The 144,179-nt window shown below is 34.8% G+C and overlaps 1 protein-coding gene across 1 annotated transcript; it reads left to right on the top strand.

The window, feature by feature from the left end:
- Positions 1-46,970: 46,970 nt before the first annotated feature.
- Positions 46,971-136,807, top strand: PCLO (piccolo presynaptic cytomatrix protein). The gene is made up of 13 exons (XM_033862780.2): positions 46,971-49,147; positions 54,539-54,675; positions 60,469-60,559; positions 83,306-83,431; positions 102,782-102,890; positions 103,429-103,496; positions 104,566-104,780; positions 110,781-110,831; positions 113,937-114,061; positions 129,907-130,000; positions 131,229-131,300; positions 132,857-133,037; positions 134,642-136,807. Exons 1-13 carry the CDS (start codon positions 47,116-47,118, stop codon positions 134,851-134,853), a joined length of 3,513 nt encoding a protein of 1,170 aa, XP_033718671.2. The 5' UTR covers positions 46,971-47,115; the 3' UTR covers positions 134,854-136,807.
- Positions 136,808-144,179: the final 7,372 nt, after the last annotated feature.

Raw genomic sequence — 144,179 nt, 5'->3', positions numbered from 1 at the left:
TCAGTTTTTTAAATTTTATTTTCCTAGTAGCTGCTAAAATAGATTTGTGTTTTAAAGTAGTCCTATTCAGTCTAGGCAGATATCATCTTTAGCTGTTTTTCTGACTAATGAGGTAAGGTTACCTTGACTTTTTATGCAGAAACTAAAAGAACATATTACCCAAAGGCATTTGGAAAAATGATTCTTCTGAAATAAGGATTGATTATATCTTTAGCAGTACTGTTTCCTTCAGTTTGCTCTTTTGCCCAAGACCTCATTCACACTTGCAATGTGAATTACATTTTATTAACTATAGTTGTTTTAAATAATTACATAATATATATGTATGCTAATGTAAATATATATTTTAAAGTTTGGCACCATGTACTAAAATTTAGTGTTTAGTTAGATCTTCAGTATTTATGCTAATGGTATGTTATATATTATTTAGCAAAATGTTAATATATATAGCATTTCTTTTTCCTAATCCTAATTTCTAAGAAATCAAATAGAATCAAATAGAATGTGAAATAAGCATTTAATAAGCTAAATATGAGCTAGAATATTACTGATATGAAATATATTTAATTCTGTAAAACCAGTGAGCATACATAGAGATATCTTTTTTAAGTCCTATTTTTCTGTTGACTGTTATAGAAAGATAGTTTTAAAAACTAGACAAAGTCCTATTTACATTTCATATATAGTTTAGTAGTTTTAGGATTGCCTTAAAAATTGACAGTATAAAATGAGTATAAAATTACATTATGATTAACAAATAATATTTTCTTATAAAAGTCAGGAGATTCTCTGAGACTGATGTCAATAAAGAATATGTATAACCTGATTTAAGAGCGTGTTTTAAAAATAACAGCAAAAGTAACTTTAGGACAGCTAAAGTTTATAGACAGCTTATAAATTACCAAGTAACTTTCACGTCACTCTTCTCCAGACTAAATCAGGAAATTAAATAGCATAGGTATGAATATGATTGTCCTAGTTTTGCAGGAAGAAAATGAAAATATAGAAAGATTAGGTTTTAAAAGTCTCCTAAATAATAAAATTACATTTAAAATTTTATTATTTCATTAAAATTTTTTAACATCTTTATTGGAGTATAATTGCTTTACAGCGTTGTGTTAGTTTCTGCTGTATAACAAAGTGAATCAACTGTATGTATACATATATCCCCATATCCCCTGCCTCTTGCATCTCCCTCCCACCCTCCCTATCCCATCCCTCTAGGTGGTCACAAAGCACTGAGCTGATCTTCCTGTGCTATGCAGCTGCTTCCCACTACCTATTTTACATTTGGTAGTGTATATGTGTCAATGCCACTCTCTCACTTGTCCCAGCTTACCCTTCCCCCTCCCTGTGTCCTCAAGTCCATTCTCTGTGTCTGCGTCTTTATTCCTGTCCTGACCCTATAGGAAGACCTCTCTTTGACATAAATCACAGCAAGACCCTTTTTGACCCACGCCCTAGAGAAATGGAAATAAAAACAAAAATAAATAAATTGGACCTAGTGAAACTTAAAAGCTTTTGCACAGTAAAGGAAACCATAAACAAGAAGAAAAGACAACCCTCAGAATGGGAGAAAATATTTGCAAATGAAGGAACTGGCAAAGGATTAATCTCCAAAATATACAAAATTTTTTATTTAGTATAGATTGTATCAGTATATCAGTAGTATTAAAACACAACCAAAATGTTGTGTGCCTTAATTTATGGGAAGCTATATATTGGTTAGTATTACTTTTATAATATGGATCTCAATGCTAAATAGCCAGTCCACTTTAATAATTATATAATATACATTTAAAGCTAAATATCAAGTTTTTCTTTCCTTCTAAAAAAATCAATGAAGCTTTAATACCTGAAGTTTGAAATATTTTTTTAGCTTGGTCTTCAATGCAAAGGGGTACCTATAATATGGGTATAAGACATATAATATGGTATAAAACAATTTATGGAAATGCAGGAAAGCAAAACTCCCATTTATTGAGAATTTGCTGTGTTTTAGTCCCTCTCCTTTTCCATGCACATTTCCCTTTGGTCATAATAAATTCCCTGTCAAACTTGCCCCTCAGCCTAGCATGCTCTCCTTTGGCTAACACTAGTTCTTCACAGTTGATCCCAGTTGTCACTTCTTCTGAAAAGCCTTTCCTGACTCTCATTGTCTTCTATTCTACATTAGTTGCATCTTTATCATGCTTGCAGAGCACTTTCTACTGACTTTTATCATAAGGATAGTAAGTTTGTGGTTTGTTTTTTTTTTTCTGCTAGACCTTGGGCTCATCCTATTAAGTAACTGTGTGTTTAATCTCTGTCTTGACAGAGCCCAGTAGTATCTGGTGAAAATATGTGGAATGAGAAATTAATTGAATGAATTATACAGTATGATAGCTCATTAACTTCTCCAGGAATAAAGGTTATCACAGTAGTTTCAGTGAATGCATTAATATACAAAACATATAGAATATTCTTATATTTACATCTTAACCAATTTTTCCATTTTAAAATCTGGGAGAGAAGAAAGGAAGAAGTATTGAGTTTCATTCTATGGTAACTAGTTCACATAAAGTCTAATTATTTAATGCTCTATAAGGAAAAAATGATACCCACAAATACATTTCTACATCAAAATCTAATGTTGTTTAAAGAAATATTCTAACTTAGAATGTGAATTTACTTCTAGAGTTTTTACATTTGTGTTTTTAAATTCTTAAACTTATCACATAAACATGAAACAATGTAATATACATCATAACTCACTGTTTTCAGGTAGAAGTACATATTTAATCACTGGTAAAACAATTGTTCACAGTCAGTTATGCTGACCACTTGAGAAAAATCAAAACAATTATTGCAAAGATGAGAGGAACAAAACAAACAATTAAGAAATCTATATATATTTGTATATATATATATGTTTATATATAAACAGGGTACTTGGTTCAATGATAAAAAAAGACATGTCTGCCAACCTTTTTGAGATCTATGTTATTTAACCTCAGTGCAATACTTGGCAGTGTTGCCTATCACTTCTTTGAAGTCCTTACCTTTCTTTGCTTGAGTTTACTAAACACTGCTGGTTTTCCTTCCACTTTCTTGTATGATCCTGTTTTAGTATGCTTTGCTGTTTTTTCTTCTTGTCTAAATGGAGCTCTTCTCCAAGAATCTGCCCTCTGTTTTCTTCTTTTCCACTTCATCCCTGGGAAATCCCACCTCTAACTCTGGTTTAAGTATCCCTTATATTTTTTAAGATCGAAATCTACAGCTATGGCCTCATCTCTGACATCTGCCACTTCTAGCTTTAGATATTGAGAAGGATATTACTTCTTTCTGTGCTTTGATTTTTTCATCTATATAACAGACATATTTAAAGAAACTCTTTCCTAGGTTTGTTACAAGGATTAAAAGAGTTAGGTGTACTGACTGGCTCCCAAAACTTGTGTTCCTTCCATTTTTAAATCATTAGGGTACTTGTAAATTAGAATAGTTTTTCTTTACTCTGTCAGTTCCCTCATTCAGTTTCTTCTGTTGCCACCCTAGTCATCTGTGCAAGCTTGTAATCTCTGCCTTGCACTGTCGTTCCTTCAGGGAAAACTTGTCCTCTTCAAATAAATGCATATAGCCTAGGGAGGAAGTTACATGCTAAATGGAAATCAGTTATCTGTTAAAAATGAGAATTCTGTCTTATAGTTCTTTTTTTAGCCAAGAGCACTATGCATACTTAAAGACTCAGAAAGCAGTGTTGTTCTTGTTTTTTTTCAGGGTAGATTTACCAGATTCTTTCCAAGATGACATACTCAATCATGCCACTTTCTGACTCAGAAATGTTCATTTGATTCAGCTGAACATTTTAGGCAGTGAGGCTCACCGCTAACTTCCCCTTAGAGCAGTTCTGCCTCTGGTATGTTCGAAGGGCTTTAGAACACCACATGTTCCTGACAACACCACTCTGACATTGATCCTGACAGCAATATGAATAGGTGTGAAAACTAAACATCCCATGTGTTTCTGGTGAGACCTTTTCCCTTTTTTCTTTGTCTGCCCCTCCCTTCACCCTGGCTTATCCCTGTTGTCACATTCTCATTGTCTGGGAAACACTGAGCAAATTTGATGAGATGGAGAATGAGAGTCTAGATAACAAGAATTGACTGGGGTGTTGTAGGCTCCTCGAGATGGCTAAGGTATACAGACTGGGCTCAGTCCTCAGATTATTTCAGTGGTCTTTCTAGTCGATGCTGGTTGTGAGGCTGAGACCTGGAATCTGGTAGGATCCATCAGTAAATTCGCTTGTTCTTTAGCAGTAAAAAAAAAAAAAAGAAAAAGAAAAACATCAATTGAATTTATACCCTTTATTTAATACCTGGTTATTAAAAAGCTGGTATTTACTTTCTGTTATTATGTATCCATTAAACTATAGTATAGTTCTACAATTAGTAGCATATGCAATGCACAAATGAACAGGATAATGGTAGTGTTTTTGATACCTAATATTTAATAATATCTTTGCCAATTTGACTTTTCATACTGTCTAGTCTGCCAATCTCAATCCCTCATCACCACATCCCATCCTTACTGGCTCTAAGACCAGAGACAAACAACACATGTGGAAGTTAAACCTACTTGAAATATCTCTTCTTTCATAGATTCCACGAGTAACTAATGAGTCTTCAGGCTTAGGCGGGCTACATCTGCCTATTTGCTGGCAGCAATATAATACTAAACAAAAGATTGAACTATGAATGTCTTGAATATATAATACACATTATTGGCATAGTGTTTGAGTACCAGATAGTGAAGCAAATGAATAATATTTTATATATGAAATTAAACAAGCTACTTTAAACCACTCTCTACATCCTTGCATTGACATTCTGACTTACATTTGCATTGTCGTATTTAAAATATTCCTCTAATAGAGAGATCATTAAATAAATTAAAATCCATCCACACAATTGGTCATTGCATCATCACTAAAAATTACATTCTTAAAAAATATTTAGTGGAATCAGAATATTGAATTTAATGGTCAGTGATTGTTTCAAAGTGTTCAAAAATTTTCCATGAACAGGTAATCCTATAAAAAAGCAATATTTCAATATATTTATGTGTGTATATTTATGTATATATATTTTTTAAATACAAATGGATTTCAGGGTCAGTATAAGAGACTTCAATCTATGTCTATTGAAGAGACTTCAATCAGTCTATGAATGGCTACAGGAAAAAGAACAACTTAAAAAAATGACTAGCTTTAAAACAGATGCTTCTGGTCATACCATATTGAGGAACAAAGTCCTTCTTAAATGTTTACTTGAATTTGATATTTTTTCTTTATTCCTACTAATTTTAGCCTAGGCTATATAATGGATAATTGTCTTCCATATATGAATTATGAATTATATATTGTTTTCATTATCCATGTAGCTATCTACTTTTTTGTAATATTCCAGCTAAGAAGGATGTACATTGTGTGTGTGTGTGTCCTGTCCTTTAAGCTTTGGTCCATTTTTTCTGTTTTCTGAATCTGTCTGGCCTGTCATATAGCCCACAGTAAATTCTACTGCATTTAGGTTTGCTTGACTTGACCAATTTGGTTGCTACCTTCCTAATCCTGATTTTATCATTTTTACCTTAATCACATCATTTGACTGAATGAGGAGGTATATATATGAATTTATATTATAGTATACTATAGTATGTATTATTTACACGTAATTTATGAATATATATTTATTGTGTTTTTGTTGGTTCTTATATAATCACTTTGGTTCTAAGAGCAAAGATCAAACATTTAATACTCAGAATAAAATGCATATTATAGGAAATGTGATAAATACCCTATGAATGAATTTAATAACACTACTTCAGAGTCTCACTGAGATTTCTCAATATTGGTTAGTTATTAAGTGTAAAGTAAAAACTGTTTAAAAATTGAGTATTCAAAATCTTTTTACTTGGGGTATAGTTGCTTTACAATGTTGTGTTAGTTTCTGCTGTACAACGAAGTGAATCAGCTATATGTATACATGTACTCCTCCCTCTTGGACCTCTCCCCCCCCCCCCATCCCACCCATCTAGGTCACCACAGAGCACCAAGTTGAGCTCTTTGTGCTATATAGCAGGTTCTCAGTAGCTATGTGTTTTACACATGGTAGTGTATATATGTCAATCCCGCACTCCCCATTCATCCCACACGTTTTTTCTCTACATGTGCGTCTCTATTCTTGCCCTGCAGTTAAACTCTATCCATATTTTTTAATATTTGAATAATCATACTGTCTCTTTTAAAAATTAGCCTCTTAATAATTGAGTAATCTGAGATAACTCAGATTGTAAGGTCTTCACCAAGTTTTTAATTAAAAACTTGGTGAAGACCTTACAGTGAAGGGAGTGTACACTGGTAGTTCCTAACCTGAGTTTGACACAGATGTGTTTTGTTGGGTCTCTAATATTTTAAAAAATGTAGTTAAATGAGTTCAGGTAAGTCATGCACTCTCTAGTTTGTAACAATGCCTACATCTAGCTATGGTCTTATACATAATGTTTATCATCATCAATACTTGCTAATGGCACCATAGCTTGGATTTGAGGAAATACTTTGATTTTGAAAGAGATAGATAAATAGATAGATAGATGACACTTTAATTTTAACTCTAAAATCATAGGGAATCAAAATAAAAAAGAAATGTAGTGACCATCTTTCAAAATTGTCAATAGCAAACAGTATATTATTAGGGATCCAAACACATAGGGTAAAAATATACCCCAAAACGTCATAATTATAGACACAAAAGTTAGGATAGTAATTAACTCAAAGGAGAAGATAAAGGAGTGAGTCTGAAAGACGCTTTAAATATAATGATAATGTTCTATTTCTTTAATTGGATCAGTGGCTCGCAGGTGTTCACTATAAAGTTATTCTTTTTTTTTTTTTTTTTTTTTTTGCGTTACGCGGTCCTCTCCCTGTTGTGGCCTCTCCCATTGTGGAGCACAGGCTCTGGACGCGCAAGCCCAGCGGCCATGGCTCACGGGCACAGTCGCTCCGCGGCATGTGGGATCTTCCCAGACCGGGGCATGAACCCATGTCCCCTACATCGGCAGACGGGCTCTCAACCACTGTGCCACCAGGGAAGCCCTAAAGTTATTCTTTATGCTCCACACTTACTTCATAGATGATTTTTGTACCAAGATAGTGTTCACTGAAAAGAATAAAAAGAAAAAATAAGAATAGCACAAAACTATTTATATATAGTTTTTAAATGTCCAGAAGCAAACAGTATATTAAAAGTATATGTATAATGTTAAAACCACAACAAAAACAAAGGTCTAACGATACAGCAGTTAATATAGCAGTTTTTGGTGGTGAGTATAGACTAGGATGGTATTGCAGAGGGCACCTGGTTGTCTCTAATGATATTGAAAGTGTTCTGTTTCTTAAGTGGATAGTGGGTACATGGGTGTTCAACCCTTTAAAATTTTTTTATTGTATGTGTATGTCACAAATTATTTTTGATGACTGTTTTTAATATTTTACCATAACAGTTTTAAAAAGTAAAACCTTTCAAATGACTCATTTATGCATGTCACACTGACAGACTCAAAAGACAGTCACTATTTCTGTTGAATTCCAGTGAAGTGTACTTTCTTTGCCATGCAACTTAAAATCAGAAATAGTCTATCATAATTACTTTGAACATACACCAACATTAATGATAAAAAGTCATCATATCTTGAATAACGACAGACTCAGTGTGACTGTATCACGTCGACTTTAATTAGAAAAGCAAAACTATTAGCAAGTATAGAATGTATATAGCAGGGATTTATTTTAGGAATTTGTCCTTACACATTGGTGGGAGCAGGGAAGGTGCTGAAAGGCCTCTGGAGCTTGCAGTCCAAAGGGCTGGTAGAGGGAAGGACGATGAATTTAGAGTAGTTGAGAGCAAGGACAAGCTGGAAGCCATGGGGACAGACCAGAACACATGTCTGTTTTCACTGCCTCCAGCCTAAAAGCTGATGAAGATGCTGAAGGAGAATTCAGAGGAAAGTAGAGCAGCTGCATGCCTGCCTGCTGCCCCAAGCCAAACAATAAGCAACAGTGTGGATGAACTTCAACAGCACCTGGGGATTGTACCCAAACTTTCTGAGCATCCAAAGAGTAAGGTGGCTGCTGCTTCACTTCTGGCCTCCACATCTCACACAGAAGGTCTCTGGGGCTAAACTATAATGGGAAACGTTTAGGGAAGGGAATCCTAGGAAGCATAGTTCAGCTTAGACAAGTTTACACCTTGCCGAATCAACACATTGATTCTTCCCGGTACAAAGAACCTCCAGTACTGCACCATGTTCTACTGCATTGTAGGAGGGCTTAACACCCAGCCAGTCTCCCCAGTCACCTTGCATTCATTCTCTATCATCCAGTTGTGCAAGCCCCTTTCCGATATATTTCAGGCTCCCTAGTCTGGGAGATTATTCTGTCTTTGAATATTATATTCACAATGATGCTTAAATTTAAAATTGGGATTGGTTTTTATTTATCCTGTAAAATGTTCGGTAAATTTTATTCAGCTGTAATGTGCTTTAAATAATCTGTCTTCCAAATGCATATAACTTTGTAATTTTAACATCTGTGATGAAGTGTATTAAAATCTTCAGAATAAATCTTATTTTAAAATTCAGTCACACATTGCCTGAAGTGCTGACTAGTGACTAAGACTAAAAAGGTATTTTTTCTTTGATGTAATTATTCACGCATGCAAAATATATACCTCATGTAATAGGAGATAATAAAATACAAGTCTATAAAAGCAGAGGGATGAGAACTGATTATATAAAAACTTGAAGTTGATATTCATATAACATAAACAATACATTTTTAAACTGTTGCTTATTTTTTATGTTAAACTTATATAAATATCAGCCCAAAGTGTAGTACACTAGAACAATTAATCACAAATAGAAATGTGAATCCACAGATATCTTACCTTTGAGACTTCAATTTTTGCTTAGAGCCAAGTTAGCTAAGGTCAACATAATAAGTACATATGATTACCCTTAAGTTTAGTGCATCATTGGTTACCAGTGAGAAATCATCTGTGTCCTTGGAGTTGTCCTTTATACACACTGGTAGGCGATCAGTTATCATAGTGCTTCTGACTGAACCCAAATCAGGTAGATTACTTAGTCAAAACAGTTTTAGTGAGCTGTTCTCTGTTCCTGCTGCCCTCTATCCAGATAGAAAGAGAGAGAGGAAGGAAGGGAGAGAGGGTGGGAGGAAAGAAGGTAGAAAGGAAGGAAGGAAAGAAGACATTATAGGGAAATTAACCCTATTTAGTTCTCATCCATGCAAATAAATATACATATTTACATAAATATAAGTATTCATTTTCAGGTATCTATATTTCCAAAAGAAAACTAAGCCCCTGATTTTCCTCAACAAATTCTGTCAAAATTGTGTTAATGTAATTATTCAGAAGTATTTTAATGAATGCTTGTGTGTATTTATATATTATTTATGTAATGGTATTTAAAACATCAAACAGTTTACTTTTTTTTTTGGTAAATTTATTTTATTTATTTATTTATTTTTGGCTGCGTTGGGTCTTCATTGCCGCACGTAGGCTTTCTCTAGTTGCGGCGAGTGGGAGCTACTCTTTGTTGCGGTGCGAGGGCCTCTCATTGCGGTGGCTTCTCTTGTTGAGGAGCGCGGGCTCCAGGCGCGCGGGCTTCAGTAGTTGTGGAACAACGGGCTCAGTAGTTGTGGCTCACGGGCTCTAGAGCGCAGACTCAGTAGTTGTGGCGCACGGCTTAGTTGCTCCACGGCATGTGGGATCTTCCCGGACCGGGGCTCTAACCCGTGTCCCCTGCATTGGAAGGCGGATTCTTAACCGCTGCGTCACCAGGGAAGCCCCAGAGTTTACTTTCTTAGTTTAGGAAAATACTTATTAGTTGTGATGAGAAAGTGACTAGAAAAATGATCCTGGTTTTCTTCAAAGAAAAATGGACGTAGAAAAATGTCAATCAGCAGTATGCAGTAATATTAACCCTGTTGTAATATACATGATGGCATGTATATTTAGTTGGCATCTTGCTATTTATGGAAATGTTTATGTAGTTTTACATTATGCAGAAACACATGTTATATAGAAACTTACATCAAATGAGTGAAACAGACTTCATGTGATAGATAAGGGTTTGGAGGTCTTACAGAAATAAACATAAAAGAAGAGATGAATAGGGACATGACCAATGATCAATTTAGACCTAAGAATGATAACCCCAGTGCAGGTTCCTAAAAGTACGAATATTCTGTTAGGTTTCCTTATTGATATGTTACCCTTCACTTTCACTAACTCCACTGGAAATTGATGTTTAAATTGCCTACTTGGTTTTTTCTTAGTTATCATATCAATGTTAATGTTCTAATATACTCTAATAGAATTCTTACATCTACATATGAAGTAAATAAGGAAGAGCCTCAGTCAGTCAATTACATATATTGGGTATGAGTTATTCTTGTTTCAATGATTATAAAAGGAACAAAAATAATCCCATTCAGTTTTAGGAGGGACACAGTAATAGAAGTATCACAAACACATTACTGCATTCACTTGTAAAATGTAGTCTCATAAATGATCACAGATTTTTAATATCCTGATTGTGTAGTCTGAACAATTGTGTAATCTGAAAAAAAAAAAGTGTATCAACTGTGAACTCAATCCTTTTCCCTTTTACAAATGACCAAAGGAAATAAATTTAGGAATTTAACAAGCAAAAAATCTGATTTTCAGAATGTCAAGTTGAAGAGTGTGTGGGCCTTAGAGAAATAGAACAACCCTAATGCCGAGACTATAGGGGGCATAGATACAAGTGGCAAGTTGCAAATAACATTGCTTCCCAGTTTTTGAATGTGTCAGTAAGTAAAACAGTGACGTCTAAGCAGATTATTAGTGTAATTATTTCTTAGCTAAAAAAAAATAACATTCTGAATGATAAGCAAATAAACAGACAAAAATGTGTGTAAAATATTTATTGTTGATTCAAAAGCTTCATGGTAGGCAGGAAACTCAATGGTGTTATAGAACCAATCCCCTTGATTGCTTGGTTTTCCTTCACAGAATTTTAAGTAGGGGCCACCCAGTCTCTACTTAAATACTTCTATTGATGGAAAGTATATGAGCTTCCAAATCAGTCCAGTTGGTCTTTTAATGAAAATTCATGTTAAGATACTATTAAGATTTCTTAGACACAAATATGAATGCTCGTGTAGATTTTGGGACCATCACTTCTCTACCATTTATAGTCTAATGGCAGATTTTAAACCTGCTGCAGGTCTTATTATCATGCTGCAAAAAAGATTTTTAGAAAAATAAATAGACGGGCCTGAAGTTCTGAGATTTTCCTTAATGATATTGTTGCTATAGTTACAGCTGAAATGTTATATAAAGAAAATTACTTATTGATCGAAAAATGCTGAGTAGCACAGCAGCATCCGTTTTGGGGGGTTTTTACTGCCTTCATTTCCTACTCTGCTCTTAAGATTAATGGATTTTTGGAGTGTTGTTTTGAAGCCCTGGTGATTTGATGTTAAAATAAATACATTATTAACGTGTACTAGCTGGCAACTGGATATATTCTAGTACGTTATGATCAACATGGAGTTATTTTTTATACACTTTATCAGAATTGTTCCTACTTGGAGATGAATTTTGATATCCTGGATATTAACATTAAAGTACTAAAAAATGTGATTGGTCTCATAGTATAGACTCTTCTGAATTTATTTAAAACATTTAATAACAATATAGATGAAATGTAAACTTTTAATATGTTTATACCATTAGGAGATACTTACAGTATACTGAGAATAAAATATATTTTAAAAACACAGAAAAACAAATGGAAATGGCCTGAGAGCATCCATAATAATGACTAGTATGTTTTTTAAAAAGCCTCCATAAGATCTATATTTTCTATTTTTCTATGTAATAAACTCAGTAATATAATAGAAATGCCTTCAGTTTATATATGTAACATACATTATATATACTATATATTCATTTTCTGATTGTCTCACTGTCTTTATAAGGAAGTGCTTCAAAGATAAAACTGTAACTCACTTTATATTTAACCTTAAGGCAAAATATGAATAGTCATGTGTGTCACAACTGTAACTATTATAGAAAGAGTTTTCAGCTAGTAAAAGTCATATATGGCAGTGATATATTATGCATTGAATTTTAATAGAATTTAAGAAATCTTGCTTAATTCTCCAGATTGCTGCTGAACTAGGAACATTATGACTATTTAATAATGTTGTGTCTAATAGTATCGCAGCTATTGAGGAACTAAGAGTGGAGATACATTTCTTTGGACCCAGAAATATAATACTTCTTAAGTTAGGCTCCTGAACAGTGATACAAAAATCTTTGGGATTATTTTTGATAAAAAAGGCAAAAAAAATTGTGAACCACAGGTTTTTACATCATCTTATGTGGTTATAGAGTATTTCCCAAATTGTCTTTTGTGAAGAAAATTTTTCTAGTAATTGTGTCTATAATTAATGATGATGTGATAATGGTGATGGCCTATATTGTCCTGAATGAACTTTCTTGAAAATTCATTTTTACTTTCTCCACTTTGTCAAAATTTGATCAATTTTACTTTTCTCCTTCCTACTTTTGATTTTACCGTAGCCTCTGCCTTTTCTTGTCTTTTCTCTTAATAAACAAAATTTAATTTTATATGTTTAAAGAAATACAAAATTTTGATGCTACTATAGTGTTTTTTCCCTTTCAGTCCTTTTTGATTTTATAATTTCCTCTACTTGCTGAATTTGTTGGTGGTCTAATTTTGGTTCTAGGGCTGCAGAAAGAAGAGACACACATATGAGACCACCAATTCAGTATTTCTAATTGGTGAAAAAATACTCTTGTGTGCTTTATAATTTATCAAATTCCTTATGTTCTAAATGGATTCATCAGATAACCCTTTTAAATCCATTCCATCTTCCTTAATTTTTTCCCTGCATATTATACTTATTTTTAACCCATGTCTTCTTTCTTCTGCTCGAGTATGAGTTTCTGATCAAATAAGCCTTGCACGTATAATTTCTCAAGAGTATATGTAATCCATAGTTATAAATAGACTAGAGATATACAGAATAGATGCATAAGTGAATGCTGTTATAATTATTTGACATGATAGTAACATCAGTTTCCAAATTAATTTTGGTGACAAAGTGTAAAGTCAAAAAAAATTAAGCTTGGCCTTATAATCTTCTTCAAAACACAAATCAGTCATGTAACCAAGTGACCACGTGTAGCAACATCATGTTAAAAATAATTACAGGATAGTACTGACTGAAGAGGATAGGTTTAGGGAATTCCCTGGCGGTCCAGTGGTTAGGGCTCCTCGCTTTCACTGACAGGGCCCTGGGTTCCATCTCTCATTGGGGAACTAAGATCCCACAAGCTGCAGGGCGCGGCCAAAAAAAAAAAGATACTACGTTTAACTGAATCAGGATGCAAATTTAAGCAAAACACGAATTTGAACTAGCCAATGAGGCTCTCAACGTAAGGTCCTTTTTCTCTTAGACAGACGCTATTGCCTTCTGTTTGCTTTTAGTAGTGAGTGGGTTATCACTGCTTGTAGGTTTACCAAACATTATTTTAAATCAGGAAAATGGAGCATTTTATGTGACATAGTAGATTAAACAGAGTATACTCTTTATCCTCTTACCTAAATTTTCAAATGTATGAAAATAATGAGTATACTACCTTGAAATAATCACTACATTTATTTTCTCAACACATTTTCCTTTTAACAAGAGCTGTGTACCATTGTGGCATCATATGCTATAAGTAGCAAGACGTGACACCTTTTAAGTATAATTTGTCCCTAAAACTCAGATAAAGTAATCACATTTTTATAATTGACAAGAATTTCCAGTGGGATGAAACCTTTATTTCTGGTATATTAAAAACTTCCTAACTTATTTACATTCAGACCTGCCCTGACAGGAATGCATAGCACACATCTGCATTTGGTTTTTAGAGTCCATGTGACAAAACAGCACAATGACACAGCTATTTGTGTCTGTTTTTGTTTTTTAAAATGTCAGTCTCTGAATGAAAATATCCTAAGATGTGGCCCCACCAAGTAATGTTTTTTAAAACCACAGGACAGGTTAAGATTGATTTTCTGTAGGTATTATGGAAGTACCTCCTCTAGTGACTATTCAGCACAAGGGCTGGAGCTTTTAGAATTTGACATAGGGATCAAATCAGTTTCTTTCCCAAGACTCTGTATAAAGTTACTGTATAGAGAAGCCACAGTTCACTTTTTTGCTGCTTAGACATGAAATGAAGAACAGAATTGGTATTGGATGATCATAACACAAAAAGCAAATGAACCCGTAATACATACTAATGTTTTATAGACAACATTTTACTGAAATTAAATAACTGACTTGGGTCTTTACTCTTTTAGATCACCAAGTAAGAATTATAACAGCTTACAGATTGCAAAACAGTCATTAGTATTAAGCAACATTTTTTATGTCTTTAAAGAAATGGAAAGCTGAAGTAAGAAATGAATCTCAGATGTCCAATAATATTCTAGAACAATAAATGATTTTTGTCTCTAAATAATTAAAGTTGTGGTACTGGAAAGAATGATCCAATATGAAAAGCAGTTTGAAATTGAACTTCTCAGAAGACAATACAACATACGAACACAATATTATTTGCATGACTCTCCAACCATGCGCTTTAGAGAATAGGTACTCATTAAATGGTAACAATTAGAAGCTACATGTATAGTCTTTATTTCTTACATTTTAATAGGTATGATGTAAGAAAAAGCACAACATACAACAATAAGGGGGGAATTCTGCAATATTATTGGTCTAACAATCTCTCTCCCATGTGATTATTTATATGTATTATGAGAGGGTTGTTCTCAGTCTTTAGTTTGCAAAAAAATTAACCAACAGGTTATTAAAAAGGCAGATCCTCCTTCTCCTATCCCAGGATTCTGATAAACTTGTTTTGGTGTAGTTCCTAGAATTTGCATGTCTAGGGACAACCACAGGTGATTTGGTGCAAGTGGCCCATAGATTACACTTAGAGGTATAAGGAAGTGTTTTAATTAGCAATTGAGAAAACTCTGGGGAAAAAGAATATCAGACAATTTTAACCTGTGAATGCTTCTTGACACAATTGCATGAGAAATGTGACTTATTAAGAATGACATTATTTTTTAATCTTAAATTAGATGGAGAATTATGCACAAGTGATTCTTGAAAACTCTACGTGAGCCTTGTAAAAGTTCTGCTCTGGTGGATAGAACTACATTTGATCCAAGTCAAGAGACAGGAGATCATAGGCTAAGTCCTAAAAAAAACTTACGATTAATTGGCTGTTAAAATTACTACGAAAATTAATAGTTTTTGAAGGGAAACAATTTTGAAGGCACGAGGCTTAAAAATAGTTGTATTTGGAACAAATTCAGATTTTTTTTAAGCAAAAAATTGATATTCCCCTGGGTCTATCTTTGATGCATTTTTTTTTTTTTTTATGGTGAGGTGAGTTAATTGCTGATCTCTAAGGACTCCTGTTTTTAGATTTCAAATAGTCTTTTTGCAATCTTCTTTAAGTCACCATTTCATTGATCCAGAAAACAATGACCCACCTTCTCCATATACAAAAAAGCAGCTAGAAATTGCCAAGTGCTAACCTTGGTAAATGCACCAGAACAGATGTATATAATATAGTTAATCTTTTAATTTCTGTTTTATCTGCAGATTCAGGAATGGCTTTGTTTAAATTGCCAAACCCAGAGAGCAATATCAGGACAGCTTGGAGACATGGGCAAAATGCCACCTACACAGACAGGACCAAAAGCCTCTCCTATGCCTGTCCCTACAGAACAACCTTCTCAGAAAATAGCAATGCCTGCCCAAGTAAAAGTGAAAAAGAGGGAACAAGAAGAAAAAACAGAAGGTGAAAAAATCATTCCAGAAGAAGTGAAAGAAACACCTTCAGTTGAAAAAATTCCCCCTAAGGGAACCACAGATCAAGTCCAGGAGGAGAGTAAACTAGAGAAAGACAAAACTTCAGCCCCTCAAGAAAAGAAGCCAACCCCTGACGACAAAAAGCCACTCGTAGAAGAAAAAAAGCCGCCTCTTGAAGAAACAAAGCCAACCCTTAAAGACAAAAGGCCAGCTCTTGAAGACAAAAAGTTACCCCCAGGAGCAAAAACATCAGCTCTAGAGGAGGAACAGAAATATGACTTACTTAAAACTCAAGTACAGATTGCTGAAGAAAAATCTGAAGGCAGAGTGGCTCCAGAGGCAGTGCAAGAAAAGAAACAACCACTGACCAAGATGGAAGATTTACCATCTGGCGCACCTCAGAGTTTGTCTAAGAAAGATGATGGAATGACTCAAAAAATAAAAGAACAGCCACAGGCAACATGCTCGGCAAAGCCTGATCAGATGGAACCTAGGAAGGAAAAAACAGTAAGTTATGTTTTTTTTCCTAACTTTGCAGATAAGTGAAAGCCTTCAATTAATAGCGTTTTCAGAAAAATGTAACAGTTGTTTGCTAAAATGATGAACTTTGGCTTTCTGACAGCTTAATCTAATTTAAATAAAGCATAGATATAACATTTATTAGCTTTTATGCTGATCAAATAATTTATAAAAATCTATGGAGTGATAAAGAAGGGTTTCATATAATTTTATTTTATTTTATTTTAATATTTATTTATTTGGTTGTGCTGAGTGTTAGTTGTGGCAGGCAGGCTCCTCAGTTGTGGCAGGTGGGCTCCTTAGTTGTGTTATGTGAATCTTAGTTGCAGCATGCGTGTGGGATCTGTTCCCTGACCAGGGATCGAAACCGGGCCCCCTGCATTGGGACCGTGGAGTTCTATCCACTGCACCACCAGGGAAGCCCTCTTATAATTTTAAATGATTGCTTTTTCCTTCCACTATGAACATAAAATCAGTATCCTCCTTTAACATAAAATAATGTTTGTCTTGGAATTTCTGTTTACTTAGCCACTTGGTTAAGCAAGACTCAAGTTTCTCCTCGCTTGAAAGCTTTTTAAGGTATGGTCACCCATAAAATGATTAAATAATTGTGATTTTAAAAAAAGAAATATGGCTAAAATTCAGGAGAAACTTTTTTTTAAAGTTTATTTTAGTATTTAGTGTGAAATCAGTTTAATATATTTTGTTCAGTTTTATTCAGTGTGTTTAATATTGGAGGGTTATTTATAATCCAAGCATCATCTGGAATATATATTATTCTTTATATATTTTCTTTTTCTTTAGTGGAAACTTTTAAGGGTACCTCATCTTAACCTATATTTGCACGGGCAATAATACCATTTCTAGAGGAACTCTGAACTCTTTTCAGAGCTTCAAGAAATCTTATATCAGGCTGAATAATTTTAATTCACAGATGGCAGCAATGACTTGCAGGAAAACGAAATGATTCATTGGTATTAAAACTTAATATTAGAATTCTAATTAGAACTTTTAGTCCATCCCAACCCTGGTTCAGTTGTTGTATTGTTTACAGTTTTAACACATGGTTACTAGACTGTCTCTGGTATATAAGACCTCACTCATTAAATAAATCCTGATCTTCCTTTGTTATATGAGTTTATCCAACTCAGAGAAAGCAGATGCCTATGTATTCTCCATTCTAATGGCTGGATCTAGCTACCCCGCCACCACCACCTGCTGCTTCTCCCAGTTAACCACCTTGCAGAACTTGATGCTTTTTACCATTTCTCTCTTTGTGAAGCTTCATGACTCTTCCCTTTTCGTTCTATTCTTGTCTTTCTGATCACCCCTTATGAGTTCTACTTTGATTATCTCTATTACTTTCTCTTTTCTGATCGGTTCTTCTTTGAACTCTGTCTTCTTTCCTCTTAGGGGAGCCACATGAACATTTCCTAACTCTCCTTGTGCACCTTCTGCCCCTCTTGAGTGTTAGACCTACATTTTCAAATACTGAGTAGATCATTCCACTTCAGAAACTCACTGTAAACTGGAACTCAGTGTGTTCAAATCATATCCAACTCTCTATAGAAGCAGTTTCTGCTTAGCTCCTATTCCTAAGGACAGTATCCTAACGGCCTTCGTGACCTTTTACCAACGATTTGGGTAATCTAATTACTAGTCACTAGGCCTTCTCTTTTTCCCTTCTCCAGTATATAGTTATCAGATAATTATTTTCCAGAGTTCAGATAATTTAACTCTATCACTCAGATATTTCTAATGATCCTCTGTTGTTTGTTAAATATAATCTAAACAAGAAGTATCCAAATATTTTGTTAATGTACTTTATTTTATTTTACAAATGTGTCACTTTTAATAATTTCCTTTTACCACTACTTTTTCTTTTAACGAGTTCAATATGTGTATATATATTTATTTCTAAATTAAATCTATGCACTATTACTAACATATTATTTGCAATATAAACATTCACAGAAATGTGTAAGTCAGTGAAATAAGCTAAAATCACCATTTTTTTTATATTTATTTAAATATATACATTTGGTCACAGTAAAATATGATTAATAATAGCATTTTAGAGAGAGCTTTGATTGACTGTGCTTCAGTGTTTGAAAATCTTGTTCTAAAATTTTATGATAGAGTTCTTTGAAATTCAGCTTAAGTTTATTTTGATATTTTGACTTTTAGTTTTAATGACGCTCCATAACAAAAAAGCTAATCCACAGGATATACCAGAAATGAGAGAAGTGTATCAAAGGTTGTACTTGCCAAATCTTGCTACCTGTTTTCTAAGTTTGGAATTGAAAACGGTTTTTTTTAACTTGTGGAAATTCCAGAAATAAATGTTACTCTAACGTGATACCAATCATTTCCTCTTGCTAACTATCAGAAAATGTGGTGTTTTAAAATATGTTTTTTAACAAATGACTTTAAAACCCACTGCAGTTCTTCATCGGCAATGTTTATAAAAAGATTCAAGTATTCTGTTTAAAGTTTGTCTGAAAAGGCAGACATGACAACTTTTTTAAATGATATGTCATTTTATGTAGCATAATTACATGATGATTTCCAATTATCCATCTTCATTACCGGCTTACTTGTAACAGATGCAGTAAATGAATTTCACATACACTGCTATCTATGTAACTTTACCTTTTTAAAAAACTAATTCCAATTAAAAGAGCCACTCCTCAGAATTTAATATACAGTTTTTTCATTTAAATATATATATATACCTTTTTAAACAAATCACTGAATATTGAGCCATTTGGTGGCTCACAGTAGTAATCCTTTAAGTATTTTATTATTGAAACAGAACTAGTGAATATTATAAACTGAGCATGTTAGAAATATCTGCATGTTGATTTTATTATTACCAAACCTTTTGCTACTTACTTTGTTCTAATGATTTTCCCCCGAACCTTCCACAGTTCTTTCTTTCTTTCCAGCAATATTGGCTGACAAAGAAATGTAGTTTAATTTGTCACCATATTGTTTCCATGGCAGAAAAATCAAGTTTCCCCAAATGTTATGTGACTTTTTTGTCTTTTACTATTAAATAAGACAGCTCCAAAGACGATTTTAAGTGTTTATTTCAATTCATTGAAAATGTGTGAAGTACTGGAATATTTATTTGCCAAAAATTCTAGAAGTTTGTGATAGTGTCTTAGGATGACTTGCTATAAGTAGCCTAAGCACATTATGTGTTTAGTCAAGGTTTGTTATTAGCAATAACATATGTAAGACAGATATCAAATGGTTTTCCTGGTAATGTCAAACTTTTTTGGCCAGTTTTGTGTCAGTTTTCTTTATTAATGTGTTTGTGTATGTCTTGCATTATTACTATTAACTTTGACACATGATTTTTTGGCAAGAATATTTTGTCTACCACTTACCTATTATAGGAACGTTGGTTTGGTTGGTTATATCTGTTTTAAAGAGGGGGAAACTAAATTTGTTGTGCCCAAGATCACATGGCTGGGAAGCAGCAAAGCTAAGATTATAGTCCTGTTCTGCCTATAAAGGCTGGCCTCCTAAACACTGCACAGAATGCTTCTTCCCTGTGACACCTTTAGGATGCTGCCTTTTTATTATTTTAAGTATTCATCTCCCTTAGCAGCTTCCAGTTTGTGTGATTTTTTTACTTTGTTTATATATTTATATTATTTTATTTATTCATTTATTTGTCATTTGCGTCATTCATATCGTTATAGTATACTGTTTACGTTTCTTTATTGCTACATCATTTTGTCTCTCCACTCATTCCTGTCTTTCAAAGTGTGTTAGTTGAATGGAATTAAAATTTATCCTGAAATATAATAAATATTTTGAAATGTACATTCTCCTTTTTTAGTTTAATATTTTAAAATTGTACATCACTACAGAATTCTCTTTCTACCTATACACTTAAACAGAATACTGCTTGTCTACATTTGATATATTACATTGAAACGTTATAGCTCTCTTGATAAAAAAAAAATTTGAACATCCTTTAGCATAAACTTCTATTTATGGTTAAAATGACCCAGGGTTAGTATTCAAGTTATATATAGCCATGGTATCTAAAGGCAGCATAATTGTATAGGATGGAAAATGATGAGGTTTTCTGAAGTGAAAAGGATTCCCATGTATGTGGGACTATCCAGTTTTTATCTCCAGACCCAGTGAATTTATAGATTTAATCTTGTTTACAGTGCTTGGAACACTCAGACTAGCAATCCATTTGGACCCAAACATTGTATAAATGATTAAAGAGTATTCATCTGTTGTTTTACTTTAGCCCATTAATATAAATGACTTGGGAGACATTAGGCAAAAACTTAATATTGCCTCCTTTCTTTGTACAGTCTTATATTTAACCAAGAATTCAGTTCATAACCCCAATGCTAGTTTTTAAAAACCTTCCGTTTTCCTTCAACATGGAAGGCTAAAAGTTTCAAAATCTGTGAAAGGGGCAGAACTAAGCTTGGCAGTACACAAGTGTCTTGGTACTAGGGAAGGCCTCAAGATATGACACCATGGGAAGGTTTCAAGCGGGTCTCAATTCATCACTGCCTCTCTCTGACTGGTCTTCAGGTCAATAAATGGCAGTGGAGTATTGGAAAGAAAAGAATTCTGTGCTTTCTGCTTTTGGTTAGTAAGTAAAAAATATGAATCTTGGTTTCTGAAAATTTTGAAGATTTGTTTCATATACACAGACTAGAAAGGCTCAAGTACCATAATTCTGTACATAGAGAAGACTGCAATATATACAAAAAAATAAAAGTCAGTGTAATAGAGTTGAATGCTAAATGTACTTAGGAAAATGTGTTCATCAGGGAAAATGTGTTCCTGAAAAATAACATTGCTTTTTTTTCTTTTTTAAAGTGCTTAAATTATGGATCTTCCCAAAAAAACAAAATTCTCATGCAAGGGGTCTTGGCCTGTAATTTTATTCTTATGTAATAATTTTGGAGGTCATTCTAGGTTGTATTTGGACTACATGTAAAATATTAAATGGATAATTAATTCCAACTCCTATCTATTCAAATGAAGAAAATAATGCATAAATGAGAAAATTCAGTGATATTTAAACACATATGTATATATGTGTTATATATGTAATCTACGCATGTACTTTAGGAAGAATCATTTGAATCTATTTTATTAAATCTTAATATGTTACTAAATAGCTTAATATTTTTCTCAGAAATAAGCATACAACTACACATTTTTTTCAATTTAACATCTTTATTGGAGTATAATTGTTTTACAGTGTTGTGTTAGTTTCTGCTGTATAACAAAGTGAATCAGCTCTGTGTATACACATATCCCCATATCTCTTCCCTCTTGCATCTCCCTCCCTCCCACCCTCCCTATCCCACCCCTCTAGGTGGTCACAAAGCACGGAGCTGATCTCCCTGTGCTATGCGGCTGCTTCCCACTAGCTATCTGTTTCACCTTTGGTAGTGTATATATGTCCATGCCACTCTCACTTCGTCCCAGCTTACCCTTCCCCCTCCCCGTGTCCTCAAGTCTATTCTCTACCTCTATGTGTTTACTCCTGTCCTGCCCCTTTTTATTTTTTTTTATTCTTAGATTCCATGTGTATGCAACTGCACATTTTTGAGGCAACTGAGAGAAAACTGCCAATCTTTTAGTCCTAGGGAGTTAGAAATTTGAAAGAATATAAGCCTCCCTCACATGGATCCTTTGAATATAGTCATCTAGGTTACAGTACTTCAGACATCCATTTGAAGTTTGAATAGAGAAAACCAGACCCAATTTACATGCTATGTTTTACATTCTTCTCAGTGCCAGCTACTCTTTCTTATTTGATCAAATTATTCCCTCGTTAAGGAATGTTATTCAATAAAGCAAGGGTTTGTGATGTTAAATCTATGAGAGACCAGTTAACCTGCATGGGAACAAATTGCACTAGAACTTTCACCCAGATATCTCACAAATGAGAGTGGAGAGCTGCAGAAAGGGTAAATGGATGGACACATAAGCACCTCAGTATGCTGATCTCTGTATATGAAGAAAAGCTTTTTTTTTTAAATTTTAGCAGCAGCAGGTGAAAAGAGGAATGTGTAGGTATCTTAAAGAGGTAAAAGGGCTAGTTGGTATATGATCTGATAGTTAACAAGCTAACAGTAATGAAGTAGAAGGTCACTCACCTCTGTCAGGGGAATTTATACCCATGGTAGTTAGTATGAGAAAAATTGACATTTTGAATTTTTTCAATATCTCATGGTACAATAAGTACATGACCAGTTGTTCCTTCTAAACAGTTCAGCCAGATGCCCTTTGGTCACCTAACTTGATTTCCTTATTAACCACTCCAAACACTTTATCTTAGACCCACAAAGCTGTAGGGCAACATCTTTGCAGACTTTTGCCACCTTATAATATGGAGAGGAAGTCATTTAGGTGAAAAATCATCACAGCATCATCATAGGTAAATGACGATTGAATCCCGTGAGGAGGAGAGGAAAGAGACCAGGAAGAAAGTGGCAAGAGGGAGAAGTGGGTAGAACATAGCACTGAGAAAAGCAGGAAAGCATGAACACATCCAGAAGGGCACATAAGGGGGATTGTAGGGTAGGGATTTTGATGTTTATGCGTCTGAGTCTTCTGTCTAGTGTACCTTAATTTTCTTTGTTACATTATGTATGTCTGATCCTAATCTTATTTTTGTCTAATGTCAGTAGAACCTTCAGAGTTCATTGTATACAATTATAATTTATTCTTTATTATACTCAGTGAATTGTTATATGTAACCGCAGTTGCATTTCCTCCTTATATGTATAATTTTATTACATTGTTATGTTTTATAATATGTGCAGACTCAAAATAAAGAACACAAATGACACCATCAAAATTTGATTATGAAAGATCATTTTCTTGACCTTTTTTCCACAAGAAGTTTAGGTACCCCACCCTTGTGGTTACGATATTTACTGTGATTTAGTGAAGGGTGGGAAGGCAGACAAGTTAAGGCATAGAAAAGCATACTGGACTCAAAATATTGTGCTGGTATTGTGTGGGATCTGAGGAGGTGGAAATATCCCTCCACTGTGACCATCCAGAAATATTTTATGAGAACACTGCTTTACCTGTTTTTTTTTTTTTCTTGTGTCTAGTAGCTCTTAAGAGAAACAAACCAATTAGTTGCGTGCTTGTCAACCCAACTACTATAGTCTCACAACAGCAGATAAGTAATCCTTTTCTGGAAAGACATCTGAAATGGTCTAGGAAAGTTAATTCTTAGTAAACCAGAGAGTATTCATTGCTTTTGCATGACAGTTGTAAAGAATGTATCCGACTGTCTTTCTGAATTGCCATGTTGTAAATTCAGCAAAAAGCATTTTACCATATAATGTGCATTTTACCCTATGTGCTCGAGATACATCCTTAGCCATACATAATAAAGACAGATATTGAGATGGAAATGAATGTAAAATGAGTATCAACCCAACAACTTTTATATTTGAGAATGAGGGGAAGGAGGAAGAGAAAAAGAATGAAAGAAAAAGGTAGGGAAGGAACAAGGCAGGAAAGAAGGAAGAGGTGTTTGCATGGTATTTGTTTTTTGTGCAACCTGACATCTGTTCATTCGAGCTGTGGATAGGTAGGAGAAACCCATGGCCATACACCCACTGAAAATATCAAGATTGTTAGTTCAAGATACATACTTAGTAGAATCCAGGTGGCCTCATAGGCCAGGGTCAGACAGAGCATGTCCTCCTGCAACTCTTCCTCTGACCTCTTCATTCCATAGGGCTGTGGGGTTATTTTGACACTCTCTGTAAAACATGGAAACTAACTGTAAAACATGGAAACTAACTGGATCACTTGGGTTTCATTTTGCCCATAGGTATTTTTAATTTGGATTTATGCAAAAAGGTCTCTGTTTCATACTTTCGCTTAAGGCCTCTCTGATTCTTAAAGCAAACTGCTGGCATGGCCTCATCACAGCCCAAAGAAAGCAGCTGTTTAAGACTGATGTGTCTCTGAAGTGTCCCAGCTCCCTGGAAAGCCCCTGTTCACATTCACAAGTTAGTTATTGTGCTGGTTGAAGGGAGCTGACTTTGAAATAGCGTGAAGGTAAAATTCCAAGTATTTTAAAATCCAAAGACATTTATAAGAAATTTATTAAATTTCTTTGAGATGGGCTGCTGAAGATAAATGTGATTGAACAACTCTAGAAAAATACTAACTGGATATTTCTCTTTTTCTAAAACCTTGAGTGAGACCAATTATGTCATAGCTTCTTCAGAGTTTACGCTTTCTAAACATTCATTTCAAGTGTTACAGAATAATAATATTAACAGTCATACCAAGTAAAATATAGTGTTTTACATCTTTCAAAGTGTACTTAAAAGGCAATGCCTTGTTCGAATCTCTCTCTCAAAAAAAAAAAAAAAAAAAAGTCCTTAGCAGTAGGTGAGATGAGTATCATACTGTGGCCATGTTACCTACTTGTTTCTGTTAAGTAAATTTTTCAATATCCCATGCTACTTGGAGGCAAGTACAGTGCCCATCCTCTGATTCTTTGTTTGCCTGTCCTCATAATCCAAAAGTATTAATTATGTTAATGGAAACTTACTAAAATTTTTCTTCAACCATTTGAACTCTTTCCCAAAGTAAATGTACTGAGAAAGATAATCATGTTTTTGAAGAAAAATGGTATTGAGATGTAAAAGGATACAACATTGATGAAATAAAATCAATTGTGATTGAAAATAGACATTTAATTAAACTTAAGTTAAATGAAAACTAACCTTTATATGTATCAACCACTTTTATTTTTGTGCTCAAAGATTTTTTTTAAAAAAATACTGTTATATAGTTGAAAAAATTCCTATAATTATTCCTCAGTTTGTAATAGTTATTTGAGAGTAATGGAGAGGCCATGTTATTAGTTTAACCATGTTAAGTTTTCCTGTATCTTTTCCTTCCTGCTAGGAAAAGGAAGATGACAAATCAGACACTTCAAGTATTCAGCAGCCAAAAAGCCCACAAGGTCTGAGTGACACAGGATATTCTTCTGACGGAATATCAAGTTCGCTTGGTGAAATTCCAAGTCTTATTCCCAGTGACGAAAAGGATTTGCTCAAGGGACTCAAAAAGGACTCCTTTTCACAAGAAAGCAGCCCATCCAGCCCCTCGGATTTGGCTAAGTTAGAAAGTATGGTCCTATCCATTTTGGAAGCTCAGGCAAGTACACTTGAAGAAAAGTCAGAAAAGAAAACAGAACCCCACGAGGTTTCTTCTGAGCAGCCTAAGGACCAACAGAAAACTCAGAGTTTAGCCGAAACACTGGAATCTACAGTTTCAGAGGAGCTTAAAGAGAGTCAAGAAGAGAAAGACACTGTTAAGAAAGAGAGCCAACAAGGCATCCCTTCCAGAAAGGACCATGAAGAAAAGTCTGAATTTGTTGATGAGTTGCCTACAAGAAGACAGCCTTATGATTCAATTGAAGACAGTAGTGAAAGTGAAAACTCACCTGTTCCACAAAGAAAACGGAGAACTAGTGTTGGTTCATCAAGCAGCGATGACTATAAACATGAAGATAGTCAAGGATCGGGTGAAGAGGAAGACTTCATTCGAAAGCAAATCATAGAAATGAGTGCTGATGAAGATGCTTCAGGTTCTGAAGATGATGAGTTCATTAGGAACCAGCTCAAAGAGATTAGTAGTAGTACTGAAAGCCAGAAGAAGGAAGAAACCAAAGGGAAGGGAAAAGGAACAGCAGGGAAACACAGGCGGCTGACGCGAAAAAGTAGTGCAAGCTTTGATGATGATGCAGGGAGACGCCATTCATGGCATGATGAAGACGAGACCTTTGATGAAAGTCCTGAACTTAAATACAGAGAAACTAAAAGTCAGGAGAGTGAAGAACTTGTAGTTGCTGGAGGAGGAGGGCTACGCCGATTCAAAACGATTGAACTCAATAGCACGATCGCAGATAAATACTCTGCAGAGTCATCACAGAAAAAAACAGCTTTGTACTTTGATGAAGAGCCAGAATTAGAAATGGAAAGCTTGACAGACTCTCCGGAAGATCGGTCAAGGGGGGAAGGATCTTCTAGTCTTCATGCTTCCAGCTTCACTCCTGGCACATCCCCTACATCAGTTTCGTCACTTGATGAGGACAGCGACAGTAGCCCAAGTCACAAAAAAGGAGAGAGCAAACAGCAACGCAAAGCTCGACACAGATCGCATGGCCCTCTTTTACCTACGATTGAAGATTCTTCAGAAGAAGAAGAATTGAGAGAGGAAGAAGAATTATTGAAGGAGCAAGAAAAGCAACGGGAATTAGAACAGCAGCAAAGAAAGACTTCTAGTAAGAAATCAAAGAAAGACAAAGATGAACTTCGAGCTCAGAGAAGGAGGGAAAGACCAAAGACACCACCCAGTAATCTCTCTCCCATCGAAGATGCGTCTCCAACAGAAGAATTACGTCAAGCTGCAGAAATGGAAGAGCTCCATCGATCTTCTTGTTCTGAATATTCACCTAGCATAGAGTCAGATCCAGAAGGCTTTGAAATAAGCCCAGAAAAGATAATCGAAGTACAAAAAGTTTATAAATTGCCCACAGCTGTGTCTTTATACTCACCGACAGATGAGCAATCTATTTTGCAGAAAGAAGGTAGCCAAAAGGCATTAAAAAGCGCTGAGGAGATGTATGAAGAAATGATGCATAAAAGCCAGAAATATAAAGCTTTTCCAGCTGCAAGTGAACGAGACGAAATGTTTGAAAAAGAGCCTTTGTACGGTGGGATGTTAATAGAGGATTATATTTATGAATCTTTAGTAGAGGACACATATAATGGTTCCGTTGATGGCAGTCTGCTCACGAGGCAAGAAGAAGAAAATGGATTTTTACAGCAGAGAGGGAGAGAGCAAAAAATAAGACTTCCAGAACAGATTTATGAAGATCCCATGCAGAAAATTACAGACCTTCAGAAAGAGTTTTATGAGCTAGAAAGCTTACATGCTGTTTTGCCTCAAGAAGACATTGTTTCAAGCTCTTTTATCATCCCAGAAAGCCATGAGATTGTGGATCTGGGTAGTATGGTAACTTCTACCAGTGAAGAAAAGCAGTTATTAGATGCTGATGCTGCCTACGAAGAACTCATAAAAAGGCAACAGATGCAATTAACACCTGGATCCAGCCCAACCAAGCCCCCCATCAGGGATGATATGACAGAATCTACTGTGGACTTTGACAGGGTGCCTGATGCATCTTTGACATCAAGTGTTCTCTCAGGCGTATCTCTTACAGATTCGACCAGCAGTGCCACACTCTCCATCCCAGATGTTAAAATAACCCAACATTTTTCAACAGAAGAAATTGAGGATGAATATGTGACTGATTATACAAGAGAAATTCAAGAGATAATTGCACATGAGTCACTGATTTTGACCTACTCTGAGCCTTCAGAAAGTGCTACGTCTGCCCCACCCTCTGACACACCCTCACTCACATCATCTGTTTCTTCAGTTTGTACCACAGATAGCTCCTCGCCCATTAGTACCCTGGATAGCATAACCACAGCTTATACTGAGCCCGTGGACATTGTAACTAAATTTGAAGATTCTGCGGAAATTTCTTCATCAACATATTTCCCAGGCAGCATTATAGACTATCCAGAAGACATATCTTTAGATCGGCCGAGCATACCAGATGGTAGAACTAGTGCTGGTCACATTGTGATTTCCTTATCTGATAGGGAACCTTCTCTCATAGAATCTGTAGGAACTAAACTTGAGGGGCTAATTGCTGACACTATTTCCACTGACTTATCTGTATCTGAAAAAGACCCAGTGAAGAAAGCCAAGAAGGAAACAGGGGATGGAATTATTCTGGAAGTTTTGGAAGCTTACAGAGATACAAGGAAGGAGTCGGAGGCCGAACTAACAAAAATTAGCCTCTCTGAAACTGTGTTTGATCAGTCACCTTCTTCTCTAACAGCCCTTCCAATGAAGGAGCAGGTTTCAACTACATGCTTTTTATCTGAAGACGTTTTTGGTCCAGCAAAGCCTGCATCTCAGGTGCCATCTGGCACTCCTTCTATTTCCTGTCTTCCAACTAAAGCTCGTCCATTCCTTCGAAGTTCTTCTTTGGATGCCTCAGCCCAACCTCCTCCCCCACCCCCTCCTCCCCCACCCCCTCCTCCCCCTCCACCCCCTCCTCCACCCCCACCTCTTCCCCCACCAACCTCACCTAAACCAACTATTCATCCTAAAAAAAAGGTAACGGTTCCAGCTCCAGTTACTGCAACTACTGCAGCTCCACCTCTAGTAGATTCTGTTGCTACAGTAGAGACCACAGCTGCTCCAGGAAGTAATGGGTTACCTATAACAAAAATATGTACCACCGTACCTCCTCCTGTCCCCCCTAAGCCATCTTCAGTTCCATCTGGACTTGTATTTACACATAGACCTGAGCCAAGCAAACCTCCAGTTGCCCCTAAACCAGCAGTTCCTGAACCTCCAGTCACTACCGCAAAACCAACAGATACGCAGCCCAAACCAACAGGTCTACCTATAACTTCAAATATGACATTAAATTTAGTGACTTCAGCAGATTATAAATTGCCTTCCCCTACCTCTCCGCTTTCCCCTCACTCTAACAAGTCCTCGCCAAGATTTTCCAAGTCCCTCATGGAAACTTATGTGGTTATCACATTGCCATCTGAACCTGGGACTCCAACAGATTCTTCAGGGAGTCAAGTTATTACCAGCTGGCCCTTGGGATCACCCACCAAAGATCTGATTTCCATTGAGCCAGTATTTTCTGTAGTTCCTCCTATAAAAGCTACAGAAATTTCAAGTTCTTCACAACAGAGCCTGTACATCTCAGGAGCTTTGGAGACATTTTCTGCTATCCCTGTCACAACACTATCTTCATTTCAAGAACCCCCAACTTCAGTTACACAGTTTCTCCCAGCTGAAGTTTCCAAGGCTGAGTTTTCAACAGCCAAAAGTACAATCGCTAGTACTGGTCTCAGCAGCGTCTCTATATCCATTCCTCCAGAGCCTCTTGCTCTAGATCACCTCCATTTAGAGAAGCAACAGTATAAAGAAAATGTCAAGTTGCAACTTGTTGGTGATGCTATTGATCTGCGTACAGTACCCAAAGTAGAAGTTAAAGTAACTGAAAAATGTATGGATCTTTCTGCTTCCATGTTGGATGTGAAGAGGCAGACCACAATAAGTGAAATGTATGGGAGGCAAATTAGTGCTGTCCAGCCCTCTATTATAAATCTCAGTGCAGCTTCATCAGGAGTGACTCCAACATCCCTGGTCGCTGAGACAGTGACTGTTGTCACGTGCACAGCTACTGCAAGTTACACCACAGCCACAGAAAGCCTAGTGAGTCTAGAACATGCAACAGCAATGCCACTCCAGCTCACTACATCAAAGCATGTAGAGCCCCCATGCAGGGTACCAAGTGGCCAGGCCTTTCCTACAGTTAGGGAGGAAGCACCAATAAACTTATCTTTAAGCACTTCTGTACACCCAGTGACATCAGCTCTTACGAAACCCATCACTGCACTTCCTGGTGGTGTCACAAATGGATGGACTGATAGCACCACATCACAGGGCATCACTGATGGGGAAGTAGTGGATCTCAGTACCTCCAAGTCTCATAGAACTGTTGTAACAATGGATGAAGCTACTTCAAATGTGGTGACCAAAATAATAGAAGATGATGAAAAACCTGTTGATCTGACCGCAGGAAGAAGAGCTGTGTGCTGTGATATGGTTTATAAGTTACCTTTTGGAAGGAGCTGCACGGCACAGCAGCCTGCAACAACTCTTCCTGAGGATCGTTTTGGTTATAGGGATGATCACTATCAGTATGATCGAGCAGGGCCATATGGTTATAGAGGGATTGGGGGAATGAAACCTTCCATGTCTGACACTAATTTAGCAGAAGCTGGACATTTTTTCTATAAAAGTAAGAATGCTTTTGATTATTCTGGAGGAACTGATGCAGCAGTAGATCTAACTTCAGGGAGAATTACTACAGGTCAGTATGATGTAGCAACAGACCTTTCCGTGAAATACCATTATGGTGTTCCTCATCTCATTTCAGGATGACAATGTGGTCCCTTTCCCAATTTTGTTACTTTTCATCTTTCTTTGGATGTTTTGGCACCATATTTTGGAGTACATGTGCGCTTTTGTTTCTTCATTTTTTTTTTAATCTGTTCCACGCAAAGTCGCCTGCATGTGCCTGCATGTTCAACATTGCTTTTATTCCGCACCTAGGTAGGTTAGCCTGTGGATTCGCATGCAGTCCCATTCATTATGTTCTTCAAGACTGAGTGGGCTTTCCAACCCCAAAAGCATCATTCGTTCTGGGAACTGCACTATAACTCTACCCTGTGTTTCAGGTGAGGTAATGGATTATTCAAGCAAGACTACAGGTCCATATCCAGAAACACGACAAGTCATTTCAGGAGTTGGGATTAGTACCCCACAGTATTCCACAGCAAGAATGACTCCACCTCCAGGACCTCAGTATGGTGTGGGGAGTGTTTTGAGGTCATCTAATGGTGTTGTCTATTCTTCAGTAGCAACTCCAATTCCTTCCACATTTGCTATCACCACACAACCTGGCTCCATTTTCAGCAAAACCATGAGGGATTTGTCTGGTGTGCACACAACTGACGCTGTGACTTCACTATCCGCCCTGCACCAGAGCCAGCCAATGCCTAGATCATATTTCTTGACAACAGGGGCATCTGAAACAGACATTGCAGTAACTGGTGTTGATATCAATGCCAGTTTGCAAACTATCACTATGGAAACTCTGACAGCTGAGACGATGGACTCGGTTCCCACTTTAACCACAGCGTCTGAAGTCTTTTCTGAAGTGGTGGGAGAGGAAAGTGCGCTTCTAATCGTCCCCGAAGAAGGTAAGCAACAACAGCAACTGGACTTGGAGCGCGAGCTCTTGGAACTGGAGAAAATTAAGCAGCAGCGTTTTGCTGAGGAATTAGAGTGGGAACGGCAGGAAATTCAAAGGTTCCGAGAACAGGAAAAGCTCATGGTTCAAAAAAAGCTGGAGGAGCTGCAGTCAATGAAGCAGCACCTCCTGTATCAGCAAGAAGAGGAGCGGCAAGCCCAGTTCATCATGAGACAGGAGACGTTAGCGCAGCAACAGTTGCAGCTGGAGCAGATCCAGCAGCTGCAGCAACAGCTTCACCAGCAGCTCGAGGAGCAAAAGATCCGCCAGATCTACCAGTATAACTATGACCCTTCTGGAACTGCTTCTCCACAAACCACTACAGAGCAGGCCATTCTGGAAGGTCAGTATGCTGCCCCAGAAGGTGGTCAGTTTTGGGCGACCGAAGATACAACCACCACAGCCTCTGCCGTGGTGGCGATTGAAATACCACAAAGCCAAGGATGGTACACAGTTCAGTCGGACGGGGTTACTCAGTACATTGCCCCACCTGGCATCCTGAGTACTGTTTCAGAAATACCTCTGACAGACGTGGTTGTAAAAGAGGAGAAGCAGCCCAAAAAGAGAAGTTCTGGAGCTAAAGTCCGTGGCCACTATGATGAGATGGGGGAAAATCTGGCAGATGATCCCCGCTGCTTTAAAAAGATAGTGGACAGCGGGGTACAAACTGACGATGAAGAGTCAACGGATCGGAGTTACGTGAGTAGGAGAAGGAGAACTAAAAAGAGTGTCGATACAAGCGTCCAAACGGATGATGAAGATCAGGATGAATGGGATATGCCTACTAGATCAAGGAGAAAAGCTCGCGTAGGGAAATACGGTGACAGCACTACAGAGGCAGACAAGGCCAAACTCCTTTCCAAAGTCTCCAGTATAGCAGTTCAAACAGTAGCAGAGATATCTGTGCAAACTGAACCAGTCGGAACCATAAGAACGCCTTCGATACGGGCACGCGTGGATGCCAAGGTAGAAATAATTAAACACATTTCAGCACCAGAAAAGACTTACAAAGGGGGCAGTTTAGGATGTCAAACAGAAGCAGATTCAGACACACAGAGTCCTCAATATCTGGGTACCACATCTCCACCCAAAGACAAGAAACGCCCAACACCTTTAGAGATCGGGTATTCATCTCACCTTCGGGCAGATTCCACATTACAGCTGGCTCCTTCCCCGCCCAAATCTCCAAAAGTCCTTTATTCACCCATCTCACCACTTTCACCAGGCAAAGCCTTAGAATCAGCCTTTGTACCTTATGAGAAACCCCTCCCTGATGATATAAGTCCACAGAAAGTACTGCACCCCGATATGGCTAAAGTTCCCCCAGCAAGTCCTAAGACAGCCAAGATGATGCAACGCTCCATGTCTGACCCCAAGCCTCTGAGTCCAACAGCAGACGAAAGTTCCAGGGCTCCTTTTCAGTATACCGAGGGCTACACGGTAAGAGTGCTTCTTTTCAGTTAGAAGACAATGGATGAGTTGATATTAACTGTGTGTTTGCAGACTTTAGGAGGCAGTAAAGGCTCCTGGTGCCTAATTCTAAATTTCAGTGAGGACTATTTCATTAGAAATTTGGGGGAAAAGATAGAAAAGTATACATCCATGTAGAAGTACCAAAAAAAAGACCATATTATGTGAGACAAAAAAGAGAGAGAAGGTTATTATGATGTAATGAGATTGAAATTTTGTTCTAATCTTGAAATCTCCCAGGTGTCAATTGTAGACTGATTTTGGTGAGTACAGTTAATACTCATATTCAAGTATGATGGAATAAGCATTGAAGATAAATAGATAAGGCAAAGGATGACCAAACGTTTAAACCCATGGATACTGGGATTCTTTAGTGGGAAGATCTGTGGTGATCATTTAATCAGTCTGTTCTTCCTTCCTCCGGAATGTTAACCTTTGTTGCTCCAGAGAGGGCATTTCTAGAGCAGAAAGTGTAAAATAATCTTCATAGTTCATCCATGCTTATTTTGTTTCTGGAAACTTTCTTAATCTACCTCAGATAAGCCTTAGTCCTAGTTCTTACAGAGGAAAAATTAATTTTTAATGTTCCTTTGAATAATAGAGTTTAATTATTTAAAAATATGCTTCAAAGGGAAAAGAACATATATAGGTATGTCGGACACATTCGTGAAGATCTCTATAGCTGAAAATAAGAAATGTTAGTAATTAGGTATAAAAGAAGGTGTATCCTACTTAAAGAAAACCTAATATATAATTCTTCAGAAGGTTATTGATAAATCTGATAGTTCTATTTAAAACTAGATTTATGTTCAGACTAAGAGTTCCCCTCATGCACTGGTTTCTGAAGTCTAGATCTTCAAACCCCGAAGCATCTAAATAGGTTTTTCTGAGATATCACTCTGTTGCCAGCAACCCATATACATTAAACATTGGCTGTGGGCTGAAAAATATGTCACTATATGTAAGTCAATTTTTAGGTATATAGGCATATTGATAGACATATTAATAAATTAAAAATTCTTACAAGTTTTCTAGTTTCGTAGGGGCATTTTGTTATTATGGACTTTCTCAAACAGTGTGTAATTGTCTTTATGTGGGGGACAGGTCATAACTGTTTTAAGTCAGGGAACCACTGGTGCACTGAGATTTCATTCAGTTTACAGAGATTTGTTTTAATGTATAACTGTTTCTAGAATTAAATATATTGCAAAAAATATTTTTAACTTGGCTATAATGTATAGGTATTTATTTTTACAGCTGTGCCCTATGAACTCATCCAAAGAGTTACTTGGAAATCTTTGAAAATACATTTTTAAACGGTATTCTAAAGTTATATTCAAGGCTTCTGTCATTAGAAAGAACAGGCTTTTCCACTTGGTGTATTCATCATTTACTTAACGTATGGCCCTATAGCCTTAATTCAAATGAGCTCTGGGATAGAAGAGATTCAGGTGTCAATATTTTTTCCTCGCAGTATTCACTTTGGATTTAGAAGTACAAAATGAAAGATACAGTGGGTCATATAAGTTGTATTATTGATTGTACCAGCGATACTGATTAACTGTCTAATCGTAAAAGAAGTTGAACAGAATTACCAAATACTCTGAGCCTGAAAAATCCTAAGGGTATTGAGCCTTGGAGCACAATCCAGTAGTTCCTTTTGTTTACCCTGTTCCCTAGCCCATGGACCTCACCACCCTTGCCTTCCTTACAGTTTATTCTCCGAACTGCACCTAGGGTGATTTTCTAAGTGTACGTCAGATTTTGTCACACACTCTCCAGTAGATTCTCAACAGATTCATCAGGATACATTAGAAATTTCTTAACAAGGACCCATGTGATCCCAACTCACAACCTCATTGGTCACTCCTACACTTACCCCCCTTCTCGCTCTGCTCCAACCACTGACCTTGCCTTTCTTTGGATGTGCCAACCTCATCCCCACCCAGGACCCCTGTTGGGATCTCTCTCTCCCAGATCTTTGCCTGGCTCGCTCCTGTGTACAGGTTTCTGCTTAAATTTCACTTCCACAGAGAAGCTGTCCTTACCTCACTCTCTAAATGTCTATCAGCATGAATCCCTGCACCCTCTAAATTTGTGTGTATTACTTATTAATATAGATTTGATCAAATATCATCTTCCTTCTCCAGTAGATCATAACCTCTACAAGATCAGGAATCTTACTTTGTTTGCCTCTGTATTCCCAAGAGCCTAGAAGAGCACCTGGCACAAAGCAGACCTTCAATATTTATTGAATAAATGTATTAAAGGAAGGATTATAAGCATGGAAGCAATGGGTTAAGGCATGCATTAAAAGACTCTGGCTGCTGACCTTTTCATTGCCACAATCTAGACCCATCCTAGCAAGTCCTGTTGATAATCTAAACCGATACCTCCTTTGCTTAAAGTGTCAGTTCCACTTTGTTTATTTTTATGTATTGGGTTGACCAAAAATTTCGTCTGGGTTTTTCTGTAAGATGTTATGGAATAGATATTTGAAACAACTGAGCACAAGTTAAATAGCATTTAGCTATTAGTCCAGCCACCTTACAGATAAGGAGCAAAGCCCAGAGTAGGCTAGTGCCTTTATCATGGTTCTTTAACAAACCAGTGACCTGGCCAGGGTTAAAATGTTAAACTTGCCGCCTGACAGTTATTCTTTGTTAGTCTCTTCTGAGGCTTATGGGACATTTTCTGATTCTTCTCGCTAATTCAGTACCATGCTTGTTGTCTATTTTTTTTTTTTTTTTTTTTTTTTGCGGTACGCGGGCCTCTCACTGTTGTGGCCTGTCCCGTTGCGGAGCACAGGCTCCGGACGCACAGGCTCAGCGGCCATGGCTCACGGGCCCAGCCGCTCTACGGCATGTGGGATCTTCCTGGACCGGGGCACGAACCAGCGTCCCCTGCATCGGCAGGTGGACTCTCAACCACTGCGCCACCAGGGAAGCCCAGACTGTTTTTATGGTTTGTTGCTTTGTCTGCATTTGGTCCTCTTTCCATACTCAGTTATTTTTTTCTTAGTAACTATTTCCCAAGCTTTTTGGAGAGCTTTCATTATTACAAAGTTCTTCCATATGGGTAAAATCTCTCTTCCTGGAGTTTCCAAACATTTGTCTTAATTCTGCAATTTTAAACATTAGAGATTTAAATTTATTCCATTCCTACTCTATAGGAATCCAACTATCTGAGATCCTTTAACTCTGATTGAGTTTTTCCATCATGGAACTGTGGTCACACCTTTGGCACACAAATTTCAAGGCAGGAGTCTATATCATCTGCTTAGTCTGTCACTGACACTTTGAGTTCATGCTTAGCCCTAAGATATTGCATAGATTTAATTGGTTAAATTAGCACTAATTAACATAAAATCATAAAATAATACAGAGTGGGCATAACTGGTGCAGGGAGTTATCAGAGATCATTTTATTGAGTTAGGTAATATTCCCCTGTGTCTGTAAGAGGTGAGCTGTATCTCTTTTCTAGACCTTATCACTCTGGTATCAAAGTCACAGCCCCAAAGCCAAATTCTATTTTTGACAACTTCATATAACCAAACACTTTTATCTTGTGGTCTGCTTCCTTTTACAAATAGAAAAATTTAACTGTGAGTAAAGATGGAAAAAAATTACCACGTTTTTACTTGAGTTCTTCTGATTGCTCCCCAGGAAAATTCCCAAGAGATACAACTAAAGTAAATTTAGAATGTATTCCTTCCCATGGGGCTGGGCTTGCTACTTAGATACCACTTGAAAATAATGCATTTTCATCATGATTTAGTAAAAGCACAGAAAGGAATAAGCTTTGTAATGAGGAAATGGTATGCACACAGAGATTTTTTTCTAACTTTCATCAGTGGACTTCTTCAATTAAAATGTTTTATGGAAGTCACATAATGAAAAATGAGTGGACACTAGTGGAGAGTGACCAAATCATCTGTAATGATTGAATGAAAGTAACACTACCTTCCCATCACTAAGTCTGGCAATTGTAGATATCCTGTTAATTCCCTTTCCTCACGGTGGGGGGTGGGGGGGTACATTTGGCAGTTTCTGTATTTCCTCAGCAGAAATTTGCTGACTGTCATTAAAGAGCTTCACCTTATGGGTTAGTAGAAAAAAATTTCAAATCTCCTAGTAACTGTGTACCTTTCATGGTCTATGAAGTATATAATGGTGCTTCTCTAGAAATTTTAGATTCCTCTTCTTTATAACCATTTTAAAGTTATTCTTTTAGGTAATAAGGCCTTTACTGACTGACCAAATGAAAACCACCCACCTTTCTAACACTCTATCCGTATGCCTTTCTTGATTTTTCTCCATATCACATATTATTATCAAAAGTACTATGTCTGTTCCTTTATAATTTCACGTATTGTCTTTCTTCCCCAACCAGAACTTATGGGTGAGCATTTTTGTTAATTATATTCACTGCTATATCCCCAGTGCCCAGAACAATGCCTGGTTCACAGTAGGTTCTCTACAGCAGTAAATTAATTTGATGAATTAGTGAACAGGCCGCTTTATCCACCAAACTGCTTTTAATTTGGGGGTGATTCCCCAATTCCTTGCTCCCACCTAAAACAAAAAATAGAAACAGGGCTTCCCTGGTGGCGCAGTGGTTGAAAGTCTGCCTGCCGATGCAGGGGACACGGGTTCGTGCCCCGGTCCGGGAGGATCCCACATGCCGCGGAGCGGCTGGGCCCGTGAGCCATGGCCGCTGAGCCTGCGCGTCCGGAGCCTGTGCTCTGCAACGGGAGAGGCCACAACAGTGAGAGGCCCGCGTACCGCAAAAAAAAAAAAAAAAAATAGAAACAAAGCAAAACAAATAAATAAAATCTTATTCATTCTCCGTACGACACTTCTTGTGTAGCTCAGGGTTACAGTTTTTCCTTCTGCTTTCCCCTGTGTTTTTCTTCTTTTGCTGAACGGATGACAATGCGCTTTCTCAAATTTATTTCAGTCCAGTATTTTTGTGTGTGTCTGTGGATTACCTCGAGCATCACACCTATGAAACTTTCATAAACCAGAGCACCAAAACATGTTCCTCATGCTCTTTTTCTTTCTTTCACACAATGAAACTGTTTACATCATGACCCCAGATGATCACGAACGTCAAGAAAGGAGGTTAAACTCTCACTCTTTTTGCAAAGTATAACTTCCTTGTTCCCACTCACCTCTGCCTGTAAAACTCATTTTGTACAGCTCTTCAGAGCTTCTTTCTATCTGCTAGATTGGATGCCGCCTGACTCAAGTGGATTTTTGCTCAGATAAATTGTTAAAATGTTATAAAAAAAAAAAAAAAGGAGGTTAATGTAGCATGTTCTCTACAAAATCAGGAGAGAATGTCATAGCCATTGGAAGAAATAGCAGTGTAAATTCAAAGGATTTGTTTGGAACTAGATTTATCATTCCAAGATTTATCTGTCTTCAAAAAAAAAAAGCAATGATTTTTTTTCTATCAAAAGGAATAGCACGTTTTATCAATAATGATACATGCCACTTTTGTGCACTAAAATAAGCTACATTTAAAATGTTGTCACCTCTGTCTGGTCTTAAAATTACATAAACTGCCAAGTGTTAAAACTGTTTTTCCTACCCTTAGACTTGTTGAACAATTTTAGAGCTTTTTTAGTAATAGACAAACTCCTTATTAAAATATTTTTGTTCTAGAGTTTAAGCCAGGATCCTATTGCAAAGCAGATGGTATTCATGAGCTGATTTTTACAAGAATGTGTTTTGCTTCACTGATTGCTGTTTTGATAGCTATTTTTAAGATTTTTAGAACCCTTTAATGTCTGTTTCTGAGAGTAATTTCCATAACCTAAATTGAGAAATTTTATTTCTGTCAATTTTATTTCTGTCAGAATATACAGATTTAAGAAATAATGACCGTGATAACCAAGTGTGATTTGAAGAATAATATTTTTTAGGGATTGTTTTTCATTACTGTCTTTGGAAAGCAACATAAGAAACCAGTCTATTAAAACTGACTTTGACGAAATAAGCTGTTTTATAATGGTAGTATTTACATATATGAGAGAAAAAGTATTCATATATTAAAGACTGGCTTTCTACATAGCTGAGGCCTCATTTTTTTCTATAGCTTTTACACCCTCTTCATTGCTAGTACACTTTTCTTATCATATTTCTTCTTTATGATTAAAATCTTGGATATTATTATGTATTATTATACTATTATATTATAAAATAGGAAATAGTATGTTAAAGTGTTTTTCAAAATAAATGGCAGTAAAATAATAATTTATGGTCATTATTATTAGGGTCTGATAAAAATCAGATTGAATGTATACATGTAGACAAATGTCAGTGAAAACCAGAAAATTTTTAAATTGATCTCATCAATCTAGTGTTCAGTAGGTAACCTTTGCTATTTCATTGTAATCAGTATCTAAGGATTAATTTCAAAGCAAACCTTTTCAGACTGAAGGGGAAAAAAATCAGATTATTTGTGTTATTTTTTCTCAACGTCAACATTTCAAACTATGCCAATAAACATAATTATAAGAAACAGACGTATGTTCCTAATGTTCAGTGAAAGACCTTTGCTGAAAATGTAACCCTAAATATTAGGAAATACTAGTTTAATACGGGGGAGTTCTGAATTAATAAAGCATTGATTATTACTGACCCAGTTTAAAAACACTGAGCATCATTTAACAGTTATTAGCTTCCTAAGTATTTTATCATAATATTCTTAATTCAGTACACTACCTGTTTCGAACAGTTGTGCAGTTTAAAACTGACTCTACATAAAGCTACCTACATATTCTCAAAAATACATCCCGTCCCAACAAACAGACATGCACTTTTGTATATTTGTTTATGTTTTTTTTGTTTGTTTGTTTGTTTTTTTTGCGATACTCGGGCCTCTCACTGTTGTGGCCTCTCCCGTTGCGGAGCGCAGGCTCAGCGGACCTGGCTCACGGGCCCAGCCGCTCTGCGGCATGTGGGATCTTCCCGGACCGGGGCACGAACCCGTGTCCCCTGCATCGGCAGGCGAACTCCCAACCGCTGCGCCACCAGGGAAGCCCTGTTCATGTTTTTTAAAATTACTACTTATGTAGGATTCTATAATCTGCCACATGTGCTATTACTGAAATAAAATAACAAGCAACTAAAATGATTGTGATATAAAAATTTGGAAAAGTTTTGAGGTATATTGTACATAGTGGCATCAAAATGTATTCCACTAGTTGCTTTACTTTTTCTTATCACTATGTTCAACATAAAAATACATGTTTGTAATAGACATATATGCCTATACATATACATCTATACATAAGCTAGTTAATACTTTTATAGCCTTATATAACTAATAAAATAGTTTCAAATTCAGTTGCTTGGTAGAGATCCAAACCATTTCTTTTCTGTAGGTTTTATATTTATTTTATTACATATTTTAAAGATGAGAAATCTGAAGTCCAGGTCAGTGTTCTTTGCACCTCCATACCCACCCAACATTAATTCCATTTGTAGCAAATGAATTTCTTCTATTTAACAGGATTTTCTTTTTGGTCCTCTTCTGTATCTTGACTTATGTGTAGAGTTTGAATTAGGAAAGCACCAGAACAAGTATAGTGAGGTAAATTGAGCCTGAAATGAACTGGCTAAATAAACTGAGGTAACTTAGTCTAAAGCTTTAAACAACAAAGGGAATTTTTATCTATTTTTTTTCTCCTTAAGAACAGTTTGCTAGAGATTCAAATTAAAACAGTAGAGAAAAGCGATGGTTGAGCACAGTGTAAGAAATCTTTAAGCTAAATTATAGAACTGCTATCTCTATTTATTTTGGTTGAAAAAATTTTATAAGATGACAAATAAAAGCTTAACTTTGTGAAGAACAGTAAGTAACCCCTATGAGGGAGTAAACAGTAACATTAGAAGAGTTGAAGCTAAAAGTGATTACACTCATCCTCTCTCCTCCTCCTTCCTCAACTGAATGAAAAAGATATATACGAAAATTGTTTGGGCTCACTGATAAACCATTTTAACTACATAAGTAAATCACTCTTAATAAGTTGGACCACATTTTAATTTCTGACCTGTTGGGTAGTATATTTTAACATGACAGGGACAAGACAAGTCTCCAGTGTTTTTTCTGATAAAACTCAGCCCTAATCACAGAGCTCAGTCTCCGGGCATAGAGGCTACTTTTATGGGTTAGTCATTTACTTTTTAGAAGGTCGAGCTGAAATCACTGTTTAAAGTACTAATAAGCGCTAGTTGTAGAGAGTTTCAGGATACTTCACGAAAGACCCAACGTCATGACATTTCTCCTTTTGACATTAATAAATGTGCATGAATTTCTTCAGTGTGTCATAGGTATTAAAATGATAGTAATGTTTCTAATAAAACAATGTTATTTTGTTTAGAATAAGCTTCTTTGCGGCGCTTTCAACCAGTTCTTCCATTTATGGCATGAGCTGATGCCTGTAAATGCTCACTCAAATGCACTTCGGTCAATAAGCTCAGGTTTCATTAATTATCCATTTGGAAAATCATCTAATCACCCATCCAAGTATACCTCTGTTCTCATGTAACTGAATTTATAGAATTAAGGATTGAAAAGTTAACCTCTTAAAATAACACTTAGAAAAAATATTGTTGAATTTACATAAGTCCATGCATGAGCTTTATCATCTTAGAAGACCAAAAAAAAAAATATTTCTTGCCACTTAATTTAATTGCCATCCTTTACCAGTTCTTAATAGCACTGTCTTCTAAAGAACCAGATGGTTCTCCAGTTCATATGGAAGAAGGACCATGGTCCTCCTTGCCAAGGAAATTCTGTTGTTTAATTTAACCTGGGGGAAGCTATTCATGTGATTTAGGTTTATGAAAAACAACTATTTTTATTTACTGCACTCATGTAGGTCAAAGCAGCTTGGAAGTATTTTAATGTCATGTTGCAAAGTTTTATAGGCCAGAGGATAATAAATCAATGAGAAAGGAACAAAAAACAATAACAGAGATTCCTGTGATTTTGTGGTTAGGCATTTCAAGAGTCTAAACATAAATTATCTTTATTATCTCAAGATAATTTAGTAAAGACTGTGCCACTATTAAAAGGTCATGATGTTTCTCATGGCTTTAGGTAAGTAGTTATTGAATCATCCCTTAAATTGCTAATGATCTGAAGTGCTGGAAAACATATCACATAGTAATCAATCATCATTCTAATACTCCATGTACAAAACTGTAGCATAATTAGAGATTTACATTTTACAGCATTTGAAATACAGTTATTTTTGTTCTGAATACAATTATTTTTGTTCTGATGAGAGATTGTCAATGAGAAATGCAAATGAGGAGATATTTTTGGAAGTGTTGGAATCACTACAATCCCTCTTTGTGGATCAATAATTTGTTCTCAAAATGAAGTAAGTCACAGGCAGGCAATACTATAATATTCAGCATGCTGGAAAAAAAAGCAGGTGGAAGAGATGTATCTTACTTTTTAAATATACATTTATGTTTTAGGGTAAGTTTTCAAGTTAATTCTTGGAAATTTTTATTAACTTTAATTTTCCACTTCAGATTGCTCGTATAAACCATTAACACATTTTCTGGTAAAGGGATGTAGTCGTTATCTTGTGGTAGCATGTTAGAACTGTAAATGGATTTGCCCTTGAAGAAGGGGTCAACGTTAGATAGTTCTTCATAGCATTCCGTCTCCTAGTCCAGCAGCACTATGTAAAAGTTAAATGGTATAGAAATGAGAAAATAGGAGGTATCTGTGTTTATTTTCCAGTGATCTGATCTGATTTTAATTCTTATGCTATCATGTTTTCATAGCCTTTAGGTTAGTCAGTGCTTTTAAATTACTTCTTTGTTTCTCTTTATACTCACTGGTTATCAAACCTTGTTTCTGCTTAGCTAAGAGCATATAGGCAAAATACGTTTTGCTGCCCCAATAAATTTTTGAAGTAATAACTACAAAAAGAGTGATTTTAAACATAGTAATAACTGGATGTTGGGAGATTAAAAGGAAAAGAAAAAGGAGGTCATCAGTACCTTTAAGCATTTTCTTTTCTCTTAGGAAAATGATCAAGAAAACGTAATTTTGAATGAAGCGACACACCAGTGAAGAAATATATCTGTAGTCTTGCACAGAAATGTGTTTTTCTAATGAAAATGTAAAATCTAGAAATAACAAAGATGGATGGATGGGAGGGATAGAAGGTAGAAGGGAGGAGGGAGAAATACATACACATACATATGTATAAAAAATGATCACCTTAAAAACTTCTAAGAGGGCTTTCTAAAATACCTTATACAGATTTTAGGAGAAAAGAAATTAATCTGTTTGGGACATTCCAGAAAATAGAAGGCAATACGTGTTGCACAGACTGACATCTCTGATGCGTCTGTCCAGTGAGGTGGAAACTAGTTTTCTGCTTGGCTGCCAGCCCAAGAGCAGTGACTTTCAGCAAGCAAACAAGACAAACTGGGGCAAGAGGCACATCAAGGAAAAGCTTAAAGATGCCTGATGAAATATTGAGTGCTGCTTTCACAATATTAATTGGAGAACATTTTTGCCTCTGCTACTAGACTTTGAAAAATAACTTGTGTGTAACTTTTAAATATGTTCTATTACTTTGTTTTTATTTTCTGACTAATAACGTCTTGTGTTTCAGTTTCTCACTTTTTTCTAGCTACTAGAATATTACAATAATTAAAGAACTACTTTAAAAAAACAATTTCAAGTACATTCACAAATGGTAAATTCTCTCCCATAGCTGTAGAGACTCAAGACTGTTTATTGATAAAGGTCTTTATATTTTTTCAGTGATTCGGTGATATTTTCATAGCAATGATGATACTGCTTGTTTTGAGTTTGATTCATGGAAATAGTTATGAAATTATTCCACAGTACTCTAGTTGAAGAAATTTGATGGCTTTATTTTGTGTGTGCCAGGCACTGTGCCTTATTGCAATGCCTAGTGGATTCTAGATGTTGTATCAGTTTTTAAAGTATTTTTCCATGAGTGGTATCATTTAGAATTTCATTTTCACAGGTCACTCCTCCGTTGTCTTTCATTTTTCTTGTATATCTTAAAGCAATAGAAATTACTGAGCCCTTGCACTCAACATTTGGAATGTTTTAGCTGTGTGTAGGGGTAAGGGTGGGATGGTGGTAAATAACGGGTCTGTTTTGGGAGCACATTATTAATGATACAATGTATAGGATAGAATGCTGAATATTTTTATATTCAACTGCTATTTTGTGTCAAAACTGGAAACTGTAGATGTTGGGGTAGAGAGACCCCTGGAAGGTGAATTAATGCTTTCACTGACATTTCAGAGAGTGAAACTCTGCTTCTAGTCCTTTTTCAAGGAAGGACGTGTAGTCATATTTTCCAGCTTGCAGCCTTGTGTTTATCTTACAGCTTCATCTTCATCCTCCATCCTAACTTTACAAAGTTAAAGGAGTATGCTAACCAGTGTTCATATAGTTTATTTGTTTGTTTGTTTGCGGTACGCGGGCGTCTCACTGCTGTGGCCTCTCCCGTTGCGGAGCACAGGCTCCAGACGCGCAGGCTCAGCGCCCATGGCTCACGGGCCCAGCCGCTCCGCGGCATGTGGGATCTTCCCGGTCCGGGGCACGAACCCTTGTCCCCTGCATCGGCAGGCGGACTCTCAACCACTGCGCCACCAGGGAAGCCCTCGTGCGCATTTTTAACCTCCTTTGGTAGGGAGAATTCTTACTTTCAAAGTAAGACTTTTCAAATGTCTTCATATTATGCAATGCCATTACACTTTCAAAGTAATACACTTAAACGCTCTTTCTCAAACAATTTCACAACCACAATCATGTAGTACACATGAACATCTTAAATTTGAAAACTGTTAATGCATATACCAAATCTTCCAAATGCTAGTCTAGGAAAAGAAACAATCATTAATTTCAGCCTCCTATTGACCTCCATTATATTCAGAGAACTGAGAAGATTATTGTGAAAAAACTTTTTAAAAACAGAAGACATATATTTGTTAGTATTTTGGAAAATTATTAAGTAGTAAGATTTTAATTTTATTACTATTTTATTATGGTCAGTTGATATTAAGCATAATAACATGTGCATTCATTTATTAAAAAAACAGTTTTTAAAAATATTTGGAATATGAATTTACCAAATTCCACAGTTTTCTGTGGAAATAAGGGGATTTTATAAGGAAATAATACTTAATGGATGCCTACAATGAGTACTAAATATTTTACACAGAGTTCTCATTTGCTCTTCATAACAACCCTATGACTTGATTGTGAGTATTAAATACAATGAAAATAATTGAGGGTGAGAGAGAATAAATAACATGCCAAACAGCTGCTTTTGTGGTTCCAATTCCCCTTGAGATTTCTCTGTGAGGATGAATAAGCTATGATTTCAAAATCACTCTGCCATATTTTACAAACTCACAACATTTATTCATTGTGAATTTGCATTCAGATATTTAAAATTTCAGAAATACACATAAACCTCAATTGACCTTTAGGATATTGCTTCTGATTATTTCTATTAAACAATTAGGTCGATAAATGGAGCAGAAAAATAACAGAAAACAGATTAAAAAAACACCAAGGTAACAAATTTGGGAGTAGTAAAAAGGCAATAAAAGTTCACGGTCTTGGGCTTCCCTGGTGGCGCAGTGGTTGAGATTCTGCCTGCCGATGCAGGGGACACGGGTTCGTGCCCCGGTTCGCAAAGATACGACATGCCGCGGAGCAGCTGGGCCCGTGAGCCATGGTCGCTGAACCTGCGCGTCCAGAGCCTGTGCTCCACAGTGGGAGAGGCCACAACAGTGAGAGGCCCGCGTACTGCCAAAAAAAAAAAAAAAAAAAAAGGGGTCTTGGACAAATATGATATAATTAATTAGACATAATTCCCATATACTTTTTGTTATTTTGGGGTCCTTGATTTTTAGTGATTGGGAAAAAGGGAAGAATTAAGGTCTTTGTATTATTAGTAAGAAGAAAAAAGTAAAGAATATGCAACTAGAAGGCAGAAGGCCTGAGATCTAGTTGTGAATATACTGCTACATGGTTGGGTAACTGAGTATATCAGCTTATTTTAATTAGAGTCAAAATAATCTCTCATGTCTTCTGATATTCTAAAATTGTATGATTCTCAAGACCAGTGATTCTTAGAATGCAAGTTTATGACAAATTAACCAAATAAAATTGAAAATATCTGACAGCTCACTGATAAACTTTATCTGATTTTTTTTAAGATTTTAAGGAGTTTTTGAATTGTTTGTAGTCACTTCCTTTTGCTTCATGTAGAAGTTACTAAAGCATTTAGAAGAAGCTGAAATTACTAAAGAATAATAGCATTGAAAGAAAATAGAAAACTCAAATAGTCAGAAAAATATTGAAAGATTAAATAGGAAATTGGTTCAGATAACTCTTGGGGAAAAAGAGACAGTAGCAAATGAGAGGATTTCATTTCAAAACACTTCATGATTGGAATAGGAATTACAGTCACTTCAGGGGGTGAAAGTAGGAATGGGAAGATAGAAGCAAACAATTGAACAGCACAATGAGCATCTTCAACAAATATAACTTAACCTTTAGATAGTTAACACGAATGCTCTGGGCATACCTTCAGTAAGTAATACTATGTATATTCAATAGGATGGAAAATGAGTTTTTAAGAGTTCTCCTGAGAGTCTAACTAAAATATAATCCTGCCTAGCAGTGTACTCTGTGCTTGATTTCAGAACTCACTTCTAATGTTACAAAGTTGTAATAATAATCAATTTACCAAGAAGAGGAAAATTATTTTTCAGTTAACTGCATTTGTGACTAATACTTGAAATTATGTGTAGAATTTTAATTTTATTATGCACTCATAGCTAAAACATATATGAACTCACTTTTATTTAAATGTAAATTATGTTTTTTTTGACCTTTTACTTTTTTTCGTTGATGATAAAGTATTTTGTTAAGTATTTTGTTTACTTAATTACAGACAAAAGGTTCTCAAACCACGACACCCTCTGGCACTCAGAAAAAAGTGAAGAGAACTCTGCCAAACCCACCTCCCGAGGAGACCTCCACAGGAACTCAGTCAACATACAGCACTGTGGGCACAGTTTCCAGGAGAAGGATCTGCAGAACCAACACGATGGCACGAGCCAAGATTCTCCAGGATATAGACAGAGAGCTCGATCTTGTGGAGAGGGAATCTGCAAAGCTTAGAAAGAAACAAGCAGAACTTGATGAGGAAGAGAAGGAGATTGATGCCAAGTTACGGTACCTGGAAATGGGGATTAACAGGAGGAAAGAGGCATTGTTAAAGGAGAGGGAAAAGAGAGAAAGAGCCTACCTCCAGGGAGTAGCTGAGGATCGTGATTACATGTCCGACAGTGAGGTCAGCAGCACCAGACCCGCCCGCATCGAGAGTCAGCACGGCATAGAGCGACCGAGGACTGCTCCCCAAACTGAGTTCAGCCAGTTTATACCACCACAAACCCAAACAGAATCTCAACTAGTCCCTCCTACAAGTCCTTATACCCAATACCAATACTCTTCCCCTGCTCTTCCTACCCAAGCACCCACCCCATACACCCAACAATCCCACTTCCAGCAACAGACTCTGTACCATCAGGAAGTTTCACCTTATCAGACTCAGCCAGCCTTCCAAGCTGTGGCAACGATGTCCTTCACACCTCAAGCTCAACCTACACCAACACCACAACCTGCTTATCAGTTACCATCACAGATGATGGTAATACAACAAAAGCCCCGGCAAACTGCGTTATATTTGGAGCCCAAGATAACGTCAAACTATGAGGTGATTCGCAACCAACCCCTGATGATAGCACCTGTTTCTACTGATAATACATATGCTGTTTCCCACCTTGGTAGTAAGTACAACAGCTTAGACTTGAGAATAGGATTGGAGGAAAGAAGTAGCATGGCAAGCAGCCCAATATCAAGCATATCTGCAGATTCTTTCTATGCAGATATTGACCATCATACTCCACGAAATTATGTCTTAATTGATGACATTGGAGAGATTACAAAAGGAACAGCCGCTTTAAGCACTGCATTTAGCCTTCATGAAAAAGATCTGTCAAAAACAGACCGTCTCCTTCGAACCACTGAGACACGTAGGTCTCAAGAAGTGACAGATTTCCTAGCACCTCTGCAGACTTCTTCCAGATTGCATAGTTATGTGAAAGCAGAGGAAGACCCGATGGAGGATCCTTATGAGTTAAAGCTTCTGAAACATCAGATTAAACAAGAATTCCGTAGAGGGGCAGAGAGCTTAGATCACCTCGCTGGTCTTTCCCATTATTACCATGCCGATACTAGCTATAGACATTTTCCAAAATCTGAAAAGTATAGCATTAGTAGACTCACACTTGAAAAACAAGCAGCAAAACAACTACCAGCAGCCATACTTTATCAAAAGCAGTCAAAGCATAAGAAATCACTAATTGACCCTAAAATGTCCAAATTTTCACCTATTCAAGAAAGTAGAGACCTTGAACCTGATTATTCGAGCTATATGACTTCTAGCAGTTCATCTATTGGTGGCATTTCTTCCAGGGCAAGGCTTCTTCAAGATGATATCACTTTTGGCCTCAGAAAAAACATTACAGACCAACACAAATTTTTGGGATCATCTCTTGGCACAGGGCTGGGCACATTAGGAAATACCATACGGTCAGCTCTGCAGGATGAAGCAGATAAGCCATACAGCAGTGGCAGCAGGTCCAGACCTTCTTCCAGACCTTCCTCTGTCTATGGGCTTGATTTATCAATTAAAAGAGATTCTTCCAGCTCTTCTCTAAGACTGAAAGCTCAAGAGGCGGAAGCTCTAGATGTTTCCTTTAGTCATGCATCACCCTCTGGCAGAACTAAGCCTACCAGTTTGCCGATTAGCCAGAGTAGAGGAAGAATACCAATTGTGGCCCAGAATTCTGAAGAGGAAAGTCCACTCAGTCCTGTTGGCCAGCCAATGGGAATGGCCAGGGCTGCAGCTGGACCCCTGCCACCAATATCTGCAGACACCAGGGATCAGTTTGGATCAAGTCACTCATTGCCTGAAGTTCAACAACACATGAGAGAAGAATCACGGACTCGAGGCTACGATCGTGACATAGCTTTCATCATGGATGACTTCCAACATGCCATGTCAGACAGTGAAGGTAAATTGGGCCTCAAACTACCTTGTTACTCTCAAAACTCAAACTCTTGTGTTTCTGCATGTTTAATTTTCCTACTCCAAGGACGTATTCTACTTTTCTTGGTGTGTCTTTTGCATGTTTACTTCTATTTTATTTCTTGTAAATGGAAATTTTATCTTGTGTATAGATTTCGTAGCATGCTCTTCTTTATTTCTTTTTAGTTTATTCTTTTACTGTTGTTTCTTGGTTGTTTGCTTGATTTGTTTGGTGTCCACTTTTCCAAAACCATTACCAAATAATTGTGTCAATAAAATATGGTCATCCTTTAAATCTATAGTTGGAAATATTTTCATTGTATGTTTCTTTTATTTTTTTAAAAGGCATTTTTAAAGTTATTAGTTTCTTTCAGTTTGTGAAATGATTAAGGTTTTGAGCCATTAAGTACTATTCTGCTAGACTCTGTAATAGAAAATTATTTATGTCATTTTGTGAGATCAGTGTTCGTTAATTCAGAGAATGTTCTCTTTTTGAGAACTTTCAAATAAGTCCTTAATGTTAACATAATGTAGAGTTTTATAATTCTACTTAAATAAAAGGTTTGTATTTTAATCTCTCTCATTATGAATGTCATAATTGACAAGTTTGTACATTTTGCATTACATACTAGAAAGCTTAGTACTAAGTATGGTTTTGACAATAAATAACAGTACTATCCACATGCTTGTCAATATGTATGAAGCATTGTTTAGATTTTAAAATTGGAAATTTGTACACTGCTTTTGTGAATTTAGCTATTTGAGCTGAAGCCTTCCTTGTGTGTTCAGTTAGCCTTTTCCATGACTTTGCTTTTTGCATTATTCCATTTTTTTTTTACCTAAATTGTCATTACTGGTTTTTCATATTGAACAAGAGATTTATGGCAAGTACGTACTTAACTAAAAACTGGTTCATGGTAATTTTCTTTGCTTAATCATATAGAACCATAAGGATTTTAGAAAATGACCTAGACCAAGTCTAAATTTGAAGACAGGGTTGGACAGGTACAGAGATGTGAAGTCTTGCCCATGCCAAGAGGACTCATGACACTTGGTTCTTTTTTTTTCCCCCCTCTGTGGTATACATTTGAATGTAGGTGTGGTTTGAGTCCTAAAAATAAAATATTTCTCATCAAATAAAAATGTATTACTTCATGGCTTTAGAGAGTGCAAAACACTAAGTTAACATGAACATCTCTTATTTTAAATCTAACATCTTCCCTGAGGACTTAGAGGAAAATATGTTTTCATGAAAAGGACTTTCTTTCTTCTGTATCTAGACACCAGTATAATTTTAGAAGTTCAAATGTAGGTTTGATCAGGACTGAGGTAATCACTGGATCTGAAGGAGGAGAGACTGCTTTTTCTAGTGAAATTCCAAGAGACTATTCACTTCCTGATTTGTTTTATTCTCTACAGGCTATTGGATTGACCATTTTTTATTGATAACCAGCCAATTAAATAAAACACTCTGTGTGTTTTTTTTATTTAGCCGATTGTTTGAATCAATCTACATAGTTAAGTAAGTTATATAATGCAGAAACGTTTACTTTTTTCTTTTTTCACAATCCACATTTTACACACATTATATATGTATATAAATATATATATAAAATGACTGCTACAGAAGAATAAAAAGGCTCTTCAATAATTGTATCTGTAAAATAGCAAAATAAAAACTAACAGGTCAATCACATAACTAAACACCTAAAATCTGTGTGTGCATGATGAACATATACCTGGAGAGAATTTGACAAATTAATTTATTCATCACAGATGTTTTGCCATCATGGTTCCAGACATACAGATGTTTCTAGATATTCCAAAATACAGCAGTCATTTACGTACAACCATGTAAAAATAACCAAATTTTTATTTCTCATATGTTCGGATGATGTGTACTTATAGTCATCAAAGACTATGAAAACTTGATAAAATATTAAGACACATCAAAAAATACTTATCAAATACAATTTGGTAAGTATTTGGAAATATCATCAGCTTTAAAAAAAGCATGTTAATCTCCAGAAACTTATTTAAACTAATTTGGATAAGACATCATGCAGCATACAAAATTATGAAATATGTAACGATGACACCAGAGAAGTAAACAATTACAATGAAATTTACACAAAGTCAAATTGAGTTAAAATGTATTTTTAAATTAAGCAGACAAGAAATTTAGTCATAAAAATCATGTTGATATAGAATTCTACAAAGAAAAACTATAACAAACTGAATTACATATGTAATATTATGTGTGTGAATTGTAGTGATTATCTTTAAAAGATGTATGTTTTAAAATGTTATCTATTTTCTTTGTGTTTATATCTCATAAGCATATCACTTTTCTTCTGGTGAACAGTGGTCTGCTTTTCTTTTGAAATCTTGGATTCCTTGGGTAATTAAGAAAAATAGTAGAAAATATTCTTTCCAATTACATAACTCAAGACATTATAAACTCATGAAATATTAGGGATTTTTAAAATAACAATTAACCACATATATACTATATCTGTGTTTGAATGATACTAAAACAACTTTGAAAAGTATAACATTCCAACAGGCTATTTAGTATCATGTAAACAAAGCAAATTTAACTGATTTCAAATTTTTGCGCTTTCTCTGAACTCAAACTCTAGGTTATAGACAACAGGATGTTTTTCAGGTGTATTCTGTATAACTCCAATTAATTTTGAAATATCCCATTTGAGGTATAATCTAGGTAGGCATAATTTATGTTGCTTACTATTTATGACCATCAGCTTGAAGTCTACAACTTAATATTCATTCATGGTTAAGAGAAAAACTAAACTAGAAACAGTCAAATTGTATTTCTACAACTGCAAATATTTTGTTGAAAACATTCTTTCAAAATATACTCCATGTAAAAAGAGAAAAAAAGCATCGGTATATACAGTCTTTAAAAAAAAATTCCAGTGAATATTTCGTACAGAATAGAAGTAAGCTGTTCGTATAACTATTGTTACAGTCAATAATGTGAATAATGCTAGACCCCAAAATAGCTTTCTTGCATTTTACATTTAAGAAAAGAAAATATCAGTGGCTTAAAACGATGGGATGTTAATCTCCAGCAAGATTATTTAATTTGGAAAATATTATTATTATTATAAAATTTAGTTTTTAAAGTTCTGATCTACCATGGCAGATCAGACAATTGCAGTTATAAACAATTAGCAATTAAGTCCAACTTGCTGTAAATGATGAAGACAGAATCCAATATAAGAGCAGATTTATATAATCTGGTTTTTCTTCGTTGATCTATAAATTCCTATGCAAAACATGCTAGCCATCCTAACTTGGTTACGTATAGAGTCATTATAAGACATAACACAATCAAAGTATGTCATCAGAATTGGAAATAAATTGACAAAATTTATATATCAGGTTGAGATTCTGCCTTATCTGTATAGACACAACCAAGGAAACATTTTAAAGGATTGTTATTTTAAATGCATTAAGCAAAGTTGTATATTCAAGTGAAATCATGTAGTGCATTATCCAAGATAGTCATTTATTAAAATCAGTATAGACTATTTTTTATGAGAAACATGTAATAAAGATATACAAAAATTAATATAAAATGATGTTTGTTTGTTGATAATCTAATAAGTTTTAGAGATTAAATAATGGATTTTCTATTTACTTATCAAGTTTATATTAAATATTTCTTTCATAAATTTAGTCACTTGATGTCAAAACTATGAAAAACCATAATAAATATTGAGTAGATTGTGAGAAAAGATTGTGTAACTGTTAATGAGATTCAAGGGACAAATTAATATTTATTTTAACATGTGCTTATCATAATTAGGATATTTAGCTTTCTTTAGTTGATGACTAATTTTCCTGTGTTTCATTCATTTCCTGAATATTTAATGAATATTATGACATTTGCAAGGCATTGTTTTTAGTATTGAGGGAGAAAAAAAAAACAACAAAAGAAGACATGAGCCTTACCCTCAAGCAGCTTAGAGTCTAATAGGGGAGATCAGATAAGTACATATGCAGCCACAAACCAGGTATGTATCGTATTTCCTCAAATCTAAGACTGACTAAATTATGACACATCATCTATCATTCTGTGTTTATTCGGGGAAAGTGCTGTGGTTAATCAGTGGCCTTGACCAAGATCACGGGAGGTGTAGAGGTGAGTAATGCTGTATATGCTGTGGGTTTGCCAGCCCTGCCAGTAAATAGCTAATGGAAATTGCCTGGGAAAAAGTCTTGGGAGAAAGTAGTAGAAGAGAAGTCAGTGATGTAGACAGAAAGAGAAGTGTAATGAGATAGAGAGGAACACTCAGTAGTACGGCATTGTAGAAGCTAGAGTTTCAAGAAGGCATAGGTTGATAGCATCATCAACAGATCTTTCAGGATGAGCACCTGAGAAGGGGTACTCCATCTGCCATTTAGGAAGCAAGAATGTATTTCCAGAGGCTATTAATTAGGGATCCTTTTACAAAGAATAAAATTACATAAAGTCAAATTCTGTATATTAGGTAAACAATGATTTGGGGGTACTAAATAAGAAAAAGACCTTGGAAGTACCAAGAACTGAATGGGGTGAAAATTTTTAAATAATATTTATATACTCAAATATGGTTGTATTTTTTAAACAGTATTTTAAGATGTCAAGTTTTGGCACATTTTAAGTACAAAAAGCAGTCAACCAACTCTTTAATTCCAAAATCTGTGATCCCACAGAAAATAATTATTTAATTTTTAATGAAAAATGCTAATAGATATATTTTTAGTATTAGGCTACCAGGTGATTATGGCACACATGTTCCTAGCAATGATACCTGGGATTCTCCTAAAAATAAATGCTTTTGTTTATTTATGGATGTCATAGAAATGTCAGGTTTTCAAAAAATGCTCACTTGATGTCCAAAGCCATAGTGGTACTGGGTTGATATGAGAGTGGGGAAATAACAGAATCTTCTGTATTCAAGGAATATATTTTCCTTGGATTTTGGTGATGGGTAGTGGGGAGAGGTGAGGAGGTGATACTGATGGACTGAGGTTGAATAGAATGACCTTTGAGAAATATTCATTGTACATTTATTTATTTAATCACTGTCTAAATTTCTTCTTTCACCTAATCTAAATTTAAATTTTGTTTTATTTTGCTTTGAAAAGTTTCACAGGTGGCACATCATTTTTTCTAGGTTATTCCATGGTACAAAATTTTTAACATAGTATTGGAAGTGATTTTTCTGATCCTGTTGGGAATTGTGCTTGAAATGCATGAATGATTAATAAGCCTGGAGCATGTTAGTACTTCAGAACATCTGCTGCCCTCTGTCATCTGTATTTGTTAGAGTTGGAATGTTTGATGTTTCCTTGGTCTCCAAAGCCTATCACCTGCGTCGTGAAGAAACAGATTGGTTTGACAAACCCAGGGAATCTCGTTTGGAAAATGGACACGGTCTGGATCGAAAACTGCCAGAAAGGTTGGTCCACTCTAGACCACTCAGTCAACATCAAGAGCAGGTAAGTGCTATATTGAGCAATCTCTTTCAGATTTATTAAAAAAAAAAAAAAAAAAAAGATTCATTTCATCCTAAAATGGTCTCAGTTATCCTGCAACGAATGGGACTTTTGTCAGTCAAGTTCACAAATGATTTTTCTTTTCAGTATCTTAAAGTACTAAGTAACCTTACTTCATCATCCATGACTGATGTCACACCATAACCATGATGCTTCTACCAAGGCAATTTAAGTGATTTTTTTCCTCTAACAGATAATTAAGTTTGTGCAATATACCCAACACTGCCATACACAGAGAATACATGAAGCTCCTAAAGAGCTTACAGAATATTGGGTGAAATAGATTTGGGTAATTTCAATGTTCTCCATAACAGTATGTTCAGGTGTCAAGCAAATAAGAGGATGACCAAACCAAGTCAGCTGGGGACAGGGAAGGCGTCAGTTGCGGGTGAAGGGATGATGTTTTAGGGTCTATTATGTGGAAGTGTTTTTTTGTTTTACATTCATTTTTGGATTTTATCTTCAGAACAACTTTCATAAAGTATGTTTTATTAATACCTATTTATAGGTGAAAAACTTAAACTTAGAGATACTATTCACTATTACATAAATATAATTTTATAATTCATGATCTTATTCACTTTAGAACAAATGTGGTGATGTTTGAATTGAATTTTGATAGATCTTAGGAGATTAACAGTTGGATAATCTGAGGGAGATTCCTCTGGTAAGCCACGTGGCCTTAAATCTGTTGCCTTAACAGACCAGATTTTTGCAGGCTGGTATATTCATTATGATTATTAAAATACCCACAAAGAGATAGTTACTTATATCATGTACATTAACTCCTAAATCATCCCTGTCTGATTAATGATTCACTGATGTAAAAGACAACTGTATTTTGAACAACACAGAAGAACCATATGAATTTACTATAATTCAGTGTTTGTCACATTAAGGTGTAAAAGAAAACAAGACTTTTACATGTATAAGTACTGTCTAAAACATATTATCTATGGTCTTAGATTTGTTTTTTTCCTAAGCAATTTCAGCTTTCATAGACAAATTTCCAGCTGATTAGAATTTTCTTTTCTCAGAAGTTTGTTCTAAATTTTTCAGAATTGTTCTGAATGTTTTCTCAGAATTTTATTTTGTTTTTCTAGATGCTATCATATTTTATAGAAATCTGTTCTTCTCTGTATATTGTAAGTATTCTAGATCTAGAATAGCTCTAGCTCAGAAGTGGGAAAATCAAAGGATTAAAATCATTCTGAACATGTTTAAAAGTTTCAATTTACCTCTTATCTACAATTACTAAAACAATCAATTTGTCAACTGAAAATAATTTCCTTGAATTTTTTTTATTACAGGAATCTCTCTGTAATGACTTACTTGTTATATCTTACCCATCTTGTTTGTTTCTCTGAAGTTTACTATTTCTGACAAACCTAGATCAAGTTAATGAAAACACAAATCCTTTAAAGAAATTCTAATAAGATGAACTATAAAAACTGAAGAGCTAAAAGAAATAATAACTTCCATACAATTATTTCCCTAAACTTCTGAGGCTCCAATCAGAATAGTCTTGTCCAACTAATTTATCCAACTAATATTATACAGGATATATTTTAAAATAATCTGTGTCCATCTCCAAAAATATTTTCTAAAATTATTGTATGTAGTTTAAACATAAATATTCCTAATGACTTTTTTGTTCATAATTTTCTGTTACATCTACAGATTTATGATTTTGGTTCACTGAAGTCATAGCACATCATGTTTAAATATATAATTATAGAGCAATTTAATACCAAAATTAGAGTGGCTGTATTTGAGAATCATTTAATTAATTTCTCTCTTTGATAACGTAGAAAATGTAAGGATCCTTGTTAGAATTATATACAGGTAAATGTAATAATGTGTATTTTCTTGCTAAAAGATATTTTTTACATTTGTATTTTGTTATCTAACATACAAACAAAAACACTGCAATACTCAAAACTGAAAATATGTAGAATTATAAACTAGTTATAAAGTGAACAGCCATATAACCACCACACAAACAAAGAAAGGGAGGATTTTCTGCGCACTGAAACCTCCAGGTGCCCTTTGCAGATTCTAATTTTCAACCTCTCCCAAACAAGTAGCAAATATAGTGACTTTTGTGACAATAATTTCTTTTGCTTTATAGATTTCTCTAAATAAAAGCTTTATTGAAGACAACATATGCTTTGATTACATTTATATAAAGTTCAAAATTCATGCTTTTTTGCATTAATATTTATCTTCAAATACTGTCTTCCTCATTAACTCATCAAAACTATATTTTGGTCTAGAAAGAATAGCAAAATAGCATTCTTGTTTTAGTCACTTTGCATATTTAATCACAAAAAGGTAATACTGAACTCTTGGTACCAATAAGTCCAGCTGCTTTTATTTGAAAACTTATGCATAATAAGAATTTATGTTCATAAAATGCTCTGGAGGCAGAAGTAATAAAACCAAATAGACTAATGCAAGCACTAATTTGTCTGCTTTAAAAAATATTTAATGTAAACATACATTAGAGAAATTGAAGAGTATTTCTGAAGTTAGAGTCAAAAATCATATAAACCATAAAAATAAACCAAATCTTCAAAACTATATGTTTCTTTTCAAATATATATATTTATGTTTAACCTCTGCACTGTTCAGTAGAAATTCAACTCTGCTTTGTGAATTGAACAGATCACCTGCCTCCTTTCTCTTTTTTATTTTTTTAAATTTTTTTCAGTCTCTTCATCTATAAATAGGACTAATACCCTTCACAGGGTTGTTACAAAAGTCAACATTTCTCTACTAGTACAAAATGCCTTCACTCTGCACTAATGCCCATGCCTTGTGCAATTCCCATATAGCAACCGCTGTATTGCGGTACATTGAGCTCCTCTGAAAGAGCCACTCTTTCTCTTTCTTCTGGGCTTTTGAATGTCTTGTTTCCTCTTCCTGATCATTCCCCCTCCTCTCTTCTCTTGGCTAACCCTATTCATCACTCAGGTCTCCATGTACATGCCTCATCTTACAAGGAGCCTTCTCTGACACTACCACCACCACCTCCCCACAAGTGTTCTTCCTTTGTGCTCCAGTAGCACTCCATGCATTGTGTCTTGGTCTACGGGCTTTTAGAGAGCAATTGCTGTCTCCTCCATCCACCATGGTATATGTGCAGTGCCTAACACAGGGTTTGGATCCCCAGAGGGGCACTCTGTCCCCTGCATCTGTCATACAAGGTATTTAGGTGAGGGAAAGCATGAATGACTGTATAAATAAAAGATATATTAACACAAGAGTTGTTATTTCATAAGTATGAAGGGCCAGTTCATGAACATAATTTCTCTTGAAATATTGGTAGGTAGGGAAGAGGAAGAACCCTTTTTCTGGGCAGCATACAGGTGATAGTTCTGTCAGTGTAGAATCATCAAAAGACTATGCTATCGGAAACCTGGCTCTTGGGGAGAGGTATGAGGCACTACTTGACGTCAGTCCCGCCCTCTGGCCTTGTTCCTACTCTTAGTTGGCAGAAGCAACACCTGCCGTAAGACTTCATCTGCTAGAGAACTCTCTCAACACTTACCTGCGTTGGTTAGAAAAAAGCCAATATCCAGCTAGTGCAAACGTGGGAGATGGATACTTCTGCTTTCCTCACACTCTTGGTCACATTGATCAAAACTGAGGCAGTTTAATGTTTTTAATTGATTAAACGAATTCATGAAGCTGAAATTACAGGAAATTCTGTGAGATGCTCTGAAAGCAATATTCATGGAAATGAAGAAGCTTAACATCCCTTCTACTTAATATCATCATAGGTACATATTGAAAGGCAGTAGGGACTAGTTGATAAAACTGATGAAACATTTGGGAAACCTGATTACTCTTCTAGACTATGCAGTAGGGGGACTATCAGATTATATCAGCTTCTCCCTAGACTGGAGAATTAGAGTAAAAGGCAAAATTGTGTTTTCTTAGTTTATTTTTGGCCACGTGAAATTAGAAGACATTTGAAGTAAAATGAAATAATATCCATAATTTTAGTGAATTATCTACAGTAACAAAGTAGAGTTATATCTAATAGTTGTAGGATTTTCAATGCACATGGTTTGATTTTTAGTAAAAAATAAAGATCTTTAAATGCAGATTAGGGGAGGGAGGAAGGAGAGGAGGAGAGGAAGAAGGAAAGTAGAAGAAGGAGAAAAGACGAAGGGAGGGAAAGTAAGGAGGCCAGGAGAGAAAGTAAGAAAGAGAAAGAGACAGAATGGGAGGCAAGAGTATGGAAGAAAAGAGGAAAATGCACACTCTTTTGTTATGAATATATACAAGGTTTTCAGTGGTATACAAAGTTAGCTTCAGTATAAATTATCAAGATTGATTATACTGACCATAATATTTTTACAATCTTGCAAACAATACTTTAGCTTTACTTTGCAGAATTCATATAATATTCTTGGACTTGACAGGATTCTGCTGTTGACTGGGGAGTGTTTTGTATCTATCAGAGGCCTGATTAAGCTTATTCTTTGCCGAAGAGAATAAAAGCTAAAGGCTATAATTTAAGTTTGTATTTTTTTTAGTACATTTTCCTTTTAAAATCCAGAAGTCTAGCAGTTTTACTGATGGATTTTCAAAGACACATTAATATCACAAGAGTATTACAAGGAATCTTCCTTCACAAAATGTAGATCCCTTTAGTTCTAAATTCTGTTTAATATTTTGGTTTGGTAGTTCCAAAAACTTCTTAAACATATTCTGAAATTGTTAGTATTGAATGTCTCTTTACTGTTATTTCATTTGTAATTATAGTCAAAAATTCTCCTGAGGTGATAAATACAAGATTCTATCCTAATAAAATCCTATTAATATAGGTATATAAATATTTTACTATTTCTTTCTTTCATTATCTCACAAATCTCTTTTGAAAGCCAAATTCCATAAAATATAAAGCATAAGTTTGGATTTGCTAATTTACTTTTGTTTCAGAAATCTCATTTTGCCAGGTGGAAACAGCAATAATGCAGTCTATAGTATTCTCATGTTCAAGTCTCAGTAATGAGAATTGAAATCACAGGCTTGTTGTTAACAGGAACTTTGAGTGTTGTTTCTTCTACCCGAAGGAACATCAGAAGTAAATGAGAAGTAACACCTTTGCATACAAAGAAGGCTTCAGAAATATTAGAATGAGGAAAGATTTGATTTATTTATAAGAATTAGTCTCAGCATCAGGTATACATTGAAACTGCTAGTAGATGTGCTCAGCAGAAGCAAAATTCCACAATGAAATCAAAATAACATAAATATGCATTCCTAGTAGAGTGATAGAGATGCAGAGTATGAGGATCTTCTCTGGCTTTTCTCCCTTAGGATCACTTGATTGCTGAAAATTGACAATGCCTATTTCTAGGCTGTCCAGAACAAAGTCAGCAGATATCAATTTTCCATATACTTCCTCTATCCACTGTCATCACTACTATGCACTACCATAGTAACAGACATCCTTTAGGTGTTACATGTGCTCGTTGATTTTCCAAACACAACAAATCAGTTTGCAAGAGAAACGGGTTGTAAACCTAAAGACTATAATGAACTCAGAAACCAATAACGTCATTGTGTAGTATTAAATGCTTAAAATTGTCATCATTTGAGGGTCTTCTAATATATTTTCATTGATTGAATCAATGTGCTTTGAAAAATAAGTGAATTCTGTAAATTGCCTTTTAAGTCTCTTTAACATTGCTTTTTCACCTTATCACATGTACGTCTTAGATTATACAGATGAACGGGAAAACTGTGCACTACATCTTTCCTCATGCAAGGATAAAAATAACAAGAGACTCCAAGGATCACACAGTTTCAGGTAAAGGAAATCAAATAATCTAGTTCTTTTCACTTTAATGTCGCACTGAGATATGTATTTGAATTTCAGTTTAGATGACTCATTAAATTTTAGAAAACACCACTTTTTATGTAAAAAGTTGTGTATTGGAAAATTTCAAAAAATAAGCAGGCTGTGCATTTGAATATAAAAGACAATAATGGCATAATCGTTAGTATGATACATTACTAAATGGCATATGTATTTAGATCATTCTATTAAATATCTTCATTTTTAAAAATGTGCATGACATTACAATGCTACGTAATTATTGCACTGTTGAGTAATATGGTCATAGGACCATTCAACATTCTTACACAGAAAGTAGAAAACTAACTTGAATTTTTCTAAAGAATAGATTCCCCTATACCTTATCAATTTGAAGATTATCAATTTTGTTGATTTTTATTTGTTTGTGTTCTTCTGTAAACCAAACTTATGACAGAAATTTTAACCTTGTTATTTTGAAATACTTTGGACTCCCAGAAAATAACAGTCAGTTCTTTTGCCCACCCTTTACCCAGTTTCACTAATGTTAACATCTATCTAACCACAAAAAATGATCAAAACAAGAAATCAACATTTTTATGATAGTACTGAAATATCTACAAGCCTTATCCAAATTTTGAGTATCCCCGCTAATTTTTTTTTTTTCTGATGCAGAATCTAATCCAGATCTCAAGTTGCATTTAGTTTACAAATAAAAAGTGCTCTTATATTTGTGAGATGGAAGTATAAATTTTCTCAAAGTTAATAAATTTTTAAAATATGACAATTACCTGTATTCTCACTCAAGTATTTCCCTGTATTCTCACTCTTTGTTTCATAGACACCGTACATCAACAGAAAATATTCATGAATATGTATGTATATATGTATAGGTGGTATAGCTAACATGGCCTATGTGTTGGAGGGTTTTTTTTTTAAGGACTGATAGAGAATAAAAAAGAGGTATTTCTTCAGTGTTCTTCCTGTTTTTCCTTGCAGATTTTAGACCTTAGAGAATGTAGATGCGGAACAGGTTTTGCTTTGAGCAATTGTCCTCTTTATTTTCATAGAGAATGAATTGATTTAGAGCCTAATATTGTTGTTTTCCTTTTGAGATTGGGTAATTTTTCTTCTGCCAGAGATAGATAATTCAACCTTTCAAGATTTTATTGCATGCAGACTGTATTTTAAGTACTGATGAACATTCCAGGGATGAGACTTAAAATCCAGGGACTATTTTTGTAGAAATAATTACCTGCTACAAACTATTTCAGTTCCCTCCAGCTCATAAAGCAAAACAACATAATACTTTCTAGCAATACCAAAATTATTTTTTTCAGGGAGTACAACAAAAATCTTCAAAGCATTTTTACTAAATCATCAGGACCCTATATCAATATGTCTGTTTTCTAGTTGTATTACTATTAATATACTATGTCAAAGTAATTATCCCTTCAACTTTATCATTTTTCTTTTGCAGCTTATTTAAATTTTTCTTTTACTACAATTAGGAAAATTTTTAATTTGTTTTCTTTTACTACAATTAAGAAAAAATAATTCTTATTTTAAAATATAAGAATAACAGAAATAAGAGCTATTGATTTCTTGTTATAATATTCTAGTCTGAAAACTAAATTCATTTTCCTCGGTATATAGATTTTGCAAAATGAGAAAAGAGCATTATAGGTTTGAACGGTAAATTTACTAGAGTATTATATTATCTCTCTTCAAGCTCCTTTTTATTTTGATATTTGCCTAAAGTAATAATAAAAATATTTTCCTTGTTGTACTTACCCTGCGTTACTACTGAATATATTTTCCATGTATCCGGTAGCACGATCTCATTCTAAAGTAAACGTTTTGAAGCAATTTGTATTGTCTTCAGATAAGTCTTTAAGTACCTGAAAGGGATTTAAATGCATGTATATGCAAGACTAGAACCAGAAACGGCAATTTTTAGCAAACAGCCTCCAGTAATTTGAGGTTAGTAGGCAAACCCTGTCATAGAGCATTTACACTCCTGGCTAATCTCTGTTATTTTCTGGTCTACCAGAAGCTTAGTGTGAGTGACAAAATGTTTGGTGACACTAAAGTTATTTGTAGCTATCAGTGTCATTTTTATGTTAATGTTTTCATTAAAAATGGAATATATCTTTTAGAGATGCATTCTAAAATATTTACAGATGAAACAATATCTTGTGTGGAATTTGCTTCACAATTAGCTGTGTAGAGAGTGGTAAAGAAATAGATGGGACAAAACTGACCATGATTTGATTGTTGGAGTTGGAAGACCAACCACACTGGGTTTTATTATAGTCTTGTCACCGCTTTTTTATATGCATGAAATTTTTCATAATAAAAAATAATTAAATTCCTGTTTGTCTCTCACATTTAGAGAAAAACAGCAGTGTCCAATAGCTTCATCAATAGTGAAAAAGCTATCTAAGCTAATAATTTAACTCCCTTTGTCAAAAAGATAAGGATATAATTAAGGAAGGAGAGAAGAATAAAATGTAGTATTTCTGCTCTCCTAAACAGAGGGGCAAATTGTCGTTAGTAAATTTTCATTTTAGTTATATAAACCCATCGAAAGTAGAAATAAAATATATCTTTTTTAGTATTTTAATAGACCATTCTAAATGGGTCTAGCATTAAAATATTTTATAAGAATTATATGAAACCAGCATACATCACAGAAAAGGAAAAAATATATTTCTATTTATTGGAAGCAAAAGTAATTTCAAAATAGCAGACAGGATTAGAAAGTTTGTTGTGTTTTTTTCTTAATTCTTTCTACTATGTGGACCTGGGAACCCTCATGGTTACCCAAGATTCTTTCAGGGGGTTTTCAAGGTCAAAATTATTTTCATAGTAATGCTAAGGTAGCATTTGCCTTTTGCACTCTTATTTTCCTGTGAGTATACAGTAGAGTTTCTCAGAGATTAATTGATGTGTGACATCACAACAGACTGTATATAACAGATAAGAGAATTCAGCTGTCTTCTATTTAACTTAATATCAAGCAGATTTGCAATAATATAAAACAATGCCACCTTTCTCATAAATATTTTGTTTTTAAAATACATTTTTATTAAAAATGTGATTTATTTCAACATAGAATGAGTTTTTAATACTTTAAATTCATTAATAAGTACTGTAAATTCTCAGTTTTAGTTTATAATACAGAAAATACACATAATTATAACCCATATAAACAAAAGCTTTTTGAGGTCTCTAATAATATTAAAAAATATAAATGGCTCCTTGGAACCAAAATGTTTGAGAAATACTTCTCTAAGGATCTTTATAGAGAAAGTTTAAAAACTTCTAAATAAGCTTTTATTTCTTCCTATAAAAAACTTACACAAATAAAGTGTATTTTATAACTGCTTTTAAACTTATATTGAATTTATTAAAAAATTTTTATTCATTAATAGTTATTGAGAGAACACCCATGGTGTGATTTACATTGTGTTGGTTGCTGTATTACTAGAATGAATCCAACAAAGACCTTGATCTACAAATTACTCATACTTTAGTAGGAGAATCTGAAATGTGAGTAATTATTACAGTAAAATTTTAGGAACAACTGAGACAAAGCCGGGAATTTATAAAACTTTATTTTTCATAGACATATGTATATATGTATAAGTGTGTACACACATATACATATGTACCATTATTTATAGTATTTTTATGATGTATGCAGAGAAAAATACATGCATACAATTTTCTATTAAGCGGCCCATAATTTTAAGGAAATAGACACTTTAACTTTTTACCGTAAACTTCAAAGGTACTCTTATAGGTGTTGATCAACAACTGTACAGTGGTTTTGAAAACCTTTATTCAAACAAGTAAAAGGCAGCAAAATGGAGAAAACAGGTCATGGGTTTTAGAATTAGAAAGACCTGAGTTGGAGTGCAGCTCTATCCTTACTTAAATTTTGAGAGTAAGTTTGCTCAACCATAAAATAAGACCAGCTCTCTCTATCTCACATAATTGCAAGTGCACCTAGCCCAAAATGTTATACTTACTATACACTCAACAAATGTTATTTCCCCTTCTCTTAGACAGAAATTATCAGAAAAAAAGATAAAATGTAATGCTCAAGAAATTAGTCTCTTTTTTATTTAGAACTCGTCTTATGGCTCCAGAAACACAGCTGTTTGAAACAAGTCAAAGAAATTCTTCTGATTTTAAAAAAGATATTTGCTTATGTATAGTTCTGCAATAGACTGGCTGCATCTGCAAGGCTAGAAAGACTAATTAGGAAGTGCAATAGTGAAGAACATTAAAAATGTTTGGGTTCAAAAGACAGCAGTGTCTTCTGTGGAAATAGCGGCTCATTTTCTATTCCTCTTTAGTCCACCATCTTCATGAGCTTCTAGAAACAGATAAATATAACAGATCTCATTGGATCTGAGTTGGTAGGAATACCATTGTGGATAGCCCTTTTTAAATTATTATTTCAACAACTTTACATATCATAAATATGCACGTTGTATGTGTACAAATCAATGACTTTTATAAATTTATGGAGTTGTGTGACCATCATCACAATTTTGTTTTAGAACATTTCGATCGTTGCAAAAAGTTCCCTTGAGTCTGATAGCAATAGCCACTTCCAACACTCCTCTCCCAGCCACAGGCAGGAAATTTATGTCTCTGAGTTTACCCTTTCTGGGCACTTCACATACATTAAATCACACAGTTTACAGTTTTGGTGTCTGGCTCCTTTCCCTTACCAGTATTTTTTAGGTTTATCCATTTTGTAACATGTATCAGAAGTTTGCTATTTTTATTATTAAGAAGAATTCCATTGTTTAGATTGTGTATATTTGTTTATCCATTGGATTTTGCCTGGCTTTTCTTAATATTTGCATACATGTTTTAGTTTGGACATACGATATTTTTGTATGGCATCCTAGAAGTGGAACTGCTGAGTTACATGGTAAGTTTCTTAACTATTTAAGAAACTGCCAAATAGTTTTCCAAGGTGAAGGTACCATGTTGCATTCTCACCAGCAGTGTGTAAGGATTCCACTTTCTCCATGTCATTGTCAACACTTGGTAATGTCTGTCTTTTGGGGTGAGTGTGGATGATATCTCATGGTTATTTTTAGCTTGCATTTTCCTCATGACTTATGATAATGAGCATATTTTTAGGTTTATAAGCAAAGCATACGTATTCTTCGGTGAAATATGTATTAAGAAATTTTGCCCATATTTATTTGGGTTGTTTGTCCTCATAGAGAGTTGTAAGAGTTCTTTATATATTTGGATGCGTCTTTTATAAGATACATGGCATGCATATATTTCCTTCTAATCTGTGTTTTGTCTTTTTATTTTCTTAAAGGTGTATTTTAATGAAAAGTTTTAACATTTTAATGGAATTCAATTTATTGATTTTGTTTGTTTGTGAACCTTGCTGTTCTTGATAATGTATTAAGAACTATCCCAAGGTCAAAATGTTTTCTCTTGTGTTTTATACCAGAAGCTTTAAACATTCAGGTCAGTGACCTGTTTTGTGCTGTTTTTTGTATATGGTATGAGGCTGAGATCCAGGTTCATTTTTTTGAAGCACTAATGGATATCTAATTGTACAAGCACCTTTTGTTAAAAAAATGTCCCCCATTGAATTGCCTTGGTATCTTTGTCAAAAATCAATCTACCATTAATACGAGAATTTATTTGTAGATTCTCAATTCTGTACTGTTTGAATATATGCCTAACTGTTACACTCCTTTGCTTACTATATAGCTTTATATTACGTTTTGAAATCTGGTAGTGGAAGTCCTCCAACTTTTTTTTTCAAAATTGTTTTGGCTCTTCTTGATCCTTTTAACTTCCATATTTTTTTAGTACCAACTTACTGGGATTATGATAGAGGTTGCATTGAAATTATAGATCAATTTGGAGAGAATTGCTCTCTTACCAACATTGAATCTTCTAATTCATGAACATGTAATACCTCTTCATTTACTGAGATATCCTTTCATTTTTTTCAGTAACGTTTTATAGTTTTCAGTGTACAAAACTAGCATTTCATTTGCTAAATGTCTCCAAAATTATTTTATTCTTCTTGATGCTATTGAGAATGCAGTTGTTTTCTTAATTTCAATTTTGGACTATTCATTGCCATTTTATAGAAATACATGTGATTTTTGTATATTGACCTTTTGGCTTATAATCTTGCTAGTGTTTTTAGTTCTAATAGTTTTTTGTGGAGTTCTTAGGATTTTCTACATGCAAGATTATGTTATCTGCAAGTAAAGACAGTTTTACTTGTTCCATTCCAATAGGGATAAGTTTCATTTTTGTCCTTATTGCAATTGCTAAAAGTGTGGTACAATATTGAACAGAGTAGTGAGAGCAGACATCCCTGCTTTGTTCCTAAAGAACATTAGTGACTCGTTGTGACAACAATGCAGGAACTGTACCACCTGCCATAGAATTCCTTCGTCTCTTCCCATTTAATACTCACTGGAAGGAGTTTTATTGGCCTAAAATTTTAAAAATCTGAGCAGAAGTATTTAAGAACAGCTTTAAAAGCAAACAATAGCTAGTCAGACTTTCCGCTTCCTTTTGTGAATCAATGGAGATCTCAAATCCTGGCAATATGAATAGGCATTGAGTGAATTATGTTTTCATTTTTGGAAGAGGATAGGGAGTTTACATACATGCATACATACGTATATACACAGCAGATAAACCCTCATACTCACTATGGTTTATATTTCAATAATTTTTTTAATGGAAATGATTACATTTGTGATAATTGCCTTATTTACATAGTTTGGTCAGTCCATTATGTTGTCCCAATATGCAACCAAAGAAATTATGTATGCAGAATCCTAAGAAAGCAAATGAAAATCTTAAATATGTTAAAAAGATATGAAAATAATTATACTGTTTACTTTGCACTTGCATATTTTCTGTTCACTTTTGAAATTGAAAGTATAACCATTTCCACCAAATACTGATATCATTCTCCTCCTTTTTTTCTTACTTATGAGTGTTTACAGAGAAAATCCACAAACTTAGAGGTGACTTAGATAGATATGTGTATTCAGACTTTAGATGGAACCTTCTAGGTGGTAAGAATAGTTCTATATATCTTACCCAGTATTTCTCAAAGATATGATCAGCAAATTAGTTTAAAAAAATACCCCCATGTTCCATAGAATATGTTCCATAGTCAATAAAAATACTGAAACAAAAATTTAGCAACCTTTTTTTTTTTTTTTGCGGTACGCAGGCGTCTCACTGCTGTGGCCTCTCCCATTGCGGAGCACAGGCTCCGGATGCGCAGGTTCAGCGGCCATGGCTCACGGGTCCAGCCGCTCCGCGGCATGTGGGTTCTTCCCGGACCGAGGCACGAACCCGTGTCCCCTGCATCGGCAGGCGGACTCTCAACCACTGAGCCACCAGGGAAGCCATAGCTACCTTTTTTAACTGTTACATTTACTTGAAAATTTTTCAAATAATATAGGATTACAGAAAGTAGAGTTATGATAAACAAAGACCTATCTTTCACTTGCCCACTGTAAAAAAATAAATAGTTCATATTGAATATAGATTCAACCTTAACCTAGCTATGAGGCAGATACGGGAAGAGCCTGTGGCGACCACTCTGCTTCGAAAAATTTGCAAGACACTTGAAGAAGTGGAGCTAATACATAGGAAGCAATGAATACATGAGACTATCTAATGAAAATTAAAATATGGCACAAACCACGGGTACATGTTTGTACACGTACAATTTTTGCACTGCATATCTTCATTTGCTCAAAGAATTTTATCAATGGGATGTAGAGAACACATCTTTCCCCTTTTTCTCATGAAGATTTTCATTTCTTTTTCCTCTTTTAGAGATCTATAAGGGAAACCTCCCATCTGGCTTTCAGCTACCAGTAGCTAAATGGCTAAATGCATGTATCATTTTCAACTGTGTTCTTTGTATGTATACGTAAAATGAGCGTGTGTGGGTGTGTGTGTTGTGTATGTGTAGATAGCTGGATGGACGGATGGATGGATAGACAGATAGATAGAGCTATCGATCCTCAGTAAATTATGGTAGTAGTGAAAAATATAAAGATGAAAATAAAAGCCATCGTAATTTGACAACTTATATTCTCTTTCCTTTTTATCTTGTTTATACCCATGTACACACACCGTAAAAGTTAGGAGTATATTGTAAAGTAGTTTACATATGTATTTTTAATATAGTGTAAATTGCCTAACAAAGACATTTACCTGTTACATCAAAAGTTCTTCGTAAACAAATTTAATTACTTGTTTTTATCATGTTTGTAGATATTTAATCATCTACATCAACCATTCCTCAATTGTTGGACATTTGTGCTGCCTTCCCCTTTTCAGGATTATAAACGATACCACAATACTGCAGTGAAAAAATGCTGCCATGATATTTATTATTTCCTTAAAATATATAGGCCACATGGGGGTTCTACTTAGGAAAAGCGTAAACAACCAGCTGTGGAAGGCCAACATTTTAGTATCAAAAGGTTGGACTTCCCCTGGTTCTTGAAGGAAGATATGATTGACTTGGTTGAATAATTTCCTCGACTTGGAGGAAACTCAAACCCAGCTGCTCAGGGATAAGCAGAAATTGTACTTGATCCCCTTGATAAAGGGGGCGGTTTGGCTAGGGGTCCTTATATCCACCAGAGTAGGGAGGGGATCTTATGGTTAGACCATTTAAGACCCTGCTAATTTGAGCAGTTCATGAGGCAGCACATAATACTGAGTCTTAATTTTAGGCCTTAGACCGTAATTAGTGCTGTTTTTTTCTTTTCAATGACTTTATCATTGCAGGAAGACAGATTATTTTTGTTTGGGTTTTTCTTTATTTTTTTTTCCATTTTGTTTTGATAGAACACAGAGTACATAAAAGGAACCAAAGTTAGGGCCAGATCATGGTGGACCAGACAAGTAAAGAATCTGAATTTAATTTGATAGGTGGTATGGGTATCATTGAAATCATTGAAGCATGATTTTGTCTTGTTTGCTTCAAAGCTGAATTCTGAAAGAAACTTAACCATAATCAAATAAGTTGCACCAGGTGATCAAATAAAAATGTTTGATCACTTTTATTTGAGACTGCACTGCTGTCCTCACATGTGGTATATAAAATAAAAGGGAACTGAGGCAAAAATGTGGTGAACTCTGCTCCATGCAGTTGATATAAATTATAGCTGACATACACTTAACATGCCTCCGATGTTATTTACATGAACACTTCACGAGAAAACTTTTTTTTAAGGCCAAGCCTTAGAAAGTTAAAACAATTTTGTCATATCTTCTGTTTCTTGTGGGACACGAAGAAAAAGTGTCACTGTCCATTTGGGAACATGTGTGTTCCATAGTAACTGCTGCAAGTTCTGGGAAACTGAACAGATTCTGCCAAGGTGCCTTGGCCCCCAAATTTCTCCCTCCCCATTCAGGATGGCTTTTCCTCTTTCATTCTTAGCAACGGTCCAAATTATGTATGACATAATTTCTTGCAAGCCTCTCAAATTATTTTTAGGAATAAACAAAGTATACAACTATAGAAATAAAATACTATTTGGACTGAATCTCTTCTAAAATCACAGTTTCTTCCTGGTACATCTTAGTGAAAGCTTGTGTGCATTTCCTTAGTGACAAAGGAAGTATCTAGTGTCAGGACTAGTTCCTCATTCACATCATCACTTCTCCTGACATCTGTCAAGATAAATATTGCTTGTGGAAGTGTGTTCCTGCTAAGGAAGTGACATTATAGGCTATGCTTCTAACTGGAGATAGAGGAACGTATTTTTCTGTTTTTCTTAATAAAGCAAAATTAAAGGAAGTAATAATTGATTCTGTGAGGATACGGTGAAGACATTCAAGATATTTAACCTACAGGTTAAGGAGAATAAATTGGTGATGCTAATGTTAAATATAAGGGTATAAATGTAAAATGTATATGAATGGGCCATGGAAAGTAGGTAATAAGAAATGAGATTAAGTTAAAGGAGAAAGGATTTATACTGATCTTCTAGAATATTTTCTTGACAATTAGAGCGATGAGCAAAGTTATATAGAAAGAACAAGGACGTGGGACTCAAGAAGATAATGGGCTCTAATATTAGCTTTTTTACTTGCTAGCCAACCTAGGCAAGTTTCTAACCTTCCTTAGTCTCAGCTGCTTTGTCCTGAAATGGTATGGATAGTAACTAACATGAAAAGTTATAGAGATGATTAAAAAACACAGAAATTAGTATAAGACAAATAGGAGAAACTCTAGAAATGTTAGTTACTTTCTTTTTCCTTCTATCCCTGAAGATGATAGTGAAGAGATTAGGAACAAATAATATATTAAATATAAAATAATATTGGCACAAGGTAGAGACACCAAATAGAATTCATTGGTTTCAAGTCATATATTTTGAGACATCTGACAACTAAAAGTTCAATAAATCTGATGTAGTAGAAAACTAGATGAAAATAAATAAAAGCAGCTCACTTTTTGTTTAAAGCACAATTTCAGTGGAATGTTTATTCTTAGCCTGGTCACCTAACAACATATAACGTTTCTTCTCCATTACAGATAGTAGTAACAGTTTTTTTAAATAGGGTAATGAATATAACCAAATTAATTTTATTAAATAACTCTTTAGTGAAAAATATTCCCTGACATATACTGGACAGTAGAAGCTGTTGAACTTCATTGAATACCTCCTTCACCAAAAGCAAATTGATTTCGATGAGTGCAGGTTTAGCCTGGAGCACAAAAATAATACGGACACCTAGATTTTATTTACAGTATCCCTAAAGTGACTCAGCAAATTCAGAACCCTTCTCTCCAAATCAGTTTCTCAACTACTCCCCCAAATAGTGGTAATTATAATATTATTATGGTACCAGGCCTGTATATACTTTCTTCTATATAGATTTGTATACTAAGGTATGTAAGTATTGACTACTTATTCATTTAACAGATATGTATATGCCATTCATCTTTTTAACACAAATGGTAAAACACAAAAATGATAAAATCTGTAATACTTAAAAAGTAACACTTTCATCTTTGTAATGTCTGATAAAGATATAAACAAGTCATAGACATTTATGCATCAATAGAAAAATGGAAATTATATTGATAAAATGAGCACAGTCTGTCCCAACTGATCAGTTACAGCTTCAGATTAAATGGTACAGTATAATCTGCAAACGGCCTAAGCCAGAAATGTTTCCTCTCCTCATTACTGACTGAGAGATACTGACTCCCCAGCATTTTTTATATCTTGGTAGTTTCTCCTTTTAATGGCCTGATTGTGATGTCTCTCATCACTCTCCCCTCTGCAACTGAATGAGAAAGGGAAGGGCTGGTTATGCTGCTCCCAAAACCACCCTTTCTGATTCCAAACCAGGTTCCCTGGCCCTAACCCAACAGGAGACTCATCACTAAGCCACTTATTTATTTGGACTAAGAGTTTGGGCTCCGCTTTAGCATTGCCATATATTAGGTGTTGTCTTGAGCACATAACCTCACAAAACTTTATTTTATTTGTGTAAAATAGAGGGTTTCTTGTTTGTTCTTTTACTTTTAAGATTCATTGAGTTAATATACTTTTACAGACATTTTCTAAGAACAGAATACAATGCGAATTTATTATTTTTAACATCACTGTCACTGATGCATCAGCCCCGCTTGGGGAAAATTAGGCATTTCAATTTTCATCCATTCATTATTCATTCAGTTATATATTTAGTGCAGCCTAGATGCCATGTACTTGCTACATATATTATACCATAACCCCAGCATTGCAGAACTGATACACAAATCTCTTCCTCTTCATTTATGAAGGGCAAAATGTTATCTATTCATGGCCTATTTTCCCTTTATCTCCTTGTTTTTTTTTCTTACAGTGCCCTCTAAGTCCATCCTCTATAGCTGCTCAATCACTGTGGTAGCTACTATAAACATAAAATGTTCCACAGGTTTTGCTGCCAAGATAAGGTCCCTATATATTTTGTGCAGAGAATACAACTTTCATCTTCGTATTAATTTTCTATTGATGCATAACAAGTTACCACAAGTTTAATGGCTTAAAACAACACACACTTAGTATCTCACAGTTTTCATGGTTCAAGAAATTAAGCATGGACTGGGTGCCCTGGTAAGGATCCCACAAAGCTGCAATCTATGTGTTGGCCAGGCTGTATTTTGTTCTAGAGCTTGGGGATCTTCTTGCAGGGTCACGAGATTGTTGGCAGAATTCAGTTCCTCCAAGTTGTGGCACTAAGTTCCCCATTTTCTGGCAGGCTGTCAGCTGCGGACCACTCTTAGCATCTGCGGGGCCCACTCAGTCCCCCTCACACATCCCAGTTTACTTTTCTCAAGGCCAGCAGAAGATTCATTCTAGTCTGCTGAGATGGAGTCTTACATAGTATAATCATGGTGGTGACTATCACATCACCTTTGTCAGGTCCTATTGGTTAAAAACAAGTCACAGGTACATGGACTCAAAGAGTGTGGTTTATACAGAAATAATTCACTGCGAGTCAATAGTGTATGTCTGCACAGTCTATTATGTTCAGAAGTACAAAAGGAACAGTTAATACTCTATTTTGAATTAGGATATTATTTTTCTTCCTACTATCTTTTGTTTAAGTAAAACTATCATTTGGGAAAGCACATCATAGCTTTACCCTAAAATAAATGTAAACTATTTTCTTTCCGGTGACATCATAGGGTTACATAAGCATCTCCCAGTACAATGTTTTTCTTTAACACATGTAGTAGATGACCCTACCCCAAGTCCTGGCCTGCCATCAATGAGATCAGCATCTAAACAAGTCAGTATTAAAGCCATATCTATAAATTGACCCTATTTTCTCACTTCATAGCATCCACTTTCATATCAAAGAATCAGTTCATTTTGGACCCTAAGTACTGCTAAATGGAATAATTTTTTATTTAGATATAGTTGACATATAATATTATATTACTTTCAGGTATACCTCATAATGATTCAGTATTTGTATATATTGGGAAATAATCATCACGCTAATTCTATTAACATCCATCACCAAACACAGTTACAAATTTTTTTTTCTTGTGATAAAAGCTTTTAAGATCTACTCTCTCAGCAACTTTCAAACATGTAATATTGTGTTATTAATATAGTCACCATGCTGTACATTACATCCCCATGACTTAATTTATTTTATAGCTAGATATTTGTACTTTTAACCCCCTTCACTTATTTTGCATGCCCTCCCACCCCCTGCCTCTGGCAACTGCCATCTGTTCTCTGTATCTCTGAGTTTGATTGTTTTGTTTTTTTGGTTTTCTGTTTGTTTTAAGATTCCACATATAAGTAATGCCATGTAGTATTTGTCTTTCTCTGTCCGACTTACTTAGTACAGTGCCCTCTAAGTCCATCCATGTTGTTGCAAATGGCAAGATTTCCTTCTTTCTTATGGCTGAATAATATTCCATTGTGTATATATACCACATAGTCTTTATCCATTCATCTATAAATAGACAAGATATAGTTTGCTTCCATATCTTGGCTGTTGTAAATAATGCTGAAGTGAACACGGGGGTGCATGTGTCTATTCAAGTTAGTGTTTTCATTTTCTTCAGATAAATACCCAGAAATGGAGTTGCTGTATCATATTTAATTTTTAATTTTATGAGGAACCTCCATACTGTTTTCCATGATGGCTGCACCAATTTACATTTCCACCAACCGTGCACAAGGGTTCCCTTTTCTCCACACCCTCACCGGCACTTGTTATTTCTTGTCTTTGACGATAGCCAGTGTAACAGGTGTGAGGTGAAATCTCATTGTGAGTTACATTTCCCTTATGATTAGTGATTTTGAGCACCTTTTCATGTACCTGTTGACCATCTGTATGTCCTCTTTGGAAAAATGTCTGTTCAGATCTTCTGCCCATTTTTCAATCAGATTGTTTTTATTTTTGTTATTGAATTGTATGCATTCTTTATATATTTTGCATATTAACCCCTTACCAACTGTATGATTTGCAAATATTTTCTCCCATTCAGTAGGTTGCTTTTTCATTTCATTGATGGTTTCCTTTGCTGTACAGATGCCTTTTAGTCTGATGTAGTCCCATTTATTTATTTTTGATTTTGGTTGCCTTTTGCTTTTGGTGTCAGTCCAAAAAATCATTGCCAAGGTCAGTATCAAGAAGCTTACCACATGTGTTTTCTTCCAAGAATTTTATGGTTTCATTCAACTCTCTGATCCATTTTGAGTTAATTTTTATGTATGGTGTAAGATAATGGTCCAATTTCATTCTTTTGTGTGTAGCTGTCCAGCTTCCCCAACACCATTCACTGAAGAGCCTGTCCTTTCCCCATTGTGTATTCTTGGCTCCTTTGTTGTAATTCACCATGTTTGTCTGGGTTTATTTCTGGGCTCTCTCTTCTGTTCCATTAGTCTATGTCTGTTCTTATGCCAATGCCATACTGTTTCAATTACTATAGCTTTGTAATATTGCTTGAAAATTAGCATGATGCTTCCAGGGAATAAATTTATTTTAATTGCCTTTTATAGGAGTATCGTGCAAACCCCTCAGATTTTGTCTTTATGCTTGTAGCTTTGCAATTGACTTATATAAGCTAAAATAAAGAAAAAAATCCTTATCTTATTGTGTGAATGAAATGTGCATTTATGATGTGGAAGTCCTGAGAACTACTCTTCATGAGAATTATTTCTGAAGCATTTCAGGAAGAGGAAATCCTATGCCCTTTTAGTAAAAATACTTTATCAGTACATACATCATCTGCCATTTGAAAGATGTTGCTCAACAAATCCAAAATACCAGTGTCTTTTGATGTATATCCATGACTTATCTTCCTTATTTCCCATGGCAATGGCCATTTCAGTCTTATGGCAGGCCAATTTGGACCCATCTCATCCAGTATGATGTAAGTGTGAATACCATTTTATACATGCTATGAATCCCATGCAACAGTTTTGCCTTAACATTATTCAAACTACAATAGAAAAGACAAGTGGTGAACTTTTGTTCGTGGAAATGTGAAATACGATGTTCACTTCAAATTCTTCATGTATGTTTACATATTTAAGACTAGGAAAAAGGATGTTATACAGCAGTTGGCTGGATTAGAAAAAGTTAATGGGAATAGATGAGTTTGTAATTTGCATGCCCAGACTTAGAGTTGGATTGTATTTGGCATGAACGTGGTGTTGCCATTTTGATGTTTCTGGAAACAGTCAAGTAGGGATTGCTAATAAGGCAATTGATATACTTTGTTATATTTGTAGAAATGTTTTTCTTATAGTGAGCGAAAGTAAGTAAAGTTAAAAAACAAATAGTGAAATATTCTTTAGGTCTTCGTATTCAAGTATTAATGAATTAATGTACCATTTGATAAGACATGCAAAGGAAATGATTATGGACTTCTAATATAATTTGGTTTATTTTCCTAAATATTTACTTGGATAATTGATAACATTAGTCGGTGCAAGAGTGTAAAACTATATTTTCACAGCCTTATGCAGGAATATAATTAACAAGAACTATAAAAATAGATTTAATTGAACTATCCTTTGGAGACTTTTTCATTATCCTTAGTACTTCATTAGCATTAATATGTATAGAGACAATCTTCTTCTTCAGCCCAACTAATGACATGACTAACCTATGCAGTGTATCTTCTTTCTGTAATAACTTTATTATGAATAATAAACTCTATTGATTTAAAGACTACTATTCATAAGATAGTGTGTTCACTGATAAAAATTTTGCTTTTCCTTGATGCTTAGATGTAGAACATGATAGTATTGAAATGAGACAAGTATTTTAGTTTTGTCCACACTTAATGCTCTAATTATAACATCATAATATTTTCATGTTATTTTAATAATAGAAATGACATTTTTGTAAGACTTTAAAATATCAGAGCTTTTAATGTAACATGTTAATAAACATGTAAAATTAAAGTAGATTTAAACTGCAAATTTAAATGCAAATGTGAAGATTTTTCCTTAGTATGCTCATGTTTATTTTATGCACAGCTTATTTTTAAATTTTTTTATTTCAGCTTTGTCAAGGTATAATGGACTTATAAAATTATAAGATATTTAAAGTGTACATCGTGGTGATTTGATTTATGAATACATTGTGTATGAGACTAAGTTCTACTTTCTTGGCAGATTTAAGATTCCATGCTTTCACTGCAGGGGGCGTGGGTTCAATCCCTGGTCAGAAAACTAAGATCCCGCGTGCTGCGCGGTGTGGCCAATAAATAAATAAATAAGAAATAAAATACAGTGTTAGCAACTATAGTCACCAGTCAGACCTTTTCCAACTTATAGCTAAAACTGTATACCCTTTTACCTATTTCCCCCATCTCCAACCTCTGGCAACCACTCTCTATGAGTTTGACTTTTTTTCCCCACATATAAGTGATACCATGCAGTATTTGTCCTTCTCTGTCTGGCTTATATCCCTGAGCATAATGCCCTCAAGGTCCATGCATGTTGTCCCAAAGGGCAGGATTTCCTTCTTTTGCATGGCTGAACGGTATTCTATTGTATATATGTACCACATCTTTTTCCAGTCATCCATCAATGGATACTTATATTGTTTCCATTTCTTGGCTACTGTGAGTATTGCTGTAGTGAACGTGGGAGTACAGATATCTCTTCAATATCCTGTTTTCATTTCCTTCAGATATATACCTAGAAGTGGGATACATGGATCATTTGGTAGTTCTTTTTTTAATTTTTTGAGAAACTACCTTACTGTTTTTCATAGTGGCTGTACCAATTTACATTCCCACTAACAATGCACAAAACTGTTTTTCATAGTGGCTGTACCAATTTACATTCCCACTAACAATGCACAAGCGTTCACTTTTCTCCACATCCTTGCCAATGCTTGTTGTTTTTTCTTGGTAAAAGCCATTCTAACAGGTGTGTAGTCACATCTCACTGTCGCTTTGATTTGTATTTCCCTGATAGTGATTTTGAACACCTTTACTTCTACCTGTTGGCCATTTGTATGTCTTCTTTGGAAAAATGTCTATACATTTCCTCTGCCCATTTTTTCGATCAGACTGTTTATTTTTTTTGTTATTGAATTGTATGAATTCTCTATATAGTAATATACATTTTCATATCAACACCTTATCAGAAATATATTTGCAAATATTTTCTCCTATTCCGAAGGTTGCCTTTTCATTTTGATGGTATCCTTTAAGTCCCTTAATCTACCTTCATTCTTTTTCATGCTTTTTTCTTTTTACTCCTCTACTTGGATGGATTCCACTGCCCTGTCAGATTCACTGATCCTTTCTTTCAGTTCTCTAGTCTGCTGTTGAACTGGCCTACGAACTTTGCAGTTCAGTTACTGTATTCTTCAGCTCTGTAATTTCTGTTTGGTATGTCCTTATATTTTCTGTTTGTTGAAATTTACGCTTTGTTCAGGCATTGTTCTCCTACCTTGGTGAGCATCTTTATGACCATTATTTTAAACTTTTTATAAGTAAATAACCTATCTCTATTTCATTAAGATCTGTTTCTAGACTTTTATCTTGTTCTTTTATTTGGAACATATTCCTCTGTTTCTTCATTTTCCTTGACTCTCTGTGTTGGTTTCTGCACACTGGATAAAACAGCCACCTCTCCCAATCTTGGTGGAGTGGTCTCGTGTAGGAGATAAACATTATCATTCCGCCTAGCCCAAACTCTTGATTGTCTATCAAACCTATGTGATTGTACAAGCTGCCTTCTTTGTTCTCAACAGCTCCAAGCAGTTGAGGGTATGCCAGGACCTGTTTTGATGTGGGTATTTTCTCATTCACCCCACGTGTAGGAGTTGCTCAGCTAGTTTCTGGATTGTTTCCAGTGGGAATTGCTCCATGTATAGCTGTATATTTCAATGTATCCATGAGACAAGGTGAGTTCAGGAGCCTCCTATGCTGCCATCCTGGACCAGAACTTTAGAACTGACTACATAATAGTATACTGATCCTATAATTATAAAATACATACACTTGAAAACACCAATGCATTTATTTATTTATTTATTTATTTTAAACATCTTTATTGGAGTATAATTGCTTTACAATGGTGTGTTAGTTTCTGCTTTATAACAAAGTGAATCAGTTATATATATACATATGTTCCCATATCTCTTCCCTCTTGTGTCTCCCTCCTTCCCACCCTCCCTATCCCACCCCTCTAGGTGGTCACAAACCACCGAGCTGATCTCCCTGTGCTATGCGGCTGCTTCCCACTAGCTATCTATTTTACGTTTGGTAGTGTGTATATGTCCATGCCACTCTCTCACTTTGTCACAGCTTACCCTTCCCCCTCCCCATCTCCTCAAGTCCATTCTCTAGTAGGTCTATGTCTTTATTCCCGTCTTGCCCCTAGTAGGTAAGTCAGAAAGAGAAAAACAAATACCGTATGCTAACACATATATATGGATTCTAAGAAAAAAAAAAGGTCAATGCATTTAAATCCTAAGGTTCATCCTAAGGTTATCAAGATACAGTAATACATTTTCTTAGTGATTTTGTTACTTTTATGATAGAACTTCTCTTTTTTATAAATATTTCCTATATATTTTAATGGATTTCAGAAATTCAGATTTCCCTATGAGACTTCCTTAACCACATTTATGCTTATATGGTGTGAAGTTACTCTAACTTTTTGTGATCTCTTTTCCTAAAGCTCCTATGTTCATTATAGTAACTGTTGGCCTCTCTACTCTGCCATACTGTGAACTCAAGAGCAAGACCAGTGTATTTTCATGGCATCTAACTGAGGAAGCATTTTAGCAATGTTTCTAGATGGACTAGAAGCAGAGAAGAAAATAAGTTTATGTTGATAAAAATTTGTAAAAGTTGAAAACAAGGATAATATAAATACCAGTTATCAAGGAACATTTAGATTTAAGCATTTCAGTTAAAAATTAATGTTGCTTCTTGAGTTTATCAACTCTTTTATTGGCATTCTGCTTTTTAGATTTGAGCTGAGGTGTTTTATCTTTATAGAAGTGTCTTTATTCATTTTATCTGCATTCAATACATAAAATATCAAAGTTTCCACGGTGGTGCAGTGGTTGAGAGTCCGCCTGCCAATGCAGGGGACGGGGGTTCGTGCCCCGGTCCAGGAGGATCCCACGTGCCGCGGAGCGGCTAGGCCTGTGAGCCATGGCCGCTGAGCCTGTGCGTCTGGAGCCTGTGCTCCACAATGGGAGAGGCCACAACAGTGAGAGGCCCACGTACCTCAAAAAAAAAAAAAACAACTATATAAGCGTTAAATCAAAATGTCCAGATTTAAATTCTTAGAAATTGTGTAAGTTAAATTTGTACTTGTGACATCCAAAGTAGGATACAAGCAACTATTGTAAAATAAACAAAAATGTTACCTTTCCTGGGTTGTTATTTTCTACCTTGCTTTTTCTTTCACAGATTTTTAATATTTCTATGGTACTTTACTGTATACGTGAAAAACAGTGGGAGCCACCATAGCAACATCAACAAGAGGAAAAGTAATTGTTGAAAATTTACTATATGCCTGAGTAGTTTCTATATACAGTTGACCCTTGAACAACAAGAGTTTGAACTGCATAGGTCCACTTATATGCAGATTTTTTCAATAGTAAATACTGCAGTACTATCCAATCCATGGTTGGTTGAATCCAGGGTTATGGAACCGAGTATACAGACGAACCTTGTCTACGGAAGACTGCTATAAGTTATATGAGGATTTTCGTCTGCACAGAGGGTCAGCACCCCTAATCCCCATGTTGTTCAGTGGTCAACTGTATATCAAATATCATTTCTCATAGTATTTTCATGGCTATATATTACTCCCATTTTACTAAAGACACTGAAGCTTATAAAGTATATTTAGAAAGTTTTGAATTCACTAGCATGAAACTGTATTTTACAAAATTAAATAATTATTGTGTCATGCTACTTTATGAAGATAGATAAGATTGTAATTTCCTATCACACATCCTATACTACAGGGTTTTAGAATGTACTCGGTCACTAAAAATCAAATGACACGAAGGACCCAGCTACTTAATCCTCAAGACAATGTCATCTACAGAATGAAACTATAATCAAATTTTTAAAAATAGTCACATGTTAATTAATAGATTTTGAAGTTCTACTTTTCAGCTATACCTTTACAAGGTATAACAATTCTCTTTGTAGATTCTAAGCGTATGGCTGCACCATATATTGTATAGTGCTGAAATTATTTTTATGAGCTACATTTATATTCTAATTTTTAAGCTTAAAAAGAAATAAGTGGGACTTCCCTGGTGGCGCAGTGGTTAAGACTCTGCGCTCCCAATGCAGGAGGCCAGGGTTCGAGCCCTGCTCAGAGAACTAGATCCCACGTGAATACTGCAACTAAGAGTTCGCATGCCACAACTAAGGAGCTGGTGAGCTGCAACTAAGGAGCCCACTAGCTGCAACAAAGGAGCTGGCAAGCCACAACTAAGGAGCTCTTGAGCTGCAACTAAGAAGCCCACCTGCTGCAACTAAGGAGCCCATGTGCCACAACTAAGGAGCTGGCAAGCCACAACTAAGGAGCCCGCCTGCCGCAACTAAGACCTGGCAAAACCAAATAAATAAAATAAGTAAAATTTAAAAATTAAAAAAAGAAAGAAGTAAGACCCATGCCACAAGCACTCTATATACTCCACTATAGTCTAGCATAAATTATGATAGATTTTGATATAAGGCAAGGTCTTGAAACTATGGCTTTACACTAAGGAAATCTCATGAATCATTTTTTGGGATCTCAGACTGACCATGTCTTAAAATTGATATGGTTATACTGACTACTTAGAAATTCAGTATCTGTGTGGGTTTTATGAGATCTTTAATAAGTGAGGAACTACAACTTGTGAGTGATTCAACCATGGAAAGTGAAACCAAACCTTAGATTAAGAATCTAGTTTTATTTTTTTGGATAAATTCCATGGAATAACCCTTTAAATATGACCAACTATTTTTAAGTCCTCATTTTGTAATTTCTAAAATGTCTTAGTACACTAAAAAAAGAAAAAAACTAGGCTAACCTAATTGAATGAAGAGTGGCTAATAACTTTTCTTCGTCTTCTACCCTTTATTAGTATCTATCTGATGTCTTACTGTAGAATCAGTCCTGGTGAATCTTTAAAGGCTAATGTCTAAGAAGTCAACCATCTCTATCCAGGCTTAGTTGAGACTAAAAATCATATAGTAGATGATAGTCTTCATTCATCCAGTTATGTTCAGCTTGTATCATCAATTAATCTCTACAAAGAACAGTAACAGTGAACCAAGAAACTTGTGACAGAAAAGGTCCACAAGTGGGGCCAGAGAGAGCTAGTATCTTACTTAACTCTGACCCTTGACAACCCCTTGTAGAAGAACACAGTTAATTTGTTTCACTTTTGTTTTTGTTTTGAGGCTAAATCATTTTTCAGAACACTTGCTCTACTGTAAAAGTAGGTCTGGGGGGTAAGGATGGAGGTGGGGGTACTAGGGAAAGAGAGGGAGAAGAGAGGGGAAAAACAAGGATGGAAAGATGGAAGGGAAGGGGGGGAAGAAAAGGAAAGACGAAATTCATTTGGAAGTATCACATCACCTAGAAATAAGAAACAGTATTTTTCCAAAATATATCCCTACTAGATAAATGAAGAAGGGGTCCATAATTCCGCTACTACTTGTTGAATGTTTGGACTGTGTTGATGCTGACTCCAGGGATGGTTTCTGAAGAGTTAAGTAGGAAGGGAACAGGATTTGGAAGAGAGCTGGCTTTTAATTTTGGAGATTTTGAAAGAGTTGAAAATGGCACTTCAATCACTGAATGGAATGAAGTTTATTTTAAAGAGATAATTGTGTCTTCAGTAAAGGAGAATTCTGCTTTCTTTTAGTGCTTTCATTTTAAAATCTTAACATTTGTAACAAAAATATATCTGGTGCTGTAAACACTAGCTAATTTTTAGATTATTTTTTTAAAAAGATAAAATATCAACAGTTTATTTCTGTCTCAGTTAGATTTCTCACAATAATCATTCTCCATCTTTCTTCCATGTGGCTAATTACAGAAAAATCTGTTCTGTGGAATAAGGAACAGTTTACTCAGTTGCTCATCAATCAAGAATGCTTTTATTGTCCCTGTACTAAGTGCCATTAATGCACAAACAGTATTAGTTTATGAGTTAAGGCTGAAATATGAATAATAATTCATAAGTTATGATCGTGTTTTCACTTTATCAGTTGCAGTCATTTATATGTTTAGATTGTGTCTTCTCAATTTATGATAGCCATTAGTATCTTTTTGTAAGTTAAATGCTCCTTGATTTCATAAATGAATTACATGCTGTGGAATTTCTTATACTGGGAACATCCTCATACAAAATTTTTATAAAATATCTGATCAAAATGGACAGAGCCTTATTATATTACTGAATATGGCTAAAATAAAAATTATTTGTTAATATCAGATTAATCATTATAGATCCGACCAAGATCTCAGAAAGTTCTCTTTCCTATCAACTATTATTGAAATCAGAATATTGTTCTTTTGATATTGGTATCCAGTTCCAATATTCATATTGTAGTTAACTTCTAGATACCAGAACCCATTTTTTGTGCACCTTATAACTTGTGATAATTATTGTTTCTTCTTAACTTATTGCTAATAATTTGCTAATTTTTCAATACAGGTAATGGATTAGGAATTAGAATTGTGGGTGGTAAAGAAATCCCCGGACATAGCGGAGAAATTGGAGCTTATATCGCCAACATTCTTCCTGGGGGAAGTGCAGAACAGACAGGGAAACTTGTAGAAGGTAAGAATAAGGATTTCAGAGTAAATTAAAATGAATGTGCTCATATTAAATATATCTTAATTTGATATGAAAGTTTTCGCTTCTTTTACTGTCTAGGAAAAACTCTCCTTATGGTTAATTATGTTATTTTGGTAGAGTAATATAAAAGATGATATGTCCATAGCTGTATTCATTTTATTTTCAGTTGCATTGTCCTTTTTGGCAGTTGGATTGCTATGGGAATATCTTATTTAAGAAACAGTAATTAGTCAAGATTTTTTACTGACTGGGGCAACATTATGTTTAAAAAAAACACATTGATTAAAAGGATTAGTGTTTCATAAACACCAGGAAAAATTATATTGAAATCAGAGCCATAAAAACATCACATGATTCAGTACATGGTAAAGTCAGGTCAGCAAACTATGGATGACCCACAAGCCAAATCCATCTGCTGCCTGTTTCTGTAAACATTGTTTCATTAGAACACAGCCAGGATTATTAATTTACATATTGAACACGGGTGTTTTCCCACTACAGTAGCAGAACTGCATTCACAACAGAGACTGTATGGTCTACAAAGCCTAAAATATATATATTCTCTCTGACCCTTTCAAGAAAAAAAATTGCCAACTCCTGTGCTAGGTACTATTCTATTCACCTCATTACATCATAAAGTATTTTAAAGTAATGAACTTTACAGATGTGTCTTATGGGCCATAAAATGATGTTTCTTTCAGTAAAAGGTTACAGCTTGATTCTCAAGATACACAATAATTTTCAGTCATTAATTAGACGATGTGATCATTTGCATTTTCCAAAACCTAACATAGATATAGTTTACAAGTTTTCAGTTAGATTGCTTACCACGAATATATTTATCATAAAGCAGCCTCAGTCTATCCTTCTATTTTTATCCTAAATTAAATGTTATTTAGAAAGCATTTTTCTGTCGTTTCATCGTTTAATAAAATGTTGCCTGTTATTGTTTGAAACTGAATTATGTTAAGATTATTCCCTGTCATTGTCTTAAATTAAATATATTGGAACCTACTGAAAAAAATCCCTAGATATTTTGATAGACAATTCGAATAAACACAAATTTGAGGCAGTATTTATTCATCACAGTGTTCTGCTGGAAGCAGCTTGCCCAACTCACTAAGAGATGTTTTGAATATCTCTTCCCAACTTCACACTCAGTACCATCACATTGTTAGCTTGAATTGGCCATGGTGACAGTATTTACAACATGAAAATAGGCAAATGCTATGAATCAGGCCTTTTTTGTCCATTTATTTGCCTGTTGATTTTCAGAATGCCAGTTGACCAGGACATCACCACATATATAACTGAAAGCATATTATTGAAAATATTCTAATGGTATTCATACAACAAGGAAAATTGGAGGTTTAGCCACATAGCTAAATGAAGGAAAAGACTATATGAATCAAGAAATAACCATTATGAGCAAACACTGGGTCTCTGTGAATTTTCTATGACTATAATCCTATCATGCCTAATGCTACTCTGTTGGTATTGCAGTCTAGTTAAGATACAGGAATTGAGGCCTGTTTGTAAGGATGGGAGTGATATGATTGCTTTCTAATAGCATACTTCAGAAAGAAATGAATATGCTATTTTTATTTTAAGATAAAATTTGCAACAGTAACTTTGCCTGATATAGTTGACAAAGATACTCGAATAATTTAAAGATAAAATTTCATACCCTTCTTTGTCCTTACACCATGAAAATCAGCAAATGCTACAAATCAGGATGATTTTTATGTACAATTTCAGTGAAGCACTCTGTGATGAAGTGATGCTCTTTGCATTTGGCAACTTATATGACCATTTTTAAGTTCATGCACCTAAATTAATAATAGATATAATACAAACCCATTCAAGAAAGGAAACTGAAATGAACCTAAAATTACATCTGTGATTTTATAAACTCAGAGACTGCCATTAAAGTCATCATCATTTTTGGAAATAATAGTTTTGCAGTTTGTTTCATTGGGTAAAGTGGGAAATCATTAAAAGCTGTGTGCATGTGACTTAAGATTTTACTTTTATTAATTGTATTATTTATTAATTCTCCCAAAGTTTTGCCAAGTGCTAAGCCAGGCCTCTCTATGACTATAGATCCTCTGATTATTAGAGTCCAGTTGTTACATAACTCACACATATAATTTGTTATTTATGATTTCCAGATTTACTTTATTTTCTCTTAAAACATAAATCTTTATTACAACTCTTGGTAGTATTTCTGTTAGACTCACGATGCTATCTTGACTGTCAATATCTAGATCCTGTTTTTGCCAGTACAACCCAGAATCTACAGTTGTCTACTGGGTTCTTCACCAGTCCAGAATCTCCCAGTCTTTGTGTTGGCTGTCTGGTGGAGAGAGGGTGAAGGGCACAAAACAGATGAGTTTTAAATTAGAAATTAAAATCTAAACTCAAAATAGCAAGTCCTACATGGAAATGTTTGCTGCCTGACGCGTCTCTTTCTGATTCATTTGCACTTAAATGGTGAGTGAGTTTTGCTCTCAATCTTGGAAAATTTTACTGAAGCAGCTCAGTGGTTGCATTTCTCCGTTACACGGTAAACACAGGAAGTCAGGGTTTGATGTTTGCTAATTCGTTGAAAGTGGATGTGATTTTCCTTAGTCTGGGCCTCCTCCACAATCAGGAAAACTGCCTTAAAAGATTTGCCTTGGGGGCTTCCCTGGTGGCGCAGTGGTTGAGAGTCCGCCTGCCGATGCAGGGGACGCGGGTTCGTGCCCCGGTCCGGGAAGATCCCACATAACGCGGAGCGGCTGGGCCCGTGAGCCACGGCCGCTGAGCCTGCGCGTCCGAAGCCTGTGCTCCACAACGGGAGAGGCCACAGCAGTGAGAGGCCCGCGTACCGCAAAACAAAAACAAAAACAAAAACATTTGCCTTATAAGATTTCTCATCTATTGGGTTGTGCAACTCCACATCACACATCTTCTGTTCTGCCTTCCCCGACGGAAGTGGGGCAGAGGGAGCGTCTCAGCATTCACGGTTTGATGTATGCAGTTTAACAGTTAATTGGGCACTGACCTGTAATTTTCATTACAAGTGTTTGAGTGTACAAAAAAGCTGTAGAGAATAATATGGCAAACAACCATGTACTCACCATATTGTTTTAAGTCTTAACATTTTGCCTATTTGTTTCATATTTTTAGGAGAGATAAGTACCTATAAACCAATTAAAGCCTCCTGTAGTTACCTCTCCTCTCCCAAACCTCTCTTACTCGCCCAAAATAAACCACTAGACTTAATTTGAGATTACCCTTCACTTGCTTTTCTTTATAGTTTTATGTATGTATTCATAAATTTTATAAGGATTCATTTTGCTTGTTTATGAAATTTTATATAAATGATAGTTTACTGTACATGTATTTTTGCCACTTTTTTTAGTTCCAGAGTTTATGAGTTTTATCTAAAATGGTTTATCTAAAATAGCTACGTGTACACACATGTCGTTCTAGTTATTTATTTTCACTTCAGGACAGAATTCTATTACTGTATGTCTCTACTACAGTTTAATTTAAACATTCTCTGGTTATTTCGGTTATATATGAGTTTTTTTTACTATTTCCAACAATGCTGTAATTAATTTTTTGAATTAGTCTCCTTTTGCACATGTACAGAAGTTTCTTCTATAATAAAAGTGCAAAAAAATTTAGAAGAAGTTCAATTCCTGGGTTATAGTGACTATCTTATTAAATAATATAGGAGAACGTTGTGTGGTTTCTTCAACAGTAGTTGGTTTTTCCAAGTTGCTCTCCAAAGTGTTACGCTATTTTTACATTCATCCGTAGTAAATTAGTGTTCTTATACCTTTATATCCTTGTTCCTCTTTCTCAACATTTTCTTTTTCAAATATAATGTGAAATGATAGGCCATTGTTTTCTTCGTTCACCTTACCTTCAGTCATGTTGAGTATGATAATATGTTACTAATCTTGTTAGCACTTGGGTTTTCCTCATCTGTGATTTGCTTTTTCTTTTGCTTATTCTTTATTTGGATTGTTTATGTCTTTTTTTTTTTTTTTTTTTTTTGTGGTACGCGGGCCTCTCACTGTTGTGGCCTCTCCCGCTGCGGAGCACAGGCTCCAGACGCGCAGGCTCAGCGGCCATGGCTCACGGGCCCAGCCGCTCCGCGGCATGCGGGATCCTCCCAGACCGGGGCATGAACCGGTGTCCCCTGCATCGGCAGGCGGACTCTCAACCACTGCGCCACCAGGGAAGCCCTGTTTATGTCTTTTAAATTGAATTTTAGAGAATCTTTATGTATTCTGGTTATAATCGTTTGTCAAGTATGTAGGCTGTAAATATCTTTTCCAAGTATGTAGGCTGTAAATATCTTTTCCCAGTATGTGGCTTGTTTTTTTAGTGTCTTTTTTTTTTTAAAGTTGAAATTTTAACATAGTTGGCTTGTTTTGTTTCTATTAAGTTTTATAAATGTTCTATATTATTTAGGAAATTCTCCTTGCCCTGAAGTCTTCAAATATTAGCCTATATTTCCTTCTAAAAATTGTGAAATCGTACTCTTTATATAATGTCCTTATAGACACAGAATTAAGTTATTTTTAGTCTATCATGCTCTGACTGGAAATTTTAGTTTTCTCCCCCATCAGTATGGATAATCAGTTGCCTGTGCACCATTTATTGAAGAGTGTATCGTTGCGCCCACTGATCTACAGTGCCCCATCTGTCATATATTGATTTTTTTGTACATGTGTGGGTCTTTTATGAGATGTTTGTTCTAGCTTGTCTATTTGTCTATCCCTACATCAGCGTCACACTGTTGTAATTATGATGACTTTAAGTCCTGACATATGGTAGGTAATCTACCATACTGTTGTTATTCAAAATCCTCTTGGGACAATTCTTGACCTTTGGTCTTGCATATACATTCTAGAACCGGCTTGTCAGTTTTCAGGAAAATCTCTGTTGAAAATTGGTAGTGATTATATTGAAGGTATAGGTTAATTTAGAAAAAAAAAATTTTTATTTTGAGTCTTCCATGGGTTCACAATGCTGGACCTTTGTTCTTCTTAGAGATTTAATCATTGTATTTTGAATCAATACAATAAAATACATTAGGACATTTAAAAAAATTAACACATAGCAATTGTTAGACTTATTAACAAGTTGTATCATTTTATATCAACTTACAACAATTTTATATCTGCAGAAAAGGAAGAGTAGAAAATATAAATAAAATAAAAGTTTGTTTAGGAAGTATAATGGGCCAAACCTAATCCTTTATGTGCATATCATTGGTTCTAAGCTTTATTTAATCGCTGGACTTCTGAAATTATTCTCCAAATGATTTTCCCCCTAGTATTGTGTATCATAACATCATAATTGTGAAATATGTTACCTGCATGATACCTTTCATATTTCAACAGTTTTCACAAGAGAACAGTGAATCCATAAGAACTAAACACATTTTAGCCATTGAACCAAAAACAGATATTTGTTTATATTGTTAGGTTTTCCAGCTGAAAATCAATTTAGTTGAAGTATTTTGAAGATAAATTGTGTCTTTATTATTGATAATAAAATCATATTTGTTTGGACAACGCTGTTTGGAGCTAAGATAGGAATATAGTGTTAAGCTCTGAATGTAGCTTCAAGAAGCTTCTTAATGAATCAGTAGGAACATAGACTAGGAGAGCAAAAAGTTAAAACCAATGATATACAATGTTTGCTTAAGGATTTAGCCAGAGCTATGTGGAAAATTACCTTCTCCCAGGCCAGTAGGTAGACCTGTAAGGAAATTAGTTTACCTTAGTTTGTCTATATGCTATTCTGTGAGGAAATGTACCTGTGGCATAAATTCTAGTTCATGGATATTTCCAAATTCTCAGTTTCTAGTTGTCTCGGTGTAGGGGATATTGATTCGGCTAGTTAGCACCTCTTAAAGATGAACTGACAGGGTTTCGGGCAAGAAAATGTTGTTGGATTTATATTTGAGAATCAGTGATTGGAGTGGAGGTGAGGTTAGGTGTTTTTGGCATGGTGGTTTTGATTTTAGAAGTTCGCCTCTGGAATTCCCTGTCCTGAAGAACTATGGTAGAAGAGCTAATTCCAGTAGAGGACACACTCCTGTGTGACTTAAAGGATAATGTTCCGAGGCAAGAAAGTCTCTACTTCTGCTTATGCTTTTTTGGCATATGTTACAGATGGCATGGCAGTGATCAAAGCTGGAGACCAGGAAACACACCACACAGATGAGTGAGCTTCCTTATTCTTGTTCCAGGGGGATTACCAGGTACGGATTGGTCATTAGCATGAGATTTCTCAGAATTCCTGCAAGATAGTGTGTCAGGTACACATGGCACAAGATCATATTTCTTGTTGATACAAGGATTTTTCTAAAAAATACTTAGGAAACTATCTTCTGGAAAGAAAGAATATAAATTGTGGGTACCTGGACTGGTAGGTTGTAATATACTATTTTTAAGATGCAGTGATATCATACTTACATATTAATGATTAGCTGTATTGCCAGGACAAAGAAAGATGTTTCTCTTCTTTACCCATTTATTTTGAAATTAATCAGAGGAAACTATGTTTGAGTCAGTATTTCCGATAGGGACATCAAGAAAATGAAATAATTGCCCTTTTTTTTTACACATTTTTTAGTATGTATAATACTCCATATCCTAATTTGATTGCTTTTATCAATAAGAGTGGTATAGCTTGAAATATATATGTATGTTCAAGTGATACTGATTAATGATTAACAGTTGTTTCTGTTTTTAAATTTCTGGATTTGTCTAATCAGTATGCCATAACAGGCTACATTTTGGTGTGTATGAACTTGGAGTTGCTATTTTGGAAGCAAGGATGCTGAACTGTCTTTAATAGCTGTAAAAAATCTTCAAACAGCCAGTGCTTCAAGGTCTTCATTATATAAAGAGAATGTTTTTAGAGTCAGACACATCAGGATTTAGATTGAGCTCTGCTACTTTTTGCCTGGATAAGTCGTTTAACTTTTAGTACTTTGGTGTTCTCATTTGGGAAATCGGGATAATAATAGTGGCTGCACAATTGTTATCAGGTTTACAAATAATGTGTCAGAAACATTTAATATAGTGTTTGATATAGTATTTCACAGAAGTAGTGAAAAGATGGTACTTACTTTGGAGATCTTTGATGATAAGAATAGTATGTGCTACTTAAGCTTGAATTCCGTCCCCTCTCTCTGAACATGCGTAGATAATTGACCGTGGTCAGGTCTGAGCTCTGAACTGCAGGGATTTGGAATATTCCTAATGGAAAAAGCACAGATTTGAAGTCAGAAGACTCTGAATTAATGTCATCCTCATGATGTTAGGCAAGTTGTTTATGTCCTCTGAGTCTCCTTTTATCTCATCTGGATGGGTTGATGTTTCAGTTAGGAGGTTTCAAGACCTATCTCATGGGGCTAACTGTGAGTATGAAAAGAGCTGATGTATTTTTCATGCTTAGTTAACTATGAAGATCTAGACTAAAGAAACTACTTTGTTAAGGATAGACGAAATTATTTTCATAGATGACAGTTAATCTCACAAAGTTCAGGCTTCCTGTAAAGGAGCATTGATCTGCTAGAGGTATTCTGCTATAATGGAATATCATTTTAGGTATTTATTAGGCCTGAATAAATTTTAAAAAAATTTAAAACCTGAAGTGATTAAGTCATGTCCCATGTAAATATATCACCTCCTAACCGTAAAACCATACTTTTGGCTAGTCTTATAAAAAGGCTTCTAAGTTTTTCTTCTTATCAACAATTTATTAATCTCATGTCTGATTAAAGTCTATGGACATACATACAATGAATATCTGCTTATGTAACTCTCATGGTCTGTAAGTCGCTGAAAGCATATCTTGTTAGTGAATAGAATCGTGGTGTAGGTGTCAGATGTCAGGTGTCTGGCACCCAGTGTGTGGACTGATCTTTCTCATCAACTCCTTTTTATGGCTGTTGACAAATCACAGAAACTCACTGGGTGTTCAGCATTAAGTGAAGGGGGCCCTCCACAAGACCCTTCTGTAATGCATACTTTTGAGACACTTTATCTGTTGAAGAGATGCAGAGAGATTGAACCTTGAGAAGAATCATACAATCTAAGGTGTGGAAAGAGGAAGCAAAACAGTAGTATGTGTGCTATAATAAGTTATGTATGTTACATAAGATGGAAATGTGAGCCCTAGAATTAAGAATGTGAGACTAATTACATAGAATGAAAGGAATGAAATCAGAATGGATAAATCATGACCCTTACGTCTCAGGGCTCCTTCCTCACCTGTACACGTCCCTTCCAAGGCTCCAGGAAGTTAAAAAACATATGTGATGTTTGTGGCATTTGTCAGCTTTTTAACTTTTGTAATTTGTTGTGATTTATTTTGTCCTTTTAACAGATATTCACATGTATCAATTTTGTATTCATAATTTTCTCTTTTTTCTTAAAATTGCATAAGCTTCAGGCCTTACAATACTTGAATTCATCCCTGCATGAGATATTGTTTCTTATTGGGGGAGAACACTGGAGTGCTAACTGCAGAACTGTAAGGACGTATTGGTATGCAGCAGTAATATACTGACAAGATAGATGGAGGTGATAAAAAGGGAGTTCAGAAAGAAGGTTTTAGGAAGGAGTAGAGGTGAGAATATCAGGAATATGGGAAATAATAAAGAATGCAAATGGGTCAAAACGTTTCTTCAGTAACTACTCTACAGGTATATCCTAGAATTCTATCATTCTATAATTCCACCTTGCTTTCAAGGTGGTTACAGCCTAGAAGGGCAGTGGATAGAGGATGTTGACTGTGGAGGAAAAGTTTGGTCAGGGTCTGAATGAACAAAAATATAAAATAAACCTGAAGAACTAGGAGAAAGATGTATTTACGGAAAGAAAACCCATGATTTAATAACTTTTTTGACAATGTGTATTTTCTTCTAGTTTCAGTAAGAGAAATATAGAAATGCAGAATACATTGGTTGATTCTGCAGGCTTCTGTCAGAACCAGTATCATAACTAAGTGTGGGTTACAGATATGCCTCCTCCCCTCCCAGAGAATTCCAGGTAACTTTCAGGTAATGTCTAAGAACAGACTGTAAGCTCCTGAGGGCAAAGAACTCTCCAGGAACTGAAACAGATCTTTTTAGACTTTTATCTCTTTCATTGGTTAATTTTTTACATAGTTCATATTTTACTTATTTATAGTGATGGAGTACAGCCATGTTCCAGATATAGTGACGAGGCTGGAGCAGAAAGAATATTCTGTGGGAATGCAGATTTTCATATCAGACTACAGGTTTTTCATATATATACTAAGTTACACTGAGAGTGGTGGAAGAAAATAAATTTGCTTTTTTTTTCCTCTTAGGCTACTTTTGTTTTCTTTTACTCTCTAGTTTTTACTAGATCCCCGTCACTGTCAGGTATGGTGCTTGAGATTTCTAAGTTCTAGCGCGTGTGCGCACACGCACGCGTGCGCGCGTGCACGTGTGTGTGTGTGTGTGTGTGTGTGTGTTTGTAAATACATGGTCTATAGAGCAACCTCTCTTGGTCCTGTGGGATATGAATGAAGAAAACATGGACCATACATTTCAATAGGTGAGACAGAAAGTAAAACCTACTTATAAGTATCACATAATAAGTGGTAATAAGTGCTAAGGAGAAAAAGATAACAAGGAGAGTGGATATGCCAAATAGGAAGGTAGGGTTGAAATTTTAGATGGGATGTCAGGGAAGGCCTCGCCAAGAAGGCAAAAAATGAGGAAAGCCCCCAAGGAGAGGAAGGAGTGAGCTTGGAGTTATTGGTATTATAGGCAGAGGAATGAAAAGGGCACAGGCCCAGAGCAAGAGCCTGCCTGGTGTGTGCCAGGAATAATAAGACCGCAGGGAGGCCAGCATGGCTGGCACTGAGTGAGGATGTGAGTGAGAGAGAAGAAAGCAGGAATTTCCGGCTGAGAAGTAACCGATGTAACAGAATAACAGAAGTAACAGAGGTAGCATCTTCTAGGTCAGTGTAAGGACTTCAGCTTCTATTAATGTCAAATGAGAAGGCACTGGGCTGACACAAGCTGAATGACATTTAAATAAAATCACTCTGACTGCTATAAGGAGAACAGTTTGAAGGAGTAAAGAATAGGAAGGAGAGCAGTTAGGATGCTGTAGAAATAATCCAGGCATGAAATGTGGCTGTTCAGACCAAGGTGGAAACAGGGGATGTGGGGATAAATGATATTATATCATATATCTATAAATACTAATACAACATGTGTATTAAATTTCAGCTCAGTGAAAATGACCTCAATATGTCCATTCATTTGTTCCTGTACACAGTATTCAAGTTTAGTGGGCCAAAATGTACTTCACCATTTTTTTAAAAAACTTAAATCTCTACATAATATAACAGACCTACAGAGCATTTAACATTCAAGTCTTAAATCTTATTTTAATTAATACAATAAATATACATTCTTTAATAGAAGTCATACAACCTAAACAGAAATGAAGCCCTCAGATTGCTAATATTCTTGAACGTAGATGAGGAATCAGGAGTCCTGGCTTTTTGAACTACCACTCAGTATAATTTCTAAAACAGATTTCAGATCTGTAAACATAGTAATAGTTACATTTACCCTACCTATTTTACTGAAGTGCTGTAAAGATAAAATGAGAAAAAGTGGTCAAAATAACTTCGTAAAAAAACAACAACGAAGTCCCATGTTGGTACGATTAACATAAGTGAAATAGATCTAATTTTATTCATTTTAATCAAAAAGACTTCTTATAATTAGATGGTATACATCTGAAAGTTTTGTGTAATTCATCTAAAATATGTTACCATTATTTTTTGTGATTGTTAATCATGTTTGCTTCTGAATTAGAGGAGATCATTTCTCTACATGAATTTTAAAGAGCTGGAGGGAAAATAGCTGAGTTTTTTCTCTATTATTTGACAGATATTGCTGTTAAGGTGTCTTCTTAAACAACTCTGGTTTATTAATGGAAAAATCAATAATTGTAATATGTTGTATATACTATATTATATAGAGAGATTGAAATTACATTCTGTTTACTGTGAGAACTTTTTGAATAGAATTCTACCATCAAATAGCATTTGTTATGTGTTGAACATCCATCCAGCCAAAGTGAATTATTTGCTAGTTCTTCTTCATGATGTTAATAGAATACTGGCACTTCTTATGAAGTAACTTAACACATAATTCATTTTATTTTTGTAAAGTTTCTCTTAGGGTGATAAAATGGTTATTGATTTTTTATTGTTTGAAATGACTTCTCTGTTTTATTTCTATCCTTTAACTCTTCAAATGATGAAAGAATTTATGTATTTAAAGTTTACTCTTAGTTTTGATTATACCATTCATAATAATTACATAGTGTCTTTGGCTCAAATAAGCAAAATATAAAAACAACATTTTTATGCACAGAAATTGACCATGTTGTAATATTTCTAGTGATGAGTACTTAGGTTATGATTTTTTTAAAAAACTCTCCTTCTTTGTAAAAAAAAAAATGTATTTTCTTATACCCTAGAATAGTATATTGGAATTTTTTGCTCTTAAATTTTGATTGGGAGATTTCTTTTTATAACTTTACTTTTCAAAACATAGTTTCCTTTTTGTCCAATTTTGCACATGATTTAAAGTTACAACTCAGAAGTCAAAGCAAAGCTCTGTGCATTTTGTCTGTCAAATAATGTTATGAAGTGGAATTTGTATCTTCTATATATATGTTCAGTGGAGAGGATGATGATTTTGCCACTGGTTCAAACGTTTCCTGTATTTATTAAGAAACACTTTTCCTGGTATAAATTGATGATATTTTATGTTAAAATCCATTGTCTGAGTAGTGGGGTACATTTAAATAACTTTATAAAGGGAATAGTACAGAACACATGAGTATCAAAAAAGGTTAAGAACATAATTAAAGTTAAAATCCTTGCTGGTTCGCTAGGGATACTGCAAGTAGAGGAGGCACCAGTTAAGACAAGCATTTCTCACGCACAATTGTGTCATTTTCCCTAGCTTCCTATGTCCATTTAACCCAACTCTGTATCTCTATATATAATCTTGAGTGCATTTTGGATTAATCTGTTACTGTTAGCTGGTCATGATATCCTTTAGATTTGATGACATTAATCTGTTCATGCCATTTAATTAGAAAGTCAATAGAAAACATCCATTCTGAGTATTTTAACAAAATAAATAGGGAAATTAAACTGAGAAAAGTTTATAAATTTATGAACTGCACCCTATTTGAAATGAGATGATAGCATCACAAACCTATCATTGGATATCTCCACATGTTATATTATTTTCAGGGGGGGTCAATAAAATTTTACTAATCTGTGCATAACCCCTTTCCTGCCTTATTCAGCCACATTCTGTTGTAGCCTGTTTCAAGTAACATATCTAATTCTAAACTCCATAAACCGTAGCCATAGAGTGACTTTGGTATCTGTACCAATCCTTCCAGGAAATATTGAACTGGAATAATAGATTATTTTAGTGGTCAGAGTGATTAGAAACAGAATCCTATCACGATATTCTTCTTCAAATTGTACCCACAAATCATGGATATATTCCCCTATTTACCTTAACTCTGTTTAAAAAGCATGAATTTGCAACACCTATACTGGAGTGTAAGAAACGTACGACTTTTTCTGTAAATCAAATGTAGTCAGTTCCAATCTTCCCTTCATCTACTGGTGAGAAGTTGAAACACTTCAATTTTTTGACGTTGCCTGCCCCACGAGCACTGGGGAAGTTCCCAGTGAGGCTCTTACACATTCTAGAACACTGGGGGTTGGGCCTCTGTACCTTGACCCACACCGCATTGAGAGCAGTGTCCAAGCCTGCATGCTTCCTTGGCAGTGGGTGGCTCCTTTAAACTGTGACCAAATTTTCACGAGAGTAATGCTGCCTAGGTTGAGCCACCAAATCTAAGGTCAAGTTTTCTAATGGCACCGTACAGAAATTGTTCTTTTAGGTAATGCCATCTTCCCTGGATAATATAAGCAAGCAGGATACTGCTCTCTACTGCCCTTGCAACCTCCAGCCACCATTGTTGGGGGAGATCTTCTCCCTAGAACTCTCTACCTCCCCTTCCTTTCATTCACCCTACATTCTTCTTTTTTTCTTTTTAAAATTCTGTTTAGTACTTTTAACATTGAAACTTAAAAACCTCTTCATAGGTTTTTAAGTGTACGATACAGTATTGTTAATTAAAAGCACAATGTTATTTATCAGATATCTAAAGCTTATTTGTCCTGTATAACTGAACTTTTATACAAGTTAATAAGAAATTCCCCATTTCCCCCTCCCCCAGGCCCTGGCAACCACCATTCTATTCTTTGCTTCTATGAGTTTGACTATTTTAGATACCTCATATAGATGGAATCAAGCAGTATTTGTCCTCCCGTGACTGGTTTATTCCACTTAACATAATATTTTCAGGGTTCATTCATGCCTCATATTACAGGATTTCCTGAATGCTGAACAATAAAGGCTGAATAATATTCCTTAATATTTATAAACCGTATTTTCTCTATCCATTTATCTGTTAATGTATATTTAGGTTATTTCCACATTTTGGCTCCACATTTTGGCTCTTGTGTATAGCACTGCAGAGAACATAGGAGCGCTGATATCTCTTTAAGATCCTGATTTCAGTTCTTTTGGATAAATACCTGGAAGTGAGATTGCTAGATCATGTGGTAATTCTACTTTTAATTTTTAGGAAGCTTCATACTGTTTTCCGTAGTGGCTGCTCCATTTTGCATTGCAACCACCAGAGTACACTAGCTCCAATTTCTTCACTTCCTTACCAATACTTTCATTGTCTTTTGTGGGGTTTTGTTTGTTTGTTTGTTTGGGTTTTTTTTAAATAATAACCATCCTAACAGGTGTGAGATGATGTCTCATTGTGCTTTTGATTTGCATTTCCCTGATGATTAGTGATATTGAACAATCCTTCCTACATCATTTTCCCTTCCAGCGGGCCTCAGCCTAATTTCCCATCGTTGTGCCTGTAGAAATGTGAAATTGGTTTCCCTTCTGGGAGTGAAGTGGAGAAAAGAGATGAGAAAACCAATCAGCTTTCCTAATGGTCACTGTTTACCCACCATAAAATGATATATCCCACAACAACTTTCTGTTTGTTCAATAAGATCTTCAATTTTTGCATGCCCAAATCTTCAAATGATATTGTCATATAGATAATGAAATAATTTCTAAGTTATCTTTCTTTATTGTGGTTAAATATGTCAGTATAGATAATATATGTATTCTTTGTGCTAGGTTTTACACATTTGAACGTTGTTTATATTCAGGTGGGCTACTATGTAGTTTTGGTTAGCATAATTTGAATGAGTTTTCCTCTTTACTGACAGTAGCATTGGCCTGAGAGTTAAATGGAGTTCATATTTCTGCATTACCATCAGCTAACTGTGTGATGTTAGAAAAGTCATGTCACTTCATGTTTCACTTCTCTAATGTATTGTACAAAAGACTAAAACTAGCACCTCTATACAGATCTTGCTTTATAATGAGTCTATGAATTAGTTGCCATGCCTTTGCAAGACATTTCATTCATGTAATCCTCCTTCAGTGACCCTTTTATTATTGACCATTAATACTGCAAAATATGTGATCATCTGTTTTCTTTACAATTTTTTTAATGAATGGAGGCATATCTGTTTTACATCTGGAAATGTGGAAGTCATTAATTCTAAATATTTTCAGTAGACTCAGACCTAGAAAAAAAAAACTGTGGGTAAGCTCAGACAGTTCAACAGTAGTCTTTGATATTTCCTAGATAATTTTTTATATTCAAAATGTGATAATTTTGTAATATGTAAATTTCATTTGCGAATTTATATATGCAAGCCATACCTTGCTGATTTTTAAAGTGTTTCAGGTGTACAGTATTGAACATCTTATCATAATTGAGGACATCTCCTTTAATCTGTAAATAAGCAAGACACTACTCAAATGCTATTTTTTTAACTTTACCTCCCTCCATTCTTTTTTCCTTTCCTTTTTTCCACCCTTCTTTCTTTCTTTCTTTCTTTCTTTCATATTAATGTATAAATAGGCTAAAATTGTAAAATATTTTAAAGTGTAGTTTTGAAAAATAATAAAATCCATCTACCTATGCATTTCTCTTATACTAACATTGCCTAACTTGAAAATGAATGAGTAATTAGTATAACTGTTGGGGACAATGTATTGGACTCCTGAAAATCACTTGCAGGGTTTGTTTGCTATTTAGAAAGCCAGGGCAGATAACCAGTTCAGCTGAGTTTTTCCTACTGCTGCTAGTTTATAGAGGGTTATTGAGAGCAGATGTCCAAATTTAGAAAATTAATCTAGAGTCATAGTTAATAATATCAGTGGAAAAAAGGATAAAAAATAAATTATAAATAATTTATTATATGCATATTTTTAAATTGTTTTGTGGGGTTTTTTATCCCAGCTGCATCCAATTCTCATTTCACAGCACACCAGCCCTGTTGGTTCCCATAAGGTCCCCTCCTCTGTGTGTGTGGTGGGGGGGGCTGTTTGCTTGTTTGTTTATTCATTCATTTATTAACTCGTTTCTTTCTTTTTATCTCACTTTCTTTTCCTATCTGTTCTTCCCTCCATGAAAAACCATGATAATTTATGTAATGGTCTGTTGTTTATTTGTATGATATATAATGTTAGTATGTGTGAATATCATTTTAATGAACATAAATGTCATTGCCCTATAGATCAGATCCTGTTTCTCACTTGTTTTTACTCGGCAGATGATTTTAAGATGGATCTGCCCTTTGGTGTTAACACCTGGTATGGTCTCTTTCCTAAAACTGCAAAGCGTTTCCATCATGAGTATTTAATAAGCTCTCGTTGTCCATTTTTCCTGATACTACCACCTCCACACAAATAGAAAGTCAAGAAGATTTCTGGGTCCTAGGGTGTACATATGCTTAATTTAACGACGTTCTGCCACACTGCACTCCAGAGTGGTTGCATTTGTCTGCATTCCCATTAAAATAATTACATGTTTATAAATTGTAAATGAGCAGTTGTTTTTTCTCATCCTAACAGTCATAGTATTCTCACATCATAGAGTGGGGATAAAGCTAAAAAACCTCCAAGCAATTATAATCTCTCTTGAAGTCAAGGTCCCCTAAATCCCATATCCTGGTCAACATGCTGTATTTTCTGGCTTTCAAACTTTCCTCAATATGATGAGCGTTAAGTAATACATCATTATTGCTTTGATTTGAACTTTCTAATGTCTAATGAGTCTGGGCTTTTCTTCATATACTTAAAACACTTTTGACTTTCCTTCTCTGTGAATCTTCATTTTACGAATTGCCAAGATACTTCTGCTTTTTCTAGTAGAGTATCATTTTTATTAATTTTTATAACAGCATAAAATAGTAGATACATAGGTGGGGATCATCACAAAGGTGATGAATTGTGTAGTGCCTGCCACATAAATATTTGTGGAATAAATAAAAGACATGAGCTTTCGTGTGATATATGTTTGGATATACATTAACTTATAAGATTTTGACTGTTAATGCAATAATTTTAATACAGAAGATGTTTTTGCAGTAATGGTAAATATTATAGACAGAGAAATAACATACATGAACTTCTGAATTGTAAAGATAAGAATAGCTTTTGCCAATTTGAGAAACATATGAAATTCAGTAATCCCAGAAGTTATAAAAACACATATTTGAGAATGTTTTATAGTGATTGATGTTTTTAGAATTCAAAAATTACCTGATTATTGTCTTTCTTCAGTTTTTAATAACCTATTAGGTGTAAGACTTTGAGCAGCTAATTCTATCATGACTGTTGCACATTCAAAAAAATTCATATTATCTTAGTTTTCCTATTAAAAGTTATTAGAAGAGGCACTTTCTAGGGATATAATTGAAGTATCTATGCAATCTCAAACTTGAACAACTGGTTAACATACATGTTGATATAATTTCAACATGAAGAAAATGTGTTTGCTCATAATGCTAAATAATAGATAAAACCATTCATGTGTTCACTGTGTTCTGGGAATTATTTCTAAACCAAAATCAGAGTAAAAAGTTTCTTCAAACAATCTCTGCATGCATTTTAAAATAGTTTATAGGATTTTACAATTAAAGTATTTTCAAAGATATCATATTTGAAGACACATACTTAACAGTACTTAATTCTCACAATGACTAAAAGCCATATTATGAATTTAAAAGTAGTTTGTATATTCACTTGGTTATTTTACTGTGGTTCTTGTAGGATTTGTAGGAAGTTGGAGAGGCAGAGGAAAGGGAACTGTGTTCAAGTCACATTCCCTATAGATCGCATACTCACCATTGAAACCAAAAATAAAAGGATAAAAGAACCGGCAAAATCTTTTGAACTGCAGTACTGCCCCAGTGCTAGTGGGAAACTCAGTAAGGGGAAAAGAAGTTCAGCTGGCATATCTTAGGACAGAGTAAATCATGTAGTTCATGATCTCAGGTATATATCTAGGTTAAGATCCTAGTTATCTGTATTTTTCATCGGTTTTATTAATGTATCTAAATAGTTTTCCTGTTTACAACTAGAAGCATTTATTCATTTCACTGGATAAATATGTTTTATAAATTTGCCCCTTTAAGATGTGAAAAATGGACAGGTAAATTCAACAGAAGAAGCATGAAGATTATGCAGCTATTTCCTTTCATAGAATTTGCTCCTGCAGAAAAGTGACAATGCAATTTCTGAATTATAGCACTATTAATTTGTTTCAATTCAGAATCATCTGTTCATAAATGTACTCTTTCTTGTGACTAAGAAAAAGTGTGTTTTTCAGTGTGCTTTTCCTCTTTCAGCTCTAAATTTTTCTTTAGTGGTATTATCACTGTCTTTTATGTAATTTTCTCATTTTATGTGTACAACAGCCTGGGATTGTTGAAATAAACCTAAGGCCCATCTGAAGATAAAGTTTTCTTGGAGTAAGTTATAGAAAAGTCATTCTTGTTTGTGTTATTGTGGGCATTTTTATGGACTTCTTTTGCCATTTCCCAATAGTAAAAGAACTTCCCTTACTTGTTTGCAACTGGTAATATGCTTTCCAATGTATATCAAAATCATTAAAACTTTTAAAGACCCAGTCATGCCATGTTGAGAATTTCCCATGGAAGCCAATAGTGAGTAATAGGGAATTTCACATTGGCATCTGTGAAGCTCATTGAAAACCTAATTGTTCAACAAGTATTTCTTTTTATTTAAATTATAACCTAGTCATGGCATACAGGTATTTTTTTCTCAGGTAAAGCTGGTAGCATTCACAAATATCTGGGCACTATAACTCTGGATGGTTTCATCGAATTTATATCTAGCCCACATAGCTACATATTAGGACCATGTGATTTGTGCCAAATACGTTCCCAAAATTATTTGACAGCTCATATAAAATGGACAAAAATACTAAATGTAAAACATTGAAATATTAATTATGTTACTACTTTTTTGTATGAAAATTACCTTTCTAGGAAGAGAGGAAACATGAAATGCTCTGTAATCAGTCCAGCAACATAATTTATGGGACCCAGTGCAAAATAAAAATATAGGACTCTTTGTTCAAACAGTGTTAAGAATTTCAAGATGGCAGTAGCAAAGCATTAAACCAAACATGGGGCCCTTCTGAGCACAGGGCATACTATTGCACAGGCCACACACACACCCATGACGCTGCCCTCTGTATAACATTTCTGCTGCTTCTACTCAGGACTGTCTTGCATGCAGCAAAGAAAAACACACACCATGGGAATCTTTTTTATCTGAGCAAAGTTGAAGCTGTAACAATTTCTTAAAGGGAGCTTCGCAACAAAATCCTAATGACTTTTTTCTACCACTCTTATTCTGCAATAGAATGGAAGTTTACACTCTTCTAGTTGCTCGTTGCCCGTGGAAAAATTATATTGGTGGTTGCAATTATTTTTTTCCCACACAAAATTGGTTTAAGCAGTATACAGTCAAGAATGTTTTCTTTAAAGCAGTGTGAACAAAATGCATGTGTTTGATACTATTTAATAGATTTTCAAGAGCAACGTTTTGCATGTTCTGTTTGACATATTTTATATGTTCAGGTAAGTTGATGAAATCAAACTTCATATGATTTTGATATTAATGTTCCAGAGAACTTTGAACTGATGTTCTCTGAAATGGTGTGCTGAGTTGGTTTTTACATGCAAAGCAATGTCTTCTGTGCCTTGTGGACCCAGATGAGACAGCACACCTTTTTTATTTTATACTTGAATTTGTCTTTGTAGGCATGCAAGTATTGGAATGGAATGGAATTCCTTTAACTTCCAAAACATATGAAGAAGTGCAGAGTATCATTAGTCAGCAAAGTGGGGAAGCAGAAATATGTGTAAGACTGTGAGTTTTTCCCCATCTTTTTGTTTCCATTTTTTGGCTATTCATGTCTCTTTTAATTTAAAATTGTTAAGGTGGAACCTTTGCCAGTCAGCAAGATTTCCTGTAATTAGAACATGAAGTGAATACAAGTTTTATAGATTTCTTGTGTTCAGAATCAAAGTCTAAAGCATAGAAAGAATCCAGCTAATTTTGTTTCTGATTATGTCCCCTTTCATGCTTTTATTGAAACATGCGTCATTTAAATGAAAGCCTAAACCCATTTAGATTTCATGGATGTGTACAGTATTTCAAAATGAACTTATATTTAATCCATAAAGATTTCACCTTAAATAATCATTTTTATCAGCTGACTTTTAACAGCATTGCAAATATAGATTTGGTTAGAAGGGTGAGCATGCTTTGAAATTGCTTTATATCATTAACCACTTCTCATTTACCTACTGAAAAAATATATTCAGCATAGTTGGGAAAAAAGGCCTTTTGTCTCAGACTTCCTCAGTTGCTTTCTTAATTTTTTTTGTTTTGTTTTAATTTTTAGGGACCTCAGTATGCTATCAGATTCTGAAAATCCCCAGCACCTAGAACTTCATGAACCACCAAAAGCTGGTAAGTGAAAGCAGTCTGCTTCCAACTGTGGGTAAAGATGTAGATTTAAATGGAGGAGTAATTGTAGAGGCAGATGTAGCTGTAGATGAAGACATAGACATATACATAGATATAGGCAAAAATAAATTTATAGACATGTTTATATATTTATGTAATCATAAAGAAAATCAAAAGCATTGTAACTACACTTTTAGCGTTCTAGGAAGACACATATTTACATGTTAGACCCATTAAAGAAATTCATATGAAATTCTTACTGTGAGAGTTTATATTTTTAATTCTTTAAAATTAAATTCACTGTATGAAAGTAATCCATGGAGCCATTTGTTTGGGGTCCTATATAATTTTTAGATGATACTGGTTCTTTTTTAGCAGTTGATTTTGGAACACTTACTCCTAAACCTTTTGATTGCCTTTTATGATAAATAAAATTCAACATATAATTTCATAACTACATGATGAGGTAGATTTATCTCTTAGATAACAAATACAGTCTATACATTTAAATCACTTATAAGACTAAAAGTTTCACTATAGCTTTGTTCAACAAATATTTATTGGGCACTTCCTGTGTTGTAGTCAGCATTTCTAAGAGGCTGGGTCACTGCACTGAACAGAACAGGCCAAGGCCTATAGAAATTTTCATACATCTGTAAATGTAAATATGTTCTTTGAAATTTCTCGCTTAGAGAAATAGATATATAAGATTTCAAGAAGGAAAAACAGCCAGTCATGCAAATTAAATGCCAGTGAGTAAAACAATATTTTATCATGCATAGAATTCTCTATATAAAACATTTAAAAACATTTTTCTGAAGATATAATAGGAACCTCCATTTTCCTTTGTAATTTAGTATTCTTTCACTTTTCTCTGAACCTTCCAGACTTCTTTAAAAATAGATTCGTAAAGGTACAATTGCATGTATTTTTTTAATTTAGCTTGTTTTATAAGTAACTGTAAAACTTTTATAAGTTCTAGATGACTTTGTTATCTAGAACTCAGATAAGTTCCATGGTATTAAGTACCTATGAAACTGAGACTGTGTGAAGCCATTTCATTTTGTTGCAGTGGATAAAGCAAAATCCCCAGGGGTTGATCCTAAGCAGTTGGCTGCAGAGCTCCAGAAGGTCTCGCTACAGCAGTCACCACTGGTTCTGTCGTCCGTCGTTGAAAAAGGATCTCACGTTCATTCAGGTCCTACATCAGCAGGATCCAGTTCTGTTCCCAGCCCTGGGCAACCAGGGTCACCCTCAGTGAGCAAAAAGAAACACAGCAGCAGCAAGGTGAGAAGTGTCCAATGCAACCTCCAAGTTACTTATTTTCTAGCTCCTTATTCAGACTAGGAGATAGGAAATACAATATTATTTCCTAAGGTGTTTTTCATGTGATTTCTCCTTTCCTAATGATCTACTGAAACAAACAAAAAATGTTTCCATTTCTGAGTTTATAACTGATCAGGATGTATCAAAATGATGTATTTCTACATCTCTTAAAATATTGTAGCAGTTATTATTATGGGGAACTTGAAAAATGTCTCTAATGCTTCATGGTCTTTTTCTTTGTTGTTGTTACACAAATCTGAGCCTCTGTATATCAAATATATCTTTGTATCTTTTTGGAAACACAAGATATACATTACAATAGATTTTGTAACTTAAGTAGAAGGTAAAACGGACAAAGAAATGATGATAATTTAGGACAACAAGAAAGAAGGAAAGCCAGTAATATAGTATTGCCATTTTGAAATTTATCCCGAATTCCGTAGTAGTAAATTTTCTCTTGATGCAGCTCTTCATTTAGAACAAACGTTTCTAACATTATTATTTTGGAGTTACTGGGGAATTAAAAGAAAACATGAATTAATTTTTTAACTTTATAAAATCAGATGATAATATAGACAATTTGTGATTTTCCCCCATAGATTTGATCATTAATAGAGAAACTCTCTTCATGGTTGATAAATACATTTAAAAAGGTTTTTTGTTTGTTTGTTTAACCACAAATAAGATTTTTTCTTTATATGTTGAGATATACAGGAAGGACAGGCTGTGGTTGGATAAGTTGACTAGACTTCAGAAAATAAAGTTTTTTCTACTAAGTGTAAAAACACAGCAGATGTCACTAAAAAAAACCCTTTTATTCAGAAGCAAAAAAGAATGGTAGGATGATCTTAAGCATTGCATCATAAAATGACTTGTTTCAAACTAAGTATAGTAAGGTTTTGTGAGGAATAAGTTCAAGGATCGACTCAATTTCAAAATAAATTTTAACACAACTGTATTTTACCACATGTGTTAATTTTGAAGAATTACCTCGTGGAGGCACCCTGTCTCTGGAGTTACACACTGATACCATTTCTGATTCCTTTCTCAGTATCTCCACACAGTAGAACTAAAGACATGACAGACTTGGCTAGCAAAGTTTTCACACCAAGCACATTGTAGTTCTATAAGTCTGTCATCCAGATATTTTTTATTTCAGCATTTGACATCACCATCCTCCCAGAAAATTAAGTACAAACGTACGACATTTGCCTCTTCTTTTATCTTCATTCACTGAATCTTAATCCTGTGAATTTTACTTTTTTAGTAAGTCTTTAATAATTTTTTATGTTCTCTGAACTTGCCAACTTCTTTAGCTAAGCATTATTTTTTTGACCAACAGTATTACACTCACTGCTGGTCACTCCACTCACCAGTCTCTTTTCCTTCCTCTTAAACTACCCTACAACTATCTGATCTGTGACACCATGTTCTGATTGGATCACTGTCCTGTCAAAAATGAAGCCCTGCTCCCAGGAATGTCAGCTTCTCTACCTCTGTCTAAGACCCTGTCCTGCTCATTCTAAGAGAGCCTGGTCAATGGTTTTCCTTAGAAGATTATCACCATAAGCTTAATGTTGTCAGATCTTTACAATAGCCTTGCTAATAAGTACTCTATTTATTAGGGTTTTAAACTCATTCCTACTTTCCACAGACGTTTTTGGATGCCACCTCAGTGTCACGGGTCATAATTGGTACCCAAGATACAAGGAGGGGTAAAATCCTTCCCTGTATACTACGTAGATGAGTGGTTCTTAAAGCGTGCTCCCAGTCTAACAGCACCAGCATCATCTAGGAACTTGTTAAAAATGCAGACTCTTGATCCCACCCTAGGCCTTCTGAATCAGAGACCCCAGGGATGGGACCAAGCAACCTGGGTTTTAATAAGTTCTCCAAGTGAGTGTGGTGCCCCTTGTAATTTGAAAAGTGCTGATCTACATATAGATGAAGAGGATATATAAACAAATTTAGTAAAGCTGTAATGTTGGTGGTCATTAAGAAGTACACGGAGCACTCTTAGGAGAGTGGGGTTAGAAAAGCTGGCATTTAGCTAATGAACTGGTTTGGTAAAGGGGAGAAAGGAACCAACATCCAAAGAAGAGAATGCAGCATGAAGAAAATCTCAGAAACAGAAAATTGTCTGCTTAGGACATAGGTGTACAAAAGATATAGGGGTAAGAAATAGAGGAGAAGCCTAGATGATTGTAAACTGGAAGACATTACATGCCATGTATGGCTTTTACAATCTGTGGAAAATAAAGAGCCAGTGATAAGTGAAAATAAAATAACAGGAAGCCTTCCTCCACAACGTCTTTCCGTATTCTAATCCTTCCTTAAGTCAGAAGTTATCCTTCCTTCCTCCTTCCCTCCATCCAAAGTGCCAGATGCTTTATGTACCTCCTAAGACAATTTGTATCTTGATTATAATTACTTGTCTCCTTATTTTATCCTCCCAAATGGGCTGCAAACTCATTGAGAACCAAGAACCATTTCTTGCTTCTTCTAGCTCCCTAAGTGCATGGTAGAGTAGCTTGCATAGACCGTAACAGAATAAATTAAAATTAAATTAAAACGTCAGTGGCACCTGTGAGTCTCTGTAATATTATGGGGGTACAAAATATAATTGTTTTGTAATATGTTAACTTTTTTGGTAATGAGTAGAAGATGAAAACAGGTATTGTAGGACAAACATCAAGGAAATAATATGAGCAGGTTTTATGATATGTGGTCATTCTTTTCTGTGCCAGGAATGTGGCCTATGTAGTTTTTATAGAAGTTTTGCTAAGATAAAGAGTTATAGAGCTGCGCTGTCCCTGACAGTAGCTGCTAGCCACATGTGACAGCTGAGCTCTTGAAATGTGGCTAGTCCTAATTGAGATATGCTGTAAAAGTGAATTACACAGCAAATTTCAAAGACTTAGTATAAAAAAAGAATGTAAAATAGCTCATTACAACTTTTATATTGATTTCATCGTGAAATGATAATATTTTCAATGATTTGGATCAAATAAAATATGTCAGTAAAAATTCATTTCACCCATTTATTTTTATATTTTTAATGTTACTACTAGAATATTTCAAATAACCTGTGTGGCTCACATTATATTCTACTGGACAGCGTTGGTATATTCCTTTTTAACTCTTATTAGTAGTAATAATAATCAAATCTGGTTATTTTTGAGATTTTATATATATATAGAAATGTATAGTCAATAGTTGTTAACACTCTTGAAGAAAGGTACTACCACCTATTCATCTTTTGGGGGGGTTATCATCAACATTTAGCTGGTACTGAATTTCTTAAAACATTTTTGCTGAATGAATGAATGAATTTAACGATATTTCTTGGCCAGTCAACGTGTAGTATGCATAAAAAGCAATACTTTTATTTGTTCTCTAAATTCTGCAATGTTAAGAAAATTGATATTGAGAGATTAGAGAAATATCAAGCAGTTGTCTACAACTCACATGTTCCTGAGTCAGGTAATATAATATTTAAAAATATAGCATATGTTCTTCAGTTAATTTAGAAAATTATAGTTTTAACATCCTTTTGTTTTTACTAGGTATGAGGCTAACTATATATTAAATAATAAAACATTAATGTAATAGAATGTATTAAAACTAAAAATTTAAATCATAGCATAATTATACATTTAGATATTTAGAGCACCATCTATTAAACATTTTGAATGATTATTCATAAGTAATTATTAATCTATTAATACTCTAGTTTAAGTGATTACTTGTGAGTAAATGTAAGTAAAATATGAATCTATTTAGATATATGTTTAAGTTAAATGTTATGTATATAAGACTTTTTATTATTTTGCTTACTAATTCAATATGAATTTTTGTCTTCAAAATTTTTAGTTTACTGCCTCAAGGTCTTTTATGTCTGAAATCTAATCAGACTTTTTTCATTTTATCTTTAAAATCTGAATAATTTCTTCCAAGTCATGGTATAAATAAATAATTGAGCTAAGTGCTTACTAGTTTTAAGTGTTCTAATGAAATAGGTTCTTGCTTTCCCAAACTTTTCTATCATGGCACACAACATCTCAGTAATTTTTTCATGATGCCCTTATGCCCAAAGAAATACATAAAACAATTTAATTTATTATGTAGTTAGGTCCTAACAATTTAACTAGTATTTATACCCTAACGTCTTAGTAACCATTGGAAAAAATAATACCCATAAAATGAAATAAAAATAATATATTTATTTCATTGTTAATAATTCAAATTATGTATCAGTGGGGTATGTGCCTGATGGGCACTGCACAGCTACTCAAATGGTGGAATTGGTTTGGACACTGACATTCTCATTTCCTGTTCCACACTGATCTCACTGATTTTCTTGCAGTACATTTTTTTTTATCACCACAGTCATCACAAACCAGCCTCACAAAGGTATGACATTATCGAAAAGAAATACTTGTCTCTAATCTTAAACTGTAATTATCTGGAGCTGGTAGTTTGCCCACTGTACAACAGATATTACAACATCCTTCTGTGCTCTTATGAGTTCACTGCCATACCCCAGAACATTTAAAGATGGTCCATACATTTATTCTCTGTGTTGAATCTAGCTATGTTTGCACAATCATATGTCAAATGAGTTACAACTGTCAAAAATAAATCAAAACAAAATACATTATCATTATTCTTCTTTTTTTTCTGGTCTTATTTTTGACTTTTTATCTCTAGTTATTCCCCAACGTTCCTAACTGAGATGCAAGGATATCTGGTTTTAGGAAACTCCCCTTCTTTAATTGAGATAGAAATAGTTTGAGGAAGTTGTGTGGTCCTTTTTCTAGATTCAGTTTCTTTCTCTTAAAATTTCAACAGTAAAATAATTATTAAGTAAATATAATGGTTCATTACCTAGCAGTTTATCCTTTGCAGCCAGAGCATAGTTTCTTATAAAAGAGCTGAACTAATAAAGGATATATGGCTTAGAAAATTTAACCCTTACTCCATAACTTTACCAATGATTACATTATTTTTATTCTTATTTCACAGAACAAGACCTGGAATATAGCTGTCTTCTTTGATTGCTCTCATTTCTAGCATAAATTTATAAAAGAAAAGGTAGCAGAAGAAGTATATACACCTAAGTATTATGAATTTCTCCTTTTCTCGTTAATTATGAAAATAAAACCAATATTATGTATATATAGGGAGACAGGACCTTATTTGTAGGGTAGCAAGCTTGCCTCCATTTTAGTAAATATTTCCCTATAGTGATGCCACGTTGCCTGAAATTCTATTATAGATCTAGTCAGGAACAGCATCTCTTTTTCGGTACAGATTTGTACATTCTATTGAAATGTAACAATTCAGCAATTAGTCACTTAATCAGCAGAATGAATCACTTTACCAGATCACAGTCCTAACGGTTTTTAAGGCTTTACTGACATAAGGAAATTATTAAGGAGATGAGAACTTATATAGACTGGGATGGAATTTTAATTAAAGGAGTATGAAATACTAAGAAGTGATTGCCTGGATGTTCCACTCTAGAATAGAGTAGGAATAGGCTGAGAACCCAACAAAGGAATATACGGATGGACTTTTATAACTTCTGGGCTCCTAGGCAGTTGAATGAAAACAGTACCATTTTCATTCTCTTATAGATATTTAAAATCTGTTCATATTTAAATTGAATACTTTCAACCAAAGTTGTTCCATTTCTTAGGTAATTGAACGTAGATTACTGCAGGTATAAAATTATAGCCTCAAAACAGGCTTCACAAAATGAAAAAGGGATTTATGTATTTATAAGCTTAAACATGTGTTGAGAAGTGTAAGTAGACACCCTAATCTGGAGCAGCCAAATGGATGAAATGTGTTCTCCAGGCAGGGTGTGCTCTGACCAACAGAAATTAATTCAGAAGGAAGTTGAAATGGTAAATCCTATGAAAGGTTTATCCATTAATCTGTGTTTTGATATTGCAGCCTACTGATGCAACAAAGGTTGTCTCTCATCCAATTACGGGGGAAATTCAGGTATGAAAGTTTTTAAAAGATCATTGCTATACCATCTTTTGTGGCTCTTTTTCCCACTGGTCTATTGAAATTGTAAGCATTGTTAGAACCTTTCCTGTTTTATAACATATGTAGATGTATAATGAAAAAATACAATTTTACAGAAAAGTATTTTAACACAAATACATGTTTTATTAAATCTAACGATATCTGTGGAATACTATACTTCAAAGTCTGCCTGATAACAGTATAAATGTATTATGCCTCGGTTACTTCATACATGTTGAAAGTGTTTCAAACATGACAGATTCTCCGGGAAATTTGAAGGTTTCTCTTTAAGAGTTTCATGCGTCTAATGCTGTCCTCTTTTCTTCCTCTGATCAATAATTGTCAAATAATTGCTCAGCAGTTCTTTTAGAGCAGTGTTTTTCATATTGGGTGTCATAACCAATCTGTAATTTATCAAATCAATTGAGAGTATTTTGACCAGGAAAATAGAAGAAAATAGTGTAAATCACTATCTTTTTTAGTTTTGTATGTGTGTTTCTGTGTTTATATTGCATTGTACATGGGCAAATTCAAAAATGTTAGAAAAACTGTACTTTAGATGGTACCAAAAAGTAATTTAGTGTAGATAAGAAATGTCATGTGGAAAGAGTTAACACAATACCAAATAATAACTATTTGAAGATAGTACATTTCAGATAAGGGAAAGAGAACAGTGAGTCTTAGTTGCATCTACAGTACATTTTCACAAAGTGTAACAGATTTGAACTAATTTGAGGGTAAGCATAGAGAAAGGGGGAGTGTTTTCCTGGAAGAAATGGTACAAGGGAACATTCTTCTGCCAGAGGGTAGTGAAAGGAACAGATCTGCTTTGCTGCAGGAAAATGTTCCTGTAGAGGTAAGTTGAGACTAAATTAAGAGAACCTTGAACAGAAGCCAAGGGATGTTAGCCATGACATAATAGAGTGATCAGGAAATAAATATTTTCGAGTGAGGGAGAGGCTAATTCAAAGCAATATGTGATAGAAAATTCATAGAGCCTTGGCCTCTAGAAAGTATTATGAAGGGTAGGACACAAAGACAAAGAAATCAATTAAGTGTTATCTAGGTACACCCTGATTGAAGCAGAAGCGCAGTATGAGAGTGGAAATGGAGAAAGAGTGCAGAACGTGGGCATCTTAGTAAGAAGGACCCAGCAGGATGGAGTCGGGATCACCTGTGTGCTCTTGATCTTGCTGTATCGCTGCTATTTCCCACTTCTAGAAAAACAGACCTGATCTTTCTTCATTTCACATGCAGCACAGAAAATGCTATGTGTTCTCATTCATAATATCTCCTTCTCTCTGCTCATTTTTTTAAACTTCTTGCTCATGGGCCAATATGTTCTGTTTCTTTTTGGCTTGTTGTTTTTATTTGTCCTTATTTTATTTTCCTTTCCCTTCAGTCGTTATATTTAATTCTATAGTGGAAATTTACTCTAATAATTTTCCGTCTTCACACCCAGGTTATTTTCTTTTCTTTTCCTTTTTTTGGGGGGGGGATATTTTCTTATGACAGTGATTTCAATTTTTTACATTTTATCTTTTGTCTTTTAGCAAAACCTTATTCCAAATGAAACCTTATGTAAACACCCAAACAATGAATTACCAGCATGGCGTAGCTCTGGTTGAGGGTTACTGGGGGCATCTCATTCTCTCTCAGATGTAACCTCCAAGCAACTCTAAGTGTTCTCTAAGGCACCAAATTTACAGAGTACATTTTGGAAAGCACTCTCTTAGGGTAGCCTGCAAATCTCAGTTTCAATAAGAAATGATTTTACTGCCTTACCAGTTAAAAGTGGACTTTCAGGCTAGCAGAGAAAGGAGAAAATTGAAAAGAATTTCTCCTTAAAGATTTGGAAGCCATTCTAAACCTCAGTGAAATTAATTGCAGAATAATTCTTCTATTTCAGTACTCCATTAGAGCACAGTTACTGCAGTTCTAAACTTTTCATTTCTCCTCTTCCTTCACAGCCCTTTGTTTCATGTTTCATATTGCTTCCATGATAGTCAGAGAGACTCTGGGCCTTTCTGTACTGAGGAAAGCAAAGATTTGTTTTCTGCCACAAAACATAACCAGATCAAGATTATGCTGAAATTAGGAAATTATTTTAATCATTAACATGAAGATTATCTCATCTAAATTATTCCATTTTCAACATAAACATAGCATATCTGTTTTGTATGATTATAAAAAATACATTCATTTTTTATTTATGGATTTTCTTCTTCAAAATATAGATCCCTTCCCTTCTGTTATTTGATAAACAGAAAGAGCAACAAACAGAATTGTCTTATTCTAAATGATGCCAAAAGAATCTTTCATTTTTAATGGTGAAAAATTAGTTAATTTGATTATTTTGAATCATGCAGGCTTCTCAAATATTAATTTGAATTGTAAGTCTTTTACTATTCAGTGACAGTTTTACAACAGCCATTAAACATCTATGAGACAGTGCCTCTTCTTTTCTCTTCAGCTTCTAAAATTAAAGAACAATATTTCATTTTCTTAGCATCACTATTAAGAAAGCACGCACAGAAAGAATAGCTATAGGTTTATCAGCTAATGTAATATAGGAAGGGATAAAATCTACACATTCTTAAATATTCTTACAATTCAGTACTAACATCTTTGTCTTTAAATAATGTTTCCACCCACTGCTAATTACTTGATGAAATGCAAAAGATATTTTCTAATAAATCCATCAATTAGTTAATCTATTTTCAAAATTCTGCCAATTGTATTTATGAATGTTAACATTTCTGATTTTCCTAAGAGTACAAATTTAGTTTAAAAATGGAACTAGCATTCACTGTGTGATTATCCTAAATGAATTTTTGACAGGCCAGAACTTTCACTGTAGAAAGAATGAACAGCACATTTACTAGTAATTAATGTGTGCCTGGGAGTTCCCAATTAAATTAGACATTAACTGGTCTGTTCAGTTTCAAATAAAATGAAAGTAGCAGTTGATGCTTCTTATGAGAACTTTTTTTAAATACTGTAAAATACTGAATAATTATTATATGTTTTTTATACAAAAAAACATAATGTTCATGGAATATTTTCTGTCCCTTTAAGCTTCAAATCAACTATGATCTTGGAAATCTCATAATACATATTCTCCAAGCAAGAAACCTTGTCGCTCGAGACAACAATGGTTACTCAGACCCCTTTGTTAAAGTGTACCTTCTTCCAGGGCGAGGGTAAGTAAAGAAGCACTATATTCTTAGTATTGTAAATATTGCCCTGTGGTTTAAAAAATAGTGATAGTGTCTTCTGGTCTCTAATTTAAGGAGTTTAATATCTTTTCCTTAGTTTTATCTACATGTCATATTTATTTATTTCCAATTAGTAAGTAAGGTGGAATTAAAAATTTGTAATTAGGCCTTAAAGGGTTTTAGGAGAGCCATGATGGTAACAAAACCTGACTGGATGAGAACACATCAGTATTTCAATTCTGGAAAGCACTTGTGCTATGACCAATCAGGTAGACAGTAAAATCATTTCAGGAATTATTTGTGGAAGATTTAAAGAATTAGTTTACTTTTCAAAATGTATTTGTGAAACCAGTGTTCAAGGACTAATCAGTTAGTCTTTTATAGGATGTGTATTATTCAATACATTAAATGTTCATTAACTGACTTGATATATTATTATTCATATGCATATTTTCAAATGGGTGTTTTAAAATTATAAAATAAAGCTTTAGTTAGCATCTATCGCCTCATACAGGTAAAATAAAATGAAAGGAAAAAAAATCTCCTTGTGGTGAGGTCTTAGCATCTACTGTCTTAATAATGAGATAAACAATATATTTAGTCAGAAGACACAATTAGCAATCATGAAGACAGGTCAATTGAGTTTGTTTAGTTTAAGGTACAGAAAGAAAAAAGAATGAACGAAAGGGAACAAGGCCTTAGAAACCTAGGATATCATAAAGTATACGAACATACACAGAGAGGCAATTCCAAGAGGAGAGAAAGAGGCAAGGGCAGAAAACATTTCTGAAGAAATAATGGCAAAAGATTTCTCACATTTGTTGGAAAAAATCTGCACAGCCAAGAAGCTCAACAAAATCCAATCAGGATAAACAGAAAAAATTTATACCAGGTCTCTTCTTAATCATACTATCAAAATCCACAGACAGAATCTTGAAAGAAGCAAGAGAAGTGGCTCATCATATCCAAGGGATCCTCTATAAGATAAACAACTAATTGCCAATCAGAAACCATGGAGCCCAGAAGGTAGGGAGATGACATAATCAGTGTACTAAAGGAAAAAGATGGTCCACAAGAATTCTGTATCCAGCAAAACTGTCCTTCAAAAATAAAGACTTTGTTTTTTAATAAATAAGACATTGGAGAGGACCTTCAAGATGCCAGAGGAGTAAGACATGGAGATCACCTTCCTCCCCACAGATACATCAAAAATACATCTACATGTGGAACAACTCCTACAGAACACCTACTGAATGCTGGCAGAAGACCTCAGACTTCCCAAAAGAACAGAGGGAGGCCTACATGCAGAGACGGGGCCAAATCCAAAGCAGAACACCAGGAGCTGTGTGAACAGAGAAGCAAAAGGGAAATTTCTCCACGCAGCCTCAGGAGCAGCGGGTTAAATCTCCACGGTCAACTTGATGTACCCGGCATCTGTGGAATACCTGAATAGACAATGAGTCATCCCAAAGTTGAGGCAGTGGACTTTGGGAGCAACTGTAGACTTAGGGTTTGCTATATGCAACTGACCAGTTTCTGACTTTTATGTTTACCTTAGTTTAGTTTTTAGCGCTTGTTATCACTGGTAGATTTGTTTATTGGTTTGGTTGCTCTCTTCTTTTTTTATTATGTATTTATTTTTTTATTTTAATAATATTGTTTTAATTTTTTATTTTAATAATTTTATTTATTTTCTTTCTTTCTTTCTTTCTTCCTTCCTTCCTTTCTTCCTTTCTTTCTTTCTTTCTTTTTTTCTCCCTTTTATTCTGAGCCATTTGGCTAAGAGGGTGTTGGTGCTCTGGCTGGCTGTCAGGCCTAAGCCTCTGAGGTGGGAGAGACAGGTTCAGGACATTGGACTATGAGAGACCTCCCAGCTCCATTAATCAGCAAGAGCTCTCCCAGGGATCTCTGTCTCAACGCTAATATCCATCTCCACTCAACGACCAGCAAGCTCCAGTGCTGTAAACCCCATGCCAAACAACTAGCAAGACAGGAACACAACCCCACCCATTAGCAGAGAGGCTGCCTGAAATCATAATAAGTTCACAGACACCCCAAAACACACCACCAGACCCTGTCCTGCCCACCAGAAAGATAAGATCCAGCCTTATCCACCAGAACACAGGCACCAGTCCCCTCCTCCAGGAAGCATACACAACCCACTGAGCCAACCTTACCCACTGGGGCAGACACCAAAAGCAGCAGGAACTATGAACCTGCAACCTGTGAAAAGGAGACCCCAAATACAGTAAGTTAAGCAAAATGAGAAGACAGAGAAATATGCACCAGATGAAGGAGAAAGGTATATACCCACCAGACAAAACAAATGAAGAGGAAATAGGCAGTCTACCTGAAAAAGAATTCAGATGATAGTAAAGATGATCCCAAATCTTGGAAATAGAGTGGAGAAAATAAAAGAACTGTTTAATAAGGACCTAGAAGGACTGAAGAGCAAACAATGATGAACAGCACAATAAATGAAATTAAAAATTCTCTAGAAGGAATCAATAGCAGAATAACTGAGGCAGAAGAACAGATAAATGACCTGGAAGATAAAATGGTGGAAATAACTACTGCAGAGCAGAATAAAGAATAAAAATGAAAAGAATTGAGGACAGTCTCAGAGACCTCTGGGACAACATTAAACACACCAATATTCGAATTATAGGGGTCCCAGAAAAAGAAGAGAAAAAGAAAGGGACTGAGAAAATATTTGAAGAGATTATAGTTGGAAACTTCCCTAATATGGGAAATGAAATAGTCAATCAAGTCCAGGAAGTGCAGAGAGTCCCATACAGGATAAATCCAAGGAGAAACACTCCAAGACACATATTAATCAATCTGTCAAAAATTAAATACAAAGAAAAAATACTGAAAGCAGCAAGGGAAAAGCAACAAATAGCATACAAGGGAATCCCCATAAGGTTAACAGCTGATCTTTCAGCAGAAACTCTGCAAGCCAGAAGGGAGTGGCAGGACATATTTAAAGTGATGAAACGGAAAAACCTACAACCAAGATTACTCTACCCAGCAAGGATCTCATTCAGATTCGACGGAGAAATTAAAACCTTTACAGAGAAGCAAAACTAAGAGAATTCAGCACCACCAAACCAGCTTTACAACAAATGCTAAAGGAACTTCTCTAGGCAGGAAACACAAGAGAAGGAAAAGACCTACAATAACGAACCCAAAACAATTAAGAAAGTGGGAATAGGAACATATGTATCGATAATTACCTTAAATATAAATGGATTAAATGCTCCAGCCAAAAGACATAGACTGCCTGAATGGCTACAAAAACAAGACCCGTATATATGCTGTCTACAAGAGACCCACTTCAGACCTAGGGACATGTACAGACTGTAAGAGTGTTGATGGAAAAACATATTCCATGCAAATGGAAATCGAAAGCTGGAGTAGCAATTCTCATATCAGACAAAATAGACTTTAAAATAATAACTATTACAAGAGACAAAGAAGGACACTACATAACAATCAAGGGATCGATCCTCAAAGAAGATATAACAATTGTAAATATTTATGCACCCAACATAGGAGCACCTCAATACATAAGGCAAACGCTAACAGCCATAAAAGGGGAAATCAACAGTAACACAATCATAGTAGGAGACTTTAACACACCACTTTCACCAATGGACAGATCATCCAAAAGGAAAATGAATAAGGAAACAGAAGCTTTAAATGACACATTAAACAAGATGGATTTGATTGATATTTATAGGACACTCCATCCAAAAACAACAGAGTACACTTTCTTCTCAAGTGCTCATGGAACATTCTCCAGGATAGATAGTATCTTGGGTCACAAAACAAGCTTTGGTAAATTTAAGAAAATTGAAACCATGTCAAGTATCTTTTCTGACCACAACGCTATGAAACTAGAAATCAGCTACAGGGAAAAAACTATAAAAAATACAAACACGTGGAGGCTACGCAATACGCTACTAAATAACCACGAGATCACTGAAGAAATCAAAGAGGAAGTCCAAAAATGCCTAGAAACAAATGACAATGAAAACACGACAACCCAAAACCTATGGGATCCAGCAAAAGCAGTTCTAAGAGGGAAGTTCATAGCAATACGATCCTACCTCAAAAAGCAAGAAAAATCTCAAATAAACAACCTAACCTTACACCTAAAGCAATTAGAGAAAGAAGAACAAAAAGCTGCCAAAGATAGCAGAAGGAAAGAAACCATAAAGATCAGATCAGAAATAAATGAAAAAGAAATGAAGGAAACAATAGCAAGGATAAATAAAACTAAAAGCTGGCTTGTTGAGAAGATAAACGAAATTAATAAACCTTTAGCCAGACTCATCAAGAAAAAAAGGGAGAAGACTCAAATCAATAGAATTAGTAATGAAAAAGGAGAAGTAACAACTCACACTGCAAAAATACAAAGGATTATGAGAGATTGCTACAAGCAACTATATGCCAATGAAATGGACAACCTGGAAGAAATGGACAAATTCTTAGAGAAGCACAGCCTTCTGAGACTGAACCTGGAAGAAGTAGAAAATATGAACAGACCAATCACAAGCACTGAAATTGAAGCTGATTAAAAATCTTCCAACAAACAAAAGCCCAGGACCAGATGGCTTTTCAGGCAAATTCTATCAAACATTTACAGAAGAGCTAACACCTATCCTTCTCAAAATCTTCCAAGATATAGCAGAGGGAAGAACACTCCCAAACTCATTCCACAAGGCCACCATCACCTTGATACCAAAACCAGACAAAGATGTCACAGAAAAAGAAAACTATAGGCCAATATCACTGATGAATAGAGGTGCAAAAATCCTCAACAAAATACTAGCAAACAGAATCCAACAGCACATTAAAAGGATCGTACACCATGATCAAGTGGGGTTTATCCCAGGAATGCAAGGATTCTTCAATATACGCAAATTAATCAATGTGATACACCATATTAACCAGTTGAAGGGAAAAAAACATACGATACTCTCAATAGATGCAGAAAAAGCTTTTGACAAAATTCAACACACATTTTTGATAAAAACTCTCCAGAAAGTAGGCAGAGAGGAAACTTACCTCAACATAATAAAGGCCATATATGACAAACCCACAGCCAACATTGTTCTCAATGGTGAAAAATTGAAACCATTTCCTCTAAGATCAGGAACATGATAAGGTTTCCCACTCTCACCACTATTATTCAACATAGTTTTGGAAGTTTTAGCCACAGCAGTCAGAGACGAAAAAGAAATAAAAGGAATCCATATCGGAGAAGAAGAAGTAAACTGTCACTGTTTGCAGATGACATGATACTATACATAGAGAATCCTAAAGATGCTACCAGAGAACTACTAGAGCTAGCCAGTGAATCTGGTAAAATTGCAGGATACAAAGTTAATGCACAGAAATCTTTTGCAATCCTATACACTAATGCTGAAAAATCTGAAAGAGAAATTAAGGAAACACTCCTATTTACCACTGCAACAAAAAGAATTAAATAGCTAGGAATAAACCTACCTAAGGAGGCAGAAGACCTGTATTCAGAAAAGTATAAGACACTGATGAAAGAAATTAAAGATGATACAAACAGATGGAGAGATATACCATGTTCTTGGATTGGAAGAATCAACATTGTGAAAATGACTATTGTATCCGAAGCAATCTACAGATTCAATGCAATCCCTGTCAAACTACCAATGGCATTTTTCACAGAACTAGAACAAAAAATTTCACAATTTGTATGGAAACACAAAAGACCCTGAATAGCCAAAGCAATCTTGAGGAAGAAAAACGGAGCTGGAGGAATCAGGCTCCCTGACTTCAGACTCTACTGCAAGGCTACAGTCATCAAGACAGTATGGTTCTGGCACAAAAACAGAAATATAGATCAATGGAACAGGATAGAAAGCCCAGAGATAAACCCATGCACATATTGTCATGTTATCTTTGATAAGGAGGCAAGAATATACAATGGAGAAAAGACAGCCTCTTCATTAAGTGGTGCTGGCAAAACTGGACAGCTACATGTAAAAGAATGAAATTAGAACACTCCCTAACACCATATAAAAAAATAAACTCAAAGTGGATTAAAGACCTAAATATAAGGCCAGACACTATAAAACTTTTAGAGGAAAATATAGGCAGAACACTCTATGACATAAATCACAGCAAGATCCTTTTTGACCCACATCATTGAGAAATGGAAATAAAAACAAAAATAAACAAGTGGGACCTAATGAAACTTAAAACCTTTTGCACAGCAAAGGAAACCACAAACAAGATGAAAAGACAACCCTCAGAATGGGAGAAAATATTTGCCAATGAGGCAACTGACAACGAATTAATCTCCAAAATATACAAGCAGGTCATGCAGCTCAATATCAAAAAAACCCAACCCAAACCAAAAATGGACAGAAGTCCTAAGTAGACATTTCTCCAAAGAAGATATACCAATTGCCAGCAAACACATGAAAGGATGTTCAACATCACTAATCATTAGAGAAATGCAAATCAAAACTACAATGAGGTATCACCGCACACTGGTCAGAATGGCCATCATCAAAAAATCTACAAACAATAAATGCTGGAGAGGGTGTGGAGAAAAGGGAACCCTCCTACACTTCATGGGAATGCAAATTGATACAGCCACTTGGAGAACAGTGTGGACGTTCCATAAAAAACTAAAAATAGAACTACCATATGATCCATCAATCCCACTCCTGGGCATATACCCTGAGAAAACCATAACTCAGAAAGAGTCATGTACCACAAGATTCATTGCAGCACTAGTTATAAGAGCCAGGACATGGAAGCAACCTAAGTGTCCATAGACAGATGAATGGATAAAGAAGATGTGGCACATATATACAATGGAATATTACTTAGCCATAAAAAGAAACAAAATTGAGTTATTTGTAATGAGGTGGATGGACCTAGAGTCTGTCATGCAGAGTGAAGTAAGTCAGAAAGAGGAAAACAAGTACTGTATCCTTACACATATATATGGAATCTAAAAAAAAAAAATGATTCTGAAGAACCTAGGTGCAGGACAGGAATAAAGACACAGACATAGAGAATGGACTTAAGGACATGGCAAGCGGGAAGGGTAAGTTGTGACGAAGTGAGAGAGTGGCATCAACATATATACACTACCAAATGTAAAATAGATAGCTAAGGGCAAGCAGCCGTGTAGCCCAGGGAGATCAGATTGGTGTTTTGTGACCAGCTACAGGGGTGGGATAGGGAGGGTGGGAGGGAGATACAAGTGGGAGGGGATATGGGGATAGAAATATGCCTATAGCTGATTCACTTTGTTATACACCAGAAACTAACACAACAATGTAAAGCAATTATACTCCAGTAAAGATGTTAAATAAATAAATAAGACATTGCCAGAAGAACAAATAAATAAGACATTGCCAGAAGAACAAACCTGAGAAACAGTTTTTTCCCCAGCTGAGTTGCCCTTCGAGAAATATTAAAGAGAATTCTGCAGGCTGAAATGAATTTAATTCATACACTACCAACTAGCCATATAGAACAGGAAAGGGAATTTTTTATTTTATGTTAGTTTATATCTTTATGTAGTAGTTATAACTGTAATTTGTCTACCTTTTTGATGTATAGTTGATTTATAATGTTGCATTAGTTTGTAGTATACAGCAAAGTGATTGTTATACATATATATGTATATATATTCTTTTTCATATTCTTTTCCATCATAGTTTATTACAAGATATTGAATATAGTTTCCTGTGCTACACAGTATGACCTTGTTGTTTATATATTTTATATGTAGTAGTTTGTATCTACTAATCTAAAACTCCTTATTTATCCCTCATCCCACCACTTTTTTTTTTAACATGAATATAACAAAGTGATAACTTCATTCTGCCTTTGATTTGGGTCATTAGACCTTCAGTGTTATTTAATGACAGTATTATGGGACAAGAGGAAATGACTGCCAAGGGTATATCTCCAATCAGCATTTGCTAATGAATGAATGAAAATAAAGCACTGTCTTTTATTTTCTATCTTCTTTAATATCCTAGTATCACCTTTTATACTATAAGAGAGTAGTTATCCTTTATTTGTTACAGGATATGTTTCCATTAGACTATTGCAAACTTGAATAACTGGAAAGGTCAGGCAGGTGGCATGAATATGTCAATCCATTCTGGAGTAGGTAACAGAGAAAGTGTTGAAACTATAGTGAAATGAAGAGTGAGGTCCCACCTAAAGCTATCCCCGTGCCATTTGTCAAACAAAATATGCCTTCTGGGTGGAATTTGACCAAAAAGCAGGCTAATGTGCTTACTCGTATTCAATTCCTAGCCCTTTCATTAAATTACTCTTAATTATTACAGTGGCCAAGACCTTGGAATTTACTACACTTGTGAGGTATTATTTTCACTTTAGTTCTAAGATTATTTTCTGCCTCATGTTGTTAATATATTATGGTATAGCTCCTCTAGTTTTTATTCTCACATTTTCTTCCTTATTTCTGTTCCTAACTTTTTTCTTCCTGTCTTTCCTACTTTCCTGCTGTATCCTTCATTCTCGCTCTTGGAATCAATGCAGTCAAGTCATGGTTGTCCAGAATGCAAGGTAGAGTTGGTTCTCTTTCAGTGTCACCCTTCAATGAAATGTCTAGAGTTCTCTTGTTTGCCTTTTAAGTACATTCACCTGCAGTTCAACTTCGGCTGTAATTTTTATTTTTCTACATGTTGGTATCAGTTGAATTAGGCTAATAGCAGACTATTCTGACCACAACATTATTACTAAATATGTGTAGCAGGTATGTGCATTGGAGCCCAGAAAAGTAGAAAAGAGCAAAAACATAGAAAGGTATGAATAAGGAACTATCACTTTGAAATGAGATATAACTAAAGTTTTCATTTATAATTTGTCTGCTAAAATTCATTTAGCTTCTCTTGCAAAAATTATGGCTCAGATTCTCCTGAGTCTTCTATGACAACCAAACAAATAAATCTAGTCATTTTTCAAAAGGAATTAACTGATCTTCTGGATGACCAGTACTAGGTGTGTATGTCATCTTAAAGATGATAGCTGTCTGGTCTTTTACCCTCACTTAGACCTGATATTGAAACATTTTCATGCCTTTATACCTTCTGTACCACAAAATTATTGCTGTGTAATATAGGATGCCATAATCTGCCTGCTCTAGGGTGTTAGCAACAGCATAAGAGCAACCTCCGTGGTTTGTCTGTTTTCTGCTAGAGCATGTTGCATCATTACATTGTCAGCTAAGGATATTTCTCAACACATAGCCAAAAGCATTTTTTTGCACGTCTCATTGCATTGTAAATTAAATGTGTTATTTAATTCAGGAGGTGAATCTTGTACCATCTGAAGCAACAGGGTGATGGGAATTTTAGTCCCACCCAGAATATTAGTGGTACAGGATTTTTGTCTGTGACATTAAAATTCAGCATCTTTACTAAACCTGACAAGCTGTTGCCCAAAAGAGGCAGTTTCTGATTTGTAAAGGCTTAAATATTTAAATAGCTCAAAGAATAGTATTAGTCAGTACAACCTTTCTGGTGCCCAGAAACTTCCTGTTTCTTTGCAACCACATAATTATGGCAACCAGTAAAATTTGATACTGAGAAAGGTTGCTTGTTATGACTGGCTCTCTCATCTTCAGATCTCTCAGACTGATACGCGAAATGAGTTTTGTTTCAAAGAGATAGTGTCATTTTAGAACAAACGTTATCAGTCACTTTATTCAGAAGCTTCTCTCTTTTATCCAGAGAAACCAGGGGGAAATTGTCAGAATGATAATGATTGTCTATATTTAACTTAGAAGAGAACGTGTTTTCTGTAAATGTAAATAATGGTCGAAATAATCTGGGATGTATTAGATTACAATTTAGAAGATCTAGAGTCACTTTCTCATCATATCTTTCATCTTGAAATCACTTTCATCATCTCTTTGAGAATTGTCAGTGTGGAAAGGAATTATACTGATGAGGTACTGACGTTGTAAGTTAGGCTGAGGAGGCCCACGAGCGAAGTCCTTAAGAACTTGGATTTGAATTTCAGTCCTGCCACTTAAAAGTTGTGAGGTTTCTCTAAAACTGTTTCCTCTTCCACCTAGGAATCATAATAGCCCCCCTCCCAGGGATTTTTGTGAAACACAGGGAGAATGCACCAAAAATGATAAGCATAATGTCTGGCACGTAGTAAACTCTCAATAAATGGCAGTAGCTATTATTGCTAGAAATATGTATAATAAACTCCACGTAGCCAATGGTCAGTTATCCCTGCAAAAAAGAAATGCAGAATGCTTGGGCTACTGAATTACACCAAATTATTTAACAACACTATATAGAAAATAAAACAACTTTTCTTCAATAATAAGTATAATACATCCTTCATTCTTAATTTTTTTTTTAAATGTCCTGTTAACTAAAAGAATTTCACTGGTCCAGTTTTCTTGTCTCCTTTCATTTCCTCTTGCCATCCTTTAATCAAGATACTCATAAGCTCTGACAGCCCAAATGTCAGCCAAGATGAGGTGAAAGAAAGACAAGGAAATAGCCTGAAGAGTCCATGAACTCAAAATTTGTCCCCGGATAATTAAGAAATGGAAATGAGCATATCTGAAGGATTTCGCTGTGGTTTTCTCTCATTACACTGTTGGACAAAGTACAGATTTTTTCACACTAATGAGATTTTGCCATGACTGAAGCTGATTTTTACTCTCATGATAGCTGGAAGCCTAATTCCTGGCTGGACTTTCTCTAAACACCCTTGTTAGCATCTCAAACTATTTCCTCTGGAAAGAATGTAAAGCAGATTCAGGTGTTGTATGTATTTACAATTTGAAGGCCAAAACATTTTATTTTAATAGATTTTTAAAGGAAAAAGAGAAGTACAAACATGTTTTAAAGATACATCCGGAAACCATTTATTTAGCACAGACTGCTCCAGACTCTGCTGGAATTGAGAACACAGCCATAGTGTCAGACTTCAGGGAGCACAGAGGACAATCAAGTGACAGCCCATAAATGCACTATTGCACACAGAGAAACAGAGCTTATAAAATGGCATATGCTCTGTGCTTCTTTCTAAATTAAAGGCAACATCCTCAGAGGAGTAATTTTGAAAAAAACTACACACACACACACACAAATATATATATATCTTTATTGGACTCATTATATATTTTTTCAATAAAGAAATTTATATGTATTTTTTCCAATCAAGAAAAAACAAAAGAAATGAAGACCTTCAGTACTTTAGATAATTCTGTGAAAGTTAAGAACAAACAAGCCATTATATTCCATTCTTCTTTCTCAATTTTTTTTTTACAGAGAGAACTTTTTTTTCTTCTGGTTTAGGAGAGGGTAATTGAATTTTAAATACCTTTTTCTGCCAGCCTTAAAATCATATCTACCTATGAGAAAATGATTGTCCAATAATGAAAAAGAGAAAGAAAAAGGAAATCAGTCAAAACTTTAAGGAAATAAAGGTTTAGATTTTTTTTTTTAAGTTTTCGGCTGCACCCCACGGCATGTGGGATCTTAGTTCCCCAACCAGGGATCGAACCCACGTCTCCTGCATTGGAAGACAAAGTCTTAATCACTGGACCACCGGGGAAGTCCCTAGATTTTTGTTTGATAAACACCGTGTTCCATCTTGATTAATTGACTTTTTATTTTCCCTTATTAAAAAACTTCTCTGATTATTACATATGGCTTAATTGTCCTAAAATAATGTCATTATTGCAGTCTTCCCATGAGGGATTGCAGTGTGTTTAACAGACATGGTAGGAAAGGAAAAGGAACTCCACTTATTTCTCAGCCTGGACTTCTGCTCACATTCAAGAATCCCTCTGCTTACCTGGCCACCTTCAACTTGTAAATCCACAGATTTTGATATGGAGATGAGAACTGTGGAGTTTTCAATTGTGTAAAGTGGGAACACAGCCCATTGACATCATGCCCAAGATGGTCAGTACATGGTAGCCATCAGACAAGGGTTCTTGAAGGAAGAGCTTTATGTGGCCATCTCTGCGTGTCAGGAAATTCAAGCGTGAAAAGATTGCAAAGAGATCTCATTGGCATTTACACAGGTCAACCAGGGCTGGTAGAGGCAGGATCGGGAGAAAGGTGTGTTTACCCTCGTTAACCCTAAAGGACACAGACCTTGAAACTTGAGAGAACTAGAGATTCAAACTTATTAGTAAGATTAAGATAACCTAGTAAAGTGAACATCTAGATTTTTCCCGACTAATTGGGGTTATATGTGAATGTATCTGAGCAAAAGTAAATTTTAATAATAATTATCCCTAGTTGTTCCACAGCACTCTCTTAGTCTTAGGATATACCATTCAATATTTCCCTAGGCAACTCTAAAGCTGTCCTCATTTTCTATATGTGTATATATACACACACTATAAATAATTTATGTTATATATATAAAACATACATTTAAGTTGAAGTGTACAGTTTTTGACTGTAAAATAAAGAAGACAAACTAGACACTTCAGCTAATGAAATATGCAATTAAGAAATTTTATGATGGGCCTAATCAACTGAGTTCATATAGCTCATGTTTCAGAGCAAGAAATTAGTTTCCCTGTGTTTGAAACCTGGTCCTATGAATTAATAACTATGCAGCCTTGCCAACGTGCCTGAATTCCTCTGAGCTTCAATTCTTATCAGCTATAAAATAGGGTAATAAATAATACTGGACACATAGAGTTGCTTTGAGGATGTAACACATGAAAAGCACTTAGAACTCCGCCTGTGAAAAAGTAGCGTTTCGTAAATGTTAGCTGTTATTATTTCAATGTGCTTACTTTATAAAGTGCTTCTCATGACATAATGGTATGTCAGTACAATTAAGAGTTTTGCAGTTGTACATTTTGATAGAGCATAATTCCTGGTGCAGAGTTGGCATTCGATAATTTTGCTACATATGGGTGAAAAAATGACTAAAGTATGCATGTGAAATATAACAATTATTAATATTATAAATTAAAATATGTTAACTAATATATCTTTTTGAAGACATTTCAATAGTTCAGGCTATTTTAATATACACTGACATATCTAGAATTTTAGTAAAAATACATGAGTTTGCATTTGACATTAATTTTCCATCTTCAATCTTATTTTAAAATTTTGTGCATTCAGTTTTTCAGAATTTGAAAAAAATAACAATTTTACCACTGTTCAGTGTATTATGAATCTTAATCCCTAATATGTTTTTCCCATGGTCTCACCACTTGGATAATTAAGTCCAAAACAGACAGAAACTTTAAAGCTCATACTACACAATGTGTTTTTTTCTTAGTGTACCTACTACAGGAATAGCCATGAATTCTAAAGTAGCAACCAGAGTTGGCTGTTAACTTAAAAGTGGTCATATTCATTCTTCTTATGTCATTAATTTAAAGAATCAAAATCATAAAGTATAAAGGGACATAATTTGCTAAAATAGTTTTGAATTTTGTTATAAAATATTTTAAACTTACTGAAAATTATAGATAATACTGTCACAAATACTTGTGTTCTTGCTATCCAATTTTATCAAATCGTAACATTTTGCTATATTGGCTTCAGATTTTTTTTAATAAAAAATATATTACAAGTACCCCTGAAGTCCTCTGAAACCATTCCCCTGTCCTCCTGAGACAACCACATAATAGAGTTTAACATCTATAATTCCCAAGCTGTCGTATGATATTAATGTTTGTCATACATATATACAAGTAGACATAAATAATTTACAGTATTATTTCATGTAATTTTAACTTTATATCATGATAACTTACCATAGGTTTTCTTCTGCAAATTATTTGCTCAAGATTTTTTTTAAGATTTATCTATCTTGATAAATGAAGGTATATTTCATTTAACTGCTGCTTAAATTTAATTGAATAAATATAATGTATTTATTTATTATATTATTAACACACTATTAGAAACAATGTTGCAATGAATGCTCTTTAACAAATTCCTTTTGTACGTGTGGGAGAATTTCTCTAAAGTAGAAGTGGAATTAAGTCAAAGTGGAATTTTCTGGGTACTTGAGTGCATGAACTTCACTAGACATAGACAAATTTACCTAAAAAGTATATGTACAAATGTATACTTTCTGTTCACAGTCTATGAAAGTTCCTGTGTCTTTGAATCATTGCCTATACATTTCCCCAGAATTATTTGCACTTTGTGCTGAATGAAAAAATTGTCAAATCCTGCTCTCTTTTTTTGTACTTTCAGATAGGTTGGTTACAAATGAGAATAGTGCTGCTTCATTTCTTAAATTAGATTCAGTTCACAGTGGCTGAAATGTGAGGTCTCAGGAGACGTGAGCTCAGTGGTTCTCAGTGGTTCTCAATCTTGACAATACTTTAGATTTACCTAGATCATTTTTAAAATTCTGATGCTCAAGCCTCACCCCAGACCTGTTAAATAAGACTCTCCTTGTGGGTGAAGGGCAGGGGGATGTGGGTGCCGTGCTAGTTGCCCCACCTACCACCCTGGGAACTCAGATCCCAAAGTGATCCTAATATGCAGTCAACGTTGGAAATTATTGCCCTTGTGTATGTCTGATAAGAAAGAGAATAAAGCCAGAGGGAGAAAAAAAGATACTTGGCTGTAGACCCATCTCTAAAAGTGAGTGGTGAACTGGAGCTTGATTCTTTAGTTTTATCTAGGATAGTTTTATCTAGGATGAATAAGTAAATTAGCATCTGGGGAACAATAGTAGGTATTCCAGAATTTGGCAATGCTTGAGACCAGGAATATAACAAGAGTTAGTCTGCTGACAGCAGTTGGGAATAGAACTACAGATCCAGGGTCAGGATGCAGTACCTTTAGGGTAAGGCAGTTTATGAAGTCCAGGCACGTGAATGGACCCCAAACAAATAGGTTTGTTTTCTAGGCAGAACATTTGGAAAAAGCCAGTGAGTGTTAGAGAAAAGCTTTGTCTATGTGGGCACCATTGGCTCATAGCAAATAGCAATAATTCCAACCCCATTAGCTGGTTGATGCCTGTTATAAATGTTTTGTCAGACTTAATTAGAATAAGTTTTGAAAGTAAGTTATGCTTAAACGTGTAAGATATAAGCTTCTAACTGGTGATCAGAGAGTATGGAAGAGTCAAGGATAAACTGAAATGCCCCAAGTTATAATGCATGAGGAAAAATTTTGATTTGGTTCATCATTTGTAACATAAGCTATTGACATAAACCAAGAATTTGTATTTAATTAAGATTGTTTCATAACTAGATTAAGTATTCTACTTTACCAAGAGTGTCAAAATCTACTATAAATATAAGGTAACAAATGTTCATGGAATCTCACCTATAGCAACAGCCATTTTTCATCCTTTCCTCAGTCAGTACAGTTATTTCAGCTTTTTACACAAAAAAATGAATTGAAAGACCATTTGGCTTTGCTGACATGATCAGTTGCAAAACTATTGGAAAGTTAAATATCCAATTATTATTTATGGGACAAGAAGATATTGACATTACTGTATAGTTCATGTAATTATCTCACACATTCAGGAGAGATTAAGATTTCTAAAATTGTATTCTAGTTAGAAGACCTAAAAACTTTTCTTTAAAAAAAAAAAATACCTTAGGGAAAATAAAACTAAAGCCATCCAAGATATTTTTGAATTGTCATTGTGCATTCAACTTAAAATACAGTTTAAGACATGAGGATGAGGAGATGATTACATAGTGATTCAAAACAAAATACCTTTAAAAGTCTGCATGCCCTTCAGGTTGACTATGAAGTCATCGGTCAAGGTAAATAATCAGGGTAATTCTTTCTCTTTTTCCAATTCAGTGCTGAGTACAAGAGAAGGACTAAATATGTTCAGAAAAGTCTTAATCCTGAGTGGAATCAAACAGTAATTTATAAGAGTATCTCCATGGAACAGGTATGCAATGATTATTTTCTATATGACAGATTCAGGCTAATATAAAAATAGTGATGATAGAATTACTGAAAGATTGTGATTCATATCAATTTTTCCATACAAACAAAAAAAATTAAGTAAAATACATGCAAGAAATATAGCCAGTAAAAGGAACTGGGTGCAGTTCGAAGATACAGTGAAAGAAAATGTGCACATTTTCACATAACAGCTAAAAAATAAAATGAATAAGACTAGTGGGACATTTTCCACTGATTATTTCAAAATCAAATATTTCAGTAGACTGGACTCTATTTATCATATTTTGAGGGAAAATATTTTCCAGCTAGCTGTATTTTGACTTTCATAAACAAAGAAAAAATAAGATTCAGATGCACTGAAATGAATTACCCCTCCTGGCAACAATTTAGGGATCATCTCTTTTCTAAATTGAGGCTTCCTACGGATCTGGCATTGTGCAACTAAACTGTACAGAAGAAAGCGTGAAGAAGACTAGTGTAAAGGATTATCACAACAAATAGATGACTCTAAGCAAAATTGCATCAATGTGTTTCTGAAAATCTTCATGTCATAACTTTGTATCAATAATAGAAAATAACTGATGGTTTATAAAGATGAATTCAGAGAGAAAAGAATACAAATAGAATAGGAAGAAGACATCCATGAAAACAATTTACAAATGAGTTGTCTTTCAAAATGAGGTTTCTCATTTATCCTTTGGAAGATTTCTAATTTGACTATGAAATTGAAGCTGGATATAAATTGTAATCTGGGTTCTTGAGTTTAAAATAAGTTACGTTCACCTGCAGAAATAAGACAGTGCTACTAATGTGTTTTGGCAATTTACTGAAACAAAAAACTATAACCCAAATACTTTGAATAACCTAGACATTTTTGCAACCTATGAATTTCATGTATTTAAAGAGTATATATAGATTCTGCTTGGTACTTTTAATAATGGGCAGGGGTAGAATAACAGGAAATAAGTAAAAATCACCCTTTTTTTTGCAAAATAGTGAGGTATCTTATGACCAAATACTTGGTTGGACCACAAAATGATTGACAGTTTACATAATATTGAATGTAAGTATACAGTTTTATATAAACTTAAAGTATTTTTACATAAGCGGAAAGAGTTCAAGGAATGAAAATATAAATGAGTCTATTATATGAGTATAATGAAAATTTATGATGAGAAACGAGGTTAATGACATTTTGATTTGAACTGTAGCTCAAGAAGAAAACACTGGAGGTGACAGTCTGGGATTATGATAGATTTTCTTCCAATGATTTTCTTGGTGAGGTGAGCCTATGGTTTCCTTTTTTTTATTTGCTTCATTATAAACCATCAATTAAATCTTTATGGAAAGCATATTTCTTAAGTGTATAAGATAACTATTTCTGGATAAAATTCTTTGGTGGATAGAATTTATTTACAAATGACTCTGAATAGATGAATAGCAACTGGAGAAATAATTTTCACTTTACCACTTGATGTACTTTCTAATTAATTTGAAAGATGAAATATTAATTGTTTTGATAGAAAGTTATATAATCATACTGTGAATCCAAATGATTATGTAAAAGATTGGAGATAAATTTATTGTATTATAAAATGAGCTGGATTTTTTTCAAATGCATTTTCAGTTTATTTAATTGCTATTCCTCATTGCACGTATGAATGACTTTATGTGACATTTTACATACTTCGTTTAAGTGTCCCACAAAACATCTCAAAATATTTTAAGAAGCAAAACTAGAAGTAGGAGAAAGCAGTAAAAACAATTTTTATAAATTCACAAGGAATGTAACCTAATTATGAAGTGTGGCAGGATGGTCAGATTCTGTGATATTTTTCATCTATCATATTCCAAAAATACATATTTTGTTTAGTGATCTTTGCTTAAAGCAGAAGTTATGAATTAATGTTAAAAACATAAATCTCCAAAAATATATAACACCTAGAAAATACAATATCCTTTTGATAGAGACAATAGAAAACAGTTGAGTAGTCTAGGTGACATGATGTCTTGTTTGGCTCCTACACTCTGTACCTTTTTCCCATCAAAACTAGATCATTTGAACTTCACCTACAGGCTCCATGTGGTATAGCCACTTGGACTAATCTTGGTCTTAGACAGGACTACTCTAGAGTACGGTTATATCTGATTTATTTTCCTATTTCAAAAAGCTGATTTATTGAAGTCCTTATAATTTATTGTTCACATGAACCTAAAGCATATATCCATTGTGTGGTTTTATTTTTTAATATCTGCTCAAATATAAGATGCCAACTACTGTAAAATGCACCATTGTTTATGTACCACTAAGAAAAAATGTTGCCAATTAAACCATGACACAGCGCTTTCTTATTGTAAACTGTTGGTAATCTCTCTGTTTCAAATGTGAACTAAAGTATGTTTTAAAATAGAGGGAATAAGTTAGTAATTGAAAATTAGCCATTCGTTTTCATTTTGTCCCTCTTGTAACTAAAATCAAACAATCTGCAAAAAAACACTAGCCCAGTTTAAGAATATCATGTGTCCATTTAACAAAAGAAGACTTTATTTTATGAAGAGATTGACTTGTGACTCTACCTTTTTGCATCATCTCCAAATAATTTAATTAATAGAGATGTCATACAGTTCAAGTTAACCAAACGTTTATACAGCATCTGGTATGCACAAGACATTCTCAGTATCATGGGTGAAGAAAAATGAGGAAGACCTCATCATCCTAAAGGTTATACTATATCCTTTGACTTATGTCCTTGAATAAGTTTCAGATCACAGAAAAAAAACAACAAACGAATTACAGCTTAATCCATAAATTTTACTCACTTATTGCACTTTTTTCCAGGTATTGATTGATTTATCTAGCACATCTCACCTCGATAACACGCCTAGGTGGTATCCTCTCAAAGAACAGACTGAAAGCATTGATCATGGCAAGTCCCATTCCAGTCAAAGCAGCCAGCAGTCCCCAAAGCCGTCTGTCATCAAAAGCAGAAGCCATGGTATCTTCCCTGACCCATCCAAGGGTAGGAGATATTTCAAGTAGAAAAAAGCTTTTGTCTTTTTGTTCACTCAGTATATTCTTGAATATGAGTGCCTGTATATTTAATATCTTTTGAAAGGTATTATATTGGGAAATATTTAATATAATATCATGCAAAGAGTAGTGGATGTGGAATCAGGAGAAAGGGGCTTTAGTCTCAGATCAGCCCTTAATTAGGTTGATGCCTTTGTGATCTTCACCCCTCTGGTTCTCTGTTTTTCAACCTATAAAATAGAGGAGGTTGGGTTATATGAGCTATTGGGTCTTTTTCAGCTCTCAAAATCTAGGTTAATATGACTTTATAAAATACGTTGGGGTATTTCATAAAGAAAACATAAAAATCCTCAACAGTTCATTGACTAGACATAATCATCATTACCATTTATGCATGTTTCTTCTGTTTAAATCCCTATTTTTTCATATGTATATTCTTACTCATAAATCATATATGTAATATATGGACATAAACAGTTTTGCATTCTGCCTTTTAATGATATCAAAAACATTTTCCTCATGTCATCAAAACAATTGGTATGCTGAAAATTACTTAAACCTTTCCTAAGTGGTGCATTCAAACTAATTCTATGATTTTTTTAACTACTATTATTATTTTTTAATTGCAGCGTCATACATTGGGTTTGGCAATATGCACAGCTTTCCCATTGGAATGGGCTTTTCCTTTGGGAGGTTCATTAACCAGTTATCCTACAACACAACAGTAATCTTCATCATAAAATGAGTTAACTGCCTGTATGAGAGAACCATGTAGTATCTTTCCAGGATATGCTGAGCTATTTATAAGTATTAAATAAAAATTTTTATATTGGATCTGAGTATTCCTTCCTTTTCGCCTCTTCTCAGGAAGTACAGCAAATTGAAAAGTGGTTCTTTGCAATTTGGATTGGAAATGCAAGTGTTCTAGGAGACGAAAAACTGAGGTCGTGTCCAGGAGGCCACTGAGTTAATACAATAAACAACTGACTACAATAAGTGCTGTAGATTACTTATGAGTTGTATAGATCATTTCTGGATTCCACTTAGCCAGATCAGCTCTGCACTAATTAACATTCTGGAAGATGATTAGTATAAAGACCTGTCTCTCTATGACTACCACAGTAAATGTGTGATCTTATATATACATTCTCTAAAATCACCTGAGATGATGATATAATACAGTCCCCACTTCCATGTATCCCAGTGACTCGCACACCTTCCTCCAGGAATTTTACTTAAAACTCCTCCTGCGGCAATGTCAGCCTATTGTTTCTTCCCTGGTCCCTACTAGAATTAGCAGAGTTGCTTGGTGAAACTGTAAGTTAATATATTCATTTATATGAGACTACTTAGAATGTATTTATTCCTCTTCTCAAACCTTTCTTCTCAAGATTATCATCCTCTTGCCTTTCCTCCCAAAAATTGTCTCCCAAATGTTGAATCACCTCGCTGTATGGTGAGCAGTTGCATAAACGCGCCAAAAAAGAAACAGAGTTAACTTAAATCTTAGACGGTTTCAAATTATGTGAGACCCAGCTTGACAGGAGGAACGCTGGAGCAAATTTAACTCATGTTTTACCCTTTTGTAACCAGACATGCAGGTTCCCACCATTGAGAAATCCCATAGTAGTCCCGGTAGCTCGAAATCCTCATCCGAAGGCCATCTCCGCTCTCATGGACCATCTCGCAGTCAAAGCAAAACCAGCGTCACTCAGACCCACTTGGAAGATGCAGGGGCTGCTATAGCCGCTGCCGAAGCCGCCGTGCAACAACTCCGCCTTCAACCAAGTAAAAGACGCAAATAAATTCCTCAGCATGGCAGCTTAATGTTCATCTGTTGCCTTTCTTTCCTGCTGTCCTTCCCCATTTGCTTTGTTTTGTGCTTTCCCTGCTCCCTCTGTTCTCTGTCCCTTTGTCTGTGTAGGAACAGTATCGATACATAAATATGCTCTCTCTCATTTAGTTCTTTTTTGTTTTACTTTACATAGAACGAAATAAAACTGGCTGTTTCTCCTTTGTCTCCACCATCCATCCAACCTGGCTCATAGTATTTGGTAGCTGTGTCTGTGATGTGTGCAGGCAAAACTATGTTGTGTGTCCTTTTTGTGTGCACTTAAATATCCTTTAGAATACAGGAATTATAAGCACAAGTGGCTGCCAGTTTTCCAGGCATTACACCAAAAAAAGGCACACACATAAGCATTGAGCAGATTAGCAATGAGAGTCTCACCTCTGAAAAACACTAAAAAATTTTAGGCAGAAGAGTCATGTAACCAACAGTCAAGTTCTAGAACCTAGGGGAAATGGAAAAAACATTTTACGCTTAAAATTTTTAATAAATTATGCATGTGAAATAATGAGGCTTTCCACGTGAGAAACTTTGTAGTCTTTTGGAGAAAAAAAAATCTGTAAAGAAAATAATGTTTCCTATATTCTCAAAAAAGTATGTAGTATTAATATATGTCTAAGCATATTCGATGAGGCCATGTTACCTCATTAAGGATCCATTCTGTTGGATCACACTTTGTATATGATACAAGAGAATTTATAGGGTTATTCTTCTTTCTAACCACTGGAAATCATTTGGAAGCCAAGATATCAATTAAAGCGTAACAATTCACCCATCTTAACTGCTGTAATTTCAATTGATAGAATTATATAAGAACTTAGTGAGTACAGACACTTTAAAAATGTAGGAGCACTGTTACTTCCAAGAGGCATCAGGCAAACAACGGAGATAGATGAATGTTCTCCCCATCTCCCAAAGTCATCATTTACAAAGAAACAGCCAGTTTTAACCCCCTTTAGTGCTGTGCATGTGGTGTCATTTTGGCATTTGAAAACAAAACTTCCTTCGATAGAGCAAAAGATCACTTCTGTTTGCATGAATAACATTCAAGCTGGTTCCATCTGAGGATACATACTCTGGGTTTCCATTTCACCCACACTACCACAGCAGCACATAAAAGCGGTCAGTCTAATCATGCCAGGAAGCAGCACAGACACAGCATAGCAGGAGTCCTCCCCATTCAAAGAACTCAGTCTGATAATCTGCCTCCACCAGCTAATGGCAACCAAGACCAAAGCCAGCTAGCCCTCAGGAAGGTGATGTCTGATGGACCAGTCAAGCCAGAAGGAGGTGAGCAGAAAGGCGCTATTCAAAGCACACAGCAAGAACATCCCCCAAATTTAAAGCCCTCATCTTTTAATTTTTAGAGATTGTCTGATAAAGTATGTTTATCCACTTTTTAATGTGCTTTTGTGGGCATGGCATTTCAGGACTTCATCATCACTGTGTAAGTCCCAAGATGAGTCCCATAATATATTGACTACAGTGATTTGTATTTTTCTATGCACTGGGCATCTTTTGACTTTTGTTGGGAAATAGATTAACAGTATTCATATTGCAGAATGGAACGCATGCTACTAACATAATCTGTTCAAGCATGACTATAAATATGTTGCACTGTGATAAAAGTTTAAACTGCTCACAATTCGAGTTAGCATACCAGTTGGAATGTAGATCAGTTTTTGTTGAATATTATTTCAAGTGTAACTTTTTTAAAAAATTCAGTGGATTTTGGAAATCTTAGAGGAAAGTAAAGGAAAAAATTGTTAATGCACTCATTCACCTTTACGTGGTGAAAGTTCTTTCTTGATCCTACGAACACATTTTTTCCACTCATGTTTCCATAGTTTTCAAGTGTATCAGATGTGTTGGGCATGTGAATATCCAAGTGCCTGTGTAATAAATAAAGTATCTTTATTTCATTCATAAACCACTGGGTTCTGAGCCATTGTTATATGATGCAGCTTAAAATGAGTGTGTCAGTTTTTGCTTTCTCATTTGATTCCTTGCAATAGAGAATTTAAAGTTACTGCTTCGTTGCCAGTGCAAGCTATAATGATAGAATATTGAGTTGCAGGACAAAGTTTCATGTCGGAAACATAAGATAGATGGGGAGTTATTACCAAATAAAAGTACCAGAGCTTACATAAACATGTAAATAAATAATGGGTTTGGGCTACTCTAGGCAATGCTTCCACTCTTCCTTTCTTGCACGTCTGATCTACTTCACAATCTTCTCAGCTTTCTGGATAAAGGAAGACAAATCCAATGAGTCTTGCTCCAGACAGGCACCTAGACTTGATCCATGGCTTTGTTAGGAAGGAAAGCAAGTTAATATCTGTCCCTAACTTGACACCAACAATTTGTGGAATTTTCCCCAAGAAAGAATGCCACTCACTGCCAGTGACAGGGATCAAACCAGGGTGATTATAAAATTATCTTCATTGTAATTCAAATTTAAATTTAATTTTAATTCAAAAACATATATCAAAGAAAGGATAAAAAAAAACGATAGCAGTGTTTGCCCCCTTAAGTCCCTTCCAGCCGTAAAACACTTGATTCTATGATTCTGTACTTTCCACAAACTAAAATTAAGACTTGTACTTTCCTATTGCATTTCTCTGTATTCTCAGAAATTTTTATAATTTAATACGCTTTTGTCCCAACTAATCAGACATTTAGGAGCAATGGAGGATGTATGTGGCAGTACAAAGGCCAAACCACTGTGATGTTCCTTGAATTAGGCAATTAAGGAAACAGCTTAAATATTAAGATAATTGTGAATATGCATTTACTCAGCCCAGTTTATAGACTATCACCAAAGCAGTTTCCCTTTTCTAGTTAGCCTTCCTAGTACTGTCCAAGAGTACTTAAAATTCCACCTCTCACCTTTTTTTCCATCAAATAAGTTCAGTTGATTTCTTCCTTCATTTTCTTACCGCAAATATTTAATAATTGTAAATGTCACAGTAGTCAAATGCTTCTCTTATTTCACTCTATTTTTAATTATCATGATTTAAGTATTCCTATGATAGTTTGTCCTAGTTTTCCTAGATGTGGGTCTTAAAATTTGCAGCAAAATGCATTTAACTCCCTTTCTTTGAATAATGCTCTAATGGATATTCTCATACATTTAGAATAGTTCTTCACATTGTGCAAAGTGTTTCATCACCCATTTTCTCATTTTGTCACACCTAGTGGGTGAGGGATTCGTTGCAGATATTTTCATTTCTGTTTTCTGAGTGAGCCATCAGAGAGTCGGGGTGTGCGTGTGGCAGCATGACTGGTGAAGAACACATACCTGGAAATTGTCAGAATCGGCAATCTAACCCTTGTTTATGACCGCACCTAATAAGCCTTTGCTTTTTAAATACATTGGCACCTTTGAAATCAAACCCTCCTGATTTCACTAAAAACAATTGTCATTTACTTATTTGCTATTTACACTCCAGTCCTTACAAATGATTAGAGGTTGCTAGAAATTATGGCGGAATACAATTTAGACTTGGTCTACCTACTTGATCCTCTTTTCTGAAGGCTGATAATTAAACTGCCACAAATCAGGGAAGTAAAACCTTCCCACTGCACAAGCCGAGTGCAGCAGTAAGCAGGCTCTGTAGAGGAGGCGGTGTGTACATCTGCAGTCATTGCTATCAAGGGTGACGAAATTGTCCCTAAAGAGCTTTTCATATATATATATATATATATATATATATATATATATATATATATATATATATATTTTTTTTTTTTTTTTTTTTTTTTTTTTTTTTGGTGAGCTTTTCAGCGGGTTTCTGCTTGAAGTAGCAGAAAATATGGGTCAGGTAAGAATTATGGAGTAAGAAAGGAGGAACTTTTTCTCTCCCTCCAGGGTTTAGTTGCATGCTAGGAAACCTGAAGGACAGGATTTAGACAGATTGTGCCAGGTCATCCTGACACCTAAACAACTCTCCATTTGTATTTAGAAATCCCTGGAAATGTTTTTTTCCAAGCCAGTTGGTTTGGTGGAATATAGGCCCGGCTGTTTTAGAAGGTAACGCCAACCAGGGAAAAGAGTTTCAAAATAGGTTGTTTTTTAAAACCATACCCAAACTAAAACAAATTGAAGTATTTTTACAACCTTGAAAATTAATTTAGTTGCTATGGAATATATTACATATTTTATATATATATATATATATATATATATGTGTGTGTGTATATATATATATAAAGGGCATTTTTAAATTCCTGAGCTGTTTTTGTTTGATCTGAGATTTTAGGTAAGCTTTAAGTTTAGAAACACTCATGCAGGATAGATAGAAGTATCCCTCCACCCTGGGCAGTAAGATGAGAGCTTGGAGAGGTTAGTAAGAAGATGAATCATTGACTGAGTTGTGTGAGGAACTATGACTGAAGGTCCCTTGTTGTGGCCGAATTGTAGGAGAAGGTCCTGAAGCTACTTCCACAGACCGCTGCTGGAAACTCCACTTTCCGTAAGGCTCCTTTGCGGCACCTGTCAAAGAAGAGTTTCCTATCCATATTGCCGTGGTGAACTCTGACTAAGCCATCTCTCTGTGAGAGCTGCTGTCTTGGGCAAGTGGTATGGGTGGCTGGGTTGGGAAACAGGGCGGGCACTGGGAGTGGAGAGAAGTGTTGGTTACAAAGGCAGTAGTTGATCAGTGGTCCATTCTGTTCTGACCCGAAGCAGATGGTCACTTTTGATCAGAAAGAATTTGGTGTTCTCTGTTTCTGGAAAGGAGAGGGTTCAAAAGGGAAAGAAATCAGAATGAGATCATTTGGAGGTGAAGTCTTCTGGAATGTGTGTAAGAGGTTAATAGAAACAGACTTAACATTCCTCATTTCACTGTGTTTGTGCAAAGAAAAGAAAGGCAGCAAAGCTTTAAAAAGGAAACTTTGCATAGTTTAAAATAGAAAGAAAACAAACTGTAATGATGTGAACACAGCAAATAGCCAGCAAAAATCTGAGAGCATCAAATTGGATTTCAGCTTTCAAAGTTTTCTGCCTGTTTCTCTGGGGGCAAGGGTTGTATTTCTTTGTTGTCTCTGAAAATCAAAGTGTTCTTCTAAAGTTCTGGGTTTTTAAGAGTTTCCATATTTTCTTAGAAAGATTGGTTATGCATTTTCAAATCTTTCTATAGTCATTTAATATTCATTGCCAGAAATATCTCTGCTGCACATGCAGAGGCACAGACAGTAAATATATAGCTCGGAACATATGACACTGTCTCTTGTTTGTGCACCTTCCCTCCCAAAGGTGAATTCACTGACGTATCATCAATGGATACTTTTGTTCTTTTCTAGTAGTAGCCATGAGTGTGTCAAGCCATCCACGTAAGGAATTACTGGTTCATACTGCAGTGTGCCTTTGTCGCGTGATCTAACCAGGGGCCTATATGATTGAGCGGGACTATTAATACATGATCCGAGAAGAGAAAGGCCTAATTTTTAACATGTCAAAGTGCCTTAAATGCTATTTATGACATGTCTTTAACAAAGTTAAACTTATTTTTTGATTGCAAATTATTGTATTTTAGGTTTAAACAAATTTATTTTTAAAAAGTTAATTTACCAAATTACCAGCAGAGAGCAGGACCCAGAGCCAATGAGACAGGCAAGTAAATGCTGATGGAGGAAAGAAATGAGAAGCATGGAAGATGAGAAGGCTGATGGGGACACTGCGGGACCATGGACAGAGGGTACAATCTGAGCTTGGGGCTGGGAACGTTATCGCCTGGGTAGGAAGGATCCTGGAACTGGGTGAAGTGCCACCTGGGGAGAGGCAGAAGAATGCCAAAAGCTAATAGCTTAAGCTAAAGCTTAATAATAGCTAAATTAATAGCTAAAGCTTAATAGCTAAAGCTTAACGACATTGCCTAATTCCAGATATCTATCCATGAATTACTTGATTTTTTTCCCACTTTTCATCCGAATGTACTACATTATGTAAAATCATGATATTTCACCCATTCTCTGTTGTGCAAGATAATCTTTGGGAGGGAGGGGGACATATGGGGATGGGATAGGATGAAAGGAATCTTTATGTATAATGAGTCAGACCGTGAAAAATAGCCTTTTTATTTTATTACTTTGTTGAGTCTGTAAATATATATTTTAATCATTGAGGTGACAAAAAAAACTTTCGGATTTCAAATGAAAACATTTCCGCAATATTTTGATTGGGGTATTACGGTTTTCAGATGTATAAAGAGAAATAATGTAGATAGAACCATAGCTTTATACCTCAATGTGTTTTAAAATACTGAAAGCTAAAATTAATTAAATGATCATTTGAACAGAAACTAATCAAAATATTAATAATACAAATCAAACAAGAACAGATAAGTTTTTAAGAAGAAAATGTTTGATGAAAATCAGGAGTTAGGAATTCCCTGGTGGTCCAGTGGTTATGACTCCACACTCTCAACTGCCAGGGGCCCGAGTTCAATCCCTGGTTGGGAAGCTAAGATCCCACAAGCCTCAAAGTGCAGCCAAAAAAAAAAAAAAAAATTAGAGAAAATGTCAGGAGGTAGGTCCCTATTTCTAAACATAAGAAACAAAATGGAATAAAATTTCTACTTCTACTTTATTCTTAAAAGAACACAGAAGCAAAATCTACTTTTCCTCATTAAGACATTTGAAACTAAAAACCACATTATTTTAAGTTCTATAGATCACATTTTTTTTTCAGAGATCTTATAGCTTTTATTTTTATTTAAAAAAATTTTTGAAGTATAGTTGATTTACAATGTTGTGTTAGTTTCTGGTATACAGCAAAGTGATTCAGTTATACATACTGGTCACATTATATTTTTATCTGACTCTTTAGGTAAAATGAGGTCGGAATCTAGAGAGAGAGAAAATGTAATTTTTATACTACACAATTCAAATTTCTTTCTATATGGATATATTTATAATTTCTATATATACTTTTAGTTTCTTGTAAAGCATTCTTATTGCTACTGACATTTTTAAAGTAAATAACTACTTTGGCTCCATCCAACTATTAATGTACAAGAAAATTGCAGAGACAATGTAGAGAAAAGCCGTTTTGGGACGAATTTGCATTGTTTTATGCCTGCCAAATTTCATTATTTACTCTGGATTTCTGTGTAATATAGTTTTTTGTGGGTTTTTAGGCAAAAATAGAACAGACAAGCAAATTTTTATGATACATATAATATTTAACTCAGACCTTATAATTCTAGAGTTGTGAAGTTCTGGGTGAAACAAATTCTGAAGAAGCTTAGAGAAATTCAAAGGGTGATGATAATAATAATAAATCTTTTCAAGTAAGGTGTTAGAACTTGATTTTTTTAGTGCAGAAAATAAAAAATAAAAGACACCATAGAATGATTGTCATGTATATACTGGTTTAAGATGATTGTCAAAAAAGGTTGGTGCTAATTGTTTGGTTTTTTTTTTCATTTTCACAGTTCATACTTCATTTTCATCACTGTAGATGTAGACCAGTGATTCTCAAAGTGTGTCCATTGATCCCTAGGTGTCCCAGAGACCTTTTCAGGACTCTACAAGGTCAAAAAATTCTTAAGACTCTTAAGATGTTATTTGCCTTTTTTACTCTCATTCCTTCCTTAGTGTGCAGTGGACTTTTCCTACATTTCCATGAGATGTCATGACATCATTGCTCTGATGGCTAATGGAATATGTATTTGTCAACTGCTTATGTTAAATTTTTCTTAACTTTGAATATGATAAATATTGATAGATATATTTCACATAAAGCGAAGTTCTTTAAGAAATTCAACAATATTTAAGACTGGAAAAGGGGTCTTGAGACCAAAATATTTAAGAGCCACTGATCTAAACCTGGGTACAATCATAATTTTATCAATAGTCAATGATGTTGGATAATTAGAAATTTCTTACAAGATATAATTATCATATTTGCCTCTAAATTTTCTATGCCTGTTCTATCTTGTATTGCATTTTGGAACCCCTACTTTCTTTTCTTATTTAATGTTAATTTATAACTTAAGATTGACAAATGATTTTATATTCTTATTTTAAATATTTTATTGGGCATGATTTAGATTAAGTTATGATTATATGCCCATTTTCATTATTTACATTTGCAGTTTGACTGGTAAGTTGTCTGTCAACTTTAATCAAGTTGTTCCTAGCCTAAGGTAGAATGAAAGGGAGTATTATAAAGGTAGAATACATTTTATTTGTGTCCTTATTTTGATGATAAAATTTATTGGAAAAACATAAATTATTTGTTTCTTTAATCTTCTATTGTATTATCTATATTAGTGGTCCTATACTTTGCAAATTCATTGTTGGCATAAATAACAATAGAAACACTGAAGATCATCACTTTGATTCAAATTTGAGGAAATGTTAAGCTTCTTACCTCTTACTTAATCCTTGATCCTTAATTTCAAACATACAATTTATTGTGTTTTTAAATAATTAAAGCTAAAAAGGGAATTCTGAAAATATTTATCATTTATAGAAAATATTATCTGAATTACCCCTGTTAGTTGCTCATCATTTATTCACATTCATACACACAGTTTTTTTAATGAATAGTATGTTTCAGAAACTCTTCAAAGTGTTAGTGATTCTGCAGTGGACACAATAGACAAAAATCACTGTCCCCATAAATATCCCATCCTAGTAATATTTATCAAATAACGGATTAAAGATATGTGGGAAAAATTTGAAGACTGACAAAAGCATGACTTTTGTCTATCTTCAACTGAAATTGAAGTAGAACATTGCAGTTAGTCATTGACTTAAGTTTATATACACAGACACCATCATGTTTAGAAATATCTGAAAATAGAATTATTTTGTTATTTGTTCTGGTCTGGTTATCTCTCGTAATCTTTACAGTTCACTGGGATATAACCAAGTATAGGAGGAGAGAAAGTGTTTGAAAATGATCTATTTGGAGAAGGTAGGAATATTAATGAAATTAATTAGAGACATTGTATTCCATGGGACTGGACAGGTGTTTACCAAATAATTGTCCAAATTCCTCTTTACTTTATGGCCACTGACTACATTTGAATGATATGAAAAATAATACTCAGTGTTTGTTGTAGCATTAGCCATGTAAATCAGTATGCTATTATTAATTTGTATTTGTTTACACTGGAAATGTCTCCTTTGGGCAGGATTTTTATATAAATCAAATTATTTGGATTCCGTTTAAAGGTAACATCCTTGTTATCTTAGTATTCATGATCTAGGTGATCAGTTTCAGGATTATATAAGGACATTTTTCAAAACTATTTTTATAATTACTTTCAC

Source organism: Tursiops truncatus, chromosome 9, assembly GCF_011762595.2.
Source record: "Tursiops truncatus isolate mTurTru1 chromosome 9, mTurTru1.mat.Y, whole genome shotgun sequence".
Classification (NCBI taxonomy): Eukaryota; Metazoa; Chordata; class Mammalia; order Artiodactyla; family Delphinidae; genus Tursiops; species Tursiops truncatus.
The sequence above is the reverse complement of the archived record's forward strand: the minus strand, read 5'-3'. Positions and strand labels throughout refer to the sequence as shown.

Bases quoted from the DNA above. Each gene is read 5' to 3' on its own strand.
- PCLO (XM_033862780.2), top strand. From the start codon at position 47,116: ATGGCACGAGCCAAGATTCTCCAGGATATAGACAGAGAGCTCGATCTT. The intron at 54,676-60,468 runs GTAAGTGCTATA...TGTACGTCTTAG, and splicing joins TCAGTCAACATCAAGAGCAG to ATTATACAGATGAACGGGAA. The intron at 114,062-129,906 runs GTAAGTAAAGAA...TTTCCAATTCAG, and splicing joins TACCTTCTTCCAGGGCGAGG to TGCTGAGTACAAGAGAAGGA.